At 47.4% G+C, this 117,312-nt stretch overlaps 10 protein-coding genes, 3 long non-coding RNA genes and 1 pseudogene across 22 annotated transcripts in view; 9 read left to right on the top strand and 5 right to left on the bottom strand.

The window, feature by feature from the left end:
• Positions 1–1,443: 1,443 nt before the first annotated feature.
• Positions 1,444–8,819, bottom strand: LOC120650619. Of its 8 annotated transcripts, none has more exons than XR_005665723.1 (5): positions 7,708–8,819; positions 7,076–7,175; positions 6,718–6,800; positions 5,335–6,466; positions 1,802–2,034 (listed from the first exon to the last, which is right to left on the bottom strand). It is a non-coding gene; the product is annotated as an uncharacterized LOC120650619 (long non-coding RNA). The 8 variants fall into 8 exon arrangements; XR_005665722.1 differs by having other exon boundaries at positions 7,106–7,175; positions 7,708–8,818; XR_005665717.1 differs by having other exon boundaries at positions 5,335–6,800; positions 7,708–8,817.
• A 1,765-nt stretch (positions 8,820–10,584) lies between these two features.
• LOC120650618 lies at positions 10,585–12,178 on the top strand. Its single transcript, XR_005665715.1, has 4 exons — positions 10,585–10,768; positions 11,191–11,427; positions 11,684–11,776; positions 11,896–12,178. It is a non-coding gene; the product is annotated as an uncharacterized LOC120650618 (long non-coding RNA).
• An 18,218-nt stretch (positions 12,179–30,396) lies between these two features.
• On the bottom strand, positions 30,397–32,179 carry LOC120650617. Its single transcript, XR_005665714.1, has 2 exons — positions 31,923–32,179; positions 30,397–31,127 (listed from the first exon to the last, which is right to left on the bottom strand). It is a non-coding gene; the product is annotated as an uncharacterized LOC120650617 (long non-coding RNA).
• A 9,752-nt stretch (positions 32,180–41,931) lies between these two features.
• LOC120650614 (E3 ubiquitin-protein ligase AIRP2-like) lies at positions 41,932–45,005 on the top strand. Its single transcript, XM_039927793.1, has 5 exons — positions 41,932–42,282; positions 42,838–42,988; positions 43,076–43,142; positions 43,237–43,471; positions 44,466–45,005. Exons 1-5 carry the CDS (start codon positions 42,218–42,220, stop codon positions 44,674–44,676), a joined length of 729 nt encoding a protein of 242 aa, XP_039783727.1. The 5' UTR covers positions 41,932–42,217; the 3' UTR covers positions 44,677–45,005.
• Positions 45,006–45,227: 222 nt separating this feature from the next.
• Positions 45,228–46,161, bottom strand: LOC120650615 (uncharacterized N-acetyltransferase YvbK-like). Its single transcript, XM_039927794.1, has 2 exons — positions 45,809–46,161; positions 45,228–45,710 (listed from the first exon to the last, which is right to left on the bottom strand). The coding sequence occupies exons 1-2, from the start codon at positions 46,068–46,070 to the stop codon at positions 45,487–45,489; spliced, it is 486 nt and encodes a 161-aa protein (XP_039783728.1). The 5' UTR covers positions 46,071–46,161; the 3' UTR covers positions 45,228–45,486.
• A 232-nt stretch (positions 46,162–46,393) lies between these two features.
• On the top strand, positions 46,394–48,695 carry LOC120650613 (putative nuclease HARBI1). Its single transcript, XM_039927792.1, has 2 exons — positions 46,394–46,568; positions 47,216–48,695. Exon 2 carries the CDS (start codon positions 47,460–47,462, stop codon positions 48,501–48,503), a length of 1,044 nt encoding a protein of 347 aa, XP_039783726.1. The 5' UTR covers positions 46,394–46,568; positions 47,216–47,459; the 3' UTR covers positions 48,504–48,695.
• Positions 48,696–56,233: 7,538 nt separating this feature from the next.
• Positions 56,234–58,549, bottom strand: LOC120650612. The gene is made up of 2 exons (XM_039927791.1): positions 56,805–58,549; positions 56,234–56,726 (listed from the first exon to the last, which is right to left on the bottom strand). The coding sequence occupies exons 1-2, from the start codon at positions 57,070–57,072 to the stop codon at positions 56,506–56,508; spliced, it is 489 nt and encodes a 162-aa protein (XP_039783725.1). The 5' UTR covers positions 57,073–58,549; the 3' UTR covers positions 56,234–56,505.
• Positions 58,550–58,711: 162 nt separating this feature from the next.
• LOC120650611 lies at positions 58,712–62,241 on the top strand. 2 transcript variants are annotated; one of them, XM_039927790.1, is made up of 6 exons: positions 58,712–58,974; positions 59,290–59,732; positions 60,094–60,189; positions 61,122–61,181; positions 61,620–61,895; positions 61,932–62,241. In XM_039927790.1, exons 1-5 carry the CDS (start codon positions 58,863–58,865, stop codon positions 61,845–61,847), a joined length of 939 nt encoding a protein of 312 aa, XP_039783724.1. In that variant the 5' UTR covers positions 58,712–58,862; the 3' UTR covers positions 61,848–61,895; positions 61,932–62,241. The 2 variants fall into 2 exon arrangements, with proteins under 2 accessions (XP_039783724.1, XP_039783723.1); XM_039927789.1 differs by having other exon boundaries at positions 61,620–62,236.
• Positions 62,242–64,703: 2,462 nt separating this feature from the next.
• Positions 64,704–73,577, top strand: LOC120650610. Its single transcript, XM_039927788.1, has 7 exons — positions 64,704–65,034; positions 65,126–66,597; positions 66,910–67,137; positions 67,263–67,382; positions 69,166–69,303; positions 70,221–70,295; positions 72,046–73,577. Exons 2-7 carry the CDS (start codon positions 65,440–65,442, stop codon positions 73,291–73,293), a joined length of 2,967 nt encoding a protein of 988 aa, XP_039783722.1. The 5' UTR covers positions 64,704–65,034; positions 65,126–65,439; the 3' UTR covers positions 73,294–73,577.
• A 2,064-nt stretch (positions 73,578–75,641) lies between these two features.
• On the bottom strand, positions 75,642–77,989 carry LOC120650608 (pentatricopeptide repeat-containing protein At4g21705, mitochondrial-like). The gene is made up of 2 exons (XM_039927786.1): positions 77,359–77,989; positions 75,642–77,060 (listed from the first exon to the last, which is right to left on the bottom strand). The coding sequence occupies exons 1-2, from the start codon at positions 77,956–77,958 to the stop codon at positions 75,888–75,890; spliced, it is 1,773 nt and encodes a 590-aa protein (XP_039783720.1). The 5' UTR covers positions 77,959–77,989; the 3' UTR covers positions 75,642–75,887.
• LOC120650609 lies at positions 77,964–80,363 on the top strand (annotated as a pseudogene).
• Positions 80,364–98,239: 17,876 nt separating this feature from the next.
• On the top strand, positions 98,240–101,222 carry LOC120650607 (calcium uniporter protein 2, mitochondrial-like). Its single transcript, XM_039927785.1, has 2 exons — positions 98,240–98,884; positions 100,591–101,222. The coding sequence occupies exons 1-2, from the start codon at positions 98,399–98,401 to the stop codon at positions 101,089–101,091; spliced, it is 987 nt and encodes a 328-aa protein (XP_039783719.1). The 5' UTR covers positions 98,240–98,398; the 3' UTR covers positions 101,092–101,222.
• A 3,876-nt stretch (positions 101,223–105,098) lies between these two features.
• Positions 105,099–111,364, top strand: LOC120650605 (phosphatidylinositol 4-phosphate 5-kinase 9-like). The gene is made up of 10 exons (XM_039927784.1): positions 105,099–105,323; positions 105,459–105,535; positions 106,300–107,607; positions 108,222–108,389; positions 108,612–108,777; positions 108,913–109,023; positions 109,124–109,311; positions 109,407–109,564; positions 110,034–110,196; positions 110,332–111,364. The coding sequence occupies exons 3-10, from the start codon at positions 106,358–106,360 to the stop codon at positions 110,597–110,599; spliced, it is 2,472 nt and encodes an 823-aa protein (XP_039783718.1). The 5' UTR covers positions 105,099–105,323; positions 105,459–105,535; positions 106,300–106,357; the 3' UTR covers positions 110,600–111,364.
• A 3,345-nt stretch (positions 111,365–114,709) lies between these two features.
• The window catches only part of LOC120650604, a 4,101-nt gene continuing 1,498 nt past the window's right edge, over positions 114,710–117,312 (top strand). Inside the window, exons 1-2 of one of the 2 annotated variants that reach the window (XM_039927782.1) lie at positions 114,710–114,901; positions 115,713–116,167. In XM_039927782.1, the coding sequence (XP_039783716.1) occupies positions 115,840–116,167 (328 nt within the window). In that variant the 5' untranslated portion in view covers positions 114,710–114,901; positions 115,713–115,839. Of the gene's footprint in view, positions 114,902–115,691; positions 116,168–117,312 lie in introns of those variants that run through there. The other variant, XM_039927783.1, reaches the window with a different exon arrangement.

Below are 117,312 nucleotides of genomic sequence, written 5' to 3'. Positions count from 1 at the left end.
TCTTTGATTGAAATAAAGTACAAACACCTTTCAGTGACCATGACTACATGCATGAAAGCATCTTTTCTTTTATGTTCGGTGTGGCATGTCTTGTTTAACTATTGGCATATAATGTTCACTGAAGCCAGGCAACGGAGGTAATAAAGTCATGAAGCTTGCATACAAGGAAATTCCATATGAATATGGACCACAAAGAAAAAAATAACCCTTTGGATAGTTTCTTGTCAACAACTCATCCACCATTAAATTATCAATATCGGTGCTCTACGAAAAATCATCTGCAGTTAGATTAATCTTTTTACATGATTGCTTGTTTATAATTCAAGTTTTATTGGCAGACAAACAGCTACAGATCTAATAAACAATGAGCATCAGTGGAAATATTATATTGAGCTGCAAGTTTTATTTATAGGTCCAAATAATCTCAAGTACATTTCCAATTGCTAACCATCCCTATCAGAATCGACAGCTATTGCATATTTTTACTGACCAGAGCAACAACACATCAGTCGTCAACAACGGAACTCAAACACAGAAACCATAACCTGTGAGGCTGTGACGCATCCTGCAACAGATTTATGCACCCACAAGCTTGCTATTTTGTTAGCATCTGGCCATTACCGTTTGGTGCATTTTCTGGCAGAGTAGCAAATCTTCGTTGTGCTTCTCAAAAGGAATATGATCCTTTCCTTTCATCATGCCGATGTTTTGGAGATTCAAAATTACTTAGTGAGTTAAGTGATCAGCAGCAATAGCAAAATAATGGTCTGATCCCCCCCTGATGAGGAGGGTGAAGCCGGATATTCTTTTCCATTATCTAAAAAAACTAGTAGGGTGCACGTGCGGCACGCACGTGTTTAAAAAACAATGTTCCGTAAAAAATAATCACCCTAAAATTTTAGTTGCAACAAGTATTTTTAAAAAATTATAAAAACTATACATGGCGAAAACAAAACAAGATCTCAGTTGTGATGAACATAGAAAAATATTCAATATATATATGAAAAAATATATAATTAACAAGCTGATGCCTCACCTCGCCGCCGTCCACGAGGAAAGCGCTTGACGGTAAAGTTCATGGGCGGCGGGTAACTATCACTCTGTTCTGCTGGCAACCATCAGTAGTGTTTTTCTCTCACAACAAACCTGCACCAGCCATCAGAATAGAATGTATTTTTACGGGGTCAAAATTTTCTAGTGGTGTTTTACTAAAGTAGCAACCTTTCGATACTATGAAATCAATTTTCCCAAAAGAGCGCTGAAACACCGTGCTTATAAGCTGATAATGCTCACCCTGGGTCCGCAATGTGATACAAATCGCGCACACACGGGCAGCATACGTGTGCAGCTGCGCGCTACGTTTTCGGCATAACTAATTCATGTCAGCACTTTCGGCCCAACTACTTCCGCAGACGCACTCTTTTCTTATCATACACAAAGCCGGATCGGAAAGAGGTTCCACAATTTTAAATTCTAACCACCATGTCCAAAAATAAACTGCACATGCCAATGATCCAAAGATTCTTTAACGTTTAACTCCAATAAGCTACCAAAACAAATTATGATAGCAACTCCTTGGTGAGCTGTCCACGACCTTTTCCTCCATGAACACCAGTTCCATCCTTTTCTGATGTTGTTGCCACTGCCGGTCTAGCCCTAAGCCGAGCATCATAAGAAAAATGATCTAAACATCCCGAACCTATTTCAAATAGAGAAGGAAGGGATATCATCACCAGTATACCAAACTAAGATGAATTCAACAAACTTTTCTCGATACATGTTAATATTGAAATTCAACAAGCAAGTTAAACTCCACTATTTTTCCTTTTATCAAGGATGAATAAAAAACATTTAGTCTTTCCAAATGTACAGATTTAACATCTACAAAGGTAAAACATCCAAGCCAAGCAACTCACTCCATAGTTTTTATGTTCTTCCTCTCTCCAGCACATCTCTTCATCTGTCCCAATAAAACTTACCCTTCCATTTGTGAGCTGTCCATTTTCAGCACAACACACTAAAGCTTTAGGCACACTGGCACAGACCAATTAAAAGGATGCAATTAGAAGCTTTTCAGCTGCCTTGTAATCTTATAAACTCTAGCATCAAATAAACCTTTGATTCCCGTAAGACTTTGAAGAGTAGCCACATGTACAGCGTATTGAACAAGCGAAAGCAAGCAGGTGCCAAAAACAAGGTAGCAATTTAAACACAAGGGCATCAGATTCTACTATATGTATCTAGACACAACATATATAACATAAAAATTTGTGACGGAGGGAGAACAATACCATCGGAATCCGCATCCATGAAAATTGATAACTCACTGGAAATTGCATGCCGCATGAATACCAGCTAAGCAAAAAGAACTGCTACTGGTATCAAACGATGTGCTGGATTGTCACACCCTGAAATTTTTGAATTTCAGGATGTGATTAAAAATAAAAATAAATCAATGTTTTTCACATAATTTTAAAATTTTCCCAACATTTCTTATCGTTACAGGGAATTTAGTATAAAGAAAATAATTGTTTGTCTTTTAAATTAAATAAGGTTGTTTTTTTAGTGTTGCATTCATGCTGCAATGCATTGTTTTATTTTTTTTCTCGAAAGCAATGCATTGTTTTATTGTTTGTTGTTTGGTTCAAATTTGAATTCTCTGAATTTGAGTTTGAATTGAATTGTTTGAATTAGTTTCAAAAATACAAAGCCTCTTCTTTTTCCTCCCCTTGATTTCAAACCAGCCCATCTTTCCCCTCCTTCCCTTTCCCTTTCTCTCCACTCTTTTCAGCCAAGCCCAGTTTTCTTTTTCTTTTCTCCCGGCCCAGCCCGACACCCGCCTCCTTTTCCAGCCCGACGCCGCTCCATCACCTGATCTGTCGCTGACAGGTGGGGCCCACCTGTCAGGGTCATCTTCCTTCTCCTGCCCGCGTCGTACCTCTGCTTCTGGCCCCGCGCCGCGCTCCGCCTTTGCCCGTGGGCCTCCGTCTAGCCGGCCGACCCGACGCCCCCTCCAGCTCCGCCCCGCGCGCGCGCCGACCCGGACCCTCTTCCCCACCTGTCGGGGTCCCGAGCTCGGACTCTCGCAGAGTCCGGCTGCGCCCCGTCTCGCCCGCGCCGTGGCGCGCACGCCGAGGGGACCTTGCGCCCTATAAATAGAAGCCGCTTGCTCCCCCTTGCACCCCCTACTCGTGCCGCCGTCTTTTCTCGCGCAACCCGAGCCGCAGCCGCCGCCCAGTTTGGGCAAACCCTAGCCGTCGCCATTGACGAGCTCGAGCTCGGAGCTCGCCGCCGCGCCGCCGTTCTGTGTGATTGCCGCCGTCCGAGAGCTTCGCGCCAAGGTTGTGGATCCCGCAGGCCCCTTCTCTCCCTCTCTCTCTCGCTCTGTTCCGCCCGGTCTTGTTCGCCGTCGCCGACATCCGCCATGCGCCGCCGCGAGCTCCGCTCCACCCGCTCTAGCTCTGCGCCACCGCCCTAGATGAGTTCGCCGTGTCGCGTTCTTGCTCCTAGACCCAAAGCCGAGCCAAACCAAGCCCCGGAGCGCCGAATCGGCAACTCCGGCGACCCGCCACCGCGCGCCGCAGCTCGCCGGCAGCTAACGCCGTCGCCCGCGCCGCCGCATCGCTCCGGAGCCGTTCGATCTCGATCTGACAGTCCCGATTGGATCTAGACTGAGTCAATCAGACCAGATACCGGTCAACCGTGGTTGTTTTGCAAAAAGGACCCTAGGTTTTTCCTAAATCAACCCGCCGTCCACCGCAGTTCAAAACTATTTCTGTTTCAGTCCAAATCTTTACGGAAAACACCCTGAGCTTTTCCAAAATAGAACCCGCCGTCCATAGTGTATAGTTTTTCAAGCTAACCCCTAAAGTTTAGATTTAATTATGTTTAGGCCCCTGGTTTCTTCAGATCTAGCCCCTAGAAGCTCTGTTTCTTTACAAATGAGCTCCTAGAACCCTGTTTTGGCTATAACTTCTTCGTTTTAACTCCGTTTTCATCGATTCTCGCGCTCACGTGATCCTTGCAACATGTGCGATAGCTTTATAACCTTGTTATCCTCTGGGAGCACAGTTTTCTGTGTCTTGCAAATCTTTTCCGCTAGCTCTTAACTCTATAGTTAATCGCGACTAGATCCTGAAGCATCGTTTATCTCATAGAATCGCCGTTTTAGTTCCGTTTTCCGTGTTTCTTGAGCTCTCGTAACCATAGCAGCGAGCTCTATCCTTTAGTGCGTTCTTTTAAAGCCTTTCTTTGTTTTGGTGTATTGTTCTTAGATGTATCTTTTTGATTGTTTTGTATGGTTGCTCGATGATTTCTCCGAGTAGAAGGATCGCCGTTTGAAGATTGAAGACCAAGAGTTCCAAGTGAGCAAAAGCTGAAGAGCAGTAAGAGTAGCTTTTCGTTGTAGAAAGGCAAGTGACCCTAACCATCTTTCTATCTATGCTTATATACAAGAGTACTTGATTTAATTGGAGCATGGAGAACCACCCAAGAAAACCGTACAACCACAATATTATATGGCTCTGGTCTTGGCTAAGTAATTAGATGAACTATATGTTGTGTTGGGGTTGTTCCGCTTGGTGGTTATGAGTTTGTGTTGTGGAGCGGGTGAAGGAAGCTGCGTCTTCTGAGAGACCGCACGGCAGGGACCAACACATACATATAGGGATTCTTTGTAAAGGCCTCGTAGCGTCCCTATGCAATCACACCTCGGAAGTGTGGTATTGTGCCTAGCTAGCACATTTGTGTGGTTGGGTTCAAAGTTCTTCGGAGCTTTTACGCGAATTGTGATGAAAGTGTACAACCTCTGCAGAGTTAAAACTAACCGGTTAGCCGTGCTCACGGTCAAGAGCAGCTTGGACCCTCACATGATTAATAAACTTCAAGATGGATTTAAATCATTTTCTGGTTATTTCTTGTGGCCTTGCTGAGTACCAACCATAAGTGTACTCACACTTACTTACTGCTGCTCAGAAGGAAAAGTTGCTGTGAAGTCTTTTGAAGATGTTGCTGAGTTCTAGGCGTACGCAACCCCCAGTCGAGTGCCTGTGAAGTTTGAAGCTTTCGTTTCCAGGATAAGCTGTATAACTCTGATAATCTTTTAATTGTTGTTTTTACGTGATACTGTTACTGATTATTAACTTATAATGTCTCTATATATATCAAACTTGATCCTGGCATACATATAATTATGCATTCGGTTTTGTCTTTAAAACCGGGTGTGACATGGATGCATTGGCATATGTGACCCCTTTGATATGTACTTCCAATATAGAGAGACCCTAGGTGCACAAGAGAGCCAAAAAGAAAAAAAAGGCAAACAACAGTTTTTACCTTTGCAAAACCACTTTCAGACTCCTGGAGAATGCCGATGTCCTTCCACCAATCTTCAAAAGCCTTGATGAGTTCATCTGTTGCAAATGATCTTAGATGTTGCACATTCATCCATCTAGAAAAGTACAAAAGTTCAGTATGAAAATATACTGGTGAAGCACAAAGAGATTGCACCTTTTAAAGGCAATACTGAACAAAAAGATAAAAAATGTAGCAATAAGTGAAGGCTATGGGTCGATAATAGTGTATAGATCGATGTGTTGTGCCTCAACAAACAACAAAATCTGGTTTGGGCATATCTTTGATCTCGTACTATTCAACGTGCTTATGAATTAACTGGTTCAATACCTTCAAAGTGACTCTAAAATTTAGCTGCTCTCTAACTGACCAATTAAACTCATTAGATATCCAGGTTTCTCGAGGTACTCTCACGCAGCTTATTTAAGAGTCCATGACCTCCAAGCAAGCTTGTCATAATTATAGTTCTCATTTAATCGAAGCATGAGTACTCCCTCCGTCCCAAAAAATAAGTTATTTTTCTAGGATTCAAAATTTATCCCAAAAAACAAGTCACCCTACCCTAATTGAAAGGTGCATATGCATGTAAATATCAATTACTGTCAAATATGGATAATAAATGGGGGCAAATGTGGTCATTTTAAATTCTTGTTAATCTGTTCTAAAATTCTTAGGATGACTTGTTTTCTGGGACGGAGGGAGGGAGTATATGACTTGAAGTTACCAAAGATTAAGTGCATCAAACCCCAAGTTAAATCAGTTCCGCTGAATATATCAAGTAAGCTTAGGATTCTGACAGCTCTGTCACAAAATCTTCAACAAATAGAAACTTGGCAAATAGTATTTTAGTTTAATTTCGTTGCATCAAAGAGAGAAATAGCATTCCACATACCTGACATTTGAAATCTCGCTGGTCCTATGATGCTTACCTGCGTAAGCTGATATTTGAATATCCCTGCGGTGGTGGGCTTGCTCCTAAAAATCAGAGAGAGAGAGAGAGCCAAGCTGCTGATGCAATTATAATGGTACATAACCTAAAAGCCAATAGGTCCCTGAGTGCTATCGCTGCCACTGCCGAGCAGTCAGCTAGAATAGAGCAGTTAATCAAGGGTGCCTAGATTGAAGATGGAACCAAATTCATGTCAGGACAATGAGTATTGGAAGCATAATTGCACGTCAAACAACATCATATTAGAGTACAATTTGCAGCTCCAAAGCAAGGTTTGGAGGTGAAATAAACATTTTTTTCTAATTCTATGTACTTCATATTTAAGCTTATAAGTGCTAATGTATGCTTGAAATGAAAAGTTGAATGAGATGTGTCAGGCTAAGAAAATGTCAGTGATCACAATGAACATAGCATACCTCCTCCAATCTGGTTTAATTCTCCATCTGGTTCTTGCTACTTGTACAGTCGTACCCTCTTTTCTTCCAACGCAGCCAATTCGCTAAAAACAGCTAGCTTTTAGTGACATAACACCATTCTTAAATAAGCTATGACTTGTGGGTACTTAATAGTTCTTAAGATTTCTATTCCAGTAAAAACCAGAGGCTTCTTTCTAAAATAAGTGAGCAAACAAATAAGTTCAGCAGCAAATTCCCTCATGTTGTGATTGCATAGAGCCTAATTTAGTCTAATTAAATGGAATAGAAGCCGGATATCATATTGTCAATTACTCAGAGGCCCACAATACAAATAGAAGGGAAAAAATATTAAACTCACTATTCCAGTAATATTAATTATGTATCTCACCGTCCTTGTTTGGTAGGCTTCCTTCTTGATGTTCTCCACCACTGCCTCGATGGATGTCAACAGAACATAACTGCTAATTCAAGACAAAACAAACAGAAAAATTAAGTATGGATGAGTACAGAGCACCTCACAATTAACAAGGATTCTGGGAACAGCTAGTTTTCCTAGTTTTGCACCTATTAGTTAGCAACGGCTAATTCAAGATTACTTTCATGTCACTGCAAATCATTGGGAAGGAAAAGCATTTCAACAAATATGTAGCTAGCCAGGGGCGAATGCAACAGTGGGTCTAGGGGGGCTCCATGGTGTTTTTGGGTCTAGGGGGCTGGAGCCCCCCCCCCCCCCCCCTAGCCCCCTTCATTTTGGAGAAGAAAAGATGAGGAGGAAGGAGAGGAAAGAAGAAATCAACCCCCCTTTAAGAATTTCTGGATTCTCCACTGTAGCTAGCCTATGCTATCTCATCATACCAGCGGGAAGAAAAGATGCTTCCTCATTTCTCTTATTCTCTCCTTCCAAGATGTGCCGACAAAAAATGAATGAGCATAATAATTAAATAATCAATAATTGCAGACATGGATTGAGAAGGAGAAAAAATTGCAGACCTCATTGTTCAGTGCAGATCGACCTTAGCAGTGCGGCCACGGCCTCCGGGTCCATCTGAAACTGGAACAAGCCGCACTCGTGTACAACCAGGGGCAGCAGCCGCCCGCCTTGGCCACAAACGGCGAGCGCTGGAGTCCATGGCGAGCGTGGATCCCGTGCCCCAACCACCGCCGCCGTCGAGGACCGGAACGCGTCGCCCCTGCAATAAACGGTGAGCCCTGCAAGGATGCTGACGCCGAGGTCCCCGTGGCTGCAGCCGTGGCCACAGCCATGACTGCCGAGGATGGGGACGTGCCGCCTCGGCCAAGAACAAGAAGGACGCTACCCCAGCCATGGTCGCCAACGAGGAAGGGGAGGCCCGGGATGGTAACGCCGTTGGCAAGAAGGCCGGCGATGCAGCGCGACGTGGATCGGAGCACGGCGACGCCGCCGGGGCGCAGCGTGCGCTCGATCTCGGTGGCGAAGCGGTCTGACCGTCATGGACGGGCCGATGCCGACGATGTCGGCGACCCTAACCTAGTGCAACGAGGCCACCTCCTGGCCGAGGCTCCACGCCGACGCAGAGCGTGCGTGAGGCCGAAAGAGTGAAGGAAGCGTTGGCAAGGAGGCCGGCGACGCAGCGCGACGTGGAGCACGGCGACGCTGCCGGAGCGCATCGTGTGCGCTCGATCTCGGCGGCGTTGGACGATCGGGGCTGCGGGCTGCGAGCCTGCGACGGTGACAAGAGTAAAATACGTGGATGATTGGATTGAACCAGCAAATATGGAGAGGAGCAGCCGCGTCGCCTGCTGATTAAGAAACAATTCGGTGCCGCCGGAGGCCTGGATCACCGCCTGATGGTGTGCGTAGAGTGGCGCGTACTCGGCGGCTCGGCTCGGCCGTATGGCGGATGCCGGCGAAGCAAACCTGAGTAGCCAGGCGTGGCGTCCCGGCGAAGCGAAAAAGGAACCCCGCGAGAAGGGAGGGTCAGCAAAGCTAAACCCCAAGCGGCCGCCGGCATGGCCGCCGAGCAGCGCCTGTAACTTCTCGACCTGCGCGCCGTCAATCCTAGGCGGACGGCGTCCTCCTTTCCCCGTAGCAGGCGCGCGATCACCGCGTGTCGCAGTTGGAATCGTCGCCCGCGCCAGCGACCGCGCGATCAAGGTCCGTCGCCTGCGCGCGCTGCAATCACGGAAACAATTACGGAAGGACATGGAGTGTGTCCGAGTAGGTCGCGTGGGCGGGGTACGCCGCGCGGTGAGAAAAAAAGGTCGCCGAAGGCAGAAACATCGCGTAAATGATGTTTTCGCTGCTAGTTAGTTTTCGTCGAGCCTGGTTCAACCAAAAACTTTCTGATTAGTGGGCCTTTTGTGAGAGGGTGGAGGTAATTTTTTTTGGTGGGAGGAACTTTCAATTGTTTTCGTTCCTTATAGTGTGTTATATATATATAGGGAGAGTATACTCTATAGCCGGCCATAGAATAGATTATTCTATAGCCAGGTTACTTGGCGCATCCCAATTGGCCACCTGCTAATCCGGCCCGTAGGCAAAGCCACCGAGCGAACTGAACGGACGAATGGTACAACGGTCATTAGTTCACGGCGTAATCAGCGGCAGAGCGCCAAACAAGGAGTTGCTGAGAGCAATATTGGGTAACGAACCGTCCAGATACATGCATGTGCAGAGTACATGCAGGTTTCCACATGCCGCGATGCACTTTTGGGTACATGTACGTACTTGCAAATGTCGATTACGAGAATAAAAAACTAGGTTGACTGTCTGATTTTATTTCAAAAGTTAAACAATTTGTAAAGCAATAAACAATTCATTTACCACAATGGCCTAGGTCAAGTTACTAGATTTTATACTTCTTGTATTTGGTTATCATCTTTTTTTAAAAATAATTGTAAGTGATTTACTAGAATCAACGCCCTTATGTCTTTACTAGAATTATGCCTGCTGCCATTTTAAATTATGTTTTTATATTGTCTATTTGGCACCCAGTGAGCTAAATAATATTTAACGCACCGGCGGTGCTGTCTTAGCTCCGGCGAGCCGAATTTATAATCGACTACACCCCCTAATTACTACACAGCACCGCATTAATCAACGCCAGCATGCAAACCAAAAGAGTAAAAAGTAGACCCCATTTAAAGTCCACGTTTCATTCAGCGGTAACACGGAAACTATTCAAACCAGCGGGAATCATGCCTTTGACATCCCTTGGCTGAAATTACTCCCCAAAGCCAATCCCCTTCCTCCTGTTGTCCCCATCCCTACGCCCCATGGTGATTTGGCATTTGGATGGCGGACCCCCTGGCACCAAGCGGCGCCGTGACATTGGGCGGCCTCCATTCGGTTCCATTAGCGCCGCCGACATCTGGAGGACAATTCAAGCAGCAGATTAGGAGGATTACATCTACCGGCGGCAGCCAGCCACCCCCTCCCCCATCAGGCTACCTCCAAGGGCACCCCGTATCCCTCCCCCCACCCTACGTAGGGGGGGCTTTGGGGGGAGCGAGCCCTCCAACGGCTCCCCCCACAGCTCCCCCTATATACGGGGGGAGTTGAAACTCCCCCCATGTATAGGGTGAGTTTCAACTCCCCCTATATCTCTAATCACACCGTTTCTTCGCGATATTAATCTCGTTTGAGCCCCGTAACACGATGATAATGCGTATTATGACAGTATAAATATTGTATGATTTTTTTTAAATTCAAAAACGTTAAATAAATAGTTAGTTAATGAGTGATAGTATATAGGGGAATAGATATGGGGGGAATGGTTGGAGAGAAGGAGTTATAGGGGGAGTAATCTTTTGGAGGGAGGTAGTAAAATATAGTAAATAGTACGTTTGGGGAGAGTTGGATGGGAGAATAGTTGGAGAAAGCCTCACGGCTCCTGTCGCGGTTCCCTGTACTCCCCCGTCGCGGTTCCTGTGGCACCGTCCACCCTGTCACGGCGCCCGACCTCTACCCCACCGTCGCGGCTCCCGTGGCGCTCGTGCATCTGGTTGCTGTGGCTTTGAGCAGCGGGAAGGGGATCCAATCGTCGACGGCGGTTCAAACACAGTAACCCAGGTGAGTTCAGGCACCACCTCTCTCTTCCTCAACCCCTGCCGTGTTCAACCCAAAGCAACATTCAATGGACACACAGACCACGGTTCCTAATTCACCAGGCAGATGCCTGCCAACAATCGCCCCCCGCACACGTGAATCTCTCAGGCGCACTAGAATTGACTGGTCTAGGCATCCATGTTGTTCATCGATATTTTTAGGCAATGCTTCCCGTGAAGGAATTGCTAGCTTTTTCTTGGTAACACCAGCTGTGGAGATTTAATTTACTCATGCAACAGTTAAAAAATACCACAACCACTACATCCATTTACTATCGTGCTTGAGCATTCATCATTCCTTACGGTCCTGAAACACCTATTTACTTATTACAACCCATTATATGTTCTGAATGTTTCGATTGCATGACTCCTAATATACATGGGCAGTCAATTTTACAGTTCACGAGGAGAACCAGGATGGGGATTGGGCATGCAAGATGAGCACCACTGAACCTGGAGAACAAGCACAGCCCACAAACCTTACGCCACAGCCACCAGCTACCACAACAATTGACCCTCAAGGATACCCCGCCTCCTCTCTCTAAGACCACACCAAATTTGTTTCTTTTGCAGATCCAGACTACTAAAAGATCGACATCTGACGTGTATTTCAGGGTACATAAGGTATGATAGTCATGGGAATTTTACTATTTGAGTGGCCATAATAGACATCATCAGTCGAATTAAGAAAGGAATTGTTTCCTGCATCTATAGGCACGTAGTACTCTCTGTGCAGGATTTGTTCTATTCTTCTGATTTGGTACTCTATTGTAATATTTAGATATGCAGGATTCCAACCTCATTATATGTGTTTGCTGCTTCTCTATTGATTTATTTGATTATTTCTCCTAAATTACTAATTTACTACAACCTCTCTAAGAGGCCGTCAATGATGCAAGCAGGCGATGATGGTGCACTAATCTCCAATTGCTTATGGGAGTCAATTGACACTAATTTGGAAATCGCAAGACAAGTAATTTTCAATTTGCGTAGGAGTAATTTACAACTTCATTAGTGTGTTCATTGCTAATATTTTTTGTTGGTCAAAGTATTTATATAGCAGCCTAACCTTGTGTTTCTTATATGGTGCAGATAACCTTGCATACCTTCTATTCAAGAAGCTTCAAGCTAGAAGGATGCAAATAAGCTTGCATACCTTCTGTTCCAGAAGCTTCAAGCTAGAAAGATGCAGGGATAGATGCATGCATGAATATTTATTTGCTTTATTTTGTTCCTGGAATGAGTGCAGTTAAATTTTATTCATATATGTATGTGGAGATATCTAGGAGTAATTATTTGTTGATTGTATAAATATTACTTGTCAGTACATTTGAAATTACTTTTTGTTTCACATAGAAAATTACTCCTTTGCTTACAAACTATCTCTTATTCCGAAGAGTAATTACTCCTCTCTTTTGACTATATAGTCCATTCACTTAACATAATAAAATTGAGTCAGATTAATTACTCCATGTCTAACTAGTTTTGTATGAATAATTACTCCATGCATCTTTTGCAATGTACAACATCTTTTGCAATCTTTTGAAAAGATGACCTTCCCAGAACTTGTGTACATTTACTCAAACGTGCTTAAGTTATGCGGCATGGAAACCATTATTACTGTCGCCGCAGCGTCAGATACTTCCAAGATGGATAGGGGAGTGCTATTTGACTTTTAATGAAAACATTTCTTTTTTATACCTGACACACCGTTTTTTATCTCCCACAAAAAAAGAAGTACAAAATATATGCACGTTTCTAAATACCAAAAAATACTACTCTAAATCATAAAAAGTACAAAATTCACTGTGTACTTCCCAAAGTTGAGGAAAATACTTCTCAAGCAATAGAAAAGTACTAACTTTTACAGATTTACTCATTGCCATGACTAATTACCATACGAGGCTCCTTAAATCCCTCTCGTGCTCAAAACGTTAATGAACGGCAATGAACCTCCATGGAAGCTGCACACACCGCATGAAAAGAAAAGGTTCATGCATGTACGATTTAATTGATAGTCAATCTTTGGACAAACACAATCAATGGTGAGGTCCTAGCGTAATTGATGGTAATAACAACCTGACATTAAAATGAGTATTACACCAAAATCATATCTAGGATGCACAATTTTTACTACACGAGAGGAAAGTGGAGTAAAATTTTTTCCTAGCGGGGTTATCAGAGCTCCGACCAAAATAAGAAAGCACATGCTCAATATTACTCACTGAAACTCATTTTTATGGTTTTGGGATGTATTTGTTGATGAATTACGGTCACAAGATGTCATCGGAGCATTTCCGTGCATGCCATTATTAAAACCAACGAACCATTAATTTTTACTTCTACACATGCCACTTTATACTCCACACCACCCATTTCCGTGCATCTCTGAAATTGCTGATTTTGATCGTAGTTGAACGCCCCGCATGGTGCCCTCTTTACTGGTCATTCAATGCTTTATTGATGTGCAAGAAAGTCACACTGCATTAATACAGCCAATAACCACGACAAACTAGGGTCTTCATGGCAAATTATGCATTAAAAAGACAGAAACCAAGGAATTTACTACCTCTCACTATGGGGGCGTAATTTTCCCCTCGCCGGAGTGCTGGTGGAACTCCGCCGTGGGTGCTAAATAATATTCAACAACCTGGATGCTAAATAGACCAGCCCTCTCTCTCTCTGCCTATTCATCAACCGTGGGTGCTATATATATATATAATAGCAAAATAATGGTGAACCACGTATATCGTGAGAAAGTAAGATCATTTCCACTACAAAACAGTATATAGCAAACATTATTACACTGAGAGCATGCACTGTGCCTATTCATCAATGAAGCTGATGAGCAGAGGTTGGTCCAAGGACAATTCTAGCAGATGTTTGACCAATCAGGGGGAAAAAGATGAAACCGACAAAATCTAAATAATACTACAAATGTGAGTAGTTGTTCATGTTTGATACCTGAATTGAAAGGTTGGTCCAAAGACAATTCTAGCAGATGTTTGATACATGAGTATTTACTAACTGAACTCGGGATGATGACCATAAAGACTGGGTTATATATACCAATGCCCCCTTGTCTGAATGGGAAAGCATAAGTGAAGTGGGTGCCCGCCAGTGATTAGGCCCTGCCTTATCTTACTCGTATTTCTGAAGATGATCACGCGGTCGTGCCAGTTGTAAGAATACGAGACCCTGACGACAGATGTGCATGCTGCATGCTAGAGTTCCAGAGCATTTCATTGGAGTATCTAAAACAAAAGGAGTTTCGGAACTAATCAATTCTTCAATTCGTGCGGGCCGACGACGCAGCCATATGCGCATACGCCGCGGAGTCGGAATAAATGGCGTCTCGATCCGCGTCGTGCCCGCGAGCGTGCCTTCATCCCCCAGCAGCCTACGGCGTCAGTGGAGACCAGTAATAAGGACTAAGGAGAGAACCTCTGGCAGCGCAGCAGGTGAACGGAGGCGGGCGCGGCATGCTTGCCGGCGAGGCTAGCCAAGGTCGTCGGCGGTGACGGCACGCCGGTGAGGCGAATGCATGCGCGGGTCGCGCCGCTGGGTGTCTCGCCGCGGCGTTCGTCGAACATGCAGCAAATCCCACGATGGCAGCCTCGGCCTTCCGGGCCGCGCTCGGACGGAGTGGCCGCACCGGCGCCGCGACGGCCGGCCACACCAGCGGCGTTCGGTCGATCGCGTCACGTCGACGCATCACCCATGGACCAGTCGCGATTGAAAAAGGCTGACACAACTAGTACGAGGTCAGCTGGCGCGGCCAGGAATAGGGCTGGAAAAAAAGCTCGTTAACTGGCTCGGTGTCTTTTTTCAAAATTGCTCCGATTACGTTCGTTCTTTTTTTAAAATAAAGATTAGTTGATTTGGAACAAAAGTCAATTTTGGCCGGCTCGGCTCGGCTCGGCTCGCTCGATTTGAAGTTGCATATCAAACAACGCGGGAGACTATAATAAATACGTATATATTGATTTCGAAGAAAGCTCGAAAAAAGTCTCGGCTCGGCTCGAGTCCAGCCCTAGCCAGGAACAGCTGAACTGAAAGAAAAGGCGTGACCTTTTCTCCGAGCAAGGTGTTTTGGTGAAAAAGTTGTTTTTGATCCGTAGCATATTTTGTTGTTATTTGACAAATAATATTTAATCATGAACTAATTAGGTTTAAAAAATTCATCTCGTGCTAATCAGTTAGAGTGTGTAATTAGTTATTTTTTCCAACTACATTTAATGTTCCATGCATGTGTTCAAACATTCGATGTGACACATACCGTAGCAAAATTTTTGGGAACTAAACGGGCGGAATGCTGAAATTACGGTTGACCGTAAGTTGCAAAAGTCACAGTCGACTCCACCTACTCCACCCTTCTGGATCCCCCCGCACCCCTCCCCTCCCGCACTCCCACCTGCTCCTTTCCCCATCCTGCAGCGTCCCCTCATAAGAGAAGACTTAAATGTGATACAAAACATCAGTCCCAGGAGGCTGATGCCACATTTATTACATCAGATGGTTCAAAACCTTACAAACCTTGGCGGACACTCGATACAGATGATGATAATTATTAACCAAGCTACAACATAACACCAGACTGCAAACCACATAGGGTCTACTACGGGCTCAGAGTACTGCGACCGCGGAGGCATCTCGACAGGGCCGGTACCACAGGCAAGGTTGGGTGTAGAACGGTCACCCTACTCGGCGTCGTCTGGCACGAAGTCTGGGTCTTCCTCTGTAAAAAGTTAGAGTGGGGTGAGTACAAACGTACTCAGCAAGTCCAACCACACCCACGGAGGGGGTTATAACAGAATAATATGCATAGGTAAATCAAGGATAAGGTTACGGTTTAATTTGCAGAAAAACGTCATTCTATGCAGGGGTTTATTTTACGAAAAACCTTTTAGAAATCAGTTTTTGCAGTAACACAGAGTTCAGGTTTTAAAACTGCTACCGGACTCCCCGTCCGTCGTAGCACACGGCACAACTGCCGGAACCAATTCCAAAACAACTCACACCAGCCCATCCCAAGGAAACACTAGTTATGTGACCACACCATAACTCGCCCAATACCGTGGGCACGGACTATTCGAATAGATTCTTAACTCTGCAGAGGTGTGCAACTTTACCCACAAGTAGGATACCACAACTCGAACACCGTCGTGTCGGTGTAGATCCCAACATAGCCATTACCCACCATAGCTAAGCCTGACTAGCCATCACGGGATGCACCAAGGGGTCATTGACCGTTCACTTAGGTATAACCGGGCATAAGTCACTCGGGGCTTATCCCTTTTCCTTAGTTACCCGTTGCTCTCAGCTCTCCTGATGGCTACCACACCAACTAGTGGGATTTATGCTACGCCGTTGCCCATTCAACGGTCGAGTGGCTTGCACGATAGTGGAGTTAGGTGAGATGACACACCAACTCGGTCCTTAGACGCGACAAGATGGATGTCTCCCTTCTTTGCCCTGCCACACAGGCATAAGCACACCAATCGGCAAATCACACAGAAATACCGTCCATCCCGTCCATACTCATCTTTCGAAAAATCCACATTTTATCCCTTCCCACACGCACACATTTTCTTTATCAAATAAATTATGTATGAGCAAAGTCCTAAGTCTTCTAATATTGATTAACGTCCAAACAAAATCAGACATTAATCTAGGTGGTCAAGGAATAGTCGTCACAACTCAAGGGGTGGCTATCCAACCGTGTTTTCATGCAGGTAAAACATATGCAACAGTATAAAACAGGCCATTGGGTTGTGTTCATAAAAACTAGGACAAAAACATGCATCAAAGGATGGGATTGAACTTGCCGTCTTCGAAGCCTTCGGGGAAGTCCTGTCCTTCGGGCTCGGGGTCGCGGAACTGGTCCTCGCTCTCTTGCTCGCAGTACTGCTCGTTAGCGGGCTCTCCTTCGTTCACACCGCGGTCTACAGCACACACAACAAACATCCAATCAATACAAGATCTATCGTTGAGCTCGAATCGGAATCACATAAAATATGGAGATAGAAGTGACATCTTTGAGTGGTTTGGTAATAGCGCGGCCCGAAACTATAATAGAAGTGACATGGTAAAGTTTGGGGTCAATCGGAGTTGTTTAGGCGCATGAAATAATAGGTTTTATAAGGGTTCGTGGGTTAGTTAAGGGGCCAGGGGCCTGGTTGCAAATAATCTTAAGTAGGCAGGGGTCTGTTTGTAATTTTTGGAAGCTTTTGGGTTATTCTGGAGAGGTCAGGGGTATATTTGAGGTTAAGTTATACTGGAAGAGGGTTTATTTGCAAATACACTAAAGGTGGGGGTGTTTCTGCAAAAAGGCAAAAGAGTGGAATGTTTCTTTAAGAAATAAAGGAAAAGGGGAGGGGTTTTTGGCATAATCGCCATCCCCTTCCTCCCTCCCACGCTGGGAAACAGGGGAGGCGTCCCCGTGCGCCGGCGGCGGCCGATTTGGCCGCCCTGGACCACGGCGGCGGCCGGGGGTGAGGGGAAAAGGGTCCGGGGGCACGTGGGGTTTGATTCCCCGGCTCACCTCAGGCTGGGGCGGTGCTCAGGGGTGGGGCGACGTGGGCCGGCGGCGGCGGCGGCGCAACTGAAGCGGGGCGGCGGCGCTAGCACTGGGGAGGAGTGGCTGGAGGCGGCGGAGGTGGTCGCGGGGATGGCCGGGGCTCAGGGGGGCTCTTTTATAGCCGAGCTAAGGCGGTGGCGCGGTGGAGGTGGGTGGCCGGCTCAGCGAGGCCCGCGGGCGGCCATTAATGGCGTCCCGGCCGCTAGCGGCCGTCGTGGGGCGGCTCTCGCGCCGAGGGCGGCGTGGCGGTGTAGGGCGACGGGACTTGAGCGGCAGCGATGTTGGCTGGGGCCGAGCACAGGGGCGGGGCGAGACGCGTGCGCGTGGACGCCGCCGAGCGGAGCGGGCAGCGGCGGAGCAAGCGTGCGGGCACGTGGGCGCAGTCAAGCGGGACCGGGGCAAGACGGCGGGCGTCGTGGTCTTGACTTGGGGCGGCGCAGCGACGGGCGTCGCGCGGCGCGGCCCAGCGCGCACGTGGGCTCAGCGGAGCTCACGTTGCCGCGGCCCGGCGCGTCCGCGCAAGCGGCGCTGAGCGAGGCAGGGCGTAGCGGGGTGGCGCGGGCGGCGAGGCCGCGGCGTGCGGGAGCGGCAGCCTGGTAGCGGCGGGTGGCGCGGCGGTGTCGCAGCAGGGGCGGTGCGCGGGCTGGGGCGCGCGCGGCTGAGCGGGCGGTGGCGTGGCGCGGCGCGTGCCACGGCTCGGGGCACTGGGCGCAGAGAGCGCGTACGCGCGCGGTCGGGCCGAGCGCCGTGCGTGCACGCGCGCGGTCGGGCCGAGCGGCGTGGACGCAGGGCAGGTCGGGGGCACGGGCGCACGGGCGGCTGCGGGGCGTGGCCGGCGCGTGCGGGAGGGAGGTGAGGCGCGCGCAGGGCAGGCGGGCCGGGGCTGGGAGGAAGGGCGTGAGGGGTGGCGCGACGGGGAAGAAAGAGAGGAAGGAGGGAAGGGAGGGAAGAAAAGAAAAAAAGGGTGAAGGGAAAAGAAAATAGAAAAGAAAGAAAATGGGGAAAAAGAAAATAGGAAAAAGAATTAAAGAAAAAGGAAATGGGAAAAAGGGAGGGAGAGAAAGGAGAAAGGAGGGGGAAGGGGCGGTGCGCGCCGGCGGCGACCGCGGCCGCGGTCGGCCACGCGCGGCGTGCGGGCCGCGGGAGGTGGGGCACGCGGTCGGAGGGGAAGAGGGAAAAGGAGAGAGGGAAAAAGAGGGGGCGGGATTCGCGGCGGCCGGTCACGACGCGTCGCGTTGGATGGGAAGGAGATGGGACGTGGATTGAAGTCGGGTGTCGGGTTGTTCGGGGGAGGTTCTGGGGATTAGGGTTCAGGGTTTAAGGGAGGTCGAGCTCAACGAAAAACAACTTAGCGCATGATTTGTTTAGTGAATTTTCAGGATGTTACAAACCTACCCCACTTAAAATGAATCTCGTCCTCGAGATTCGGCTGGTTCCTAAACAAGTGGGGAAACTCTTTCTTCGGAGCGTCTTCTCGTTCCCACGTCGCTTCTTCTACTCCGTGTCTGCTCCACTGGACTCTGCATATCCGTACTTCAGAGCTTCTGGTCCTTCTGGTGACCGTGTCGAGAATCTTGACCGGTACTTCTTGATATCGTAGGTCTGGCTGTAGATCTATCGTTTCTACTGGCACGTGCTCTGTCTCGGGTACTCTCAAACATCTTCTTAGCTGTGAGACGTGGAACACTGGATGTATATCTGACATTTCTTCTGGCAGTTCCAAACGGTATGCTACTGCTCCAACTTTCTTCAGAACTCGGTACGGTCCAATGTACCGAGGGGCTAATTTTCCCTGTACCTGAAATCTTCGGGTTCCTCGAATGGGTGATACCTTGAGATACACAAAATCCCCTGGACTGAAACTTATTTCCCGCCTTTTCTTGTCAGCGTAACTCTTCTGTCGGGACTGGGCTGCTTTCAGCTTCTCTCTGATCTCGGCTACTCTTTCTTCTGCTTCCTTTATGAGGGCGGGCCCGACTAAAGCACGTTCTCCAACTTCTGACCACATCAGAGGGGTCCTGCATTTCCTTCCGTAGAGAGCCTCGAACGGTGACATGCCCAAGCTTGCTTGATACCCGTTGTTGTATGAGAACTCGGCATAGGGTAAACTCTGTTCCCAATCTTTGCCGTAGGTGAGAACACATGCCCTCAACATATCTTCCATAATCTGATTCACCCTTTCTGTCTGACCATCTGTCTGCGGGTGATAAGCGGAACTAAAGTCTAGCTTGGTGCCCATAGCTTTATGCAAGCTTTTCCAAAATCTAGAGGTGAACTGGGTCCCTCTATCTGAAACAATTCGACTGGGCACACCATGCAACTTCACTATATTTTCCACGTAAAGCTTGGCTAGCTTCTCTCCGCCGTAGTTGGTACGTACGGGTATGAAGTGAGCCGCTTTAGTGAGTCGGTCCACTATTACCCATATGGAATCGTGTCCTTTCTGGGTTCTGGGCAGTCCTACCACAAAATCCATCCCTATTTCATCCCATTTCCAAACCGGAATGGGTAGGGGCTACAACAATCCTGCCGGCTTCTGGTGTTCAGCTTTGATTCTCTGGCAAGTATCGCAATGGGCGACAAATCGTGCAATATCTGCCTTCATCCCATTCCACCAATATTTCTGTTTTAAGTCCATATACATCTTGGTGGATCCTGGGTGAATAGAGTAGGCTGAGTTGTGGGCTTCATCCATGATTATTTGCCTGAAATCTCCCTTCTGGGGCACACAAATTCTATCTTTGTACCACAATGTTCCCCTATTATCCACTCTAAAGTCTGGTGCCTTATTTTCTCCGGTTTGCTTCCGGATTTCCATCAGTCCCTTGTCCGCTCTCTGGGTTTTCCTGATTCGTTCTTCTAGAGTGGATTGAACGTTCAGCACTTGGCTGGAGCCTCGAGGTACAATGTGCACGTTTAATCGCGCCATTTCCTCTTGTAAATGGTCATTCTTGGGCCCATAGGGTTTCCGACTCAAGGCATTGGCTACCACATTGGCTTTACCAGGGTGATAGTGAATTTCCAAGTTATAATCTTTGACTAATTCTAGCCATCTTCTTTGCCTCAAGTTCAAGTCTGGCTGGGTGAAGATATACTTCAGACTTTTATGATCGGTAAAGATTTCGCACTTATTTCCAATTAAATAATGCCTCCAAATCTTAAGTGCGTGCACTACGGCTGCAAGTTCCAAATCATGAGTTGGGTAGTTTTGCTCATGGGTCCTGAGCTGACGGGAAGCATATGCAACGACTTTCCCATCTTGCATCAGCACACAACCCAATCCTTGTCGGGACGCATCACAATAGATGACAAAATCCCGATGAATATCCGGCAGGGTTAGCACTGGGGCTGTCGTCAACTTTCGCTTCAATTCCTGGAAACTTCTTTCACACGACTCCGTCCAGATGAACTTCTTTTCTTTCTTGAGCAGCTCTGTCATGGGCCGGGCTATCTTAGAAAATCCCTCAATGAATCTCCGATAATACCCAGCTAATCCGAGAAAACTCCTGATCTCACTGACATTGGTTGGTTGCTGCCAGTTGGAGACTGCTTCGACCTTCTCGGGATCCACTGCTACTCCTTCTGCGGTCAGAATGTGACCAAGGAAAGCTACTTTCTCAAGCCAGAACTCACACTTGCTAAATTTGGCGTATAGCCTATGCACTCTCAATTTTTCCAGAACTACCCTCAGGTGTTGCTCGTGCTCCTGAATACTCTTCGAGTAAATAAGTATGTCGTCAATGAAGACTACGACAAACTTATCTAACTCGTCCATAAACACTTTGTTCATGAGGTTCATGAAATAGGCAGGTGCATTTGTCAGTCCAAAAGACATCACCGTAAACTCAAACTGACCATACCGGGTGACAAAAGCTGTTTTCGGGATGTCCCTCTCCCTGATCTTGAGCTGAAAATAACCGGACCTCAGGTCAATCTTGGAAAAGTATTTGGCTCCTTTTAACTGGTCGAAAAGGTCATCGATCCTGGGGAGAGGATACTTGTTCTTGATAGTAACTTCGTTCAGTGCCCGGTAATCAACGCACAACCTCATACTTCCATCCTTCTTTTTGACAAACAGAACCGGGGCTCCCCAAGGCGACGAACTTGGCCTGATGAAGCCAATCCGTTGTAACTCCTCTAGTTGTTTCTTTAACTCTGCCAACTCGGAGGCTGCCATCCTATAAGGTCTCTTGGCTATGGGGGCGGTTCCAGGAACAAGATCAATGACAAATTCTATGTCCCTATCTGGTGGCATACCGGGAAGTTCTTCAGGAAAGACATCGGGGTACTCACTCACTACTGGAACTTCTTCCAAGGACTTGGCTTCCATGCTAAACACCATCGGGTTTGCTCCACTTTCCCGGGTGTGACAGGTCACTCGGACTCCCTCTGGGTTTGTTAGGTGGACTACCTTGTCCGTACAACCTATGAGGCCATTGTGTTTGCTCAGCCAATCCATTCCGAGGATCACATCTATCACTTCTGACTTAAGTACTACTAGATCTGCTAGAAACTCTACCCCACTTAAATTAATCCTTACCCGTAGACAACCCAGTTGACACCTGATGTCTCCTCCGGGCGTCCGGGTTAATAGGGGCGTTTTTAGTAGTACTGTAGGTATTTTATGTTTCTCCACAAAACTCGAGGATATAAATGAGTGTGATGCTCCAGAATCGAACAGTACTGTTGCAAGAGTTGAGCTGACTAGGTACTCACCGAGTACTACGCCCTGAGCTCCTTGAGCTTCCTGCGCGTCGATGTGGTTGACGCGGGCTCGTCCAAAAGTCTGCTGGGGTTGCCTCTGCTGGTTGCTGTTGTTGTTGGTGTTGCCACGGAGGGGCACTCGGTTGGCTCCGGTCAGCACTGGCTTGGGTCCGTTCACTGTGTTGGAGAAAGCTGAAGTGGCTGGCTTGTTCTTGGCATAGGGGCAGTCGGCAATGAAGTGACCCGTCTCACGGCAGTTGAAACAGGCCCTCACATTGCTGTTGTTGTTGGTGACTTGGCTCGCATTACTCTGTGGGGCCCTCATGGTGTTCTGGCTTCTGAGCTGTGTGTTAGGGGCCCGTGGTCCTGTTGCTTGGGACTGGGTTTTGTACTGCATTGGGGCTTGGGTCCTTGGTGCATTGTAGCTGAAACTTCTGGCCTTCTGGGAACGATCCTGCTGGCGGGCCTTACTCTCCAGGAACTTGCGCTTGTTATTCTTTCTTTCATCACTCTTGGCCTTCTCAGTGAGGATTGCCTTGTTCATCAAGGTGTTGAAGTCAGGATAGATCTGAGGGGTGAGCAGGGTCCTGAGTTCTGGATTTAGTCCCTTCTTGAACATATCCTGCTTCTTCTCATCGTCGTTCACCTCTTCTGGTGCATAGCGAGCCAATTCCATAAACTGGTGTGTATACTCCTCTACCGTCATATTCCCCTGCTGAAGTGCGCGGAATTCATCTGCCTTGCGCTTCATGGTAGCTGAGGGGATGTGATAGCGGCGGAACTCTCTCACGAATTCATTCCAGGTGATGGCGGAGGCATCTCTGGCAGCAGCGCAGTAATTTTCCCACCAGGCTAAGGCAGTCCCGGTGAGTTGATGTGCTGCCAGGAGGACTTTATCTCGATCCTGGCACCCAAACGGCTCGAGCTTCCTCTGGATTACGCGGAGCCAATCATCTGCATCCAAGGGGTTGCTGGATCCGGCAAAAGTAGGTGGCTTAGCCCTCAGAAAAGCTGTAAGCTTGTCGTTGAAGGTCTGCTCTCGTGGCTGCCTGTTCATTAGAGCATTGGCCAGTGTCTCCAGTATGAGAGTCTGGTTATGGATCACTTGTGCCAGGTCCACGAAGGGTGGTGGTGGTGGTAGCTGTGCATCCTGATTTTCTCCTCTGCCCTGACTCACTTCTTGTTCTTCCTGAGGATGGTTTTGCCCGTTAAGGCGTACTCCTGCATCAGCGGCGGCAGGGTCCCTGACACGGGAGGCCCTCGTGACGCTTCGGGAAACCATCTGCAGATTTGGTAGGGTTTTTGTGAGATTGGGATTAGGTGATGTTTAAGTTATTTAGTTCGTACTTTTGAAAAAGGCAGAGTTAACCTTCTGCCGAAAGGCACACACACAACAAGCACACAACAAGGCAAACAAGCAACTGTTACTAAAGCGAGGTACGGGAACATGATTAGAACGCGTACTACACGTCCGGGTACAGGTTCGAACTAAGGGTACAACTTAAACCGAAAGAGCTAGAAGGGTACAACAACAGGGTAAGGTTGGACACTCTACTCGCGGGGCGAGTCTTCTTCTGGGGTGGTACGAGCTTCCGGGGAAACAAACGGCTCGTCGTCCTCCGGGTTCCCGTTCTCTTGGGGCTGAGCAGCAACTTCTCCTTCTCTGACAGCAGTAGACCCTTCGGGGTTCTCGGGTGGAGCTCGAGGGCTTCCAAAGAGCGTTCCCCATCCTATGACGGGTGTCCCAAGTAGAACATGGTCTTCTCCGATGGCCGGAACTGGGGTCCCACTCCTGGTCCATTCTTGCATGCGCCGGTCTCGGGCCTGTCTGAGGCTCTCCTGTACCACTGCTTCACTGCTGATCGCGGCTGCGGCTCTTGCCTCGGCTTGGGCTGCTCGGACCTGTTGGAGCCTCACCGCGAGTTCAGCTTGCTCGGCACGATTGGTCTGCTCCCTCAGCAGGTGGGCCTGCTCATCGAAGAGTTGGTCCAAAGCGGCCAGATAGTTAGCCACTTGGTACAAAGGGTCTACTTCATGGCGGCGCCGTTCCAGGCTTCTCATGCGGGCTTCCCAAACAGGGGTCCTGATGGCCGGCGGAAAGAACCTCATTGGCGTGGGTGCTAGGTGTTCTTCGAAAATCCGGCATAGGTACCGGAGTGCCTTTCTGACAGCCAAGGGATAGGTGTCTTGGTGCCTGAATCCCGTAGCGGTCACTCGCCACGACTGGATGTTGGGGTGGCGTTCACTTCTGGCGATGACAATGATCACCCTGCAGCGGAGAGTGCCATGATGCTCGTACTCTCTGCTGTAGTACCTTGGGCGTTCCGTCACGCCAAGGCTTTCCAGGGCGTTGACCAACAGGCTGGGGAAGCCAGGTGCAGCTTGACAGTCGCCCTGGGTCCATCCTTCCTCAGCCATCTGAAAATAAAGATAGAGTGAATATCTTGCGCGAATATTTGCGGTACACAAAAGGGGTAGATGGTTTTTATTTATGGCATCACGATGGGGTACAACTTCATGGGTACATGATCATTAGAGCAAAGGTTCTAGCTTAGAGACTACTCCTATCATGGGGATTCTTCCTCAATTCTAAAGGAGCGCTTCTTCAGTGGAAGGTGCTGATCCATCACATCATCCTCGGTCTGAGTTCCTTTATCCCAGTGGGTTTCTTCGGGTTCTTCTTCTTCAGTCTGAGTGCCAACGTCCCAATGGGTTTCCATGGGTTCTTCCTCTTCTTCGTCTTCCTCTATCCATCCACCTATTCCCCAGCGAGCTTCGTACCTCCGCAACTGAGCTTGGAGAGCGGCCAGCGAGTTCTCGGCACGTGCGGCCCTTGTCCGCTGCTCCTCCAATTCTGCCTCTTTTTCATCCATTTGGACTTGGAGAGCAGCCAGGGAATACTCGGCGTGGAAAGTCCTCGACCGTTGTTCCTCCATCTCCTGGGTTGCTTTTTCTGCTCTGTGGACCTGCTGTTTCAGTTGTGCTGCTTGCTCGCGATAGAGCTCATCCAGGCCGGTGAGATAGATGGATAGATGAGAGACCGTGTCTTCTAGGTCTTCTTCTTCTCTTCCAAGTCCTCTCATCCTGGCAATCCATGTGCGTCCTCTTCCTTCAGTCGGCGGGAAAAATCCCATAGGAGTCCGCTGAAGGTGATGCTTGTAGATCACTCGGAGCCGTCGCAGGGCTTTACGGGCGGCTTTCCGATAGGTATCCGGGAAACGGAATCCAGTGGTGGAGATGAACCAAGGGTCCACATCAGGGTAGCGGATGCTTCTTGCTATGAAGATCATCAAGTCACACCGAAGAGTACCCTTGGAGTCGTACTCCCGATAGAGAAACTCTGGTGGATCCACAACTCCGATGCGTTCCAGGCTGAGTATCAACAACTTGGGAAGGCCGGGCTCTGCGAAACAGATTCCGCCAATCCATCCATTGTCAGCCATCTGGAACAGGGCAAGAACCAAAGGTAAGTGTTTGTGTGAGGAAAGGATTAAGGATAGAAAAGTCCTAAGGTAAAGGGTCTAAAAACGGGTTTCGCTCCTAGGGTCACGTCCTACGGCCAACCTACGGCTCTGATACCACCTGCAGCGTCCCCTCATAAGAGAAGACTTAAATGTGATACAAAACATCAGTCCTAGGAGGCTGATGCCACATTTATTACATCAGATGGTTCAAAACCTTACAAACCTTGGCGGACACTCGATACAGATGATGATAATTATTAACCAAGCTACAACATAACACCAGACTGCAAACCACATAGGGTCTACTACGGGCTCAGAGTACTGCGACCGCGGAGGCATCTCGACAGGGCCGGTACCACAGGCAAGGTTGGGTGTAGAACGGTCACCCTACTCGGCGTCGTCTGGCACGAAGTCTGGGTCTTCCTCTGTAAAAAGTTAGAGTGGGGTGAGTACAAACGTACTCAGCAAGTCCAACCACACCCACGGAGGGGGTTATAACAGAATAATATGCATAGGTAAATCAAGGATAAGGTTACGGTTTAATTTGCAGAAAAACGTCATTCTATGCAGGGGTTTATTTTACGAAAAACCTTTTAGAAATCAGTTTTTGCAGTAACACAGAGTTCAGGTTTTAAAACTGCTACCGGACTCCCCGTCCGTCGTAGCACACGGCACAACTGCCGGAACCAATTCCAAAACAACTCACACCAGCCCATCCCAAGGAAACACTAGTTATGTGACCACACCATAACTCGCCCAATACCGTGGGCACGGACTATTCGAATAGATTCTTAACTCTGCAGAGGTGTGCAACTTTACCCACAAGTAGGATACCACAACTCGAACACCGTCGTGTCGGTGTAGATCCCAACATAGCCATTACCCACCATAGCTAAGCCTGACTAGCCATCACGGGATGCACCAAGGGGTCATTGACCGTTCACTTAGGTATAACCGGGCATAAGTCACTCGGGGCTTATCCCTTTTCCTTAGTTACCCGTTGCTCTCAGCTCTCCTGATGGCTACCACACCAACTAGTGGGATTTATGCTACGCCGTTGCCCATTCAACGGTCGAGTGGCTTGCACGATAGTGGAGTTAGGTGAGATGACACACCAACTCGGTCCTTAGACGCGACAAGATGGATGTCTCCCTTCTTTGCCCTGCCACACAGGCATAAGCACACCAATCGGCAAATCACACAGAAATGCCGTCCATCCCGTCCATACTCATCTTTCGAAAAATCCACATTTTATCCCTTCCCACACGCACACATTTTCTTTATCAAATAAATTATGTATGAGCAAAGTCCTAAGTCTTCTAATATTGATTAACGTCCAAACAAAATCAGACATTAATCTAGGTGGTCAAGGAATAGTCGTCACAACTCAAGGGGTGGCTATCCAACCGTGTTTTCATGCAGGTAAAACATATGCAACAGTATAAAACAGGCCATTGGGTTGTGTTCATAAAAACTAGGACAAAAACATGCATCAAAGGATGGGATTGAACTTGCCGTCTTCGAAGCCTTCGGGGAAGTCCTGTCCTTCGGGCTCGGGGTCGCGGAACTGGTCCTCGCTCTCTTGCTCGCAGTACTGCTCGTTAGCGGGCTCTCCTTCGTTCACACCGCGGTCTACAGCACACACAACAAACATCCAATCAATACAAGATCTATCGTTGAGCTCGAATCGGAATCACATAAAATATGGAGATAGAAGTGACATCTTTGAGTGGTTTGGTAATAGCGCGGCCCGAAACTATAATAGAAGTGACATGGTAAAGTTTGGGGTCAATCGGAGTTGTTTAGGCGCATGAAATAATAGGTTTTATAAGGGTTCGTGGGTTAGTTAAGGGGCCAGGGGCCTGGTTGCAAATAATCTTAAGTAGGCAGGGGTCTGTTTGTAATTTTTGGAAGCTTTTGGGTTATTCTGGAGAGGTCAGGGGTATATTTGAGGTTAAGTTATACTGGAAGAGGGTTTATTTGCAAATACACTAAAGGTGGGGGTGTTTCTGCAAAAAGGCAAAAGAGTGGAATGTTTCTTTAAGAAATAAAGGAAAAGGGGAGGGGTTTTTGGCATAATCGCCATCCCCTTCCTCCCTCCCACGCTGGGAAACAGGGGAGGCGTCCCCGTGCGCCGGCGGCGGCCGATTTGGCCGCCCTGGACCACGGCGGCGGCCGGGGGTGAGGGGAAAAGGGGCCGGGGGCACGTGGGGTTTGATTCCCCGGCTCACCTCAGGCTGGGGCGGTGCTCAGGGGTGGGGCGACGTGGGCCGGCGGCGGCGGCGGCGCAACTGAAGCGGGGCGGCGGCGCTAGCACTGGGGAGGAGTGGCTGGAGGCGGCGGAGGTGGTCGCGGGGATGGCCGGGGCTCAGGGGGGCTCTTTTATAGCCGAGCTAAGGCGGTGGCGCGGTGGAGGTGGGTGGCCGGCTCAGCGAGGCCCGCGGGCGGCCATTAATGGCGTCCCGGCCGCTAGCGGCCGTCGTGGGGCGGCTCTCGCGCCGAGGGCGGCGTGGCGGTGTAGGGCGACGGGACTTGAGCGGCAGCGACGTTGGCTGGGGCCGAGCACAGGGGCGGGGCGAGACGCGTGCGCGTGGACGCCGCCGAGCGGAGCGGGCAGCGGCGGAGCAAGCGTGCGGGCACGTGGGCGCAGTCAAGCGGGACCGGGGCAAGACGGCGGGCGTCGTGGTCTTGACTTGGGGCGGCGCAGCGACGGGCGTCGCGCGGCGCGGCCCAGCGCGCACGTGGGCTCAGCGGAGCTCACGTTGCCGCGGCCCGGCGCGTCCGCGCAAGCGGCGCTGAGCGAGGCAGGGCGTAGCGGGGTGGCGCGGGCGGCGAGGCCGCGGCGTGCGGGAGCGGCAGCCTGGTAGCGGCGGGTGGCGCGGCGGTGTCGCAGCAGGGGCGGTGCGCGGGCTGGGGCGCGCGCGGCTGAGCGGGCGGTGGCGTGGCGCGGCGCGTGCCACGGCTCGGGGCACTGGGCGCAGAGAGCGCGTACGCGCGCGGTCGGGCCGAGCGCCGTGCGTGCGCGCGCGTGGTCGGGCCGAGCGGCGTGGACGCAGGGCAGGTCGGGGGCACGGGCGCACGGGCGGCTGCGGGGCGTGGCCGGCGCGTGCGGGAGGGAGGTGAGGCGCGCGCAGGGCAGGCGGGCCGGGGCTGGGAGGAAGGGCGTGAGGGGTGGCGCGACGGGGGAAGAAAGAGAGGAAGGAGGGAAGGGAGGGAAGAAAAGAAAAAAAAGGGTGAAGGGAAAAGAAAATAGAAAAGAAAGAAAATGGGGAAAAAGAAAATAGGAAAAAGAATTAAAGAAAAAGGAAATGGGAAAAAGGGAGGGAGAGAAAGGAGAAAGGAGGGGGAAGGGGCGGTGCGCGCCGGCGGCGACCGCGGCCGCGGTCGGCCACGCGCGGCGTGCGGGCCGCGGGAGGTGGGGCACGCGGTCGGAGGGGAAGAGGGAAAAGGAGAGAGGGAAAAAGAGGGGGCGGGATTCGCGGCGGCCGGTCACGACGCGTCGCGTTGGATGGGAAGGAGATGGGACGTGGATTGAAGTCGGGTGTCGGGTTGTTCGGGGGAGGTTCTGGGGATTAGGGTTCACGGTTTAAGGGAGGTCGAGCTCAACGAAAAACAACTTAGCGCATGATTTGTTTAGTGAATTTTCAGGATGTTACACATCCCCTCCCCTCCCGATCCAATCCCGCTGACTCCGCCCCTCCCTCTTTCCGATCCCCTCTTCATCTTCCCCACTCCGAGCGACGACGGCGGGCAGCAGTTGGCGGAGGCGGCTCCTGGCACGACGGCGCGCTCACTTCCCTCCCCCCTTCCTTTTTCCCTTTCCTTCCGCGGCGGCGGCGGCGGGAGGCGGGAGGCGCGGCGGGTCCGGCGGCCGGAGGCGCGGCAGGGCCGGCGCTCGCCCCCGGCCCCGGCGCTCGCCCCCGGCCCCGGCGCTGGAGGCGCAGCGCTCGCCCCCAGCACCGGCCGCGCCAGATCCAGTTTTTTTTTGCAAAAAATTTTCAACAAATTTTTTTGAATTCCTTTTGATTTTTTTTGGATGAATATTTTTTTTAATGACACAAAAAAATTCTTGAAATTTTTGTGCTCTCAAATTTTTTTTCTTGAAATTTTTTTCTGCTCTGCTATTTTGCTTGAAATGTTTTTGGTCTCCAAAATTTTTCTTGTATTTTTTTTAAAATTTTTTAATCCGAAAACGACAAAAAAATTTCTATAAATGGAAAAAAGCAACAGTCGGAAAATCGACCGTACGGTTGACCGTAAACTATCAATACCGCTAAACGGGGCCCAGGTTCTAGAAATCTAGCTCCGTTTCTGCAAGGGTGACAACTGGCAAGAGCACAGGTCGAAAGGAATTTGTGTGGAAATACATGTCCCTAACGTGACAACTTGGCAGGATCCCTGTGCAAATTATCTTCTTTTCGTAAAAAAAAGGTAAGGTCCACGCAAAAACATTGTACTAATACTACTATACATGTTCTGAGTCAAAAAAATAAATTAAGTTCGAGACCAAGAAACTGCATCAAAAAAACGGGAAACAGGGTGAAAATAAGAGGATGGGTTTAATTCAAATCTCCAAAAAGGTAGTAGAGGATAAACGAATGGGTTTTTTTTTCTAGGACACACCACCAAAGGATGGTTTTGTATGGAACACATCCAACTCGCTTATTTAGGCTGCAAGATACCGCAAGAACTTGTTTTTGTGTATAGCACACTATTTTCATTAAAATTCTCTTTTCCAGCTTGGATAAGAGATAACACCGGGTGAAAATAATGAAATACCCCTTATCCATTCCCCTTTCTGGCCATGTTTGGTTGTGGCGTGAAAATGTTTTGATGAGAGAGAAATGATGCTTTGACCACTAATTAATGGTATTAAATAAAGTCTAATTACAAAATTACCTCCACAATTATGGTACTGTAGCAGTTGCTCTAGCTAATGAGGCCTTCGACCGCACGATTAGGGGATAATTGAGCGCTGTCACTGTAGCATTACTGTAGCCAATCATGATGAAACTTGACTCATTAGATTCGTCTCGAAAAGTTACACCCATACCTGAAAAGGTTTTGCAAATAAATTTCATTTAGTACTTCATGCGGGCATTCGTCTTTTTGTGAAATTTTGATGGGACATGTAACCAAACATGGCCTCTTATCCTTTCTCCCTGCCTGGAAGGTTAAGACGTCACATGCATGTTACATTGTTGTTTCGGTGCTGCTGCATCTTCTTCTTCGCCGCTGCTGCACTGCTCTGCCACAGCTCTGGTGCTCCGCCGCTCTTGCTGCCTACAGCCTACCCACAGCTGCCCGGCCGCATGCTGCTCTTCTCTACCCACGTCGCACCGCACGTCGCACCGCACCCCCGTCTCCTTGCTCCGGCCAGCCGCCCCGCGCACCGGCGTCACCCTGCTTCAGCCCACAGAGCTGCTCGGGCGCCACCGCAAACTTGCCATCCCGCTCCGGCAGTGCTCGCAAGTGTCGTTGCCCAGGTGCGGCAAGGCCAGCAGCCGCCGGCCCTTCTCGTCACATCCGCCGCCACCTGGAGCTCCCGTGGCAGTGGCGGAGCCAGAAATTCATGACTGGGTATGCCATATGTAAAAAAAATTCAAAATCAAATACGAAATATAATGGACAAAAAGTTATAATAATAATAACAAATTCACAATAGTGATCCAAGTATAAGTTGTAAACATGAATAATTAAATAATATTATAAAATAGTGGTCCGAGTAGGGCCACCGGTCGCAGAAGGTGTGCCGCTTGCTGGCATCTTGGGCGCCACTGCAAGGCCGACAGTGCCCAGTGCCGCAACGGCCGGTGGTCGGCATCTTCCGTCCTTCGCAACTCGCGTTAGGAGGATAGGACATGAGTCATGAGTGATAGCTGATGGGGGTAAGGACCTGAGGTCACGAGGCTGTCAGGTTGCCGGAGTGGGGGAGGAGCCCCAGAGCGGGGAGCCACCGTCTCACTGAACGCTAAATGGACGGGATACGGAGGTCAGGCCATCAGGGGCGGACGCGACACGCAGAGCAAGACTCTCTATATCTTTCTTCGTAGCTAGGAATAGAAATTTTGATGGAAAAAATATTCTCCAACAGATTCTCTAAGTGGTTATCCAAATGTAGTCATCCTCCATTCCGTGTTTCTCGCTAGTCAAAGATAGATAATGAAAATAACTTTCTAGAGTGTACACAAGATATAGAAAAACTTTTAGAGAGTGAAAACATATAGAATACGATTTTTGTGCAGAAGACTATTCAAACAATAATTTAGAGAGTGTAATTTAGAAAGACTCTTAGAGATACTTTAAATCTGTGTATACTTATTAGTATTTTCTCCCAAATCTTGAGTATGCCAAGGAATACAGGGGCATACCCTAGCTCCGCCATGTCCCGTGGTCAGCTGTCTCCCTGTTGCCACCTCGAGCTCCCGCGTCGTCCGTCTTCTGCCGCCGCCGCCTCGAACTTCCACGGCCGGCCGTCCACGCTGCCGCCTCACGCTCCCATGGCGGGCCGTCCCTGCCAGCTGCCACCGCTTCACGCTTCCGTAGCTGGCCGTCCCCGCCGCTGCCGCCTCGCGGCCATCTACCTCGGGACGGCGAGGAGCAAGGGACTAATGTGCGCCCCCCCCCCCCCCCCCCCCCCCCCCCCCCCCCCGCAAGAGCACTTTGGTCCATTTCCCATGCTCTCTGCCCTGTCAGGCAGGAAAACGAGTTTCCCAGTGTGCACCCGCTTAAATCGAAGAGTGGAATGCGATTGCCCACCAATCTACGTTTTGGGGTGTGTCCTAGACAAAAAAAAAACCCCTAAACGAATCTGGTCGCATTGATGGACAAGCAGGATCAGATCCGAAAAAGAGGAAAAACATTTTCAAAGCCGGGACCACATGCCGTACAGGATAAGGCAAAACCTTGTTTTCAAAGCAGCCGCAGCTGATCGGTCTAGAAATATCCTGAGGCTGTCTGACTTGTCGCGTCTACTGTTCTTTACCCAATCCACATCTCCATCCTTGTGCATAAAATTTTGGATGTAAAATATCATAGCACTTTCGTTTGTATTTGATAATTATTGTCCCGCTATAGGTTAACTATACTAAAAAAATCGTCTCACAAATTATAAACAAATTGTATAATTAGTTATTTTATTTAGCTACATTTAATACTTCATATATGTGTTAAAAGATTTGATGTGATGGAGAATCTTGTAAAATTTTGGAATTTTGAAAGAAACTAAACAAGACAAAAAAAATTGTCCGTAGGTAACTAGTATCATGCTTATAATTAGGGAGTGTTTAGAAACAGGGACTTCAAAAAAGTCCTAGGGACTTTTTAGTATTTAGAAGTATTAAATAAATATTAATTATAAAACTAACTGCAGAACCCTGGGGCTAAACTGCGAAACGAATCTAATGAGGTATCTTAATCTATGATTAGCGAATGGTTACTGTAGCATCACTGTAGCAAATTATGAATTAATTAGGCTCATTAGATTCGTCTCGCGAAAAAGCACTCAGCTGTCAAAAAATATTTATAAACAGATTTTATTTAATACTATAAAATAGTAAGATTCATTTTGATGTGATAGGGACTTCTGAAAAAAAGTCCTGGAGCCAAACAAGACCTTAGTTAATTACTGGAAAGATCAACTGCCGTCCTCATAAATCCATCCAGGCCAGTTAGTCCACTGGTCCCAGAAGAGGCAAATTGCTAGGCGCATCCTTGCAGTGCGTAAGTAACTGCTAAGTGGATAAACACAACTTATTTTGTATTACATTGCTAAAAAAACTTATTTTGTATTACCTCCTGCCATGATAACATACTGTAAAAACAGGACTTTAGCTTTTCTAAAAAAAAGGACTTTAGCTTTGTTTTGTTTTGTTTTCCTAATTTCATGTTATGATAGTTTAGTTTTGCTGTCATAAGGCCATACTGCCATGCTATCATAGCTAGAGGGAGTACTATTCATTTTACAGAACTATATTTGTATAAATCGTAGTTAAGAATTGCTATAAAGTTATTGGTTATTTTAGCATAGAAAAAATAAAAAATATTAACTCTTTATAGAATATTTAGCATGTAAACACCCACGAAGTTTTTCCACGTCATGGGAAACCCCATGGTGCTATTATCTTTACTTCTGACAGCATTGCCATCTTAATTTCCTATTAACATCAAGTGTCCGAGATCATGATGTGTTTGGTCTCATTAATGCCACATTAATATGAGTTTGGTGTTAATTAAAATATTAGCAATTCATTACCAGGAAATAATACGTGAAAAATTGGTTGCTTCCCACTCATCTTTAGTTAAAAATAGTTAAATTAAATTAAATTATCGGACTAGCTCGAAATTTTTTCAAAGTTGGCATTTTTCTGAGAAATCCGACTCTACGATATATGTAGTTTGGTTAAAAACCTAGTGGGCTTGATTCATGTCGGGTTTAAAATGCTTAAGCCTACTAAGATAGAGGCTCGAGCCTAGTAGGACAGGGACTCGACAAATTCTTTTCATTTAAATATAGGATGATAGTTTCAGGCAACACAAAGGTTAATAATAATTTTTCTCTCGTTAATCATAGTTTTGTAGAATGCTCGTAGCTCAAATGTACATGCACCTTATTCTGAAATGATAATTCATGTTATATAGATTTCGATGTAAATGATTAGTTTCTCTACAGCTAAATATTTAATGCATATCATTGTTCAAGTTGTACTTGCGGTTCAGAGTACCCTCGTACACGAACACGAAACAAGGTACTCCCTCTATCCTTTTTTAACCGTCACTCGGGAAGTGTGGCTGTGAGGGCAGCATGCTTTCAGAGCAACGGTTAAAATGGGATAGAGGGAGTAGGTTAGTACTTATCATGGAGTGTACCTAGCAATAATGAAAGTTGTTCAACTGGGTCCAATGGACGGTGTACTGGAGTGCCTCGTGAACAAAAAAAGAGCTGAAAGCAACTGGATAACAATAGGCCGCCTGTGTGTACCATTCTATGCCTTGTATGCATAAAGTGTTGGTATAAAGTATAAACTACCGTAGCATTTTCATTTGTATTTGAAATTTATTGTCCCGCCATAGATTAACTAGTCTCAAATTATTCATCTCGCAAATTATAGATAAAATGTGTAATTAATTATTTTATTTAGCTATATTTAATACTTCATGCATGTGTTGAAAAATTCGATGTGACGAGGAATCTTGTAAAGTTTAAAAATTTTGAAGGGAACTAAACAAGACCTTAGTTTATGCTGGTAATCAAGAAATATAAAATGTTTTTTTTTATTTGGGGGTGGGGTGTGGGTGGGTGGGGAGGGGGGTGGGGGCGCTTGGACTAATGGACTTGGACCTTTTCGGTAGGGCATTACACCTGTGATGGTTATGGTGGCCTTGTTTAGTTAGGGGTGAAAAAAATTTCATGAAAACTTTTTGCCCCTTTGATAACTAATTAGAGGTATTAAATGAAGTTTAATTATAAAATAATCTTCACAATTATGGTACTGTAGCTAATAAAATCTTTGACCACATGATTTGAGTATGATTAGGGGCGGTTACGGTAACATCACTGTAGACAATCATGGTGGAACTTGGCTCGTTAGATTCGTCTCGAAAAGTTACACCCATCCGTAAAAAAAATTCACAAATAAACTTCGTTTAGTACTCCATGCATGCATTTGTCTTTTTGTGAAAATTTTTCAGGGTGTAAATCAAACATGGCCGGTATGAATGGACCTCACCTGGCTGACCTTGGGTCGACACTGAAGCCCCGGCTAATGCAATCGACAGACAGCTCTTCAGAGTAAGCACGGTAGTGATCCTAGGGGATGGAGCTACAGCCAGCTTTTGGCAATCCTCTTGGTTGCAGGGACAGGCTTCGATGGACCTCTTCCTGAGCTGTTCAAGCTAGCATGGCGTAAAAACAAAACAGTGAAAAAAGAATTGTGCAATCAAAACTTGACTAGAGGACTGTGGAGAATGCAAACAGCTGAGGAAATGGCAGATTCTAGGGCTGAGGAAATGACAGATTCTGGGGAAATTAAAATGAGCTCGTGTAAGAGGTGCAGCTCCGTAATGAGCCGGACAAAATTATCTGGGGATGGACAAATGATGGCGTATACACATCAAAGTCTGCTTACAATGTGCAATTCTTGAGATCCTACTGCCATTTTAATGGCGACATGATTTGGAAGACAGAATCAGAAGGAAAGCACAAATTCTTTGCGTGGCTTTTGGTGTAGTGCAAAATACCAACAGCTGACAAACTGATCCCCGGGTATGGCCTTGCAATCCGATTTGTGCACTCTGCAATCAACAACAAGAGACAGCAGCACATCTCATCCTTCAATGTACCTTTGCAAGGCTCGTTTGGCAGAAAATGGAGACATGGATGCAACAGTTAGTTCGTCTACCGCAAGACGGACTAGAGATCATTGACTTGTGGCAAAAGGAGCTTGCTCAACTGCCAAAGAAAAACAAGAAGACTCAAAGTTGGCTTAATATGTACATCTATATCGCCGAACTAAACGGAGACCTCCGGAAGCCTGTGTTACTGTTAACACATGGGGCCCATGTCATGTGTCGCCTATCACCATGCCTCGGGCATCGGTCCCGTTGGTTCCATGCAGTGCGGAACAGAGGTCGCGTCCGGCCTACGTGAAGATGTGCACATCGTTCTTCACCGCCCAAAAAAACAATTACGCCACGTTAGCCTCAGGGTCTCACCCCCGTCTTTGCCTCCAGCCATCCAACGCCACCGCCGCCGCCTGTCTCCGTGGAGCCCCTGCTCGATCCGTGGCCGACTGGCCGCCAACTGCCAACCCTCACACGGCAGCCCCGGATCTCTTACTTTCTCGGCTCTGATTGCCGGCGCCGGTGCCTCCGTCTCCATCCAAATTGAACGCTCCGTCCATGGCAGAGCTCTAAGTGCGACAGCACGGTGACGGACCCGTCCGGCCGGAAGGACGCGGAGAACACAATGCGGCAGCTGCAACGACTTGTGCTAAAGGCGTGGGTCATCATGCTGAAGCTTCCACAGCTACATTCCTCCTTTCGCTCTAACATTCATTCAGCATCGCTCTACATGCTCTGCACGGTGATGGACCTGTCTGCAGGAGGCGAGCCATCTGCAGCAACCCCGGCGTTGCCGGTACCTGTAGTCGTACACGTCGTCTCCTCTTCCAGATAGAGGTGGGTTCACTCGCATTTGCCTCGGCAGTACTAGATTATTTGTTTAAAACATTAGATTTGAAATGTTGCTAGAGACGCCAACAGCAATCATATCTATCGATGCACCTTTATTCAAACTAATTATAATTAAAGGGGTTACTTCTTTCATTTGTGTACTTTCTTTTGTAGACTTTAACCCATGAATTACAATTCCAAAGAGCTGAACCATGAACAAGTTCCTTTTTCTTTTTTTTTGAAATTTTAGGTGCAATAATGAAATTGGTACGTGGTATATATTAGTTCCCATTTGATTCTAAAGGTTCGGCCCTTTAGGTGAAGAAGGTTCACTTTCTTTTCTTTTCTCATTGCTGGGTTTGTTTCACATTCATTGGGTTCTAAGAATTCTGGTGGTAATCTTTATTCTTCACAGTGGCAAATCTAGCCCGTGAATGTAGAGGAGGCTCATATCCACTCACTTCTTCCTCCAATTCTCTTCTTTTTTTCCTCCCTTCTGACTCTTCATTCTTTTATACCAAAAATGGAGGAGGAAGCTTGGGGGATATCCATGGATCTTGAGGAGGTAGGGGAGCTTTATCCCCCTTGCCCCACCTATAGACCCGCTTTTGGTTTTTCATATTATTTTGAATGGTTACGTATACCATGCAACTATGTATCACAGAACACTATAGTTTTTCATCTCATGCTATAAATGTGCCGTCTCTTCAAAAATTGAGTACTAATTCATTTTCTAGGTATCAATTTACAAGTAAGGTATGACTCTTTTATAAAGACGTCCAGGATCCCCGCAGCAGAGGCTCCCACGTCGCCCCCGCCTGGGCAACTCGGGCGGCGACCCAGATCCCGGCCGCCGCGTCCCCCCACTTCCCCCTCCTCTCCTCCTCGCCATCGCCGGAGGGGGCTGTCGTAAGTCCGCGCAGCTCCCTAGGAGGGCGGCGACGGGGACCGTGGCCGGTGGTGGAGGCACCCGGAGGCTCGTCGGCGTCCGTGCCCTTGCGGTGCTGTCCTCGTGGCGACGGCGCCCGGCATGGAGACGGCGACGGCGACACGCTTGGCGAGCGGGGCTGGCGTGCGCTCGCCGGCGCAGACGATGGCCGGTGGCAGCAGGCCCCTTGGCGCTAGATCCGGCATGGCACTTGCCGGATCCGGCGGCCATGTGGCTCTGGCGCGCGGGGCGCCCCCTTGTGTGCGGCCCTGGGGGTCGGCATCAGCGGGAGCTACAGGGGTGCGCGGGGTTGGCTGCCGTGCCGTGCAACCGTGGCTCGCGAGGGCCCGCCATGGGCTGTGCGCAGTACGGCCGCCGCCGCCGCGAGGAGCGAGGAGAAGGCGGTGGTCGCGGCGTCTGCGACCTTGGTAGTGTGACGGTCGGCGCGAGCAGCGAAGACGAGGTGGAGACTGCTTCGGCCGGCGGCTGTCTGGAGGCTGGGGCTCGATGGCACTGCCGTGGCGCTGCAACTGGGAGGGCCTCCATGGCTGTGGCCCCGGAATGCTGGCTGAGTGCGTACGGTGGATGGTTTGTCCGGGCGAAAGCCCAGCCGGCTTTCCTGACGGCGATGGCGATGGCGTCCGAGGGCGTCGTTCTCCCCGTTGGGGGCGTCATCTAGGATCCCTATCCCTGTTGCGCGGGTTCTCTGGGTGAAAGCCCTGTCCGCCTTTGGACAAGCGACGGCGGCGCCTCCGGCGTCATCACCTCCTTGGAGGCGTCGTTTTCAAAGACCCATCTCGGCTTGTGGCTTTCCCGGTGTCGCCGTGGTCATGGCTGGCTTCTGCCAGTGGCGTGGCAAGGCGGCTGGTGTTGGTGGATGGCTCGAATGGGGTTGCCGAGCCCTCGTGGTGGCGGCCAAAATTATGCCGGCGGCCAGGGGTCTTCGCATGGTTGTCGATTCTGGCTACTTGCAGCGGACCGTGGCGGCTGGCGTTGCTTGGCAACTGCCAGTCCGGTGTGGGACTGTGTCAGAGGACGACGCTCGCAGCAACGACACCGTGGGAAGACTAGGTTTGCAGCGGACTGTGGCGAGTTGCTCTGCCTCGCTCGGCAACTCCGGTGCGGTATATCGTCGAAAGACGGCGCGGACGACAACTTGGTTTGCTTGCTTGATGGCGGAGGCGGGATGCGCTGGTGGTGCAACAAGATGATGTCGTTCGGCGGTTGTGGCTCTTGTTTTTTATGGAAATTTGGAAGTGGGGCAACACTATTCTTCATCTTGGCAGCGAATTTGTACACGGGTTTGCGACCCGGAGTGCTGAGGCGGGCGTGGCGAGGCCCCCGCGTGAGGCGAGGCGACGAGTGAGGTGGAGTCCAACGGCGGATGTGGCGAGGCCCCTGCACGTTGTGTGTCATGGTGACGACTGCGAGACAGCCTGTGTATGGTCCGGATCCGGTGGTTTCACCCTGTCAGTTGGTGTGTAGTGTTGCAGCGGCACTACGACGGTGGTCCCGTATGGCGGTGGCCTTCTTCGGTGTGGTGCGGTCTGGTTTTCTCTTCCTTTATCAGCGCGAGGCTGTTATTGTCGGTGGCTACAAGAGGTGGAAACTGTTGTCAGCTGCAGCCCTAGTGAAGTGGTCTCGTCCGTGCCGACGGCCCAATCCGATCGGGCATTGTTGTCTCTTGGAGTGTTGTGTGGTCTGCGTCAAAGTCCCAATCCGACCAGCCTGAAGTGTTTGAGTGGAGTTGTGTTCGGCGCGTGTTGATGTCCCAATCCAACCCGCCGACGTTGTTGTCTTGTTTCTTTTTCTTTTTCCTGGTTATGGCCTCCCAGGAATATACCCTTATATTTTTCTGCTATATCAATAGAAACGCACTCGTCGAGTGCTGTTCGTTCAAAAAAAAATTTAAAAGTAGGGTGGCCAACTACGAATTGCCAGTATCTTGAGCAAACTGCTCAGACCCACTATATATATGCAGTCATTATGCTTTATCATTTACTTTTGTAAATTTATCTATCTTTGTTTTGTCTTTACGATGAATGATTGCATGGTCTGGCCAGTTCTTGAGTTCTATGCTTGACGTCACTTAATAGCTATGCATTGGTGCATTGGTTTACCAGCTATTAAAAAAAAGATTTGCTTTTTGTTGCATAGACTGCACAAATCAGTATGTCTGATAGCATACACACACCAGCACGCACACCATCAGCACCCGCGCGGCGAAGCGCGCCAATTTTCCTAGTGTTGTACTGTGCTTGGAATATTTGGAAGGAGCACAACATGCGTATTTTTGAGTCCAAGGGGGGAACATCTGCGGAAGTTATGTACGAGATAAAAATGGAGGTTGACACGAGAAAGTTGGCCTGTGGGGGCCAGAGCTACCTTAGCTCCTAATGTATTGTGCCTTGCCTTTAGCGTTTGAGTTCATGCCTTTTATGTAATATATCAACTATGTAAGACACTTGGTTTGCTTCTTCTAACTTAAATGACAATGTAGTGCTCCTGCAACTTCTTAAAAAAAAAGAAATGAAAAACTAGGCTGCCCACTTAATTGATCACAGTACATATATGCATGTTGGTTACATTGTAACCTTATTAGTTCTCTGTTACCATGTTTCAATTTTTTTGGTAAAATAAAATATGATAGGAGCCTAGGAGTAGGGTGGTAAAGGGCCGTTAAATTTAGTTTAGATAATCTAAGGGCTGTGAAGTAACCACTGAAGTTATGACCCCATTATCATCCCTAGGGAGGAGTTGAGGCGCGTTAGTGCATCTGACAAACGTCTCCGAGCTGTCCTGCATGTATACGTCGTAAAGAAGCAAACTCTTGTCCTTGTTTAGATCAAAAAATTTTTTTGACAAAAAATATCACATCAAATATTTGGACACACGCATAGAGTATTAAATGTGGATAAAAGAAAAAATCAATTGCACAATTCGCATGTAAATTGCGAGATGAATCTTTTGAGCATAATTGCGCCATGATTTGACAATATGTGCCACAGTAAATATTTACTAATGATAGATTAATTAGGCTTAATGAATTTATCCTGCAATTTATAGGTGAAATCTGTAATTTATTTTATTGTTAGTCTACATTTAATACTTTAAGTATGTCTCCGTATACTTTAAAAACTTTACACCAAAAGAAACTAAACTTACCGAAAGTTTCTGCACCCCTGAGAATTCACAAGTTTCTAAAAAACCAAACTTTTACATGAGTTAAATAACCAAAAAGAGCCCTTGACGAATTTCCAAATCTTTCCTACTGCTGTACCACGACCTTTCATCGACTCTCCGGCGGCCTCCGTGCTCACGGGTGTGTTTAGAATCGTCTAAGATTTAGACGAAATTCACTGTAGTAATTTTCAATTAAAAAATAGAAAGACTAAACATGATCTGATTATAAAATTAATTATATGAATGGACGGAAAATCACGAGACGAATCTATTAAGCCCAATTAATACATTATTAGAGATTATTTGCTGTAGCACAATATTATATTATGGTCCAAATAGACTTAAAAGATTCGTCTCGCAATTACACCCGAGAGTTATGAAATAAATTTTGTTAGTTGTACACATTTAATATTTTTAATTAGTAGTCAAATATTTGAAGTTACCACAGAAAAATTTTTAGGATTAAAAAAGGTATGGTTCCTGCCGTTTTCGGTGACTTTCGAGTTCCCTCGTCGGCACACAGCTGCTTTCCACGCATATTTATATCTTTTTCAGCCGGCTGTTACCGGGACACCAGTTACCACTCGATGGGGAGAGACGAGAGAGGAAGTCAGGAAGAGAGGGAGGTTTGGTTCACACTAGGATTCCTAATACATACAATTTAAGAAAAAAATCTTACATGTATAAAGTGTTAAATGAAGTCTATTTGCAAAATTTTTTTAGGGATGAATATAATTTTTCGCGGTAAATCTAATGACGGTAATTAATCGGTGATTGGCTACAGTGCTGCTATAGTACTACCATATAATTATGTAGTCAAAGATCTCATTAGATTCTTTAGGATTTCTAACGCGGGTTCTGGAGTTAGTTTTGTAAACTGATTTTGTTTAACACTATAATTAGCTGTTAAAATTTTCTAATACACACCAGTACGGGAATCAAACAGGGCCGAAAACGAGGGCGGGGCCGGCGGGCGGGCAGATGCATAGGCGCCCAGACCCACGGGGATCTCACGCATCCCGACGCGGCCACGCCCGCCGCGGGCACACGCGGCGCGCTCTGCTCGCCCCTGTCTGCCCGCGCGCCCGGCACGCACACTCGCGTCTCTCCTGCCCCTGCGCCGCGCCCCCGCCCTCATCGTCTCCCTCCCCTCAAAGCCCACCACCACTCCCCCACGCCACCCACCCCACCCCACCCCACCGCGCGGCGCTCGAGACCCAGTCCCCTAGCCTCACCTTCCGCCTCCCAATTCGACACCACCAGGACAGGGCAGCCAGGCGGCCGGCCAGGCCCGAGAGATTGCCGGGGAAGCGGGGGGTTGCCGTGACCGGGGCTGCGGCACTTGGATGAGAAGGGCGGCACCGGCGGCGGCGGCGGAGGAGGATGCGGAAGGCGTACAGGGACTCCATCAAGGTGCTCGAAGCTGACATCCAGCACGCCAACACCCTGTAAGCCCCCCCCCCCCCCCCCCCCCAGCTCGCCCGCCTCCCCCTCTCCTCTTCGCTCGTCCCACTCCCACCCACCCCGCCCGATTCCGGCGCCGCCTCGCGCCCCCCCCCCCCTGTCGATCCCGCTCGCAGTTCACTGGTACCGGGCCGTGTCCGTCTCGTCTCTCCGCCTGGCTCCTTGATCGAGCCGGCGCTTGGGGTTCCTGCCGGGGCCGCGCAATGCGGCGGCCTGGGAGGGCGATGGGCTGATCAATCAGCACCCGGTTCGTCACCTGCGCAGGGATCCGTCGCGGGGGTTGGTCCGGTGCCGGTCGCTGATTATTGCGTTATCCGCGCGCGCACAAGCGCGGCGCGGCGGTAGATCGGGAGGGGATAGCATGTGTTTAGCATGTTAAAAGAAAGGCGCACTCCTGACCCATGTGCTTCGGCTCTTAAATTATAGTAGTGGTTTTTGCAAAGAGGGAAAGGGGTGGAGAAGTTAGTGTCCCTTCTGTCTTCTCCAAGTGCATGTGATCTGCCAAGTGATGCTATTTGTTTGCTTGTTTGGATGAACAGGGCCTCTGAATTTCCCAGGGACTATGATGGCGCGTGCCTGCAGATGCGACTGTCCTACAGCCCTGCAGCGCATATATTCCTCTTCTTGGTCCAGTGGACTGACTGCAGCCTTGCTGGGGCGCTTGGTCTGCTGAGAATTCTCATATACAAGGTCTGTGGCATTTCTCTGCCGCATGGTAATTGGGTTGACATTGTGGAGGTGCTCTGCTGAATGTGTAGCTCACTGTGCACTGTGCAGGTTTATGTCGATGGCACGACAACCATGTCGACTCACGAGAGGAAAGCCAGCATCAAAGAATTCTATGGTAAGAGTATATGATGGTCTTAAAACTTTGCCTGACTATGTTATCTTTTGTGTTGTTTCATTGATCGGAATTGATATGTGGTTCTCATGGGCAGCTGTGATATTTCCTTCTTTGCTGCAACTGCAAAGGGGGATCACTGATGTGGAGGACAAGAAGCAGAAGGCTGTGTGCATGGAGAGGTACAGAAAGAAAGATGAGGATGAACGGAGCAGCTTTTCCGATATTGACATTGAGAGGGAAGAAGAGTGTGGGATTTGCATGGAGATGAACAGCAAAGTTGTGTTGCCCAACTGCACACATGCTATGTGCCTCAGATGTTACCAGGACTGGTATGCGCGAAATTTCAGTTTCTGCTCATTCTTTTTGCGTGACTCCATTGAGCACTATATTCTCGATTGCCTACTTTAGCTGCTGTGCAAGTGCAACCTTTTGTGTAGGCTCTTGTTGTCATTATTGATCAACAAGCTTTTTAGCTGGATATATCATTCAAGTATATTCTCTATCTTGATAATCATCGAAGAGCTTGAGGGCCTGCTAAACATGAACTGCTGAGAATAGTGACTCTGTACATAAGCTTAAATCTGTCTTTATGGTTCTTTCCACCAACTTATATACTTGTAAACAAGATTGAGCCATTCCATGCTTATGGGCAGGCAAGCAGGAGGTTCCTCTCCTTTTAGGAACCCCCTGGGGTTGAATGGCCAGTAGCTGAACCAAACATAGTACTCTGCAAAGCAGATTCATATTCATTTGTATGGTTTCCCATTGTCTTTCTGAAAATGGAGTGATCATTAGAAAGTAGCATTGCCATATTAAGATAATTTTCCGAGTACTGTAAATATGCTAAATGCGGTGTTGGCAACATGTTTTTCCTAAACTATGTCCTGCCATTCCTTCATTGCAAAGAGACACCTGAGTGTGGTGCCCTATCAAGTACTGAGTTCTTCTTTTTGGTCCATTCATTTAGCACAGTCATTCATCTTCTGTGTCAACGATGCACTCTTACAGCTCATCGTTTCCTGCTATAAAAACACAGTACTCTTTTGCTCACTTCAGCTAACAATTTAGCTCATTAAACATGTGGTCCTGCCGTTCATAGTAGCTTCATATGTTAGCAAGCACTAATAGTAGGTCTCTGCAATTTATTGTTTCTGTGTCCTAGGTGTTCCTACGATGGTTGTGGTTTGGTCTGTATTCTTTTGGCCAATGTACCTTTTCAATTATCTTATCTTGGATAGAGTCACTGAATTCCACGTTCCAGGGTTGCTCTGTAATTATTACTCCCAGATACCATGCTTTGCGAATAACATTGCTTTCTTGCAGGAATTCAAGATCGCAGTCCTGCCCATTCTGCCGTGACAACCTGAAGAAGACTTGCCCTGGTGACCTGTGGATCTATGTCGAGGACCAAGATGTGGTCGACATGGAGACAGTGTCAAGCGAGAACCTCAGACGGCTGTTCATGTACATAAGCAAGCTGCCTCTGATTGTCCCAGACGTCATATTCAGCGTTTATGATTCCCACATGAAATGATCGTGATGCCGCCGCCTCGAAGACCTTCAGTCAGTGCTCAATTCTGGTTAATCTTATGTCCCATGTTCTCCATTTCCATGCTTTGCTCGAGCTTTTGGAAGTGCATGAATTGCTGCGGAGTCGCAAGCCGTCCAGTCGTGCTTTAGAACTTATTTAGTCCCTGCATGCATCCTAAATCATATCCAGCCACTCTGTACATATCTGACTTGGCTCTGCTAATAGAGAACTTTGTGCTTGCCCCAAATGGAGGCAGGCTTGTTTGTGACCATCTCATGTTTCAGCTAGTGAAGTAACATAAAGGTCTGAGCACTGGAAAGTTTCTGCTGCAAAATTGGGTTTCTAATTAGTGCCAATGAATCTAGCCCACTATTTTAGCGTATACAAGGTTCAAACTTAACCAAAAATGTCCAACTCTTATCGAGTTACTGTCCTTGCAGGAGAAATATGGCGTCAACTTTGAACCGAATTATCTATCGCTTCCAACAATATCTAGAGTTAGCGTAACTACAATATAGAGTATTATATTATAGCATAAGCTCAAATGGTGGGAATTTGTCTGAATTCCAGCTGAAATTGTGAGATGTCTTCCATTACCAAGCGAGGATTTTGTGAATTTCATCCTCTGAACTGAACGGATCGTTTGTACAGACCCTGCAGTTTGGAACTAGGGGGTCATGGATAAAAAGCATTCGCAGAATCAGAATTTATCAGGGCATTTTATTGACATTGGGAGGAGCATCAGAGCCACTGATCGAACTCAAATCTCTGACGACGAGGATGAGCGACGCCCTTTTCTTGCTCGGCTCCTGATCACTGGAGATCCATGAACATCCGGTAGGCGTCCCTCTGCGGCGCGTAGTAGCCCTCGACGGTGGCGTCGACCTGGAACCCGGCCTTCCGGTACAGCGCGACGGCGGCCGCCCTCGCCGGGTCGACGTGGAGGATCACCCGCTGCACCCTCCTCCCCCGGCACCGCTCCACGGCCGCCCGCAGCAGAGCCTCGCCGTGGCCCTGCCGCCTGCAGCTCTCCCTCACTGCGACCAGAGATTGCAGTTCCGTGGCACGGATTCAGCCGAAGCCTTTCACCCCGGGGCGCAGATACGCAGCAAGCACGAGTCAATGCGTGTCTCACCGGCGAGCTCTATGATGGTGGCGCAGAGGGCGGTGTTGCGGGTGTACACGGCGTACCCGGCGACCTCCTCGCCGCCGGCGCCGGGCGTCGAGTAGATCAGGCCGAAGTTCCGGCGCCTCAGCTCGTCGCGGAGGGACCGCGCCGGCGACGCGTGCTCTGGGAAGACCATCTGCTCCAGACGCACGATGTCCTCGAGGACGCGGCCGGCTCGCTCGTGCGACGGATCAAGGTCCAGTACCGCCGCCGCCGCCGCCGCCGCCATAGCTGACTAACAGCATCTCCAGCCGGACCTGCAAAATTGAGCCCTCAAATTTCATTTTGCAAGTCGGCCCGCAACAAATAGGGGCTCAAATTGAGGCCCAACTCCAGCGGGCCTGCAACTCAAGCCCCTATTCACATGGGACCCATCTGTCATCTGTCAGTTCGCCCTCCCATCTTCCACGCTCGACCGCCGCCGTCGCGCGCCCGCTCGTCGCCATCGCCCGCCCTCCGCGGAAGCGGCCCGCCCCCGACCGCCTTGCCCGCCCACCTTGCTGCTGCGCCCTGCCCCCGTCGTTGGTGCTGCCGTTGCCCATACTTGATCGTCATGGTTGCTGGGCTGCCGTCGCCCATTCTTGCCGTCCCCGGCCGCCGAGCCCAGCGCCCCCGACGCCTTGCCCGTCGCAAAGCAGCAGCAGATCGGGGACGCCGCCGACGCAGACCCGGCCGCCGCGCGCCGGCGCCAGCAGCTGCTCGCAGGGAGGACGCCGTCAAGGAAAAGGTTCGTGCCCAAGCAACCTGGCCTGGCTTCCTTTTTAGCTGTTCCCCGTGGGCGCACCCAATGCTGTTTTTAGTGCCGACCAGGGAGAGCTGATGAACGGGGCACGAGGTACAAATCTCATGATCAGTTTCTGAACCAATACTAGGCAAAAGAGCAGTTCTGTCATGCAGTATATGGTTATGCAGTATAGGGCGCTGCCTATGTTTTGTCTCTGAATTTTCTGAATGGCCTCGATGGCCTTCAGCATTACCGACTTGCATTTTCAGCCAAATCCATGCTGTCCAATCTCGGCACTAGCACTTGATTACTCAAAGCTTGGCACTGAGTATGTTGGGTTTTCCACTATAGTCGGTAATGTAGTAATACACCCTGCAACTTGTCAATTTAGGATGGCTCATAGAATTCAAGTGTAGAAGAATTAAACTAACAAGTTTTGGCTACACATCCTTGATCGATTTGGTTGGCCTGTGCTTTTGGTTTGGTTGTAACCTGTACTAATGTATATCAGAGTACCATACCTGAATAACATCTTACCAAATTTAGCAAGATATTCTGTTTGGGACGGAAGCAAGAAGTGTTTGTTATGTGGAAATCAAAATTTCTGGTATATCCTTATATGTTTTTTTGTTGCTATGGCATATGCTAAGGTTTGGTAGTCGAGCTCTTCGGCGGTGGGATGACGAGGATGAATCTGATGTTGACGATCTATTGATCATTGCCGGTCTTCTTGAGGGCTTGAAGAGAAACAAGTGGAAGAAAAAGTTCTGTGGATCGTTGCCGGGTCGCCACAACGTGCCAAGGGACATTCTCGGAGGTCACCAGCGCATCTACCTGGACTACTTCGCTGACCAGTGTGTATACAATGAGAAACATTTCAGAAGGGGGTTTCGGATGTACAAGTCTCTCTTTCTACGGATAGCTGCTGCAATTGAGGCGCATGACGACTACTTCCATCAGAAGCCTGATGCCGTTGGAAGTCTTGGCGCCTCTGCATTACAGAAGGTCGTTGCTGCCTTTCGGATGCTGGCCTACGGTATTCCAGCTGACTTCCTGGATGACTCTGTGAGGTTGGGAGAGAGCACCATCATCGAGTGTTTGAAACGTTTTGTGAAAGCTGTTGTCGAAGTCTTTGGTGAAGAATACTTGAGGGCCCCCAACGCCCAGGACATATCCAGGTTGCTGGCAATTAATAATGCAAGAGGGTTCCTAGGAATGCTTGGTTCAATTGATTGCATGCACTGGAAATGGGAAATGTTCCCAACGGCTTGGAGAGGAGCATACGCAGGGCATAAAGATGGGCCAACTATGATCCTTGAGGCTGTTGCATCTCAAGATCTATGGATCTGGCATGCCTTCTTCGGCCTTCCTGGTTCTCTAAATGATATCAACGTGTTGCGCCGTTCTCCACTCTTCCAGAGTCTGACTTCTGGGACAGCGCCTCAAGTGGAATACATGGTCAATGGAAACAAGTACACAATGGGTTACTATCTTGCCGATGGGATATATCCAGCATGGGCGACGTTTGTGAAAGCTTTTCAATCTCCACAGGGCAACAAGAAAATCCATTTCACAGCGGTACAAGAGGCAGTGAGGAAAGATGTTGAAAGAGCTTTTGGGGTACTCCAAAAACGCTTTGCAATGGTGCGAGGTCCTGCGAGGTTTTGGAGTAAGGAAGATCTGTGGTACATAATGCAAGCTTGTGTAATCTTGCACAACATGATTGTTGAGGATGAGAGAGATGAGGAAGAGGATTTTAACTACCACCAAGAGCCCCACGGTATCCCGGTGTTGAGACCTGCGGACTACGACCGCCGTGATCCTCTTGTGCTGGAGGAGTTCATGAAGATACACGACGAGATTGAGGATAGGTCGACACATGAGAGACTTCGTGATGACCTTGTAGAGCATTTATGGGCCATTCATAGTTCTAGCTAGTTTTATTATTCATCCTTCAATAAAATCCATTTGATTTTGTCTATTTGCTGTGTTATTTTTGCTGCCTATCTGGTGCCATTTTGTCATTAAAGATTGTATATTATGCATCCATACTGTCGGGCTGAGATGTGCAGTCATGTGGTATTTTCATTCGTGAATATCTGAGGATTGTCTTTTGTTGTTGAACCACCAGTTCCCAGCTTCCTGAATGCTTTTTCCTGCTTTTTTAAATTTTTTGGCGCAGAGCAAACATGTAATCGATGGACCAGGCCAGGATTCATGTAATCTATAACTATTCAGTATTCTAAAATAATATCAAAAAGGCACATGAAGCCTGTGCAAACTGTTAGTGTTCCAACAGACAAAAAAAGTCTCTGAATCCCGTACAAGTCAAGCAAGCACTGAATGCTTTTGTTCAGGCACCTATGCATTCAAAAAAATAGAAGATTTTTGTTCAGGTTTATATTTAAAACTTCTGCTCGGATTCAGGCTGCTGCATATCAGACAATGCATAATTTTCAGTGATACAATATGACCAATGACAGAATAATGACCAATGACAGAGTTCCATTCTGTCAGCACAAGGTCAGCATCTCTGAAATGAATTGAACCCAGCATCAGCATGCTACACAAGGAAACATTCAGGAACATTCAGTTCAGTTAACAATCTGAATGCACAAATGCACAATATTCAGCTGATGCAGCCTGTTGAAATATTCAGTGACTCTCATTGGCAGAAAGCAGTAGTACAACACCAAAGGAAGATCACTAGCAGTTCAGCAGTTCAACATAGCTTCAACAGAAATATTCAGTGACAACAATATTCAGTGACAACAACAGAAATATTCAGTGACTAGCAGTTCAGCAGTTCACAAATAGATAACCCAGAAGCTATTTTAATGCACAAATAGCACATATCCACTGTGCTAGAGCAGGAGGCACAATATGCAATTGTAATGAATTTCACTGGAATGCAAATGGCTCATAAATTAGCCTACACTACGCTCTCCCCGCTGTCGCCCACACTAGCACCGGCGCTATCAACTACAGCAGCACTTGTCTCCTTTGCTATTTGATCTCTCTTCACCAAGACATACGCCCTTTGATGAGCGTCCATGGTAGTCATGTCACAAAACATGATCTTCTGTTCCTGCTCCCACTGCAGCCGCCGCTCCTCCATCTGTAGCCTACGCTGCTCGAGCGCCATATCTTTGTCCCGTCGTTCTTTCTTCATCTTATGTTCCTCGGCCTTCATTACCATCAAATTTTGCATCATATTCTTGTACTCGTCATCTCCTTCATTTTTTTTCAGCTTGTCTTTGGATTGCTTTCTACCCGGAGGTCGGGCTTTCTTGGAAGGAGGGCCTTGGCTGGCCTCTTGCTGTTCTTCTCCCTTTGGTGCAGCATCTTGCTTTCTACTCGGCATCTTGTTGAGTAACAGTGATGCGAACTTCTCGCAATGTCTCACCTTGAGCCAACAATGGACGAGTTGGAAACTTTTTCCACTTGAAGCTCTAGCATACCTTGCTTGAGCTTCAATCATCTGCAATAACAGAGATATAGCAGCTGGGATTACGGCAATAGAAGGAATATATATAAAGCAATGACAAGATATAGGAGCAACAACAGAGATCAAGTACATGTTCTTGGTACGGGACGCCGCTGGGATTACGGCGCTCGATCTGTTCATAGCATACTTGGAATAGCATGCAGTCCTTCAGTATGATCCCCATTCGATGCTCAAGAGAATTGGCAGACCTATTGGAATCAAAGTCTCTGTTCTGGTGGAAATCATCAGCAATCCTATTCCAATAAGTTTTTGATGGCTGCTCATTACCGACGATGGGGTCATTGCTGATATTCATCCAAGATGTGCAAAGCTGGATATTTTCAGTGGGAGGCACTGTCCTATGGTGTCATCGGTCTGAGTACCCTTATCCCAATGGGTTTCCTCGGGCTCTTCTTCTTCGGTCTGAGTGCCTACATCCCAGTGAGTCTCTACGGGATCTTCCTCTTCGTCTTCTTCTATCCATCCACCTATTCCCCAGCGAGCCTCGTACCTCTGCATCCGAGCTTGGAGAGCGGCTAGCGAATTCTCGGCACGTGTGGCCCTTGCCCGCTGCTCTTCCAATTCTGCCTCTTTTTCTTCCATTTGAACTTGGAGGGCGGCTAGGGAATACTCGGCGTGTACGGTCCTTGTCCGTTGTTCATCCAGCTCCTGGGTTGCCTTTTCTGCTCTATGGACTTGTTGCTTTAGTTGTGCTGCTTGCTCGCGGTAGAGCTCATCCAGGCCGGTGAGGTGGATGGACAGGTGGGATACTGTGTCTTCTAGGTCTTCTTCTTCTCTTCCGAGTCCTCTCATCCGGGCGATCCAGGTGCGTCCTCTTCCTTCAGTTGGCGGGAAGAATCCCATAGGAGTCCGCTGAAGGTGATGTTTGTAGATCATTCGGAGCCGTCGCAGGGCTTTACGGGCGGCTTTCCGATAGGTATCCGGGAAACGGAATCCAGTGGTGGAGATGAACCAAGGGTCCACATCAGGGTAGCGGGTGCTTCTTGCTATGAAGATCATCAGGTCACACCGAAGAGTGCCCTTGGAGTCATACTCCCGATAGAGAAACTCTGGTGGATCCACAACTCCGATTCATTCCAGGCTGAGTATCAACAACTTTGGAAGGCCGGGTTCTGCGTGACAGATTCCGCCAATCCATCCATTGTCAGCTATCTGGAATAGGGCAAGAACCAAAAGTAAGTGTTTGTGTCAAGAAAGGGTTATGGATAGAAAAGTCCTAAGGTAAAAGGGTCTGAAAATGGGTTTCGCTCCTAGGGTCACGTCCTACGGCCAACCTATGGCTTTGATACCACCTGAAGCGTCCCCTCATAAGAGAGAACTTAAATGTGATACAAAACACCAGTCCCAGGAGGCTGATGCCACATTTATTACATCAGATGGTTCAAAACCGTACAAATCTTAGAGGACACTCGATACAGATAATAATAAGAAGTAGCCAAGCTACGACATAACACCAGACCGCAAACCACATGGGGTCTAGCGCAAGCTCAGAGTATTGCGACAGCGAAGGCATCTCGTCAGGGCCGGTTCCACAGGCAAAGTTGGGTGTAGAACGATAACCCTACTCAGCGTCGTCTGGCACGAAGTCTGGGTCTTCTTCTGTAAAAAGTAAGAGTGGGGTGAGTACAAACGTACTCAACAAGTCCAACCACACCCACGGAGGGGTTACAACAGAATAACATGCACGGGTAAATCAAGGATAAGGTTACGGTTTAGCTTGCAGAAAGCTAAATTTTGATGCAGGGGTTTGTTTGGTAGAAAACATTTCAGAAAAACCAGTTTTTGTATTGAGTAACACGGAGTTCAGGTTTTAAACTGCTACCGGACTCCCCGTCCGTCGTAGCACACTGCACAACTGCCGGACACAATTCCAAAACAACTCACACCAGCCCACCCCAATGAAACACTAGTTATGTGACCACACCGTAACTCGCCCAATACCGTGGGCACGGCTATTCGAATAGCTTTTTAACTCTACAGAGGTGTGCAACTTTACCCACAAGTAGGATACCACAACTCGAACACCGTCGTGTTGGTGTAGATCCCAACATAGCCATTACCCACCTTAGCTAAGTCTGACTAGCCATCACGGGATTCACCAAGGGGTCATCGACCTAGCTCTGAGGTATAACCGGGGTATAAGTCACACTGAGCATATCCCTTCTCCTTGGTCACCCGTTGCTCTCAGCCCTCCTGATGGCTATCACACCAACTAGTGGGATTTATGCTACGCCGTTGCCCATTCAACGGTCGAGTGGTTTGCACGATAGTGGAGTTAGGTGAGATGACACACCAACTCGGTCCTTAGACACGACAAGATGGATATCTCCCTCCTTTGCCCTGCCACGTTGGCACGAGCACACCAAATGGCAAATCCGTAGAAATGCCATCCATCCCGTCTACACTTTCTTTACAAAAACACCACTTTTATCCCATCCCACACGCACACATTTTCTTTATAAAATAAATCGTATTATGAGTAAAGTCCTAAGCGTTCTAATATCGATTAACGTCCAAGCAAAATCAGACATTAATCTAGGTAGTCAAGGAATGGTCATCACAAATCAAGGGGTGGCTATCCAACCGTGTTTTCATGCAAGCAAAAACATATGCAGTTTTATAAAGCAGGCCATTGGGTTGTGTTTATAAAAACTAGGACACAATATGCATCAAAGGATGGGATTGAACTTGCCGTCTTCGTAGCCTTCGGGGAGGTCCTGTCCTTCGGGCTCAGGGTCGCGGAACTGGTCCTCGTTCACCTGCTCGCAGTACTGATCGTTGACGGGCTCTCCTTCGTTCACTCCGTGGTCTACGACGCAAACAATCAAGCACACAATCAATACACAGAAAACAAGGATCTATCGTTGAGCTCGAATCGGGAACACATAAAATATGGAGATAGAAGTAACATCTTTGAGTGGTTTGCTAAAGGTACGGCCCAAAATTATATTAGAAATGGTATGGTAAAGTTTGGGGTCGATCGAAGTTGTTTTGGCGCATGAAATGATAGGTTTTGTAAGGGTTCAGGGGCTAAATCAGGAATCAGGGATCTAGTGGTAATTATTTCTTGAGAAGGCAGGGGCCCATTTGTAATTTCTAGAAACCTTTGGACTAAACTGGAAGGGTCAAGGGTATACTTGGAATTATGTTTTTATGTGGAAGGGTTTACTTGAAATTAGAACAAAAGGGCAGGGTTCTTTTTGGAAAAAGGGTTATAAGGGAAATGGTTCTTTAATAGAATGGGAGGAGATGGAGGGCCTAAACGCAAAACGGCCACTCATCCCCTTCCTCCCATCGCAGAACAGGGGAAGGGCGCCGGTTCGCCGGTGGCGGCCCGATTCGGGCGCGCTGGGCTTTGGTGGCGGCCGGGAACGAGGGGGAAAGGGGAAGGGAGGTGCTATGGTGGGGATCCCGACCTCACCTTGGGCTGGGGTGGTGCGCAGAGGCGGGGCGACGTGAGCCGGCGGCGGCGGGCGGGAATGGCTGCGGCGGCGGCGCTACAGGTTAGGAGGGGGGCTAGGGCCGGCGGGTGAGGTTGTGGGGATGGCCATGGAGCTCGGGGGCCCTTTTATAGCCGAGCTAAGGCAGTCGGGGAGGTCGAGCGTGGTGATGGCGGGTAGGTGTGGCCAGGGGGCGCCTGGCGAGCGGTGCGAGGCGAAGTTATGGCGCTCCAGCCACTTGCTGGCGTCAGGACACGGCGGCGCGGCCGCGCGAGGTGGCACAGCGGCGATTTGACCGCTCGGGCAGGCGGCGAGCGGGGCCGGTGGCGCTGTGCGGCACAGGGAGGCGGCAGCAATGGTGGCGGGGCGGCGCACGTGGCTCGGCGGAGCTCCCGTCGCTGCGGCTCGGCGCGCAGCGTGGCCACGCGGGGTGGCAGCGGCGGGGTGCGGGCACGCGGGGCACGCGCGGGTGTGCGCGCACGCGGTGCGGGCTCGGGGCGTGCGCGGCTCGGGCGCGAACCGGGAGGCCGCGACGTCGTGGCGTGCGCGTGAACGGGGAGCGAGCCGAGCGAGCTCGTGTGTGCGCGGCGCGCGAGTGTGGACGAGGCCAGGCCGGGGCGTGGCACAGCTCGGCGTGGTGAGCTCGTGCGCGCGTCGCGGCGTGCGCGCGCGTGCGGGAACCGGGGCGTGCGCACGGGAGCAGAGCGGCGCGACGGAGCAGTGCTTGGAGGGGGGCGCGGGCTTGGAGCCGAGGCCGGGCGGCGTGGTTGAGCAGCGCTCGGGGAGGAAGGGGAGACGTGCGCACGGGCGGCCGGGAGCGGGAGGCGGCTCGGGGCAGGCGCGACGGGGAAGGAAGGGAGGAAAGAGAGAAGGAAGGGAGGAAAAGAAAGAAAAGAGGAAAAAGGAAAAAGGGTGAAGGAAAAAGGAAAAATAGGAAAAAGAAATGAAGAAAAAGAAAATGGGGAAAAGGGAAAGAGGGAAAGGAAAAGGAGGGGGCGGTGCGCGCCAGCGGCGACGGCGGCTGCGGTCGGCCACGCGTGGTGTTGCCACGCAAGTGCGGGCCACAGGGGATGGGCACGCGGCTAGGAGGGAAGGGAGGAAAAAGGAGAGAGGGAAAAGGAGGGGCGAGATTCGCGGCGGTCGGACGCGACGCGTCGCGCTGGGTGGGAAATGGATGGGACGTGAATTGAATTCGGGTGTCGGGTTGTTCAGGAGAAATTCTGGGACTAGGGTTCAGGGTTTAGGGGGGTCGAGCTCAACGACGAAAAACAATTTTAGCGCACGATTTAATTTGGTGTGTTTTCGGGATGTTACATATGTGCTACTGGGACTTACTAATTATATGGCATTATCATCAATTGTGACTCTGCAAGCCAAGTACTATTGGATATTGGTTCTTTAAGATCCTATAAAGTCGATGAAAGATTATGGGTTACCTGATGGCTGATCTTGCACTGAGCTGATTCTTGGATATTTCCCCTTACATTTGCAGAGAAATCAGGCGTCCAGTCAACTATTGGGGTGGAGCTGAAGTCATCGTCCGCGGCCTCGTACATGAGTACTGGCGATGATGCCGTGCTGCGGGTGTCAAAGATGGCGGCGGTGGAGAATGGTGGTGAAGCACCTTGAGGCTCTGTGAAGGTGGACGTCTGACGGCTGGTGGAGGAACGAGCACATCGTTGGGGAGCTGACAAGGTAGGCCGCCGGTGGGAGATGGCAGATCTTGCCGACGAGGAAGGCCGGCAGCGGGAGGATTTGCCGTACGACGGGGATGCAGTGCGACGAACGGACGACGTCACGTCTTCTCCGGGGGAGCCGTCGTCGGACGGGGAGGCCGCCCGTCGCCGGAGATGGCGCGGGACGGTGGCGCATATCGATCCATGGCGCTAGAGATGGCGTGGGATCCGCTGGAGAAGCCGGATCCGGGAGCGGGAGAAGAGGAAGAGGAGGGAAGGGGATGGCAGCGGCGGGCGGCGCAGGGGCGGGATGCTCGCGGGCGACGCAGGGGCGAGACCGATGCGGGAGATGAGATTGGTGGGACCCACACGAATAGAGGCTCAATAGAAGGCCTGTATTTCTGGGGGCTTGCGAGTAGAATTTGGAGGCCCATGCAAAATAGGAGCCCAAGTAGGAGGCCCACTGAGTTATGATTTTGGGCCAAACTCCTAAAATTTAGAGTAGTGGCTCAAATGAGAGCCTGGGCTGGAGATCCTCTAAGCCGTGTTAGAAAGGGAGCGAGCTACCTACGTTTCGCTTCTTTTCGGTCGAGCAACCAAGCAGCGATGTGATGAAATCTGGGCAAATTTTGCAATGAATGGATCAAGGCCATTGCGCTACGGGTTGGAACTGTGGGTACTTACGCTCATGTTTGCCAAATTTGGACGACGTTGAGTTCTTTTTGATTGAAAAATACACCAAAGATTTGGAAAGAATGGAATGCGAGTCAGGTTCGCGAGAAATGATCATAGTCGTATAGCAACAATGGACTGTATTTCAAGTAGAACAGTCTTTGCTTGCAAGGGGTTCTCGAATCAAACTTGGCTTTTCTGTGTGTGTCAGTGACAGCGTGACACAGACACTAGCCAGGAGGCTCAAAATTACTCAAGAATTAATTACCTCAGCCTCTTGCTGAGTTAACTACTTAGCTTGACCTTGGAGGAGAGACTGATACGGCAGAATCTCTGAACTGAATCATCAGACACTTTGAGCGATATCTGCACTTGTAACTGAAACCATACAGTTGTCATTTATCGGCAGCATTCGGAATGCGGGATTCTTTCCAGAACACAGCGAGGATCAACTTGATCTTGAGCAATCCTCCAAACAGATCGCTAGTACAATTTGAGACTACATAGCCACCGACATAAAACATCCATAGGATCAGAACTCGTCAGAGCTTTTATCAATTCTGAGAAGTATTGATGGCTTTATGCTGCTGGTCGATCACAATTGGCAAGCAAGCTCAAATGCTCAATTGGCCTCTTGATGATCCCTACAGATCCATGAACATCCGGTAGGCGTCCCTCTGCGGCGCGTAGTAGCCCTCGACGGTGGCGTCGACCTGGAACCCGGCCTTCCGGTACAGCGCGACGGCGGCCGCCCTCGCCGGGTCGACGTGGAGGATCACCCGCTGCACCCTCCTCCCCCGGCACCGCTCCACGGCCGCCCGCAGCAGAGCCTCGCCGTGGCCCTGCCGCCTACAGCTCTCCTTCACTGCGCGCAGAGTTTGCAGTTTCGCGCACGGCGTTAGCTGGCAGCTTTCAGGGAAGAGACGAGGGAGAAGGCTCTCACCGGCGAGCTTGGTGATGGAGGCGCAGAGGGAGGTCGGGCAGGTGTACATGGCGTACCCGACGACCTCGTCGCCGTCGCCTCCCGCGACGGTGGATGCCGTGTAAATCAGGCCGGAGTTCCGGCGCTTGAGCTCGTCGTGGATGGATCGCGCCAGCGACTCGTGCTTCGGAAAGATCCTCCTCTCCAGCCGCACGATATTGTCGATAACTCGGCCGGCGCGCTCGTCCGACGGGTCCAACTCGACTATCGCCGCCGCCGCCGCCGCCATCCTTACCCGGAGCGAGCAGAGCTGCTGTACTTTTGCCCTTTCAACCCCGCTCTCAACACCTCTGACCGAGCAGTCCTGAGATGAAAATGTAACTGCCACTTTTTCAACTGCTTGGACTACAATTAACACTATATTTGTTTAAATATTTTTTCTACAATTACAAATATCAATAAATTTGCTATCTAACGTTATTCAAGTGTGTAAAGTATTTTAGTGGGCTTTCAAATAAACTACTTAATTAAGGGGACATTGAGACTGTTCGGCTGGTAGAATGAATAGTGCTCGGCTAGTAAAATGAATAGTATTATGTAAAAGGAAATAAGTCGAGACAAACCGTGCCAAGATCAGCCGAACAGGCTCATTACTCGAGCCAAAACTCAGAGAGTCCCTACTCATACGAGCACCCATGTGCTGCTTATGTGAGGTACTCATCTACAAGCTAATTGTTCCTGTTGCATAACATGGCTCTTGTGCAGGCATATAATTATTCTTTTCCAACAGCAGTTCTAAGCATTTACATGACTTTTTAAATGGACTCGACACCATACTGACCCTCTCTAGATGTTTTCTACCGTACCGATGAATGTATCAGATTATAAAAGGGACAATGTAGATGTAGGTAGTGAAAAGTCGAGGGTATTCATCCCAACTTTCTTATATTAGCACATTGTTATATGATGCTTTTTTCGCAAAACAAAAGTTACATGAGACTTACAATATAAAATAGGTACAACCGTACAATGCCAAGTTAAAGAATAGCTTCTACTCCCCTCGCTTAGTTTTACATGGCTATTTGAGTCTTTAGAAGTGTACTTAGATCAATATAATATCCATTTCTATGAAATGATTTCATACTAAAAGATTTATGAAATACAAATCACCTAATGTAATTTTCATACACGATGATTGTGTATAATTTGACTAATGTTTAGTTAACCTTATAAAGTTTGAGCTTTTCGAATCCTAATATGCTTTATTAAAGAAACTGGGAGAGTGTACGTATAAAGCTATACAAATCCAATGTCATATTCAGCTATCGATTTTTTTTGTCTCAATAAAGTTATGCATCAGCAGCTAACACATCACAATGAACAAAAGAGTGCGCTGAACTAGTTAGACTGAGCCTGGTGTGGTAGTTTCCAAAAAAAAACAAACAAAAAAACTGTAGTGCTAGTATATTAACACAAAAAAGGAGCAATCCACCGGGTCAGAAACACAAAAAGCAGGAAACCCCCCTAACCCCTAATCACCCGCTCCTCTCCCGTCACCTAATTTTGGGGGTACGACGTGGCCGCGCATAGATCTGGAGAGGGTATGCCGATTGAGAGCGAGGCGGCCGTGGACTAGGGTTGCTGCTCAAGCGAGGGCGCTCGCCCAGCTGCCGGAGACCCTCCCCGTTTTATAGGCTCCTCGCCCGGCAGCGGGCCGCGCGGACGGCGGCTAGCCCCCACCGCCGCCCAGCCACTTTGCCAGGCCGGCGGCGCCACCACGCACGGCACCCCAAAAATGCGCCCGACCAGGCCGAAACGGGCCGAAACCTCGCCACCTTGGGCTCTCTCGTGGGTGCGCACACGCCGCCAAGGATCGGCCCGGCCCGGCTCCGCGGCCGCCGTCGCTTTCCCACGCGCCCCCCACTTCTCGAATGTTCCGTCGCCGTCGGCCCCCGTCTCATCGCCGCACGGGAAAGCCGCACAAAAAAGGAGGCGACCGACCCATCCCGGGCTCCGGGTTCCGCCGCTGCGCTCTGCCTCTGCTCGACGACCCAACCCGGCGAGCCACCACCGAGCGCGATGGCGAGCTCGGCTCTGAGGCGATCTCTCCCTCGGGGCCCCTCGCTCCGCAGCGCCCTCTTGTCCCGCCGCCCACCCGCCGCCAGCGACTTCTGCCGCTCTTTCCAGTCCGGTGAGGACCCACACCTCCTCTTCCCTATCCCTGCCGCTCCCTAGCCATCCCGTGTATGTCTCCCGCACCTTCCTGCCGCGTGATGCGCGTAGTAATACTTTCCCATCCTTCATATTGAGTTGTAGCAATAAGGTGAGTCGAATGACCTTAGAGATCTAGGTTTGTCGCATATTAGTTGCCTAGTTTTCACGTGTTAAAACTCATCATTTCTAGTGACTTCATGTGTAATGTTATGAGATTGAAGAATTGATCCTATAGTATTTCAATTATGCTGCTGCTGATATGTTTATCTGGCTCCCCATTGTTGTTGCGCAGGGGATGGTGAAACTCGGGAGACCACGGACGAATTCGAGGCGCGGCTGTTTGGGAACAAGGGCCTGGAAGAGGCTTCACTCTATCAGAAACTCGATAGGGTTGAGAATACCAGTAAGAGATACGGCATGGGCTCTGGATCCAGGGGTGGTTTTGGTGGTCTCCGCGATAGGAGCAGTTCTGGGACCATGGGTGGTTTTGGTGGGTTCGGTGACCGTAACAGCACTGGATCCATGGGTGGGTTTGGTGGGTTTGGCGACAGGAGCAGCTCTGGGTCATTGGGTGGTTTTGATTCTTTGAATGATGGGATGAGTGAGATGCTTGGTAATGTGGCACGTAACAACATCGAATTGGACGATGACGATGAGGAGGAGGACTGGGACGATGAGGACTTTGAGTTCAGGCCTGACGTGGACTTCAGGCGAGGTTCGACCTATACTGTTCGGGTAAGACGGAGTTTGGTTCATCAATGCATAGTCTCGTGACATCTAAAATCTTCTGCAGTCTTGTGGTTTTTGTTATCGTGTGTAAGCATTCAGTTACTCAGTGTGTACTGTGTTGTCTAGAAATGCCTGTGTTGTCCTGGAATATGTACAGCAAAATTGTATGCTTTATTAGGCACTAAAGGCAGATGTTTGCTAAACAAAATGAAACTGTTTTTCCATTAAGTTATTACCGAAATCATTAAATGCCACCAAATGCTGGTGGTAATAGTCTTTATAATACCACATGTAATTTACAACTTGCTTCATCATTTATGGGATTGCTATTCTAAAGCTATATTTCATTCAATTCTAATATCTGTAGGACCTTGACCTTAATAGACCTGCAGCCGCAAAGAACCCTCCCAGACCACAGTTTGAAACAACTACAGCAGAAGTTTTGAGGAAGGCTGATTTTAGGGTGAGTATATCTACTTGGCAACATAAGGAAATTGAACTTTGAGTTTTGGGTTTTGTAGTGCTCCACTGCTTTGTAAATCTTAACTGCTAAATAGTATGAATTCCCGGAACACAATAAGTCTATGCTGATCCAAAGACTGCACCTTTTTTTTTCAATTTGAGAAAGTCATAGCCTTGATGGTGTTAACATGCATTCTCCCTGCCACCCTATAATTTATTTGGTATTTGTCAATATGTGAATTTTCCTGAAATATCATCTTATATACAAATAGAACATAGTTGATATTCACAGTTACTCCTTAATCTATGTTACTCTACATTTTCTTTTGATTGTACTACTTGTTATATTTTTAAATAAATGAATTAATTAGCTTTCCCTAAATGGCATATTTTTCACAATGGAGGGGGTAAAGGTTAGTTGCTACTCTACTCATTTTAAGTTACTAATGCACATATGAAACTTAAATATATCTTGGGATGGTTTTGGTCTCAAACACTTGATTGCCGTAAGTATTAAAGCACATTCTTGAAAATACAGTCTGGTGTATAAACCATGCCAACAAATATTTACTGTTAGACGCTTCTCTGCAAGGAAGATATATACTACCTCCAGTCAAAAAATACTTTATGCTTTTGATTTTTTAAGAGCTTCAAGGTGCAATTTCGACCACTACTTTTCCTATTAGATCATGGATATGATGTCTACTGAGAGTAGAAGATTATGGAAGTGCATTTTCAGGACAAATTGGCAGATATGCTTGTTTTTGTGTTTCCAAAGGAGTTATTGTTGGTCAACACTTGAAAAGTTTTGTGGGATGTAGTATTGCTGTTCTCCAAAGATCATATCTTTGATTTGATTGATGAATTCCTATGATGTGGCTACAAGTATCTTCCAGCTTCATTTTTTAACATAGTCGGAACTGTTCCTTGCAGAACGTTAGATTCCTCGCCAACTTTCTTACAGAAGCTGGAATTATCATCAAGAGAAGCCAGGTAACTACTTGTTATACAACTTTTTTGGGATGATAATCCTACATTTTTAACGGAGATCCTGTTATGTTTGATAGATGCTAATCATTCATGTTGAGAGCAGTGTAGAGTTTGAGTGCCATTGTCCTCAATGCATACCCCATCATTGTTGTATACTAATTCTTCCTGGAAAGACAGGCCCCTTTGCTGCTGCTGTGCCTAGATCTTGCTGGATGTTGATCTATTCGTTGAATTGATTATAGATTCAATTCATGTAATTAAATGGAGAGCCATGCGTGCCATCTACATTCATATATGCAAATCCACTGTGAATGTTCTTTTTTCATGTATTACCTTGTTTAACTTATATTACCTTACTACCATAGAGAAAACCGTTGCAAATGTAGTTCTGCATTGAACATATGTTTGCCATGGTTTTTGACGTACTGATCTTCTTCACAGACTCGCATAAGTGCGAAAGCTCAGCGTAAGATTGCAAGAGAGATCAAAACCGCTCGTGCCTTTGGGCTAATGCCTTTCACAACGATGGGTAGAAGACCATTCATCTTTGGCAGAAGCGCCGAGGAGCACTATTCAGAGGAAGAATATGGATTCGACTTTGTGAAGCAGAAGGATGGTGAACCTGATGAGGATAATGGGGAAGCTGAGCCAAGCGTGGAGGCTGTGTAAGCATTCTGGAGCGACCTTTTGCAATCGCCCCGTTTCATCAGTTGTTCTCATTTGACACAGCTCTGCGTGCCTGCCTGATGCCCCCATTTTGCTTTGTTCAGAGGATAGCTCAGCTTAGCCTGAATAAACTGTGACATTCGGTTGTGTACCTCTGCTTGCCTGTTGTCGTGTGATAGCGAAATATCTTCAGTGACACTATCCTCCAGGCTGGAGATCATGTGCCATATGAAATGGGCCATGTGATCGGACGCTCGGAAACCTTTGTGGTAATACTGCTGAGTTCAATTTCATATCCAAGCATGACTGTTAGGCTGTTCAACGAGGGCACCGACAATTCATGATTATGTGCTGGTTGTTGGCAGCTTAATTTTCCTATTGCTTTTGAAGGATTTTACCCGGTTATCTCAGAAAGAATGTATATTGCGGGGTCAGGATATGCCCTTGCACCTTTGTGACCTCAGAAAGGATTATACTCTGGAGATGCTCGTGGCTCCCAGTTTCCGTGGTCTGATGTTGACCGCCACAAAAGCATTTTTTTATATCTGTTAGAAATGTGCTAACTGCCACTGAAAAAACTAAAAATTAGAAAACACTCCACGTTACAGTGTTTATTCGTGTGTGGTTGGGTGTCAAGTCGGTGTTGATTGGTGGTCAGGTCAAGTGTCGATTCGGAAATTGGCCCCGGAATAAAAGATGTGGCATATCCCTAGTCACCGAAGCGATCATGGTTGTAGAGTTTTAGAACTCCTTTTCCTTCTCAAGAAAAGCAGGAGAGATGTTCAGCCTCACCCGAAATCAACGAGCGAACCTGTAAAAAGACTAAAAGAGCTCGTTCGGTCGCTTTCCTTTCTCATGAGTGAAGACGAAGCGCGTGATTCACGCCCTTTTTTTATCTGCCGAGATAGAAACGGGCACTGGAGACGGTCATGCAAATTTCTGCGCAGTTTGTTTATTCTAAACTTGTTGCTTCTGTCCTCCCGCAAATTCCAAGCCAAAATCTTTTTCAAGAAAACTTTTAGAAGACACTTCTTGTAATGTTGGGGCCCACCGTGTTTGCCTCATCGATAATTTCTGCTTGTTTCCGAAACACAAGTTGACCGATACTATTAGTTTGGTTTGACAACTAAAGGGGTCGGGAAATGAACGATGAATTTATATTGTCAGGAAGATTTCTTATAAGTATCCCTATTTTCATCACTAGTTTTAAGCTTCTTGAAAAAACATTCTATTTTTTCTAAGGAAGATGCCGTAAATGGTAAATTTGCAAATTGAGTGTGGTGAAAATTGCACATCCAGCCTAAGGCCCCTACGACCAGTTGGCCGGCTGGGGCTGGCGGCACCCCCGCGGCGCGGGTTCGAGTCCTGGTGGACGCGAATTTCCGATGCCGCGGGGTAAAAAATCCCCCTCGCTGGTGGACCAGGGTTCGGGGGGTTTCTTGGTCGGGTTAAGAGCCGAGGCAGTCGCTTCCTCTTAATGAAACACGGGTGGGGACCGTTTCAACCCCCCGATCGAGTTTTTTTTAAAATTGCACATCCAGGCTCGAGTCATTGAAATTTTTGCTAAAATTTAATGGCGGCATATTTTCACTGTCGATGATGATACTCCTGTGTTGATTTCACCGATCTCAATATTTCCACTCAGTCTCTTGGAGTGTCCATGGAAATACTAAATACATTTATGAATTTATAGGAGTGAGTATGCATGTATAAAAGATATAAATAGGAATTTTGTAATATTTTTCTCTCCCTTCAACGTACAACTCCGTCAACTGTCTTCTGGTCATTTTTTCAGAGTAAAATGCACCCGCGGTCCCTGAACTTGGCAGCGGGTGTCATTCCGATCCCCAAACTCCCAAAACTGTAAATCTAGATCCCCAAACTTGTTAATTGGTTCACGGAATGTCCAAATCACCATTACCCTTGTTAAACCTGGAACTGACATGTGGGGCCCACATGTCAGATCCACCTCTCTTCTTCCTCTCCCTTCCACAGCCATGGTCGGCATGGCGGCGGCGCGGCGTTCCCCACCGACGCGCGGCCGGTCGGTGTTGTGGCGGGCCTTGCCCACATCCAGGGCAGCCTAGCGGGGTCGGCACGCGTGGCGTAGGCCCGCGCAGGGGTAGGGGCAGGGGCGGACTGACAGGCAGCCGCCGGAGTCTTGCCGGCCATCCCCGGCTGCGACCCCTCCGATTCCGCGCACCCCCTCGCCCCACCGCACACCATTGCCGAGCATCCTCGAGCTCGGCCGAGCTCTACCCTGGCCGAAATCAGCATCTCCGGGCCGCCGGAGATGCTGCTCCATTGGACCTCCGTCCCCGCTCGTCGATCTCCTTCCTCCGGCTCACCTCCGCCCGATTCAAGTCCGTGGTGGGGTTCCTCGGGACCCCCTCATGCTCCCAGCCCCTTTCCCCTTTGCTTCCGGCGCCGCCACCGCCGCCGCGTCGCTACGCTTGTTACGCCGCCAGCGTGCGCCCGTCGCGGGCCGCCCCTGCGTAGGCCTGCGCCATGCCGCTGCGCGCGCCGACCCCGTCAGGCTGCCCTGGATGTGGGCAAGGCCCGCCGCGCCGCCGCTATGCCGACCATGGCTGTGGAAGGGAGAGGAAGAAGAGAGGCGGATCTGATATGTGGGCCCCACATATCAGATCTAGGTTTAACAAGGGTAATGTTGATTTGGACCTCCTGTGAATCAATTAACAAATTTGGGGGTGCAATTTTGGAAGTTTGGGACCGAAATAACATCCGCTACCAGTTCAGAGACCAGCGGTGTATTTTACTCTTTTTATCACCGTACTCCAAATAAGTCATTAGCCATTCAAACAAGCCAAGTTTAAAGGTCTCCGAAACACGCTAACAGCATTTATTCCCAGCGCGGCAGCGCCTCTTCTTTCGCTTTCTACCTGCCTGCCTTTCTCTTCTCGAATTCTCGTCGTCCTCTTCCCTGCGCCTTCTCCTCCCAAATTTCCCACGCCGGCTCGGAATGCTATCGAACTCCAGCTTGAGGTGGCAGGTTCGCTGGAGCTCGGCTCGTTGACAGCCCTCCCCCTCGCTTCTCCGGGCCTCAGGCTCTCTCTGTTTCTTCCCCGCTTCCCCTTCTCTCTGACTCTTCCTTGGCGGCGACATCTGGCGAGCGGGGGCGCCATTCGTCGCGTCTTCGCCCAGCCCTTTGCCGGCTACGAGCATCCAACAGGTATGCCCGCCCCTTCTTCTCCTTCTGCTGTGCGAGACGGAGCACCCCAAACCCTAACAAAACTATTTGGTATTCGGATCTGATCCACCAGGTATGCCAGCCCCTTCGATTTCGTCTGCAAAAATGATCGGGTGTGGGTGTACATGTACACAGCCATGTCCTATGCTGGGTCCGCCCCTGGGTAGTCGAGGCCCGCTCCGACCTCCTTTAGTTTGCTGTTAAGTTTGTAATTTTAGGGTTTGGACTTTGGAGGGAAGCATAGATCTCAAGAGGTGTTAGTATCGTTTGGGATTTCAGAAAATTTCAAGAGAGAAGGTTAGGGAAGTAGTTTTTGAGGGAAATTTGAGGGATTTGTGAGCGAAAGAAGCGGAAATTTGAGTTCGGTGGCGAACTGAGTATTTCACCATGGTGGGGAAGGAATTGGTGGTCCGGAGGAATGGCCCTGTGGACATCCGTGAGATTGCTGCCAAGGCCACTCTCCGGGAGGTGCGGCAGAGCGGGCACCCATATGTGGAGCTCCGGCGGGTCGGGAAGCGCGTCATCTTCTTCTGCACCATCTGTCTCACCGAGTGCTTCAGTGACAATGTGCTGTTCGACCACCTCAAGGGGAATCTGCACTCGCGGCGGTACGCTGAGGCCAAGGTCACACTGTTTGGGCCGATGCCGTGGCCATTTAACGACGGTGTGCTGTTCTTCAACAACTCGCATGAGAAGGATCCACTCCTCCTGGACTCAAGCTCGCAGGCTACCAAAGAACTAGCTCTGGTTCCACATCCTGAGGTTTCTGGGAATGATACCGAGGTGACCTCAAAGTTGAGAGATGGTTCTAGCTCCTCTAATGGTGCAAAAGGTGAACACAATCGTGCAAAAGGTCGTGCTAGTGGTAGAGTTGCTGCTGCATCTGAAGATCGTGTGCTGTCAAACAGTGGAGATGATGGTCCTCTTGTTATTCCTGGTGTATTGCTAAAGGATGTTGTTTCAGACTTGCCTGTGCATCTTCTGGGCTATGGAAACATTTCATACAGGATCTGTGAAGGTAACAAGAATTGCAAGAAGATAAGCAAGATCTGGTGTGCTTGGGTAGGACAAGAAGGCTCCCATGGTTCTGACAGTTGTAACACTTGTGAGCAATCTGGCTTTGCCATAATCAACTTCTCTTATACTCATGATTTGGGCCGGAAGTGGTCTTCTGATGAACAGGACCTTTCTGTCTCTGCTGGATCTTTCTTTGTGATTGATGATGCTGGACATCGTGGAAAGAGATTGAAAAAGTCCTTCTCTGATCAGGAAGCATCTTCAGAAGAGTCAAATGGTCAGAGCAGCTCTCCCCAGGGCAGCAGCCAAGCTATTGTGACTGGTTCCCCAACAGGTACCTCACACAATCTTCAAGTTGGCCTCTTATCCAGCAAATCAGTGAGGAGAGAGTTGAGGAAGCAGAAGCGCATAGCAGCTGAGAAAGTGTGTGATATCTGTGGGAGACCAATGCTTCCTGGAAAGGATGTTGCCACCTTGCTGAACTGCAATACAGGAAACCTAGCTTGCAGCAGCAGAAATTCGAGTGGGGTGAGTAATTTCAAGCTTCTTTACTATTTCTGTTTCTATTTCATTATGTTTCTTGAAGACAGTAGGATGGACAGGTTTACCATTTTTGTACATGTACAGAGAAAGTAAACGAGAACACAATTCGAAAGATATACCTGCAGACTTTTGTTTCACAATTAGCGAAACAAAGCTATCTCCCCTGAAGCAAAAAGCTCTTACAAAAATGCAATTGCATAATTCCTTTTCTTCACCCTAAATATACCAATTAGAAAATCTCCTCTTTCAGATTGCAAATCTTCTGCTGTAATGACTTTGCTGCACTTGATTTTGCAGGCTTATCATCTGTTTCACACTTCCTGCCTCTTACACTGGAGTATTTTGTGTCAATATGAGATGCTGACTGACCAATTAGCTCGCAAGGGGAAGAGCAATCGAGGAAGAAAGGCAAAGAATGCACCTAAGAAGACCAAAATAACATCCATATTTTGCCCAGAATGTCAAGGTACTGGAACTCATGTCAAGGGGGATGAACTGGAGAAGCCAAGTATTTCTTTGTCTGAGGTTTGGAGCACAATATCACTCCTTTATTTCAGCTATTGTTTCTCTTCTCTTTCAGGATACTTGATTAATTTACCTTTCAGTAAATCATGGTGCGTGACTGAATGGGTGGATGTTGGTACTTGCAGATGTTTCGCTTTAAGCTGAAAGCCATTGAGGCTCACAAAGCATGGCTGAAGAGTCCGGAGGTGCTAGAGAACTGTTCCACTGGGCTTCATTTCCCCACTGAGCATCAGGAGAACTCTGAGGTAGCTTCAATGGCACGATGCTTCTGTTGATTTTCTTCCGAGGCATAGGTTAGAATTCACTGACAGCACTTCCCTTCGTTGCAGGAGGAGGTCATGCCCCTGACGTCGATTCCATTCTACGCTGCTGATGGGTAGGGCACCCCTCATCTTCAGTTGCGAGAGAGAGTGCAGAGTGGCTGTATATTCGCTAGACGGCTAGAGCAGCTGTAAGTAAGAACGCTTGACAATACTGGTGAAAAGTGGTGTTAAACGCTGACACCGTACCGCATTGCCTATGTAATCGTGTCGTAACTCAGTTAACCTGTATCTGCCACGCAATCATCGTCGCTGTGTTAAATGCTGCAGTTTCAGTCGCTGCAAGTATCGTCAAATTACATTCGCTGGGTTTACACATGCTGTTTAGCTTGGGGCCTTTTTTTTCTCTCTTTCTTCAGATGCCATACTTCATGGCTATTCTAAGACGTCTTGTGCTGCCTGCTAATTTCCGTTTTATGGTTTGAACTGCGTATTATGCATTTATTATGTTACTGTATGCTAAACGAGGCTAAGATGCATCAAAGAGAAGTTACATTAGGGAGCTTTCAGAAATGCTCGTCGGAACTGTGCACTGAAACTACGACACAGTGGTTTGCAACATCGCGATGGATTGGATTCAACTATTTGACGGTCTGATGAAAAAGACCATTCTAAATCTGGTTGATCCATAAAAAAACATCGTATTTTCAACCATATGAAGCAAAAAAAAAAAAACACCTGTATGGCACGGCATCGCGAGGCAATTCAAGAAAATCTTGTCACGCAGTTTAAGCTTGACTCGAGAAGGCGAAAAAGCGAAAGAAAGAAGGTTTGCCGATTTGTTACTTGGATCTCAGCAAGACAGTTCGAGTGATCAGGAGGCCATCGTAACGACGGCCTCACAATTGCATCAGGAAGATAACGCAGTGTTTCTTGAACAGCATCATCGATCCGTGTGATTGATCAGGCAAAACATCGCAAAAAACCAGCCAAAATCGAATCAAGAGAGATCACACAAACACACACAGAAACGCAAATCACACCAATACCTCGCAGCAACCCGCATCGGAGCAAAAGGTACGACGTGGCCGCGCATAGATCTGGAGAGGGTATGCCGATTGAGAGCGAGGCGGCCGTGGACTAGGGTTGCTGCTCAAGCGAGGGCGCTCGCCCAGCTGCCGGAGACCCTCCCCGTTTTATAGGCTCCTCGCCCGGCAGCGGGCCGCGCGGACGGCGGCTAGCCCCCACCGCCGCCCAGCCACTTTGCCAGGCCGGCGGCGCCACCACGCACGGCACGCACGTCCCCCCAAAAATGCGCCCGACCAGGCCGAAATGGGCCGAAACCTCGCCACCTTGGGCTCTCTCGTGGGTGCGCACACGCCGCCAAGGATCGGCCCGGCCCGGCTCCGCGGCCGCCGTCGCTTTCCCACGCGCCCCCCACTTCTCGAATGTTCCGTCGCCGTCGGCCCCCGTCTCATCGCCGCACGGGAAAGCCGCTCAAAAAAGGAGGCGACCGACCCATCCCGGGCTCCGGGTTCCGCCGCTGTGCTCTGCCTCTGCTCGACGACCCAACCCGGCGGTTCGATCGATCGAATCGAACCCTCGCGCGGCCGCAAAAAAGGAGAGGAAAACCCCAGGCCGCAACTTCCACCGCCTCCACAGTCCACACCCGCATCTCTTTCTTCTTCCCGTCTCATCCCGCCGCCAGCGCGCGAAGGTGGTGCGGGCGATGGCGAGCGGCGGGGCGGTGAGGGAGGTGGGGTCCAAGGCGGAGCTGGACGCGGCGGTGGCCGGTGCGCGGGCGGCCGCCGTGCACTTCTGGGCGGGGTGGTGCGAGGCGTCCAAGCAGATGGACGAGGTCTTCGCTCACCTCGCCGTCGACTTCCCCCACGCCGCCTTCCTCAGGGTACGACTGCTTCCGCTGCCCCACTTCGCCTCGCCCTCCGGTCGCGGTAGATTCGGTTCGGTAGCCGATGGGTGGGCTCGTCGGATTCGAGAAAATTCGGGGCTAGAGTTTATGGTTTTGTAGTGGTTATTATTAAGGTGTGGGGCGCTTGTTGGGTTGGGTTGCTGTACTGTGAATGTTTCCTCCCTATTGGACCCCTGTTCACAGGATAAAATCAGTTAAGTCAAAACTGAGCTGAGTGTTCTGTTGCTGTAATGCTTCTGCGCATTTGTTCGCAGGATAGTTTTGGACTAGTTGCAAGCTCCTTGCGGGTTGGTTTTTAAATTGTACTAGCCTTACTTTCAACTCTAAACAGTATCCAACTTGTGGGGTCGCGTAATTGTTAAGCTAATTGTAGCCAACTCAATGGCATATTGGATGTTTTCATCATCACATTTCATGCCACTATTTTTCACTGATTTTCTAATTTTCTGTTGGAATGGATCTAGGAGAGGACCTTTATTTCTATGTGTGGGCTTATGTCCCTGTGGTCAGTTGAGATTTGTGATTGGTGCCTTAATGGTGCTAATGTGCTATTCGGTAGTCCTTTGAATAATGTTTAGTGTGTGGTGTTTAGTACCTGGTAAAATCTCCCACTAGTTTGTGATGTATATGTACTTTTTTTTAAGAACAACACATTTGAAAACATTATGAATCTGTTTCCTTATTGATCCTTCATTTAGCAGTTCACTGAATTAATAAATCATCGGACTAAACTTTCAGTAATCCTGCTGCCGTTTATTACTTCACCTTTGTGGTTATTATGCTCAGACCACTACTTTTGCAACCTTTAGCGTCCAGTACTTATGGTTCGTTGGCAGTCATCAACATCAAAATGTCTGAAAATTATTCACTTTTTTACTGGTAACTTTTATCAGGTTGAAGCTGAAGAACAACCTGAAATATCAGAGGCGTATGGAGTTACAGCGGTGCCATATTTTGTTTTCTGCAAGGTATGGTCAACTACTATTGTTTTATTCTTGCTTCTTGTCATATTGTTATTTTAGTTTTGCACAATGTCTTTCTGATAGAACTATGTTGTCTTCTTCACTGAGGTTGAACAATTGAGAATCTCTTTTATCATCAGTGATGATGTAGAGTGAAATATATTTTTCACAATGAGTGGCAGTTCTGTAAGGATCCACAGAATTGATCTTTTCATGATTTGTTCTACAACTGATTGCATCAATATAGTATATTTGATGAATGATTTTGCTATTTTGTCTGCAAAAAGGAAATTTTAATGTAGTTAATACTATGATGGCAGTGGCACTATAGCATAAGGGTACAACTAGTCCCATATGTATTTTATCATCTGCGCACTGCTCGAACAGAAGTACTTATAGCATTATTTGTTGGTAGTTAGATATTAGTGTGAGGTTTCCATATAGATTCCATGTGTTAGGGGACGTTTATCTATAAAAAAATTATATTTTTAATTTGCATCCATCGATTAAGCAAGATAGACAAAGGTTCTTTAGTTTCTCCCTCCCTTCTCAACGAGGCCTGGGAGGTGGGAGCCTTGACTAGCATTATTTGGGAGAAAAAACCCCCCAACTGGTTTTCCAATGCCTAGTTGCCTAATACCATAACTTTGTTCTTCGGGTCTCATACAAGTACAGTTATCAGAATATGCTTTCATATACAGTGTTGTGTGATAACAACTTGGTATTGTCAGTTCACCAATTTACTTGAGCGTTCCTGAACCAAAGATTGTGTATAAATTTGTTTGATGTGCTGTCAATACTCAATACTCTATGCTGAAGGTTCTATTTGAAGTATAATACTTTTGATTAGGTGTATTGTGTGATGGTGTGGAATATAGATTTCAGCAATTCAAGGCCTTTTGCAGCATATTTTGAAGTGTTTTCTGTTATATGAACCTGTGAACTGACTACGGTTGCACCTCCAGAAGGTTTTATAGTGTTTTTTTCTCCTTTATATTCTCATGAGTCGTCATCTCTCAGGAGTTTCTATTGGCCTGTGGAAGTCCCTAGTGTATACTATATGTGTCCAATAGTTGTGATACTTTCATATGTGAGGTTAGGTGATGTACACCTCCTCACTTGAGCGAAATTAAATAAATTGTTTAAATCTACTAGCTGATCGACTGATCCAAGCAATTATTGAACATTGGCCAATGTTCACAACAATCTTTATGTATATGGACAGTTTTTTAATTCTGTAACTGTTATGTTTATGTGTTTGTATTGCGTATTTTATTTAGCAAGGCACAGTTTAAGAACTACTCCCTCCGTTCGCGTTTCTTAGGCGTGCGCCAGTTTTTTGCTTTTTCGTAAATATTGGGTGTGACATCTCGGTACTCCTGCTGCTCTGAGTACCCCCGCATCATTAATTGCTCTCTGTGCTGTTGATTTGGCGCGGGGGGATATTTGCCGCGGCTGTTTTGACAGCTGTTTGGCGGGCGGCCGGGGAACGAAGCGACGTTGCATGTGGCCATGCAGTGAGTGGCTTGCGTTAATTAATCAATCGATGTAGCATTTCAAAGCTAGCACTAGCAGCATATTTCCCTTGGTCTCTGCGCTCCACGCCTGGGCGCCTTAGAAACGCGAACGGAGGGAGTACATGGAAGATGTCAAAGAGACTAGTAGTTTATTGTTCTGTTTTTACCCAAAGTAGATTTGTATTAGTTTTTTCTTTATTAGGAGGTTTTCAATCTCATCTTACATTATCTGCTTGCAGGAAGGTAAAACTGTTGATACTCTGGAGGGAGCAAATCCAGCTAGCCTGGCCAATAAGGTTGCAAAAATTGCCGGGCCTGCCAGTGTTGCTGAGTCCGCTGTACCTGCTAGCCTTGGAGTGGCTGCTGGGCCTGCTGTACTTGAAAAAGTCCAAGAATTGGCTCCGCGGAATGGATCTTCTGCTGCTGAGAGCACAAACTCCGACAGCCTGCCAGATCCACTGAATAAGCGTTTGGAGCAGCTTGTCAATTCCCATCCTGTATTTCTGTTTATGAAGGGAACCCCTGAGCAACCAAGGTGTGATTTCAGCCGTAAAGTGGTTGACATTTTGAAGCAGGAAGGAGTCAACTTTGGGAGCTTTGATATTCTCACAGACAATGATGTGCGTGAAGGAATGAAGAAGTTCTCTAACTGGCCCACTTTCCCTCAGCTCTACTGCAAAGGTGAGCTGCTTGGTGGATGTGATATTGTTATTGCTATGCATGACAGTGGTGAATTGAAGGATGTTTTTGAGGAGCACAATATTCCCTTCAAACCACAGGGAAGCAAAAGCATTGAGGCAGTGGAACCTGAGGCTCCATCTGGAAAAGCTGGTGCAGTTTCTGAACCAGTCGGGCTTACTGATGCACAGAAAGCTCGTTTGGCAAGCCTTGTTAATTCCAGTCCTGTGATGGTATTTATCAAAGGTTCACCTGAGGAGCCAAAGTGTGGGTTCAGTGGGAAGTTGGTTCACATCCTTAAGCAAGAGAACATTCCTTTCTCCAGTTTTGACATTCTGTCAGATGATGAGGTTAGACAGGGTCTGAAGGTTTTCTCAAACTGGCCTAGTTACCCTCAGCTATACATAAAAGGTGAACTGATTGGTGGTTCTGACATAGTGATGGAGATGCACAAGAGCGGTGAACTGGAGAAGGTCCTGTCTGAGAAAGGGGTTATAGCAAAGGTAACTCTCGAGGACAGACTGAAGGCCCTGATTTCTTCAGCCCCAGTGATGCTGTTCATGAAGGGCACCCCAGATGCTCCTCGTTGCGGCTTCAGTTCGAAGGTTGTGAATGCACTGAAGAAGGAAGGGATCAGCTTTGGGTCCTTCGACATCTTATCCGATGAGGAAGTTAGACAAGGTCTGAAGACATACTCCAATTGGCCTACTTTCCCTCAACTGTACTACAAATCAGAGCTGATAGGTGGCTGCGATATCATTCTTGAGATGGAGAAGAGTGGAGAGCTGAAGTTGACCCTGTCAGAGTAGGCGCATTACATTCGTCTTGCTGGCGTTCTAGTGTCTGGCCAGAGTTGAATTGTGCTAAGATTACATTTATGCCGATGTATTCATAGATCCACGTTTGAGACATCTGTCAGTGCCACATTACGAATTGTGACATCTGCAGAATGAATAACCTGAGACGGCTTCGGTACCATTTGGTCTTATATCAGCATGCAGCTTAATTTTGGGCCTGGCACAGGCTGGAAGCTTTTTATTCGGTTTTTATCACGATTAATAGATGGACGAATTGAAATGTTTATGTATGTTTATTAAAGATGCCATGATTCCAACGTAGTTGATCATTGTAGAAACTTGGCATGATTGCATCCAAGTGTGGAGTGAAGGCATTTACCTGATGTGGTCGGTGGTAATGCTGTGTCGGGCTGCCGTCTGGGGACAGAATTGATGTAGGTTGGACTTTTTTTTTTTTGATCAAGATGTAGGTTGGACTTGGTACTGAATGCTTGAGCCAATCGTCCTCGACATCCAACTATCCAAGCATTCATATGCCGGATCGTCTTGCGCGGATCACTGCTGCTCATCGCGGGGGACGCTGCTCGGCGCTCGTTCGCTAGGAGTGTGTGGCAGCGAATGGTTCGCTCTAGATACTATTCATCTTCCTCCTCCTGTTTTCTTTGTTTTCTTTTTTCTTCTCCTGACGATCACCTCACCCAGGCCCCCGCGCCCCGCCCCGCCCCGCCCTTCGCTAACCCCTGTCGGCGCTCGCCCCCGCCGCCGGCACTGCCCTGCCCCGGATCCGCCGCCGCCGTCTCGACCTCCCCCACCCTAACTTGTCGCCGGAGCTCGCCCCCGCCGCCGCCGTCTCGACCTCCCCCACCCTAACTCGCCGCCGGAGCCTCGTCACCGCAGCTCGCCCCAACCCTGCCCAACCGCCGTCCCCCACCGCCCGGCCGGCGGCGCCCCCACCGCTGCGCCTTGCCGCACCCGCCGCCTCCGCCGGGCCGCCCTGCCGCCCCCGGCCTCCCTCTACAGCCGGAGAACTCCGGCGAACCCCATCAACCCCAAAACAATAAGGCCGCCGGCCTCCCACCGCCGCCCACGGCCGGCGGCGACCTCGCCGCCGACCGCCCCGCCCACCTCCCGCCCGGGCCGCTTCACCCGCCCTCCACTTCGCCTGCGGCTGGAGGTTGAAGACGACGAACGCGTGGACGAGCGCGCGCCACGTCATCCGTTTGCCGGGACCGGTCGCGGGGCGCGCGCTGTATAAGAAATTCGGCTCATCGCACTCGTCTTCCTGTCACTTTTTGCTTCTACTGAATTGAGCGACCTCGAGCCCTCTGATAAAACCTCCCGGATGTCAACCACCTCCACCCCCACACACCCCAACCCCCGGCGAAGAAACTCGGAACAATACGTGCTCGTTCCGTTTCAGAATTTTCCACTCGTCTTCCTGTCACTTTTTGCTTCTACTGAATTGAGCGACCTCGAGCCCTCTGATAAAACCTCCCGGATGTCAACCACCTCCACCCCCACACACCCCAACCCCCGGCGAAGAAACTCGGAACAATACGTGCTCGTTCCGTTTCAGAATTTTCCATCACGTAGGCGCCACATGAAAGAATTGTGCCAGTTTTAGAATTTATTCGTTCATATGACTTTGCGGCGTAATAGCACATTGGCACTGTTAGCTTCTGTGAAGTACTAGTATTGAAATCCTAGCCGGAGCCAGGCCAAATACACGGTACGCGGATGTTGGAATTCTACGTCAGGTCGTCAGCTCAGCTCTGGTTGGTTTCTCTTAGCATTCCTAGCACACGCATTCCAAAAAAAAAGAATCTTATATATATATGGAGTACTAAACAAAGTTTTAAAAACTTTTTCACGGATAAATATAACTTTTCACGATAAATCTAATGACGGTAATTAATCAATGATTGTCTACAGTGATGCTACAGTACCATCTTGTAATCATGCGGTCAAAAACCTCATTAAATTCGTCTCGCGAAGTAGCGCGGGATTGTGAAATTAGTTTTATAAAATACAATTATTTAGTATCTCTAATTATTGGTCAAAATTTGTGCTATAGGAAGCAAACCAAACATGGCCCTCGTAAGCTTTCGCAACATTATTACCTTTCCTCGCGTAGCCACCAAACGCGTGGAGTTGGAAGAGGCTTATGCGCATCATGTTGCGCGCATGGCCGGTGTGAGGTATTTGCTGTGCCTTGATCAGACAGACTCGCCGTGAACAGCTACGCGCCGGCGCGCGCTCATCCAAGCCGCGGCTTGCTTCAGCTTCGGCTCACGGCATTGTGGCCAGAGTGACGGTTCGATCGTAAATCCGGCTGACTGTATGTGGAAGGTAGCTCGGTCTTCATCAAACCACCGCCTTTTGCCGACTAGGAGTTCGCCTTTTCTATTCCTTGCACCTCCACTAAAAAGGATACAGTACTTCTCATAAGTTACTAGTGCCACCCTACAAAATCATATGAACTAGAGAGATTCTAAAACTGACATAATTATTTCCAAGTAGAACGAGTAGCAGTTTAAAAGGAGGGCAACAGCAGCAGAACTAAAGCTCCATCTCGTTAATTATCAAGAGCTCGGGCAACAACAGCCTCATGCATTTGTCTCCACAACCTCCTTTTCTTCTCTTGCACGAGCCCTTGACAGAGCCTCCGTCATATCCGAGTTCATTGGCACAGCAACTTTCAGCAGATCAACAAAAGTTTCAACATCCTTGAGCGCTCCTTCATCTCCAAGATACTTTAGTATCATCTCAATCATCAAAGGCCTAGGGATCCAGCCACTATTTGGGGTGTATACACGGAGTGCTTTCTTCGTCAGCTCATAAGCTTTTGCAGCATTACCTTTCTCTGCATAGCCAATTGCCACGATGGCCCAGCTGGATGAAGTAGGCACCTTTCCCTTTTTCAAGAAGTTGTCGAGCAGCGTCTCAGCCTTGTCCAGCAAGTCCTTCTGGCGGTACCCAATGAGCAGGACATTTGGAACTTGGAAGTGGAATGCATTTTTACTAGACTCCCACTCTTTCAACAGAGCTTCAGCTTCTGCGATCTCATCAAGCTTCATGAGTACAGCAAGCATTGAGATGTAGTCCCTATTAATATGCCTCTTGCAGTTCGACATTTGGAGTGCCCACAGCCTCTTGACCTCTGATTTGTCCCCCAGGTGGCCGTACAAGGTAATCAGATGATTATAGCAATCCGAATTTCCTTTATCTATTTTTGACTCTGCTTTCTGTAATGCGGAGTATGCCTTATCTCTTAGGTTTCCCTTAATGTAGTTATTTGCCACAACAGCATAGGTATTCCAGTCAACAGTAATTTGAGGCTCACACTCCATCTCCTCCAGGGTGTTCTCCAGACCAAAAAAATCTGCTCTCACACCATACGAATTAATGCATATTCTGTAGCTAAATTGGTCAGGAATAATCCCATTGCTTTTCATTTCTGCCATCACTGAAGGGACCTTCTCATGCTGCCCCAGGTTGGTGTAGAGGCTCATGAGGTTGTTGTAGGGGAGTGGGGAGAATAAAAAGCCCAGCTCTTTCATCTTCTGAAAATGGGCCAATGCTTTGTCGACAAGGAGCTCTCGTGCGTAGCAGTTCAGAAGTGCACCGTAGGGTTTCTCCGTCTTATCATTGTCAGACAGGTTATTGAAGTAGGTCTCTGCTGCTCCTACTCCATGAATTTCACCGATCAAATCCAGGTGAATTGCATGGTCCTTGGGCAGGAATTTGACGTGACCCTTAAGGTTCATCCATTCGGAGACCTGTGCAAAGTAAAAAAAAAAGACCTAATTATTGATGAAGTCTTCTAAAAGTAGATAAAAATTGCACGGACTGCTTCATTCAGGAAACCTGCAGTGACAAGACCTCGAAGGCTAGAACATCAATGAGTGGAAGGTGTTAACTAATTACATGCTTGTTGGCAATGGTAGCCTTAGATCGGACGGAGTTATAGATGTCAATCACCATCAGCGTCAACGCATCGAACACATATACCGTGCGCCAACCAGAACCAGTAACCAAGGAGCGGAGGAAGTCGCGGGGGAAGGCCAGAGTACCTACCTCGAGGGCCTGGCCGGGGCGCCGCCTCCTGCGGAGCTCCTTGACGATGCGCTGGAGCTCGACGGCACGGAAGCGATTCCCGGGCCGCGCCGCCCACAGTTCGATCTCCGGCACCAGGAGCGTGCCCGGGTGGCCCAGCGGCCACAGCGTGGACTGCAGGCTCGTTGGCCGCGGTCGCTTCTCCTCGCTGCTGCTGCTGCTGCGAGACGAGGACGCGGCGGCGCGAGATGGGGGGATCCAGCTGCGGCCCCGGCCGCCGAGGCGGAGCAGGCGGCGCGCCGCGGCGAAGAGAGAGGACGGGGCCATGCCGTGGCGGCTGGCGGCTTGCGCTGGGGGTTCCGGCGGGTGCGTGTGATTCCTGCCTCGTTTTGGGCTTTGACCATTTCGGCCCAATTCCTCGTTGAGTACGCTTTCCTTTCTTCCCCCCAAACAAACCCTCGGATTCACAAAGGAGCGCCGCCGCTTGCCGGGGCGCCGCGCCACCATGTTCCGGCGTCTCCTCCGCGGCCTCTCCACCACCGCTGAGGGCGCCGTCACAGCCTCCCCCTCCTCATCTCCATCCCCATCCCAATCGCTGCCCGATGACTTGTACCGCCGCATCGCGGATGGTGGACGCGCAAACGTCCCGCTGTCCCCCGTCCTGGAGCAGTGGGCTCGAGAGGGCCACACCATCAAGAAGCACACCGTCCAGGCCATCGTCAAGAAGCTCGTCGGCCTCCGCCGCTTCGCCCACGCACTCGAGGTACTAGGCAAATGGCAAATCCTCCTTCCCTCTAAACCCCACCCCCCGTGAAATTGATTTTTTTTTTAGATTAATGCCCATTCTCCGTGGACATTTGCGCTCACTCTTTTGAGGCGATTATTGCGTTCTTGCAGTTGTCGTTCTGGATGACGGACCGGAGGCACCTCCACCTGACGGCCGGTGACGTCGCGTACCGGCTGGAGCTGATCAGCAAGGTACACGGCCTTGAGAAAGCGGTCGAGTACTTTGGCATGGTGCCAAAGCAGCTGAGGAAGCCGCAGTGCTATGGCTCCCTCCTTAAATGCTATGTGGAGGCGAAGGACGTCGAGAAGGCTGAACAGCTCTTCACCAAGATGGAGGAGATGGGGATGAAGAGCTCTTACGCATACAATTGCATGATGAATCTTTTCTTGCAGACAGGGCAGCTCAAAAGGGTGCACGCCATGTTCCAGGACATGGAAGAGAAAGGCATCAAGCCTGATATGTTCAGTGTGGAGAATCTAGTAGCTGCGTACATTGCTGCTGAAGATTTCGAGGGAGTTCAGAAGGTGCTCAGCAAGGCCAATCCGCATGAGAAGCTTTTGAGTTGGCATGGATATGCTTCAGCAGCAAGATTGTTTATGAAATCTGGGATGCAAGTAAGGGCTGTCACGGCTCTTCTGGAAGCGGAGAGGCGGATATCTCCCAAGAATGGTAGGGTCGCATACAGTTTCTTGCTCAATACATATGCTGATTTGGAGATATATCCAGAAGTCGAACGCATTTGGACGGTCTACAAATCCAAAGTGCCACCGTGCAATTCGATGTACATGTCCAGGATAAGTGTGTTACTCAAGAAGAATGATATTGACGGGGCTGAAGAAACATTGGAAGAGTGGGAAAGGGTCTGTGTTCCTTATAAGGATTTCAGATTAATCAACTTAGTGGTTGATGCTTACTGCAGAGAAGGTCTTGTAGAGAAGGCAGTAGCTCGGGTGGATGACACCATCAAGAAAGGAATGACACCTTTTGCTAATACTTGGTATAAGTTGGCTGGTGGATTTTTTATGACTGGTCAGGTGCAGAAGGCAGTGGACATGACAAGGAAGGCTCTTGCTTCTGCGAGTTCTCCATGGAAACCTGACCTGGCAAATGTGCTAACGAGCCTGAACCATTTCATGGACCACAAGGATGTAGAAGCAGCCGAGGAGATGGCGAGTATGCTGCAGAAGCTGGTTCCTTTGACTAGGGATGTTTATCATAGTTTACTGAAGACTTATGTCCGTGCGGGAAAGCCAGTGTCGGACTTGCTTGAGCGTATGAAGAAAGATGGCCTTGAGGCTGATGAGGAAACAGATAGGATCCTCGCAGGAGAATGCAAGTAGATATGCACTGTTGTGCATCACTAAATGGTCTCCTTTCTCTGTTCATTCTGTTCCCCATTGGTATAAGTTTGCTACTCAAGGCTGAAGATGAATGACATTGATAGGGCTGCGAAAGCATTGAAAGAGTAGGAAACAGAGTTTGTCTTCTTTATGGTTTCAAATTAGAGTGAACTTAATGATTGATGCTTGCTCCAGAGGCCTTGTCGAGAAAGCAGTAGCTCTTGTAGATGATGCCATTAAGACACAGCTCGGCACTAACAGTTGGTATAAGTTGGCTGATATCCAGGAATTGTGGGGTGCTGAAGGCGGTGGATTGACAAGAAGGGATCTTGCTTCCACAACTTCTCCACTTCATGTGCTACTGAACCTGAATCTAGCGCAACATATGTGCTACCAAGCCTGAACCGCTTCGTGGACCAAAAGGATGTAGAAGCAGCTTTTGAGATGACGAGTATGGCACAGAAGATGGTTTCCTTTGACTAGGGATGTTTATCGTTACTTGCTGAAGAGATATGACCGTGTGGGAAAGCTAGTGTCTGACTTGCTTGATCATATGAACAAATATGGTCTTGAGCCTGATGACGGAACAAGTATAATCCTTCCTGGAGAGTGCAGTAGATGCATACCATTATGCATCAGTAAATGATGGCATTTTCGTTTTATTCTCGTCCATTTTTCTTCCCCCTTCAACCCTGCTTACGTGAAACACTGCAATTCCTTGTTCATGACTTCATAGAGCTGTGGGTGTTCTGTACAATTTTAAATCTTTAATGGGATCAGATACGATGGAACCGTTCATTTGTTTAAACGGCAACTTCACAAGGGCATGTTGCCTCACCTCTCTGTAAGACTGTAACAGGACCTATGCGCTCTTTTATTCCATCATGAGATTCTCGCAATCCCGCTGTTTTCGTTATGCCTTGCCCTCTGTGGACAGTGACGAAAACTGGTGAATTACTGTTTTTGTAAAAAAAACTATCTTCTCGCACAGCCGGTTTGTTTTTAGATCAGGTACTGAAATCTGCCGTTCATATGGTTCCTGCAGGTACCATCGACTTCGAGTCGAGCCGGATTGGCTGCTGCCCCCGACTGGCCAACCGAGGGCAATTCTAACCCAAGACACTACTAGTGGTTTCTATACTTATCATGTCATATAGACACTAGAAGCTACATTCTCAATGGATAGTTTCTTCAAAAGAAATTGCTATCCAATCATATCTCTTCCTCTCTTTTCTCTCTCCAATTCTAGTTTTTTTGTCTTGGTTTTCGTGTAGACATGGTTTCTTGCATGACACCTGATTTCTTTATTTATTTTTCTTCTTTCCTCATTAACTCTCTTGCCATCTCGGCTTTTTGGTTACGTGACAGTGTATTTAATACTATAGAAACTAGCTGAGTTGGAGGGTTGGGACTGCCCTGACGGTTCGGTTCTCCTGATGGGCTGGCCTGATTCTTCGTAGTCGTCGTTGGAGACTCTCGAGCAACAGACAGATCCTCTGTTCTTGTCGATGGCTTCTTTAAGTAAAAGACATGCGAAGTTATTCCCGACGATTTTGCTGCTCCAAAAACGTGGCTGCCCGGTCAGCGTTTCATCAGCCACGCACCTTGTGTCCACGGACGCCATGTGCTGCGACCAGGCTCCTGAATCGTATGAGCTGTGCCGGTGCGGTTGCGTTCGGCGCCCACCGCCTCCCTCCGCGACTCCTCGGCGCATGTCGGGCTGTTCGGTGCTACGCCGCCCGGCCGAGCGCCCCCAGGTTCCGTTCCGTACCACCACCACCACCACCGCAACCAAACCAGCCAGCGTGTCCTGGGCATCGCATCGCATCGACATGGAAAGAGAACTGGGCCGTCGTGTTACGGCATCGCCGAGGAATCTACGCTGCGTGTGGTCTGAAGCGAAACACAACACTGCCAACTGGAGAGAAGAATCTGGCACGGAGGAGAGGAGAGTATCCCACGGGACACTAGCAGAGTAGTAGGAGTAGCTGCTCCGTCGAGGCTACCGCACAAGGGGATCTTGGCAGGTAGCGCCACCGTACTAGGAGTACCAATCTCGGGTGAGTTGGCTTTGGCTCCAGGCATGATCGCAGTCACACCCAAAATTATTGTGCGAGAGAGAGGTCACCACGCCGCTGCAACATGTGCATTCTTTTTGTTCCTTCCTTTTGTGTCCGTACATACTTCGCGCCCTGCATGATTGTTCAGAACGTATATACCAAAACGTCCTGTGAAGTCAATAAAACAGCGCAAAATAGGTGAAACTAAAACGAAATAAGCCCTGCCAAATAGACCCTGCGTCATATGACAGTTATGTTTTCCATGGATGAGATGAATAGACGATGGAGCTCAGTTGCTGCAACGGTCAGCATGTATGATGTATGTATGGGTTTCTTTTCCGGCTCGGATTTGGACACGCCTTTCTTCGTCATGAAAAGGAACGCTATGCTATACTAGTCTAGTATATGGCCCTTTTCGTCTTTCTTTTTCTGGTCATGGGCTCGAAAGGGATCGAAGCACACGTCTTTGGTTGCTTGGTTTCTAAATGTCCTGTTTGTTTTCGCTTAGCTTATAATCTAAGGTGGTTGAGAGAACCGAAGATTTCCTCGCTTCTCGATTCTTATTTCTCGCAATTCAAATCTCTAAAGTGGATTACCACAGAAGCGAAAATAAACGAGGCGTTTGATGAGATTATCGCTTATTTCCACCGATAAGCCGATTATAATTGAAAATAAACAAGGCCAAAGATTCCTATGAATGAGCAGAGTGGAGGATTATGACCCGCACGAATACTGAACTCTCTCCTTGCACATCAAATAAGTAAATTATAAAATATATTTTATAATTAATTTACTTATTCTCATTTGACATTTATAATAATTTAACTTATGAGAAATCAAAATACTAGGCATTTAAAATACCACGAAGAAGGGTTCAAAGTCTGGTCTAGTCCAACCTCTTCCATCGACAGACGCCCCGGAAGAACGAAGAAGATCCCCGATTTCCTGATCAATCAGGTGCATTTCTTCTGCGCATTTTGGTGCTCGCTTTCAGGCAGGACGCGAAAGAATTGGAGAAGGCGCCGATTCCGTCCGAAAGAACAAGAGTGCGCGACACGGGTGCAGAATGCAACAGACGCCGTGATTTTGACTCCGACCGAACTCGCCCTTGCGGAGTCGTTGGAATTGCCTCGCCCGACCCCCCGTACGACCCGCCTGACCGACCGCTTGGAACAAGTGAGCGTCAGGGCGCCCGCGCGTGCGGCCGAAAACATGCACCCCCGGAACGGCGGAACCGCGCCGGCGCCGCTCGCAAAAGCGGTGTGTTTGGGCAACCAAAACAACCGCATGGGCGCGACGTCGCGCGTGAGACTGGTGAGAGCGGAGAGCCGGCAGCCACCGCTCGCCGGGAGGAAAAGGGCGGTTCCTGCGACGGCGAGACGTGTCTCGCCGCCGGCGACCGCACACGAAAGGGGACTGGAGAATAATATCCAACCCACCGGACACTAGCTGTGCCGCAGGACGGGAGAAGCCTAGCCTAGAACTACCCGCTCCATCGACATCGATGCATCGACGGCAACCGCACGAGAGAACCTTGGCTGGTAGAGCCACGGCGCCAACCCCCTACGCGAATTGGGCTCCGTGATCTTTTTTTAGAAACAATTTAGGCACCATGATCACACCCAGAAAACCCAAACTATTATGGGAGGATCAGCACGCCACTAGAACATAGCTATCTTTTTCCCCGACCCACTGTCTTTGCCTATGCTTCGAGTTCTAGCACGTCACGCGATAGCTACTCCCTCGGTCCCAAAGAGATGCAAACCACTTCTTAAAAGGTCAGACAATTTTCAGTTTGCTCAAAATCACATAAAAGTTTATACAAATTTTTTTACTGAGGTGTGTTGTATAAATTTAAAATCGTCTGATTTTTTTCCAGAAAACGAGAGTTGCATTCTTTTTTTTGAGGAATGGAGTACTTTCTCCGTCCCAAAATAAATGCAATTCTAGTACCGAACACGTAAACCAAGACTAGATACAAATTACCAAATTGCTCCTTGTCTTTTGTAAGAAAATCTAGACATTTGATTGTTTTTTGTGTGAGAAGTTTCCGGAAACTCCTATCTTTTGTGATTGTTTAGTCAAAATTGCATTTTTTGTGGGACAAATTTTAAACCATAGAATTGCATTTATTTTGGGACGGAGGGAGTACGTGTTTTCGCTTTTCGCTGAGGTGGACTGAGGGAGCTCCGTTGAGCGTTGGGTGTCAGCATCAGCATGCATGTTTTCCGGCCGGCCGGGGGTCTCCTGCTCTCCTCTCCTCTTTCTTTTCCGGTTGGGTTTCGGAACGGGGTCAGAGCAGAGGATTTCGTAGGATTCGTCTGTGCTTGCTTGGCTGCTTGTAAAAGATTCCCACGAATAGCAGTGGAGGCCTGGAGGGGGATCGCCGGTCACCGGACCAGCGCTGAAAGCGGAGCGCGCGGTGACGACACGGGTTGATGGGCCAAAAATTCGTGCGTGCAGAGCGCGTCCTCAGGTAACCATGCTCTCAAAAAAAAAAAAAGGTAACCATGCGAAACGTGTCTCGATCGTCGGCCTTGGGCAGCAACAGAATCTCTGAATCTGGCAGGGATAGCAAGAATCTGAATCTCGCAGGCAACCTATGCCCAAGAGAATCTGAATCTCGGCGTGAGAGGCCCTGTTTGGATGAAAATAGCACAAGTAGCACAAAAATTTTGAACAATAATTAGAGGTACTAAATAAAGGTAATTTACAAAACTAACTCCACAGCGCTGTACTACTTCGCGAGACGAACCTAACGAGGTTTTTGACCGCACGATTCGAGAATAGTTACTGCAGCATCACTGTAGCCAATCATCGATTAATTACTATCATTAGATTCGTCGTGAAAAGTTACACCCATCCGTGAAAAGGTTTTGCAAATAAACTTCGTTTAGTACTCCATGCATTAAAGATTCTTTTTTCGAGAATTGTGTGCTACTCCCTCCTTCCCCGTTTATAAGGCATGGTGAAACATGACACGGTCTTCTAAACAACACTTTGACTATTTATTTATCATATATTATATCACTTTTGATTATAAACTTATAATCATTGTAAACTATGTTTGATTATGAATCCAATCATATGAAATTTGCATTATAAAAATAAAAATTTAATAGTCAAATTATTGGTCAAAGATGAGAAGATTTGAATCTTGATATACGTGTATGCCTTATAAACGGGGAAGGAGGGAGTAGTAGTACTAGAGCTAAACCAAACAGGGCCAGAAAGGATCGAGGCCTGCAGGCATGTAATAGTAGCATCGCCGCACGAATCTGCCGAGTTTTGTCCGATCCCCGTGATCGCATCGGAGTTCTTGAGATATCGGGCGGGCACTGGCCACGCCACTCGAGCATGAACACACGGGCACGGGGCACCTTTTTTTTTTTTGAACGAACGGGCACGGGGCACCTAGGTAGCTCATCCTGCTGTTCCGTTCGGCGAATTTGTCCCTTGTTTCTGTTCGCTAGTATACTTCTTCTTTTTTATAACCTTTTTCCGTTCCTATTTCTAATTCTACTTGTTGCAGTGGACTTGTCAGCGAGAGATCGGTGAAGAGAGCTGCAGTGACGTCAGTTTCAGCTCCTCCTCCTCCTCCTCCTCCATCTTCCTCCGCTTTGAAGTTTTTAATCTCCATGGACGTACATGGTGTCACGCCGCACCATCTCACAGGTCTTTTGTTGCTTTGCGCGATGGTCCGATAAATTTCTCAAATTCGTCCACGCGCCACTCGTGGCATCCATGCCACTGGCACTGAGTAGTTGAGTTCAAGTGGCAAGTGTTTCGCAAAAAAACAAGGAAAAAATCAAAAAGTTGAAGCGGCAGGCGGCAAGTGCTCTCCGTGAGTGCCTGGTCCCGCCTGTCATTGACAGGAGCAGGGTGCATGCGAATCATGAAAGTCGCTACACTGACATATCACGGGTCAAAGAATGGAAGTGGGGGGTGCATGCATCCGTGAGATTTTTCTTTTCCTGATGAGATGGGCTTAGCTAGAGTTATCTGCTACTCCTACCTCGGCTGTGTTTAGTTTCAAAAATTTTTTCTCCAAACTTCACTATTTATCTATCACATCAAATCTTTTGACTCATGCATAAAGTATTAAAGGTAGGTAAATAAAAAAACTAATTGCATAGTTTTGATGTACACGACGAGACGAATCTTTTGAGACTAGTTAGGTCATGGTAGGACAATAATTACCACAAACAAATAAAAAATGCTACAATATTCGATGTGATTCTTTTTATTACCATTTTACGGATCTAAACACAGTCTTGCATGTTTTTGCACCCCCGCGTGCTGTACTGCTGTCCCGATCGATTCCCACTCGCTCTCAGAGCACGGCGACGCCGGTTCGTCGGGGATGCTGAGACGTCGACGGAACAGAGCTGGATGAGAAGAAATAAAGAAACTCTCTGGAAACTTCTGGACGAAATTAGCCCCCCCCCCCCCCCCCCCCCCCCCCCAGAGTCTGGATCGATCCACGCGGATCGAGCTCCTGGCGGTTCGGCGTGACAGCCAGGCGCACAACTGAGAGAGAGAGAGAGCAAGCTTGCCCCCCACCATTGTTTACTTTATCATGGCTAGTGGCGTTCAAGGCTTCAAGCCAGGCCAGGACGGGTGAAGTGAAACGGAACTGTGCAGCTCGATCGGGGAAAAGCGTGAACGCGTACGCGATCGATGGCTCCCGGGGCCCGACCGAGCTCGTGCGTGCAGTTTGCATTGGTGGCCGAGAGCACGTACGCAGCAGCATGGCGAAGCTGTTCGCTCGACATGGGCAGATGTCACGTACAGTGCGCAGAAAGCTATGGCCGCACACTACTAGTAGCTAGCAGCACCCGTTTCTTCGGACGCACGAATGAAGGAGCAATGAATCGGCAACCGGGGGAGGCCGCACCTCGCCCCTCGCGATCGATGCCGTGTTCTCTTACCATCTCGTGCATCCTTACCATCTTATATCCAACCAGTCGAAAAATAATAATGGGGGCGTCCACTTGAAGCATCGTTCATTCCTTCCTTCTGAAACGATTCGAGCAGTGAATTGGTTATCTCCTCAAAATTTCCTCGACCGTCGGATCCTCTGCCCGCTAGCTGGATGAGCACGACAGCCAAGCCGCCCCCGGTCAGGCTCCACCGCCGACGCCCCAGACACCCAGTAGTGCAAAGAGAGCAGCCGCCCGCGACGACGCTTTCGAAAAGGGTCCCCCGCGGGCAACCGCGCGCTTTTGCTCGCCAACCTCCAAAAGCCTGTGGCTGGCTGCGCGCCGACGAGCCTGCGATCTTGACGTCTTGTGGTCCAGATCGAGAGCTTTTAGATTTTCCAGGACGCAGATGCAGTGGATAACTGGATATCATATTTTTATGAAGAAAGAAAGGAAGAAAAACGAAACAAAGAAAGCAGAGGTCAGAGGCGTGTATCAGGGAAGGCTGTATTTGGCCGGCACGGTTGAAGAGTGGTGCCGCCATTCTCCACCGTCGTGCGCTCCAGTGCTTTTGTTTTGTGCGTTCAAGTAGCTAGCATCTACTAACTTTGAGGCTACTAAATTATTCAAAAAAAAACTTTGAGGCTACTGCAAGTATACGAATCAAACAGGACAGTCTTTCAAAAAAAAAAACAGAACAGAATACGTGATGATGCTTCAGTCATGCGATCAACAAGAGGAGGATTGGTGGGCATGGGAGCTTGAGAAGCATGGTAACTACTCGGTCAAATCGGCCTATCGAAAGCTGTATGCGATGAATGGTCGAGGTGATGAGGAGATTCCAAGTGGCTCAAGCGATGATTCCTGGAAAAAGATTTGGAAGTTACTGGTACCTCCGAAAGTCAAGATTTTCTGGTGGCGAGTTCTACATGAATTTCTCCCAGCAAAGGATATCTTACATCGGAGACATATTGAGCCGACGGCTTTCTGTGATGTGTGTGGTGCTGACAGAGAATCAATTAAGCACATACTGACTGAATGCACCACGGCAAAGATGTTCTGGAGAGAGGTAAAGATAATTACAGGGGTGAAGCTGACGAGTCTTCATCCGTTTTCTTGGGCAAGCGACTTGCTGATGGATGATATGTGCACGGACAGGGAGAGGGCCATTCTCATCATCGGCATGTACTCACTCTGGATGCAACGGAACCAGCGACGACATGGTGCTGCTCATAGACCAATCAGCGTAGCAGTTCGGTGGTCGCTTGATACAGCTTTTGATTTATGGAACATGAAAAAGCCGGTGAATCCGATGAAGGAGAGACAAATTGTGAAGTGTTGGCGTGTGCCGCCCGCAGGCTGGTTCAAGTGCAACACAGATGGTGCTTTTTACCCAGACCAAGGGCAAGGTGCATCAGGGATAGCTCTCCGAAATGATGCAGGTCTCTTTGTTGGTGGACAGGCGAGATGGTACCCCCATGGTCTTGACGCCTTGACCCTGGAAGCTTTGGCTTGTCGGGATGGTGTTGCTCTGGCTCGGGACAAGGGGGTGCAACGACTTATTCTGGAAACTGATAGCCAGGAGTTTGTGAAGCTTTGGAAGGAGGGAGCCAATCAACGCTCAAGAATTGCATCCATCATCAGAGAAACTCGGGAACTTAGCTCTAGTTTTGTTGATTTTTCTGTAACTTTCACAAGTCGTGCTTGTAACCGAGTAGCTCATGTTCTAGCTAAGCAAGTTTCAGGTGATAATAGGCTGGGTGAATGGCAGTTAGCCCCAACCTGTGTAGTTCACCTGTTAGCTTCAGATTGTAATCCCAATTGATCAATGAATGAAATCACCAAGTCGCAAAAAAAAAAACTCGCCGGTCCTCCTCTTGATGATCCTCGATCGTATCATAGATTGTTACCACTAGATGCGCAGCGCAGTGGAAGAAGTTGCGCGTCGATGTAGAGGAAGTAGTCGATCACGTCTCACGAACCGAGCTCCTCGTCCTTGATCCCAGCAGCCGATCAGCGCAGCAGTCGCAGCAGCGCCTCCACGGAGTCCACACGTACGGGGATGAAACGCCGGGCGTCGGTGTGCTAGCACCGCACACACGGCAAGAGCGGCGGCCGAGAGAGAGAGGGGGGAGCGACGGCTAGGGAGGTGGCGCGGCTCACAGGGTTGTGTCGCCCCTCCCTCATATATATAGGGCGTACTAATGTGCTTCTATCTCATAGGCCCATTAATAATCATAATCCCTCTTTGATCAATATCTTCTTGGGCCTTTAAACCGTATTGTGATGATGAACTCTTGGGCATATCACCAACAATCTCCCACTTGCACTAGAGACAATCATACATGCAAGCTTTTCAACATTCCAAACTCCTTAAGTGTGTGACCCGTTAGGTTCATGTGTAGGTGGTCGTGATCGGAAATCATTTCCGAATCACAAGTCAATAGCGGCACCTAGCAGGGCATAGTGACTCACAAATACACATAAAGATCATATCGGCCGAACCTTAGATATACTCATACACCGATCCCTTTGCCACACGATACCAGTCAAGCTCAAGGCGAGATGCGTGCCACCTTTGTGATAGCTCGACCATTCTCTCGATCTAATAGTGGATTCTATTAATAACTAACCTTTAGTCATAATGATTAACTCTTTAATCACTTTGGCATGGTCATGCACTTTCAAATCCAACTATCTCGAGGGGCCCAGAGATATCTCTCCCGTTATCTAGGAGGGGCAAATTCCATCTTGATCCACTCACATCCCATTCCATGTTTCATGACACACATGTAAGCTACTTTTGTAACTACCCCATTACGGAGTAGCATTTAGCAGCCACAAGATGCACCACTACACACAGTGAGAAACAATGGCGATCTCAGGTCTAAGGATCCAGTAGGTATAACACTCAAGAACAACCGATGGCACATACAAAATAACAATCCCAACATTGTCTTGGAGTGGGTCAATCCAACACCATGTTCACCAACATGTGTCCACATCATTAATCCGATATCTCCATATCCATGATCTGTGAAACATGATCATCAATTAATGCATGTGCTACTCTCAACGTCGTTGTTGTCCCACATAACGACATAAACTAGGGATAATTTAGAATCATATCATTGTCAACAAAGAGTTTCACGAACAAGTCACATACTTAATAATCAATGTAAAAATAATCATCCATGGAACAAATAACAATTATTCATCATTACATAAACGTACTCATGACACAAAAATCTCCCACGCACACTAGAATTACTGATGTAAGTATCTAATACTCATAGATCTCATGTGTGCCTCATGCTTTGGTTGTGGGAGAGGCTTCGTCAACGGATCAGCAACGTTTGAATCCGTGTGCGCCTTGCAAACATTCACATCACCTCTCTCAACAAAGTTAAGGATGAGGTGATACTTCCGCAGTATATGTCTGGACTTCTTAGTTGTTCTAGGCTCTTTTGCTAGTGCAACGGCACCACTATTATCATAATAGAGGTCCACTAGACTGGACGCACTAGGAACAACACCCAAGTCAGAAACAAACTTTCTGATCCAAACAGCTTCTTTTCCAGCTTCGAAAGCTGCAATATACTCGGCCTCTGTCGTCGAATCAGCTACCGTATCTTGCTTGGAACTCTTCCAGCTCACTGCCCCACCATTGAGGCAGAAAACAAAACCGGATTGCGATTTGGAGTCATCTTTGTCTGTTTGAAAACTAGCATCGGTGTAACCCTTTACAAGAAGCTCATCTTCGCCTCCAAATATTAGGAACATATCCTTAGTTCTTCTAAAGTACTTAAGGATACTCTTTACAATTGTCCAGTGAGCTTCACCGAAATCTGACTGGTACCTGCTCGTAACACTTAGAGCAGAGGAAACATCTGGGCCCGTGCAAAACATATCATACATGATCGACCCTATGGCTGAAGCATAAGGAATCATACTCATCCTCTTTTGCTCATCAGGTGTCGTAGCACACTGACTCTTGCTTAGAGTAATGCCATGTGACATTGGCAAGAAACCTTTCTTGAAATCTTGCATATTGAACTGATTCAATATCTTGTCAATGTACGTGTCTTGGCTTAATCCAATTAGCCTTTTTGATCTATCTCTATAGATCCTAATACCCAGAATGTAAGCCGCCTCTCCTAAATCCTTCATCAAAAAGCTCTTTTTCAATGAGGTTTTAACAGCTTCAAGCATTGGAATATCATTTCTGATCAGTAATATGTCATCCACATATAGGACCAGAAACACAAGTGCGCTCCCACTAGCATTTTTGTAAACACAAGGCTCATCTTCATTCTTGATGAAGCCAAACCCTTTGACTACTTCATCAAAACGAATATTCCAACTCCGAGATGCTTGCTTCAATCCATAGATGGACCTCTGAAGCTTACATATTTTCCCAGCATTTTTAGGATCGACAAAACCTTTAGGCTGTGTCATATGCACATCCTCACTTAGCATTGCGACGGGCGAAAAGGTTTCCTCATAGTCAACACCTTGAATTTGTCGGAAACCTTTCGCCACCAATCGTGCCTTATAGATGTGAACATTTCCATCCATGTCTAATTTTTTCTTAAAAATCCACTTACAGTCGACAGGTCTTACACTGTCAATTTGATCGACCAAGTTCCAAACTTGATTATCATGCATAGATTTTAACTCGGATTCCATGGTTTCAAGCCATTTGTCGGAGTTGGGTCCCATCATTGCTTCTTTGTAGGTCAAGGGCTCATCATTTTCCATCAATAATACGTGGCGCTCCTCCGTAATAAGGAGGTTGAGCTTGTCAGTAGCGCGACATGCCCTTATAGACCGTCGTGGGGCTGGTGCCTCAAATACGGGTTGTGCAACATCTTGCACATCCCGTGGATCTTCAGTGGGTGCTGAAACAGTTTCGGGTGTTTTCTGAATTTCTTCAAGTTGCACCTTGCTCCCACTAAATCCTTTTGAGAGAAACTCCTTTTTCTAAGAAAACACCATTGCGAGCGACAAACACTTTGCCTTCCGCCTTATTATAAAAATAATATTCTTTGGTTTCCCTAGGATACCCCACAAAGAAGCATTTGTCTGATTTTGGAGTGAGCTTATTTGACATCAAACGTTTGACATAATCCTCACATCCCCAAAGTTTGAGAAAAGATAATCCGGGATGTTTCCCAGTCCATATCTCATATGGTGTCTTCTCAACAGACTTACTTGGAACCCTATTTAGTGTGAACGCAGCAGTTTTAAGAGCATAACCCCAAAATGACAATGGAAGATCAGCTTGGCTCATCATGGACCTAACCATGTCCAACAAGATTCGGTTCCTCCATTCGGATACCCCATTCCATTGAGGCGTTCCGGGCGGAGTTAGCTGCGGAATAATTCCACATTGCTTCAAATGATCACCAAATTCAAGGCTCAAATATTCTCCTCCACGATCAGATCGCAGAAATTTAATTGTCTTGCCTAATTGATTTTGTACTTCATTCTGAAATTCTTTGAGCTTTTCAAACGTTTCAGACTTGTGCCTCATTAAGTAGATATAGCCATATCTACTAAAGTCATCAGTGAAAGTAATTAAGTACTGAAAACCACCTCTGGCTATTGAGCTCATTGGTCCACATACATCGGTATGTACAAGTCCCAACAAGTCACTCACCCTCTCACTATGACCAGTGAAAGGCGCTTTGGTCATCTTTCCAAGCAAATAAGACTCACATGTGTCAAATGATTCAAAATCAAATGAGCTTAACAATCCATCTTTATGGAGTTGTTCAATGCGCTTCTCATTTATATGACCTAAGCGACAATGCCAAATAAAAGTGGGATTCAAATCATTTGGTGTAAGTCTCTTAGTATTAATGTTACAGACAGATTTATCCTCAAGATCAAGAACATATAATCCATTCACCAATGGACAATGAGCATAAAAAATACCATTGCAAAAAATAGAACAATGTTTGTTCTCTATTACAATCTTAAAATCTTCAACTTCTTCCAAACATGAAGAAGAAATAATGTTCTTGCTCAAAGCAGGAATGCAATAACAATTATTTAATTCCAAAACTAATCCGGAGGGTAGAGACAAGTGGTAGGTGCCGACCGCCAACACCGCAACCTTTGCGACATTACCGACACGAACGTCCAACTCGCCTCTTGCAAATCTTCTAGTCTCACTGAGACCCTGCAACGATTTGCAAGTGTGAATCTTCGATCCAGTATCAAATACCCATGATTCACTGGAAGATAATGCAATATTAATTTCTATAACATTTATACCTGATGTGGAAGTCTCACTTCCCTTCTTCTTGTTCTTTTCTTCCAAGTACTTCTTGCAGTTCCTAGACCAATGTCCCTTTTCATGACAGTGGAAGCATTCATCCTCAGAAGTAGGGCCAGATTTGGCATTAGGTGCTGGCTTTAGCTTAGAGCCCGAGGACTCACCACTGGAACTCTTTTCTTTGCCTTTACCTTTGGGATTAGGAGGCGTCCAACGCTTCCTCTTTTTGTTCCCCTTCTGAATCATCATCATATGATTGGGATTCTTCTTAATGCTCTCCTCTGTTGTCTTTAGCATCCCATGCAACTCACTCAATGTTTTATCCAAGCCATTCATCTGAAAGTTCATGATAAAAGCCTCATAGCTCGCCCGGAGCGACTGGAGAATAACATCAGTAGCCAAGTCTTGGTGAAGTTCAGAACCAAGTCTGTCCAAAGTCTGAATGTAACCAATCATTTTGATCACATGAGGACTGACCGGGCTACCTTCTGGCAGCTTGCACGCAAACAAGGACTTTGAGAAATTGAACCTCTCAGTCCTGGCTTGGTTCTGAAACATCCCACGTAGCCCCTCGATCATGGTGTGAGCATCCGCATGCTCATACTGCTTCTGCAGATCAGGGGACATGGTGGCGAGCATCAGACAGCTGACACAAAACCATTTACACAGCAAAAACTTGCAACAAACACCTACCATATTATGGTTCTACTGCAAAGAGCTTTACACAAGGATTTCAAAACATCCAAGTTTACATTTTTCTGAATTTCCTACGATTTTCTATGGAATTTCAAAGATCTCAGCTAGAAATTACAGAGAAGTCCTTAGAGCACTATTCACATGAGTCTAGGCCTATTCAAATAACACCCCGGAGTTTCTGGAATTCTAAACTCGAGGTCCCTGGGCCGGGTCAGAGGAAGGGGCGACGGTTGACCGGCCAAATCCCGGCGAGGGGCTCACCGGCGGCGAGGGGTAGGTTGGGGAAAACGAAGAGGAAGTCGAGGCGGTTCTCTGGATGCTCTGGGGTCGCGAAATGAGGGATGGAGGAGGTCGGTCCACGGCGAGCGGCGGCCGGTGGAGCTCGGAGCACGGCGGCGGGGTGGCTCCGGTGGGGTTCAGGCGAGGGAAAAGGGCTGGGGAGCTGCGCGAGGTCGAGGCGCGGCTAAAGGAGAGGTCAGCGCGGGCGGATTGGGTCTGCAGTGGCGGCTCCGCGGCGGGGGTGAGCTCGCCGGCGTTCAAGCTGGGTGGCGGCGGCGTTCTGCGGTGTGAGAGCGAGGGGAATGCAAAAGAGAAAGAGAAATGGATTTATGGGGCTCTTGTAGTGCTCATGCGCGCACTAGGGGAGGGCGGCGGCCTCTGCAGCGGGCTATCCACGGCGGCGTCGCGGTGGCGGCCGCCTGGGCGGCTCTGGAAGCGGCGGGGCGCGTGGCACGGCCGGAAAGGCTCCAGCACGAGGCAACAGGCGGGGGAGGAGCTCTGGAGCGACGCGTGGGTGCCAGCGCGAAGCAAAGGGATGGCCGGGAAGGCTCTCCACGGCGCCGGCGGGCGGCGCTGTCGGTCGGCGGTGGAAAAACAGAGGAAGGAGCTGGAGGAAGGGGATAAGGGCTAGTTTGCAATTTCCAAAACTTCCAGGGACCACTCTGTAAACTAGCAATAACTTTTAAATCAAAACTCAAATGGAAAAGTGTCCAACATGAAAGTTGTTTAAATTTTCAAGATCTACAACTTTGATGTTGTGCAAAAATTTATTTGACCAAAGATTCAAGAGCTAAAATTAAAAACATTGAAGAGATTTTGAATTTAAAGGAAACTTGTCTTTTTCAAAGAAATTTCACTTCAAACATACACTTAAAATCAAATTTTGCTGCCATGCCATAAATGCACTGAATTTTGCAAAAACACCCCCCACAAAAGCTATAATTACACAACCCATTCAACATAATTATAGAAAGGACCTTGCATAAAATTATAATTACACATATAACCTTTATATTTACAAAAATATCCTTTTCAAGCAATTCAAGCACATGATGCATATAAAATATACACAATTACTGTGCAGACACCTAGGGTGTTACACCTACCACACAACAATCAAAATTTATAGGTGCAGCTATTGGTAAAAGGCATCAAAAACTCAACCTTTTCTGAGGGAAGCTATTCTATCATGATTAAAACATCCACCATATGTAAAAGCATGAAAGAATAGTATGACAGGAAAATAAACATCACAGGCATATAATCATATTATATTATGAATAGTATGGCCTCTTGCATCACAATGGGCTCCATCGCCATGGCTCCAAGGTGACCTCCATTGTCATCCGTCCCGTCTTGTGGTGATCATCATCGCCATCATGATTGAAATCTCCACGAAAAGATACTAAGCTACTACATCTAATAGCTAGTGAAATAATTACATGAGGATTCAAACATCACAAGTCGACACGCAGGTCGTTATACAATAATGGTGGAACCTCAACCCGATTGTGTTAACTTGCGACACGCAGGCCGCACAAATCATCACATACATCATCACATGACATTGAGGCCATACCATTCACATCACACCCTGCAAAAACAAGTTAGGCGTACGACGTGTTCTACCAAAGTAGCGCTTAGGAAGCCGCTATAGCGAGAAAGCAACACCCTGAAAACCTCACGGAATTACACAGATCGCATCTATAGAATCCCTATGAAAATCTCATCAGAGTGATCGCATCACCTCAAATTCGAGCCATTCATAATGCCTCAATTTTCACTAGGCCAATCACATTGACCGTGCAAACTTTGCACTTGAGAAGACTGCATCTACACATGACCTCGATCTGTTGGTTCAATCTGCTGACTATGCACACAGTTAGTCCCTGATGGTGATTCCAGCCGGTAGAGACATGTCGTATGCACAACAGAGAAAGAACACAAACTAATCTTTTTGTCACATGCCGCGCAATCAACTCGCTCCAGTTTTAATCCCTTATGACCAATTGATCTAATCAAACCGTGCAAAAGTAATAGATCCAATCTACTACAACAACATATCACCTATATGCTAATGATCCAGACAAAAAACTACACAAGATGGCTCTGGTACCACTGTAGGGAAACGGGTAGCCTACGCTAGCATCATTACCGCATATACCCAAAATACTTGCGAGTAGAAGATTATAGATCGTTACCACTAGACGCGCAGCGCAGCGGAAGAAGTCGCGCGTCGATGTAGAGGAAGTAGTCGATCACGTCCCACAAACTGAGCTCCTCGTCCTTGATCCCAGCAGCCGATCAGCGCAGCAGTCGCAGCAGCGCCTCCACGGAGTCCACACGTACGGGGATGAAACGCCGGGTGTCGGTGTGCTAGCACCGCACACACGGCAAGGGCGGCGGCCGAGAGAGGGGGGAGCGACGGCTAAGGAGGTGGCGCGGCTCACAGGGTTGTGTCGCCCCTCTCGTATATATAGGGCGTACTAATGGGCTTCTATCTCATAGGCCAATTAGTGACCTTAATCTCTATTGGATCAATATCTTTTTGACCCTTTGAACCGTATTGTGATGATGGTCTCTTGGCCATATCACCAACACTATCCCTTGATATCCCTAGACATGGATGGATACGCCAAAGATGTCGAGCTTTTTCCTTGCCAAGTTGTCAGGCGATGCGCGCGGAGCCGCGCAGCTCCATGTATGTATCTCTCGTTCCCTCGAGGATCGGGTGTACTGAACGGATGCCGAGGATGAGGTTGCAATCTTCCCCGGTCGATTAGAAGTACATCCAGAATTGATGCGCAGCACAAAAGAACCGATTCACGTCTACCCGCCACTAACTGGTGGTGTCATGGATGAAACCGATCACCATTAGAGATCCATGCAGGCCTCCTAATCTGTGATCTTGATGCCTTTCTTCTAAGGAAACGTTATCAGGTGCAAATCAATTTTTTTTGCAAACTGTGCAAATTTCAATATGGGCCACCGGATCTACATTCAAAGGGCATGGAGGGATTTGCAAACTTCAAGGGGATTTGCAAAAGTATAATTAGAGCAGATGGTTAAGTGTAAAATTACTCAATTCCTCCATGTCCCTTGAATGTTGATTCAGTGGCCTAGATTGAAGTTTGCACGGTTTGCATGGATGGGTCGGTTTGCATTCCCTTTTTCTAATCCATGATATATACCCAAATCAATCAACCACTCAATCATGAATTGAGTTTTCTTAACTAAAGTTTAGTCTCTTTTTCATCACGTAGCTATTCGTGGCCAGGACTCCCCGGTCGCGGGCATGGAGACTTAGTTTATCATCCGTCACACACCTCATCTTGCGTTGGTGATCCAATCCGATCATATCCAAACCTTTTGCGCGTATGAATGCCAATTCAAAGTTTAAAACTTATATAGGATCCCCGGCGCGGCCGTAAGCATCTTATCGTGTACCGTCACGCACGTAATTAACTAGCTCCGTTTCTTTTTGCCACGTCACTGCTTTGACAGCAACGTGGGAGTCGCTCACTCGTTTCTTTCTTACGCCGATGATCCACGTGGTCGCCGAACTATTTCTATATACAAAACATGACATCCACATGATGAAATCTCGTTGCCCCCCCCCCCCCCCCCCTCCCCCGGTGGACCGCAAGTTACTGGTACGAAGCAGCGCATCGCCAGAACGTCTCCAACCAATAGCACTCGCGATACACGTTTTGTTGGTCGTGACATTTGTGGAACATGCTGACTTACACGCCATGAACTCGACATTTTTTAGCTTGGTTTTCAAATGGTACGCCTCAAATCGAAACCTGTGGAATCCTATCGGCAATAGGCAGTAGTACCCCTGGCTTGAAAAAAATAGAAATCTTATCAGAATACGTACGGCGTGTCATCAAACTTTCAAAGAGACAATTTTACTAGCAAAAATTTGTTACAATGAAAATAGATGCCATTTCAGAATACGTGTCAGCGTGAAACTCTGAGAGATAAGTTTTTGTTAGAATATACTACAATTTGTTGTAATAAAAAATAGGTACCGCATTATTAGAATACTCCCTCTGGTCTAGCCGTGCACGTGAACAATTACTTATCCAGGTGCATAGTTAGAAATTCACTTATGTTTGGACAGAGGGAGTGTGTCATCGAACTTTAAGAGAGAAATTTTCACTACAAAATTATAGTTTGTTATTCTGCAGGAACTAAAAATATAGTTCGTTATAACAAAAAAAATCATAGTATCAAAATCATCGTGGAATTAAAAGTACTATGTTCAAATATATTTTAGAGCAACTGTGATGGAAAAAACACACACTTCACGTTTTGTAGGTGGTATTTATGGCGGAAACGATTGGGTAAATGATCGTGCTGGCTCCTCCGTGGCGATCCGATGAGTCCCGCGGGGTCGGAACGCGAGCTGGACACGATCGGCGGGCCGGGCCAAGGCCATCGCCAACGGCTCACGCCGTGTGTCGCGTCCCTGTCACCAGCCGCCACCGTCGCGCGGGCGAGCCCCGTTCCCTCGCGGCGCGGAGTCATACGCAATCGGGAGCGGCGGTATAAATGGCCTCCGTCCCCCACCTCCCTCGAATCCACCCGAGCTCCATTGATTGCACAGAGCCCGTTGTGCGTCCTCATCCATCCTCTCCCATCGAATCGGAGCTTGCTACAGAGAGAGAGGCTAGACCCATTAAGCAGCAATGGCGGCCGTGCTGAGGAGAGCCGTGGCGCAGCGCTTCGCGGCGGCGGCGTCGCCGTCGCCGTCGCCGGCGGCGTTCGGGCTCCGGCGGTTCCTGCAGGAGCAGCCGGCGTTCCGGCCCGCCGTGCCGCCCGACCGCTTCATGCCCCTGGCCGACCGGATCCGGGACCTCGGGGTCGGCGTCGCGTTCCCGCGGATCAACCTCGACGGCCTCGTCCCGCCCGCGGCGCCGGCCAGGCGGGAGGCAGACCTGCCGGCGGCGAGCCTCACGGTGGAGGAGGCGCGGAAGGTGCTGCGCGCCACGCAGATGGAGGCGGCGCGCGCCCGGATTCGGGCGTCCGGCGCCGGCGCCGTGCCGTACGCCGAGTTCCTGCGCCTCTGCTGCGACGCCGCCGGGCCGGACGCCGGGCCCTCCGTCGCGCGCGCGCTCGACGAGTCCGGATCCGTCATCGTGCTCGGCAAGACCGTCTTCCTCAGGCCCGATATGGTACGATCCTCACCCCCATCTTCTCTGTTCCTCTTTTCAAATTGTCAGCTTAATGTTGCTTGATTTGTCTCCAAATTCTCTCTTGTCTAGTTTTTGCTTTGCAGTTAGGATCTCTTAAAAGAGAAAAGTAACGTTGGTTTCTTCTCTCTTGTGTGATGTTAGTTTCTTTCCGGGTGACCGGGTAGAGATTTCATTTTGGAAGCCACAGAGATCTGATGAGACTTTTCGCGTGTTTTTTCTATGTTTCCCAACAGGAAAAGAATGAAAGAAAGGGCGGTGTTCTAAAACGATAGTAAGAGATGTTGACACCAAAAGTTTGGGGAATTTTACTCCGCTCCAAGATGGGAGTTTTTCTTCTCTCAAAACCAGAACCAAGAAAAAAAAATCTAATTTTATCCCTCTGTCTAAATCAGAGAGGGTAAAATCCAATGAGAAAAAGAAAGACTAATTTTGATTCTTGGCCTCCGATGAATGAACATGAGGAGGATTCATGTTTGGAAAATAAATTACTAATAGTTTTTCAACAGCTTTTCTGCCAGAAAATTTACAGCACAGGAATGCCATTTGTAGCAATAGCATCATATGCCCCATCACATGCCAGTGGTGGAGGAGGATTGAATTGATGCACCTTTAAAAATTGCTTATACCTAGATAAAAGCTGTAGTTAGCTGGTAAACATATATGCTCAATTACTTCTTTCCGGGTATATTTGCTGGTTTGCCCTTGTGGCAGTTGTGGCACCAGCCAGCCATGTGGTGTCCTTGTCACTAGTTTGTTGTAGGGTAAAGTTGCAAGTTCTTTTTGTTAAATGTAAAAAACAAAAAGGTAGTTTTAGTTTTCATTACATGTAAAAAGTTGCAAGTTCTTTTTTTTTACATCCGATAGATATAGCTGCTCTTTTCATCTTTACTATTTGAGAGTCGTACATGTTAACTTCATCAAATAAATCACATTGATACAGTTGCTATTACCCTTCGTGTCTGTGAATATTGTAGCTTATGACACACCAAAAAAAAAAATCTTCCTCGCGAAATGCCTTAGGGTTTCCATCCATTTGATTAATAGGAGACTAATGGAGGGCTAACAAGTTATGGCTAATCTACTTTTCTTATGTTATGGGTGAGCCAAACAAAGTTTGGTGAACATTCACATGGCATTTAAGCTAGATTAGGTCATAGCATTCGTGGGCAGCACTGGTAGTACCTTTTTGCTCTTTGTTTTATCTTGATCTAGCTGTGGTTGGTGGCTACAGAACAGACAATTTGTCCTCATGGTAGTGGTGTTGGAACTTGGAACAATTCAAAGATAGTTTTGGAAAACCTTTTACACGCTTTAGTGATTCAGCTGCATTATTTTTCTTACATTCTACAGTAAGTGTCCAGGATATGTTCCATTCCAATTATTAAACAATCTTATCTTGCACAGTCCAGATCCTGGTTGGCATGGCATTATTTTCTTGAAGCAATCTGAAGTTATTTTACTTTTGAAATATGAAAACATATTTGCATTCATGTTGAAAACATGAAGCACTTGTATTTCTTAACTACTGCGGAGCATTTGGATGTGGAGGCATTTTTCATTTGACCTTCATTGATGCAATCTTCTCTTACCAGCATTGCTCTTTCTTTGATGGATCTCCCTTGAAAAGAAGAGCAGCCAAGTAAATCGTGGAAATGTTTTTGTGTTCTGTTTCATGACAACTGCAGGTCGTCAAGGCCATCGAGAAGGCCATCCCCGTCCGCGAGACGCTGCCCATCGCCGAGAACGACCGGGCCAGGGAGGAGCTGAAGGCCATGGAGGCGCAGAAGGCGGACATCGACCGCACCGCGGCATCCCAGGTGCGCCGGGAGCTGTGGTGCGGGCTGGCGTACCTGGTGGTCCAGACCGCCGGGTTCATGCGGCTCACCTTCTGGGAGCTCTCCTGGGACGTGATGGAGCCCATCTGCTTCTACGTGACGTCCATGTACTTCATGGCCGGCTACACCTTCTTCCTCCGGACCAAGAAAGAGCCCTCGTTCGAGGGCTTCTTCGAGAGCCGGTTCGCGGCCAAGCAGAAGCGGCTGATGGACGCCCGTGGCTTTGACCTCCGCCGTTACGATGAGCTCCGGCGAGCCTGCGGCCTCCCGCCGGTGCTCCAGGCCCGGACCCCCTGCTCGTCGGCGGCGCAGGAGGGCGGCCATTGCCATTCTTACTGCCATTGCCATTGATCTTGTTCGTTTAATTCGTTGTTTTTTTTCATGCCCATTTGGTGGGGGATGATTCGTGTACCCTGTGATGCGCGGATGCAAAAGCATACTACTCAAATTGAGGCGATGACGAGCCAGATTTAAGGTTGAAACCTGTGTCCTGATTGGGTGGTCATTGGCGTGAAACGACAGTGACTGACTCCAAACCAGAAAAGTTTTGGAGTTGGTGAGTTAGGTAACGAGAATTCGCTTGATGAGTTCCCCATCCAAAAAAAAAAATTGCTTGAGCAAGATAGATCCCCTCTAATATATTTGTGGACGGCACAGACCAAGCCCATACGGCCATAGCTAAAACGGAAGTGCTATAATGTATTTGTGGACGGCACAGACCAAGCCCATATGGTGGCTATGCACCAATGTACAAAATAGCCCGCTATTAGCTTTTTAGGAGACCTACCGCTACGCTGTACAATATTTGTCCGCTGTGTCCGCTAAAGGGGGTTTTACAGGATTTAGCGGTAATAAATGACCGCTATGTCCGCTAAAGATTTATTCAAAAAAAATAAAGAATTAATATAACTAGAGTGGATCATAGACAAAGCAGTATATGCACCGTTGGACAGTCAAGATATGTGTCGAGTCTATTTTTAGAGTGTTAGACCAATGATTCTTCTAAATTTGTATGTAATTATTGATTATTTTATTATTCCGCTAAATGATTTAGCTTCCGCTATACCTTTTGCTATATGTCTTTTAGATTTTTGGAAGGGCTTCCGCTAAATATCTTAGCCCGCTATTTCTTACATTGCTATGCACAGAAGTGCTAGTGCCCGGACATCCCCATCGGACGCTCCGTCACCTATCATAACATGAAAAGGTAGCATATGTAATATTGAAAAAACAGCTCCAACAACAAAAATCAACATATGCAACATTCAAAATGTGCATCCATCCATCTTCGCAATCAAATCTAGGATAATTTTTCACTGTAACATTTGCGTCATGCAACATTCATCGATAGCACGAGGGAGAGGATTGCAACATCCAAAAATCATAATTGCAACATCAAATCTAATCCAAAAACATAGCATATAGGTGAGTTTGTTTACCGTGGAGAGGAAATATCATGATAAATGGATAAGATTCTGTTGCGTGGAGAGAGAGAGGACAAGAAGTTACGGTAAAAAAAATTAACAGGATGCCACGAGTGTTGATTGAGAAGGCTGGATCACGGTACGCGTCCGACGCATCGGACATTCTAGGTGTAGCATTTCCGTACCTAAAATCAAACTGGTGGCTTAACTATTACCCATAAATCTACACAAGTAAATCTTTTCAAAAAAAAAACCTACACAAGTAACCGATTCTCTTGCCGGCCCAGGGAAAGAATATCTGGAGGCTCGATGATTGCGACCATGGTGGACCCTATGCCCCTCTCTGTCATCACTACCTGCTCTACTGCCCAGATGACGTTTTCGTTTTCGTCCAGGGATATGAATATGATTCTGAAACTGGCCAAGATGATGTTTCGTTTCGTCCGGGGATATGATTATGAAAAAGACCGGATGGGCCTGCAAAATTTTCTAGGGACATGGACGGCAGCATGCCAGCACATATGCTAGCTGGTCACCCGCCATCCATCCGTGTAATCCCAAAGCCGCCTTTCAGCTATCCTTTTGCTTTTCAACATGGTTATTTTTTTTCCCCCGGCCGAAAGGGAATTCGTCACGGCCCCGCCGACCAAGAGCAACGAATAAGATGGCTCATAGATTAGCATCCGACGCCAAACCATTCAACCCCACAACTATTGTTCATAGTACGTAATAATCTACAGTGTTCGAGAAAGGAAAAGAAAAAAAAAAGAATCTAGGGACACACCCGAGGTTGTCCGCTGGAGCAGGCGCTTCATCAGTCAAACTGGGATCATTATCGATCTCATTTGTGATTTTCTGTACTCTGCATTTGAAATGAAAGAGTACCCTAAATTATAAGAAAGGAAACTACATTGTCAAGAAAAAAAAAGCGTCGACGTGACGTGTCACTTGAAGCATCGAAGGTTGTGGGCTTGTGGCGAGTAGGTCACTTACTAATAAGGCCTGGTTTAGTTCCCACCCAGTAAACGTAAAAACGCAAAATTTTGCAAAGGGATTTTACTAATTTGAAGTACTAAATGAAGTTTATTTACAAAACTTTTTGCATAGATGGGTTGTAAATCGCGAGACGAATCTAATGAGCCTACTTAATCCATAATTCGCAACAGTGATGCTACAGTAACCATCCGCTAATTATTGATTAATCATGGATTAATTAGCATCATTAGATTCGTCTCTCGATTTACAACACATTTATGCAAAAAAATTTATAAATAAACTTCATTTAGTACTTCAAATTAGCAAGATTCTGTCGAATTTTTTTTTGCGTTTACACGGCAGGGCCTAAAGAGGGCCTAACTCGTATTGTATCATTGTGGACCAGACACATCGCTAAGTAGGTAAGAGCCTTTATTTATGGTAGAAGGAAGGCTTTAAGCTGATCCCAATTTTTCGCATCATATTTCTAATATCATGCTATATAAATACAATACATACAATATTTACTATCTTAATATCATTTCTCGTTTTGATATCAAGTCAGATGCAGCTTCCTTTTCTTTTCTCGCCATCTCCTAAAATTATATGCGACACTTGTATTTTTCTGTGCACGATAGTATGCACTGACTAGCCTAAGGAGAATGTAGTGGTGCCAAGAGGATCTCGCGGTGGCACGTCCACTACTAGAAATGGGCTTTGGTCCTTCATATTTGTCCCAGCTGGTATTGGATCCGGGATTAAAGAGGTCTTTAGTCCCGATTCCAACGGCTAGGGGACGAAATATATCTTTAATCTCGGTTAGAGCCACCAACCGGGACCAAAGAATACCTCTTTGGTCTCGGTTGGTGGCTCCAACCGAAACTAAAGACCCAACTCTTTAGTTCCGGGTGGTACCACCAACCCGGACCAAAGGGTACCCCTTTGATCCCGGTTGGTGGTTCCAACCTAGATTAAAGGGGCCTTTAGTCCCGGTTGGTAGCTTCAACCCGGACTAAAGGGGTCTTCATATGTTAGTATAAAGTGAAAGCATCCCATTCAAACACACATGTGTTGTGTAGGTGGGATGTTAAAGAAACTACGCGCGAGCCGGGACGTTTCAAGTTCAAGTCCTAGGCTGCGCAGAATACTTTTTACTTTGCCACATGACCCTTTGGTCCCGGTTATTTGACCCGGGACCAAAGATCGGGGATCTTTAGTCCCGGACTGCCAATCCCAGTTCAAAAACCGGGACTAAAGGCAGTTGCAGCCCGGGACTAAAGCCATGTTCTGCACTAGTGGTCCCATGAAGTAATTTGTGGTGAAAAGTTTATTGCAATTGAACGGCATATATAGGTGTATCATGTGATGCTTTTAGCAAGATTGCATAACAACATTCAGTAGCTAACATATAGCACATGTGAAAACCGCTTCCTAAAGTTATGATCCATTCCCATACCGCCATCCGTTAGGTTTACCATCATTGCCGCTAGGAAAATTAGCAGCTAGAAAGTAGACTTTTATCGTCTCTCATGGGAGTAGATTTATCATATACTCATCAGATTCACATGTCTGGAATTTATTGTGTTGCTATGATTTCCTCGAAGTAGAACGCATCTGGTGTCTAATATATGGTTGATGAAATGAACTCAAGAGAGCTAGTCGTTTGAATCTTTTGAACTCTTACCTGGACTAATTACCCTAGACCCCTAGTTGAATCTATTGTCAATAATACTTAGTAATATATGTACATATAATAAAAGACTAAAAAAGGCTAAATGATAATTTGAACGAAGAAACAAAGTTTTGAAGGCCAATTTTATAGCAGGTTACTGTAATTTCCAAAGATAGGACTCCGGAGTAAAGTTGAGAGGGTTTGTGTAAAAGAGAAAAGTTGAGAGGGTTCGTGTCAAAAAAATTGTAGAGCGGGTTACTTGGACTTCTTCTAAAGTCAATGGTCACTGAACACACAGCGCCCCACCGCCCGCCGTGCTCCTCCTCACTATCCTTCCTCCGCCCCTTGTCGGCTGGCCCTCTCCACAGCCGGCAGGAATCGCTCGCTCGCTCCCCTCTGTCGAGAATCCTTCTCCTCCACCCGGGCGAGTCCACGCGGAGCGCCTCCCTCTCCGTCCGGATCCCCGTCGATTCCGGGCGCGAGCCGTCCTCCCGTCTTCGCGTCGTTTTCCGGTGCGCACAACGGGATTCGTGGATCCGGCGGCCGGATCTGGGCCGTCCGCAGCACCGGCTTCCTCCCACCCCCCTGCTTCTGGGCGAGGCCGCGCGGTTCCTCTCCGTACTCATCCCTTCTTCCTCTGTCTGCAGGTCTGCGAGCCGAGGTATAGTGCCTGTAAGAAGGCACCTCCATCTCCTCCGTCGAGCTCCCCTTCGGAAGCGGTGAGGTAAGCCTGCCCATTCCCTGCCTCTCTTAGGCTCCTGTAGGTGTAACTCTGAAAATAGACCTCGCAGCTGGCGATCAGAACGATGCGAAACTACAATGATCATGTATGTACTTCCGTTCACTAAACTAGACATGTTAGTTAGTGTTGCTTTCTTTCAAAAAGAAGGGGGGAAAGAACAATATTAATAATTCTTAGACTCTGATCGTGTTTGCGTGTTCTTTTCTAATATAATAATATACTTGATTTAGGAAAGATATTGTTAGGCTGAACTTTGTAGAGCACGCTTAAGGTTAGAGATAGTTTTGGGCCTGTTTTTAACTTTTGTACGTGAATTTGATATGTACCTGTCAATTTCCAATTGCAATTTATCCTTTGTTAAAATGTTTATAAAACATTTTCCGCAAACTGTTATAAAATTAAAGAAGGGCGCATGGAGGCTACAGTGAACAGTCTTCCCTACAGAAGGAACAATAGTGAAGCACCTTAACTCGAATTGGTTAAGTTGTCAAATGGCAGCACTGGAGATGGAATTTTGAATAGAAAATCATGTTTTACTAGCACATAGTTCCTATGGAAATGAAGAGAAGAATAATGCAAACTAAATTTCTTTCCCTCTCAATCATGTGTTTCTTGGCGGCAAGTGAAAAAGAAAAGGCCACTGGTTTTTGTAAAATAATTACTAAAAGTGGAATGTTCACGACCTGGTTAGTTCTAGTGCCTCTTGTGAACAGTATGGCTTACGGATCTCATCCAACCTTTCACAGGTAGTGCTTTGGATCTTACTTTCCTGATTGGGTGGACCGGTCCTCCTAGGGGTTATGCATGACAGCCCCTGTGGCTCTTCCAAATGAGCTAGAAGGGGTCTCCCATTCTGCAAGGGTTGAGCTATTCCGGGACTCTAGCTGCAATACTGCAAAGGAGGTGTTGGCCGGTTTGGGAAATGGCCAAGATTCAAATGCTGCCGGAACAAATCCTGGCTTCAGAGTTGGAGAGATCAGGTTTGCTAATGGAGATATTTATTCTGGCACATTATTGGGGAACACACCAGAGGGCTCAGGCCGGCACCTCTGGTCAGATGGTTGCATCTATGAAGGTGAGTGGAGGAGAGGGATGAGACATGGGCAGGGGAAGACACGATGGCCATCTGGAGCCACCTATGAGGGCGAGTATTCTGGTGGATACCTATATGGTGAAGGCACCTATACTGGACCGGATAACATCATCTACAGGGGACGATGGAAGTTGAATCGTAAGCATGGGCTTGGATGTCAGACGTATCCAAATGGAGACATGTTTGAAGGTTCGTGGATTCAGGGAGAAATACAAGGTCATGGGAAGTACACATGGGCAAATGAGGACACTTATGTTGGCAATATGAAAAGTGGCAAGATGTCAGGGAAAGGAACTCTTACATGGAAAAATGGGGACTCATATGAAGGTAACTGGTTAGATGGCATGATGCACGGGTATGGAATCTATACATGGAACGAATGCGGGTATTATGTTGGAACATGGACGAGAGGCCTGAAGGACGGTAAAGGTACACTCTATCCGAAAGGTTGCAGAGTTCCTGTTAACGATGAGATGTATATCAATAATCTTAGAAACCGAGGTGTACTGCCTGATATTAGAAGGCAGAATCATAATTCACGCATACTTCACTCAGCTTCAGTTGACATGGGGAACATGAAGGTTGGCATGACTAGGCAATCTTCAGATGTTTCATCCAAAAGGAATTCAGCTGAGCAGCCTCCTTTGAAGAATGTGTCTTTGGAAAGACGGTGGAGTCTTGAGGTGGCTATTGAAAAGTTCATTGGCCATGAATCAAGTGAAAGTTCTGGTCTAGAAAGCTTGGAAAACTTGAGTGATTCTCGTTTGCCTATACTGGAAAGGGAATACATGCAAGGTGTTCTAATCAGTGAGGTGGTACTTGACAGAAGTTTCTCAGACTCCTCAAAGAAGGCAAAACGCCGCCAGAAGAAAATGGTGAGGGACACAAAAAAGCCTGGAGAGACAATTATTAAGGGACACAGAAGCTATGATTTAATGCTCAGTCTGCAGCTTGGAATCAGGTAGCACCTCCTGAAATCCTGTTTTTTGTTTGCATTCCTTTTCTTCTGTTCATTGTTTGTTCAGCTATTAGAAGGGTCCAGGCACAGTGGTAGAGTCTCTCCACTTGTGTCCTGGAGGTTCTGGGTTCAAACCAGCCTCTTTGCAAATTTCGCAAGGGTAAGGCTGCTAGAATTTCCCTTCTCCAGACCCCATCTTGTGTTAGAGCTTTCAGCACTGGGTATGCCCTTTTTCTCATTGTTTTTTCAGCTATTACATAATTACTGGCCTAGCTACTTCCTGCTGCTTTACGTTCTTGCTTATAAACAATCTTCTTCCAACTAATATGGTGAGAATCATGGCATAGAAGTAACAGGTTCCTAGTCATCTGGCTCGTGGAACTAATCATACTGTGTTAAAAAAATATGCTTGTTATCATTTAGCTTCTGTATGGTTTGGTGGTTGATGTGCTAGCACCAGCAAGTAGTGGTAACAGCTCCTTGCTTGCAATATGTGCTTTCGTTTCTTTTAGGAACTGCTAGCTCCTGCAACATACATTTTTTTAATTGATTCGTGAGCATGATGTTTACAGATCTTTAAGTATATTTTGAAATAGGCAAAGTTTTGTTATACTTAGGTACACAGTTGGAAAGATTACACCAATCCAAAAACGTGAAGTTCGTGCTTCAGATTTTGGACCAAGAGCAAGTTTCTGGATGGACTTCCCAAAAGAAGGATCTCGCCTTACTCCTTCACATTCAGCAGAAGGTTTTAAATGGAAGGACTACTGCCCCATGGTTTTCAGGTTTGTTTTACTGACAATCATGCTGATATGCCCGTCTGAAAAATGATGATGTCCTTATCAGTTGCAGATTCATGTGATACTTAGATTCTGCACATTTAGCTAACACAATATTCTTTGTTAGGACCCCTTGTTGACATATTTTATGTTGTTTCTCCTGACCTATAATCTTCTTTCTGTCCCAGACTCATACATTTAAAACACGATGCCGATCCACTTTTGTAGGAATTTGAGAGAGATGTTCAAGATTGATGCTGCAGACTATATGATCTCCATATGCGGAAATTCTGCTCTTAGGGAGCTATCTTCTCCTGGAAAGAGTGGAAGTGTCTTTTTCTTGTCACAAGATGATAGATTCATGATTAAAACTCTCCGAAAATCTGAAGTGCAGGTTCATGTTCTATTTAAACTACAGTGATTGTATTTCCTAGTTTTCATTATTCTTTGGTAGTTCATGCATATACTGTAGGACCATTTTCCTAGGAAACAGATATTGAACTTGTCATAATTCTATATTATCCTGTAGGTTCTTTTACGAATGCTTCCAAACTATTATCATCATGTCCGTACATATGAGAACACCCTCATAACTAAGTTTTTTGGCCTCCACAGGGTGAAACCTTCTAGTGGTCAAAAGGTAATGATTGACATCACCACCAATTTCTTTTAAATTTTCTTTAGATTAGCGCCCCCTCCTTTTTAATGTAATGATCATTCTTAATATTTGCAAATTGCAGTTCCGGTTTGTTGTGATGGGAAACATGTTTTGCACTGAATTGAGAATTCACCGGAGATTTGACTTGAAAGGCTCATCTTTAGGGCGCTCTACTGACAAAATCGAAATTGATGAGAACACAACTCTGAAGGATTTGGATCTTAACTATTCCTTTTATCTTGAACCTTCCTGGCGTGAGGCTCTACTTAAGTGAGCATATTCTCTCTAGAAATCAGCCTTCTTATGTGTTCTGTTATGTGTTTGCATTATACTTATCTCAAATTAAACTGTTGATTATTCTTCAGGCAGATTGAAACAGACAGCGAATTTTTGAGAACCCAGCGGATAATGGATTACAGCCTACTGCTTGGTGTCCATTATAGAGCACCCCAGAACTTGCGGACACGTGCATCCTATCGCCGGAGCATGGCGGCAAATAGATTGACTGTCGTTTCGGAAGTAGGTAAGGATGCACCCGACACTTTCCATAAGATCTTTCTCCCTACAATATCTATTGCACATCTACATGAGTGTAAGGAAAAGACACATGGATTGGTGTTCGACATGTGAAGTATATCTACTCTTTGTGCCCAGCTGGAGCCTGTAGTTGCCAAGCTCTTGACCATTTTTAGTTGATTTTTTTGTTTAAAAGGAACTTATTATGCAATCATTGAATCATCCCAACATCCAAAGTTACGTGGAAATCCTGTGTGAAGTCCTTAAGTGTCTTAATTTCCAAATCATGTTTTGAGTTAGGCAGCCTCAAGTTATCTTCAAGCTATATTTGGTGAGATGCACAATTTTTTCTGATAGTTGCTATTGGTCTGCAACACCTCTTCTGTTGCTTTAACTTGTTCATCAGATGCAATTCCATGTTCAGTTCTTGTCAAGATTGGTGCGCTAATGTTCATTGTCAATAATGGTTTGCACAGATGCTCAGGAAGATGATGCCTTGAACTACCCAGAAGGATTAGTCTTGGTTCAAAGCAGTGGCGAGGACAGTGTTGTTGTTGGTCCTCACATAAGAGGCAGCCGTTTGCGTGCATCAGCAGCTGGGTTTGGGGAAGTAGATCTCCTACTGCCTGGTACAGCCAGGTACGATAGATATTTCTGTGAATTGTTTGTAGTTCAAATATTCTGAGTGACTTGCGGAAATTGTGTTGCACTGCTTGTAGTTTCAAAGGTGGAGAATTACAGCTGCTGTTTTTATCTTCCTTTTATGTTTGTCAGGCTTCAGATCCAGCTAGGAGTTAATATGCCTGCAAGGGCAGAGCAAATCCCTAAGGAAGATGAAAGCAACCCATTTCGCGAGGTGTATGATGTCGTCCTCTACCTGGGCATCATTGACATATTGCAAGAGTACAATATGAGAAAGAAAATTGAGCATGCTGTCAAGTCTAGGCAGTATGACTCAATCTCCATCTCAGCCGTGGACCCCCAGTTCTACTCAGAGCGTTTCTTGAAGTTCATCCAGACTGTCTTCCCTGAAAATTCATAGCTCATCAACCATTTACTAGTTTGAATGATGCCCACTTCCTGCCTTTTTGTTTGTGATGATATGTTGGCCAAGCCCATGAAACCAGATCCTCGAGACAGTTCATGTCCTCGAAATTGGGGCTTGCAGGCATCACAACAACATTACACCCTCCTGAAAAATGGCTGGCTGTGTTTAGATACGTAAAATGGTGGTAAAAAGGGTCACATCGGGCATTGCAGCACGCTGTAGCACTTTTTGTTTGTTTGTAGTAATTATTGTCCTACCATGACCTAATTAGGCTCAAAAGATTCGTCTTGTTGTGTACATCAAAACTATACAATTAGTTTTTTTATTTACTTATATTTAATGCTCCATGCATGAGTCAAAATATTTGATGTGATAGGTGAATAGTGAAGTTTGGAGAGAGAAATTTTGGAACTAAACACAGCCGCTGTTACTCTTGGATGAACTGGCAAGAAGAATGGCCAACAAAATGAGATTCGTCAGGCCAATTCTGCAGACACAAACAGATCTCTCTGTCTTGGCTCGGGCCCCTAGGGTCAGCACTGGTATCAGACCCTAGCATTCATCTGTGTCATCTGTACATTCTGAGCACTTGTGCATCATTTCACCATGCGGTGCGTTGCTCGACCTTGTTTGAGGTCTGGGATTCAATTGACACTACTGGAACCGAGTAAAGAATTATTTGCTCAGCTGTAATTAAAATTCCACACGAGTTTGGGGACTCCATGTTTATATATTAATAAAACTTAAAAGCATTGTTTACTCTGCCTGCCAAATTTGAATGCAAAATGGCTAATGATCACTGCTAGAATGTTGTGATACTGTTTGGCTAGGCCCAAAACTTAGAACCTAGTTTTGCTAGCTTCACTATCATGCTCATCATGTTCAAACTACATGTGCTCATGAGATTGTGTTCATTTGTGTAAATCTTTTTATCGCATACTAATTGATTAATCTGAGGTCCTAAAATACTGCGAGCAATTACAGCTCTACATTTCAAATGCACTATCTGTGAAAAAAAATGCGTCCTCTGAAACAATTTGAAGAGCCGCTGATCTGAGCCCGGTTCCCCCCCTCCACCGAAGGGGTTGTGGAGGGGTTGTTTGGTTTCAGGAGCTAAATTTTAGTCTACGTCATATTAAAGAGAATCTTAGTATTTAGAAGTATTAAATAAAAGTTAATTATAAAACTAACTGCAGAACCTTAGGACTAAACTGCGAGACAAATCTAATGATGTATATTAATTCATAATTAGCAGATAGTCACTGTAGCAAATTATGGATTAGTTAGGCTCATTAGATTCGTCTCGTGAATTAGCACTTAGTTGTCAAAAAAAATTATAAACATATTTTATTTAATACTCTAAAATAGTAAGATACTTTTTGATGTGACAGAGATTTAAAAAAATTCCTGAAATCAAATAGCACCGAAATTCCTCGACCGTCAAATCTTCAGCCACTAGTTGGATGCGAACGGCAGCCGGCCGCCTCCGTCGGCGACGAGCCGGCCGCCTCACGATTTCGGACGCCGCGCGCCGCTCGGCATCAGGTAGCCGACCAGGTACCAGGGGCGCGAGGCGTGCCCGTCCAAACGCGCGCCGCGGCCGCGACGCGCTGGGTCAGCGCTCCGGCCGCCACCGGGAAAGCGGATGAAGCGGCCACGCACACCAACCAGGGTGCGCCACACTCCCACACCTGTGCGCGCACGTCGGTGACCCCGTGACCGCAGGGCCAGCAGGAGGCTAGGGGAAGTCGCTGCCTGGCGGGGGCACGCGTGATGGTGAGCCCGTCCTCCCTCACAGCGTGGCTTATCCTAAAACGTTTTTTTAGAAACACAACACAGACGCAGACGCTCACAAATACGCACACATATTCATCTTTATGAATACACGCACGCAACCCTACTCCTATGAGCACCTCCGAGAGACTGAGCCGGCAAATCCTCAAAATTGACGAAGTCACCACAGACGCTCCGCTGTTGACGGAAACACCGCCTACTACTAAAAGCACAAACGCCGTTAAATCCTAGAAAACTCACTCTCACAGAGAGTCGAACCCAGGACCTCAGGTGCTACTGAGACTCTTGTAACCACCAGACTACGGACACTTTCGCTATCCTAAAACGGTTAACCGCTGAAGTCAAAACCAATAAAGCCAAAAAAAGTGATTTTGTCTAACTTCTAGTTTATTTTAGCACGAGTTTATAAAACAGCTTCATACTACAGTATCTCGATTTGTATGAAATAAGTGAAGTTGAGAAACTAAAATAAATCATATAAAAAAACCTACATTAATTGATTAGAGCCCGTTATTACTTGTTCATCCTCCTCCTCCCATCGAGCTTCATTTAGTAAACTTGGGAGTTGGGACATAGAGATTACTCGTGTCCATGTTGAATGCTAATTACCACTTAACAGCGCCGATACTAAAACTAACTAGAAACTAGAAACATTTTGTAGTTTACCTTTTACGGCAAAGTATCATAAGATCAACTATGGACATGACAAGTATTTTTTTTAGAAAACGAAGAAGACAACTTTAATTTTTTAAACTTGGTTTTAGGTGAATTTCCACTTTTTAAATAAATGGACCAATTTTAACCCAATATGCACCCTTGTTGATGCTCCTTAATCTCACTATTTTACACTTGTTACTCTTAATATTAATGTGAAAATAACACCATCGATATTAATTACATTCAATACCTTTGCATAGGAGGAGGATTTTCTCGTGTTTTTGTTTTTTTTGAAGTCGATTTTCTCGTGTTGTTATCAGGGTTTTAATTTTCGACCGGTCTCCGGTAACCGCCGGGCTCCGGTACCGGTATACCGGTCCGGTTTTGCCGGTTACCGGTCGGAATCGGTGGAATTTAAATTTAAATTCAAATGGCACAGTTCAACCGGTTCGTACCGGTATACCGGCCGGTTTGACTGGTAACCGGTCAAATTCATTTTTTTTCTTTTTTGGTTTAAATTCAAATGCCCGCAAAGTATACTAAATAAATATTTATATAACATATTTTAGTCTAAATGAACCCTCCAACTCTCTTTTGTACTACTTTTATATTGTATTTGTATACTTTTGTATGCACGTTTTTTTTTAACTTCAAATCCCCGCAAATTATACTAAATGAACGATTTTTTGAGAAAATTTGACACCATTAGATTCGTCGCACCTTGAAGTATTTTTAGGATTTTTTTTATTTTTTTGAATTTAAATTTAAATTTTGAATTTGGGCCAGTTTGGTACCGGCCCAAACCAAAACCGGGTCGGACTGGTTTGACCGGTTCCCACCGGTTAGGTGAACCCTGGTTATTACATGAGAAACCAATGATGTTACGGTATGTTCCGTCGACTGGTTAGGAGGGCACTATAGCCTCTATTTTCCTACCCATCTGACGTACTTTCAATATGGCCGGTCTCGATGACAAACAGGTATGCGCAAAGCTCCCGTTCTCGCCACTGGCAATGCACTACAATCCTTCTTGCTGTTTGGGTGCACAATTTTTCCTTCTCTCCGTAAAGATGACTCCATCGCAAAAAACTGGCACGAGGGAGAAGAAAGATGATAGCAAGGAAGATAATATGAATCGATAAAAGTGAAAGGGCATATAGCCTAGTGGTTACAAGACTGTCGGTAACACTTTAGGTTTTGGGTTCGACTCTTCGTGGGAGCAAATATTTTAGAATTTATTGGCACTATTTCTGTTGACAATTGTTGACTTGTGTCAATCTCGAGAATTTGCCACCTGATTTTGCGTATCTACGTTAGAATTTGCCATATGAATTTGCGTACCTATTTATAGGGGTGAATATGTCTAGGTGTGTGAACCCTATAAATATGTCTAGGTGTTTGAATTGCACTATGTAACTTTAAAAAACATGGATCAATAGGGGTGAATATGTGTAAGTGACTGAGTTGCACCGTGTAATTTTTTTTAAAATAAATTGACGAACGTTATCTGATCAAGAATAAATAATCATCAGCCAGCATCATTGGAAAAAAAAGATGCGGCCCTTTACTTATTACAATATTATTAAAATTTAAAAGAAAACGACTAGTTTTTTAGTCTAATAAAATGATAATGATAAATAAGCACTAGTGCGTGTGCTGCTATGTGCAATCCATCATTCCATCCTCTGCTGCCCCTTTACACCCTCCTGTTCCCCTCTCTTTCTACCATTCACCTCTCTCTCTCTCTCTCTCTCTCTCTCTCTCTCTCCTTTCTTCCTTGCGGCGACGACTGGGCGAGCGCCGCCGCCCGCCACCAGGTCTTCACCGGCGATGAGCAGCCATCAGGTATGCTCGACCCCCCCTTTTTCCCCTTCTCCTGCTGTGCGAAACCGTGCAACCCAAACCCTATTGTAAGATATTTGTATTCGGATCTGACCCAATCACAAGTATATGTATGATTGATACCTGTTGGCTTCGAGTTTATGCAAAAGTTGTCCGGACTTGCGAGTTATTTGGGTTGGATTGGTGGTTTACTGGACTGAGGGTTGGAGTACCAATCGGAGCTCTTAGTCGGCACCGCTTAGATTTGGCCTCTAGAGGGGAGTTTCTTGTTGAATAGGGGCATCAGTGACCGAAGAGGAATGGAAGTATTTTGGTGCAAATAGAATTAGAAAAACATTTGCAAAGTGGATTCATTTCTAGTTTATTAACCTCTGGAACTAGGTTAATCACTTGATGAAACTTAATTGACGCAAATTTCTAGGAGCAGTTATTACTAAACCTTGTGGCAATGAAATAGATTACGTAAAAATCTTCACCCAATGAATTAGCCAGTCTCTCATATAGATATATATGCATAGAAGCTCTATGGTGTATTAATAGTTCACCTGATAAATAATATGCTTATTTGTGCTCTGGATGGGGGTTTGGTGTGGCCTAACTGTGAATTGGGTAGTTCAACTAGTTATGCATCCTTGTAAGAAACAATAGCATGTTCATTATACCATAAAAGAAGACTTTTCTTTAGATGATGTTTTTTCTGTTTATTCTTGACAACACTGACATAGTGACATGCTTCTATGTGCATAGGTGATACTATACATCTGATGTATTCTTTTTCTTGGCTTGGTGTATAATTTCTCTCTGCTCTGGTCAGGCTTGTCAAACATAAAGAAGCAAGTAGCTGCACGTGATTGGCAAAATTAGTCAAGACGGGTGCTCTTTGCTGCGTGGCCGCTAGGCCACATGGGACAAAGTCTATTCCAGCTAGCAGAGATTGTTCCATGGATCCTACTGAGCCTCGTTGGCGGATAAACTCAAGCTTCTCTCCTCCAACATCAAGGAGGTGGGACTGCCGTTATTCATCAGATGGATTGCCTCACAGAGTTCATGATGCTTCTCATGATCACCCACCTTATGTGTCATCATTATCATCCCATAGTAAAGGAAGTAGAAGTGCATTTGGCAGTGATCAGTACCTCAATCACCATCATTCTATATCTGATGGGGCACCTTCTTATTTTGGGAGTCCATCTGACAGCCTTCAGGCTCCACGCTGGACACCGTCTCTTCAAAGATTTGATCTCGGTGAATTCTCTACCCCTGCAGGAGGTATGTACCTGTTCATTTCATATGGCAGATTTTGACATGAGCTGACCAGCTAATTAACTTTCTTTTTTTACATTTTCTTAGTATGGTTATCTCGTCATAGAATTGTTAGACCGAATGGGAGGCTTTCACTTGAAAAACTAACAGAGTGTGCTAACTTATTTCCATTGATAAAAATATGGAATATCTTTCTTGTTTAACCAATCTTCTGTACTTCTGTTATTCTGTATTTACTTTTAAACTAAACTTGATTCTTTACAAACATACCTTCCTATTGCATACTAAATGAGTGAATTGTAATTTGATTCTTTATTAGCCACTTCTATAGCAGCTATTTAAAAGACCGTTTTTTCCCCTACTTGACTTGCATGGTCATGCACTCTTCTTATAATATTTCTAACGGATGCTTTTCATACAGTATATCTCTGTTACTCAGCACACATTCAGTTATATCAGGTTTAAGCATGGTAGTTATGGCTTGTTCGATTTCACATCGGATTAACATTTAAGTCCAAAGAAGACTAGGCTCCTTTATTGAATCTTTTACATGTTTGTAACTAATTTCTAAAATAAATTTGTATCTTTACAAACATTCCTTCTCATTGCATAGTCGATGGGGACCTGCAATTTGTTGTTATTGGCCACTTCAATGGTAGATTTTAACACTACATTCTTTTTTGTGTTAAGATATTCTTGCTTCTTAGATATCTATTTTTTTCCCTACCTGACCTTCATGGTTATTCACTCTTGATTATAATATCTCCATTGGGTTGGGCATATTTATTCTTTTCATACATTATATGCTCTGTTAGTCATAAGTGACTAAGTTGTATAGGTATAGGTTGGACATGGTAGTTATGCCTTGTTCTGTTTTGCATCAAATTGAGCAATATTTAAGCCTAAAAAGAATTTAGCCCCTTGTGAATCAATCAAGTGTATCTGGAATGATCTCGGCCATGACAATTGATAAGTATATTGAGAACAAACACATTGGTCTCAGTGGTTGTTTTAAACTGAGTCTACTGGGTACTGTTATTTTTTTTATTGTAAATATTGGAGGAGGCATTATTGGTACTGCAAGTTAAGTACTGTGCTACAATTTTTTCTTTATGACTGCTGGATATATTTCCGGCAATGGTATAAGCTAC

This window comes from Panicum virgatum, chromosome 9K (assembly GCF_016808335.1).
Source record: "Panicum virgatum strain AP13 chromosome 9K, P.virgatum_v5, whole genome shotgun sequence".
Classification (NCBI taxonomy): domain Eukaryota; kingdom Viridiplantae; phylum Streptophyta; class Magnoliopsida; order Poales; family Poaceae; genus Panicum; species Panicum virgatum.
Note: the sequence above shows the minus strand (reverse complement) of the source record. Positions and strands in the feature narration are given on the sequence as shown.

Excerpts from the sequence above, each read along its gene's own strand:
- LOC120650614 (XM_039927793.1), top strand. The coding sequence starts at position 42,218 with ATGCGGAAGGCGTACAGGGACTCCATCAAGGTGCTCGAAGCTGACATC. Across the intron at positions 42,283-42,837 it reads ATCCAGCACGCCAACACCCT|GGCCTCTGAATTTCCCAGGG; the intron begins GTAAGCCCCCCC and ends TTGGATGAACAG. Across the intron at positions 42,989-43,075 it reads TGAGAATTCTCATATACAAG|GTTTATGTCGATGGCACGAC; the intron begins GTCTGTGGCATT and ends TGCACTGTGCAG.
- LOC120650615 (XM_039927794.1), bottom strand. The coding sequence starts at position 46,070 with ATGGCGGCGGCGGCGGCGGCGGCGGTACTGGACCTTGATCCGTCGCAC. Across the intron at positions 45,711-45,808 it reads CACCATCATAGAGCTCGCCG|TGAGGGAGAGCTGCAGGCGG; the intron begins GTGAGACACGCA and ends CTCTGGTCGCAG.
- LOC120650613 (XM_039927792.1), top strand. The coding sequence starts at position 47,460 with ATGTACAAGTCTCTCTTTCTACGGATAGCTGCTGCAATTGAGGCGCAT.
- LOC120650612 (XM_039927791.1), bottom strand. The coding sequence starts at position 57,072 with ATGGCGGCGGCGGCGGCGGCGATAGTCGAGTTGGACCCGTCGGACGAG. Across the intron at positions 56,727-56,804 it reads CTCCATCACCAAGCTCGCCG|TGAAGGAGAGCTGTAGGCGG; the intron begins GTGAGAGCCTTC and ends CTCTGCGCGCAG.
- LOC120650611 (XM_039927790.1), top strand. The coding sequence starts at position 58,863 with ATGGCGAGCTCGGCTCTGAGGCGATCTCTCCCTCGGGGCCCCTCGCTC. Across the intron at positions 58,975-59,289 it reads CTGCCGCTCTTTCCAGTCCG|GGGATGGTGAAACTCGGGAG; the intron begins GTGAGGACCCAC and ends GTTGTTGCGCAG. Across the intron at positions 61,182-61,619 it reads TTATCATCAAGAGAAGCCAG|ACTCGCATAAGTGCGAAAGC; the intron begins GTAACTACTTGT and ends TCTTCTTCACAG.
- LOC120650610 (XM_039927788.1), top strand. The coding sequence starts at position 65,440 with ATGGTGGGGAAGGAATTGGTGGTCCGGAGGAATGGCCCTGTGGACATC. Across the intron at positions 66,598-66,909 it reads GCAGCAGAAATTCGAGTGGG|GCTTATCATCTGTTTCACAC; the intron begins GTGAGTAATTTC and ends TTGATTTTGCAG. Across the intron at positions 69,304-70,220 it reads CCCACGCCGCCTTCCTCAGG|GTTGAAGCTGAAGAACAACC; the intron begins GTACGACTGCTT and ends AACTTTTATCAG.
- LOC120650608 (XM_039927786.1), bottom strand. The coding sequence starts at position 77,958 with ATGCGGCGGTACAAGTCATCGGGCAGCGATTGGGATGGGGATGGAGAT. Across the intron at positions 77,061-77,358 it reads GCCCCGGCCAGGCCCTCGAG|GTCTCCGAATGGATGAACCT; the intron begins GTAGGTACTCTG and ends TACTTTGCACAG.
- LOC120650607 (XM_039927785.1), top strand. The coding sequence starts at position 98,399 with ATGGCGGCCGTGCTGAGGAGAGCCGTGGCGCAGCGCTTCGCGGCGGCG. Across the intron at positions 98,885-100,590 it reads TCTTCCTCAGGCCCGATATG|GTCGTCAAGGCCATCGAGAA; the intron begins GTACGATCCTCA and ends TGACAACTGCAG.
- LOC120650605 (XM_039927784.1), top strand. The coding sequence starts at position 106,358 with ATGACAGCCCCTGTGGCTCTTCCAAATGAGCTAGAAGGGGTCTCCCAT. Across the intron at positions 108,390-108,611 it reads TACTGCCCCATGGTTTTCAG|GAATTTGAGAGAGATGTTCA; the intron begins GTTTGTTTTACT and ends CCACTTTTGTAG. Across the intron at positions 109,024-109,123 it reads AACCTTCTAGTGGTCAAAAG|TTCCGGTTTGTTGTGATGGG; the intron begins GTAATGATTGAC and ends TGCAAATTGCAG.